Source organism: Lithobates pipiens, unplaced genomic scaffold (assembly GCF_037356315.1).
Source record: "Lithobates pipiens isolate NorthernLeopardFrog02 unplaced genomic scaffold, aLitPip1_a1.2 Scaffold_22, whole genome shotgun sequence".
In the NCBI taxonomy this organism is placed as follows: Eukaryota; Metazoa; Chordata; class Amphibia; order Anura; family Ranidae; genus Lithobates; species Lithobates pipiens.
Window position 1 is genome coordinate 293,867,019 of NW_027507784.1, and position 144,179 is coordinate 294,011,197.

The following is a 144,179-nucleotide window of genomic DNA, read 5'->3' on the forward strand; positions in this document are numbered from 1 at the left end:
GGTCAAAGATCAATAAAATTGATATAGATACAATAATGTATTTGTGCCTAACCCGAAGCTTGGTGGGATGATGATCTGGCCAACATTGTAAGGGGCCTCTTTAAAGCTTTACTGGGCAGAGCAGTTGTTACTCTTCTGTGTTTTCAAAACCTTGTCTACTGACATTAAGAAATATAATAGTCTGCTATCATATATAAGCATATAGCATATAAAGAGGAAACTTTTCTAATGGAGAATTGGGGGAACTCTTCCACACTAAATTTGATGTAGTAGCCCTACAATTTTCCCTGATCTTGCTAGTGAAACACTTGCTGGACAGAGAGCCCTCATAAGGATGGAGCATTGGCTGAAGGTAGCCCAACATGAACTTTAGTTACTATCCTGGCCTACTGCATTTGTGTCATTTCAGGGCAAACCTGAAATGGGATAAAATGAATGAGAAGCTTCATTTTAATGAAGGATGGGGTAAGGATGTGTGGTGTTTTGGGCGCATTTTTTTTTTTTAGGGTAATTTTGAGGTTTTATTTTTATAATGTCTTGAACAGACTGTCAACAGCAACATCCTGCTGTGGTCTAATAAACTCAAAGCTAAAAGTAATAAATCTAATTATAAATAAAAATGATTTCAACAGCCAGAAAATAGCCAGAAATATTGTACAGATTAGCTCCACTGTATATAAGCGCTTCAACTAGGTTGCAGTTTTAGAGGAACAAAATCAGGTACTTTTATAATTAAGAAATACAAATTAGTTGTATTATTTCACAAAAAAAAAAAAAGAAGTGGACAAAATTGTTTAGTCAGCGCACACTATCACAGGGAGACAACAGACCGGTTTATATTTAAGAACTCAAAATTAGAGTGTTTTATTTCACAGAAAAAGTTGGAAAGTTGGAAATATTGTATTGATTCTTTTCATTGCATTTAAAGTATATGTGAACCCCTATAACAATCCATTCAGTTTAAAATAGAACTGCAAGGCAAAACATTTGTGTGTATAAGTATATATATATATATATATATATATATATATATATATATATATATATATATATATATACACACTTATAATACCCTTTTTCGTTTTTTTTATATAAATAAATATATATATATATATATATATATATATTATACCGTTTTTTTTTTTTATAAGTGATTACATAAGCTCTGTCAACTGCATAGGAGGCTTTGTCGCGTGTGAAAAAAATAAAATACCAAGAAAAAAAAAAAGGAAGCAAGAGAGGCCGCTGGCTAAACAACAAATGAAGTTGTCGCCGATACATACAAAAGGTATGTATCTCTTCCCACATGCACGGTGTGATCTATCCATATCTACTCCAAATGTCCCCCACTGAGTGTAAATATGGGCATTTTTAGCAGCATTGTATAGGGTGGCAGAAAATATCTTTCCCTGTAAACACTTAGATCTGTCCCTAACTACTCCATGTCTTCTCACATATATATCTCACACATATTACAAAAGGATGCTGGTAACCCTGACTTCTATATGGAGGTGGCGGACATGTATAATTGGCACCCATAATTGGCCCTTCTAGCCACCTGACCACAATTCAGAGACCAGTAATTGCACTGATGTTAATTGGTTAATTGGTTAACTGCCGCATTCGTTTTAGTACATTACATTTTCTTGTCAACAACTTGAATTCTGTTCAACTTATGATCCTCCTGAACTCAAAGCTCATCCCTACTTACAAACTACTCAAATGTATTGTATCTGAGAAATATTTAAACTTCTTGATCGTGTAGACCCAATATCAGCCATATCTTTTAGACACAAGATTTTCACAGAAAATTAACAGAGGAGAAAAAAAGAAAACATCCTGCTATTATCATATATCACATCTGTGGATTCTAAAATGGCGGAGATAAAATGTAAACTCCTAACTAGATGGCACAAAATCCCACCTAAAGTCCATCAGACTGACCCCTCAGCTTGAGTTGATTGTCGGAGGAGTTGCAAAACCCTGGGTACTTTTGTCCACACCTAGTGGCATTGTCCTGATATACAGGAATTCTGGGTGAACAGAGAGCATATTGTTTATATCAAAATGCCTCAGGGTTCTTGGCAATATTGTCTTTCAACATTACATCCTCTCCAAACTTCTAATATATATATATATATATATATATATATATATATATATATATATATATATATAGCACTAACCCCCAAAGGAGCTGCTGGTTATTTTTGGGCTTAACATTTCTTTCCGCTTCTCCTTGTTGCACATGGTAGATGACTCAGTAACTTGAGACTGACAATAGATCCAATTGAATGGATTTTATTTGCAAACTTCAACCATTGAACAGTCTTTAACTTGTGATCAGAGGGTTGGAAAGGAATTCAGGTACTCTCAATGTCAAAGTCTATAAGTAAGGAACTTGCTTACTTTGACCGCATCCAGAGAATAGCCATTCGCAGCTGGATAAGCACTCAGATTGGACAGTCCCTCTCTCACAAGGCCTAGCAGCCAACAAGGTGCTTACTCAGGAACAAAATCTTTATCACCGACATTGTTGCAGAACACGTAGGAAACTAAGCTGTAGAATACTTGTAGGATACCTGGATCTTTCAGCCCACTTGGCGATATCCACAAGACTGGATTCTCTTGGTTACTTACCTTTTACCTGCGTGGTGTTCTTCTAAAGAGTCCTCCCCTGGAATGCTCGAAGTTTAATGGGTCTCTCCCAGACCGAAGATGGCACCCATCCACCTCAGAATCCTCCTCTAGTTCCCTTGACTTGGGCTAGCCAGGCATCAAAGTCGGGTTGGAACCGCACCCCAGGCCATAGCCTTCCTGAGGGCTGGTCAGGAGGACCAGGACCATGTAATCAGCACTTCATACTGGACCAGAACCCCGAACCACATGACGTACGTGTATTAAATACCCCCCCCCCTTGACGGCACAGTGAGAGGGCCACTCCCAATGACCTGGCTCAGAGAGAGAGTAAATTAAGCACCCGACCAGACCATAGTTACACGCCTGCCACCAGAAACAGTGCCCCCTGTGGCCAGGCTGAACATCTCACAGTCCAATCAGACTGACACAGAAGTCAAATTTAGACAAATAGACCCAAACCAAACTCTGTAGTTTGGGTAAAGTTTTAACATTGAAAAACATAGCGCATTCTCTTCAGGAGCCCGGCGTCACACACACACATGATATATACTACACTTCCTTAATGCAGTGAAAAGTTGAATTTCCAGACACAGGAAAACAAATAAAGCTCCGTATACCTCAGAACAGCTAGAAGAGATTGATGCTTAATGGAGGAATTGGCACACAAATGCAGAGGCACATTCTACAATACCTGGGTAGGATGGTTGGAAGAATACTAACTATCTACCCTATAGGCAGCATACATGGCCTCCAGTTACCATTGTTTGTGTTATCACTGCCATAGGGATGGTAGTGTCTTTGTCCATTATAATTTAAAAAGGGATAAGCAGAGACAAAATCATGCCATTGTATGATTTTGACTATAATGGCTTCCACATGCATTGAGAATAAATTGCATAAATGTTGTATAAACGTTGACTGAGATGCTCTGCTTACCAATTCACTGGACTGCTACACTCCGTGTCTTATACGAAATGTGTGTGTTTCCCCCCGCTCTAGATCTATGCACTTTTTGTCTTTACATTTTGCTGAACTTGAGAAGACCGATATATATGTATATGTATATATATATTCATTTTTAATAGTTTTTATCTTAAAGAAAGTAAATAAATAAGGGAATTTGCAATTTCTTTAAAAAAATATTCAATCGGTTTTCTTTAATATTTTTTTAAAGGAAGTGCTAATTCCCTTATTTTTTTAGGTTCTATAAAGAAGGAAAAAAATAATACCTGAATAACAGACTCTATGATTTTACATTCTTTAGGGCAATTGCTGGAATCTGACCTTTGATTGGTTGGGAAAGCAATACATCTCACTAAGATCTGATTTTTCTCTATAAAACCTGTTTCTTCATTCAGATTTCAATGTAAATAATTTAGAGATTTACAACCTGCAGATTGCACTGTAATGATTCCTTTGTAATATGAAAAGGCAGCTTAGGTCATTAAAGGTAGTCTGAGCCCGCTGAGTGTTTGTAAAATGTCTAGAATATAAATGTGCAATTTAAAAAAAAAAAAAATGTCTCCTTTCTGACAAGCATGTTGAATACTGAAGACAGAGCAACAGCTTATATGACCATTAAGAGCATAGGTAGAGTTGTCACTTCTTCCTTAAATACAGGGTTGGTGATGTATTTTTATTAGTGCCATGTTTGGCATGTTACATTTTTCATCTACTCTCTCTGAGGACTACAGATCTCTATCATCTATGTTAGGCTAGGTTCACACTATATAGTATATGGGTGCGGAACTGCATGTAATCACACACTTTCCCACACCCACATAAAAAAACGGGCTCCTGTCAGCAGATGTGCAAGGGTGCCAATAATCCTTAATGACACCCCCACGCACAGGAAACTTCAAGTCATTTTCCCGTGTTGTGAACCACATAGCACTATGCGGTGTGCTTGCAGCCGCAATTTTGGAAATGGCGCAGAAAGCCTTTTCTAGGCGTTTTCTGTATGTACAGCAGCCCATTCATTCGAATGGGCTGCTGTGCCCTCACAATAGCTGCCACATGGAAACTGCCACTGGCGTTATTGCAATTGACTGCAAAATCACCCGTGTTCCTGACCCGCAGGCAAAACGCGCTGCTCTTTAGCAAGTGTGCCATTCATTCATTTTTAATTTATTAATTATTAATGGCACTCCCATGCATCAACAAACGAGGCACATTTGCATGTGCACCAAATTGCATAGTACTGTAGCGCCATGCAACTTTTTTTTTTTTTTTTAAAGAGTCACAGGCTTCTTTCCCCTACATTTATGTGGGTAGGGCAGCCAATTGAAATGAATGGGCTGCCTACATGTAGAACACAGGTAGCAGAAGTGTGAATCTAGCCATACAAAGAAGATGAGGAGCTTTCTGTAGTTCTGTAGATTCACTTGAAAGATTAGCTAATTGCAATATTATTTCATTTTTTTCCTTGGCATAAACGTACAATTTGTTTTCACTGTTTTGAAAAGGTCGTAAAATTACTGCGGTAAAGTCTAACAAAGATAGCAGCCAGCACTACAATCTAACAGAAATTGTATGCCAGATAAATAAATAAAAAAGTGCACAGCTATATATAGCTAATTATCAACACACACGAATGGTGATGCTAACATATATACACGATAAAGAGCATTGTGCAAAATATTGTGTAATAAGTCCAGAAATGGAAAATCTTCTATATGAAAAAATAGAGGAAAAACTAAAGTATTGGTGTAACCACCGTGAGCAGGGCTGGCCCTACCATGGGTCACAAGAGGCACTTTAAGAGGGGCGGCAGCTGGTCCAAGCGTGCAGTGACAAGTTGTCAGGTCCAGTCAGGAGTACCCACCAGGAGTACCCGCCAGCCGCCGCCGCCGCCGCCTACACTTAGTAGCCATACCTGTCAGGAGGACGTCGGATCACAGTCAGCAGCAGGGTCGATCCTGGTCAGCTGCACCACTGCAGAGGTTGCTAGAATCGCCTGCCGCCTGGCATCTAGCAACCAGGGCCGTCAGAGGCAGCGGCCGCCCCAGCATTCAGCCTCCGCGCCTAGTCAATTCGTTCCACCCACCTCTTCCTTCTTCTTCAGCGTGGCTGAGAGCCTGAGGGAAGGGAGTATGTCTGAAGAGAGCTGCCTGTGCCAGTGACTGAGTGTAAGCTGAGCAGCTGTCCACAGTCAGCCTGCACAGCACCTGCCGCTGCCTGAGGTGTTACAGCCTGTCGCTGTGTCCATGTTCTGGAGGCTCAGAAGTAGGCATTGACCCCCACCCTGTCCATTCTGCCACCCGTGAGTTCCCCATAGCAGCATTGTGTGCAGGAGTCCGAATCCAAACTTTAAGTACACACATCACAAGTTGTATGAGACATGAGAGTCTGAGAGGGACTTGCCTTACCCAGCTCTGATAACCACTTAGCCAGGAAAGATTTGCTCCCTTAACCACTTCAGCCCCGGAATGATTTACCCCCTGAACGACCAGGCCATGGTTTGCACCGCTTAAACTAACAATTGCGTGGTCACGCGACGCTGTACCCAAACAAAAAAAAATAAAAAATCTCAATAGAGGTATATTGAATGATTTGCGCAAAAGTTATAGCATCTACAAAATAGGGGATAGATTTATGAAATTTTTATTATTTTTATATTTTTACTAGTAATGGAGGAGATCTGCGACATTGTGACGGACAGATCGGACACTTTTTTGACACTTTTTTTTGGAAACATTGACATTTATACAGCGATCAGTGCTATAAATAGCTACTGATTCATGTATAAATGTCACTGGCAGGGAAGGGGTTCACACTAGGGGGGCAATCAAGGCGTTAAGTGTGTTCCCTGGGTGTGTTCTAACTGTAGGGGGGATGGAACATGACAGATTACTGTTCCCGATCACTGGTAACAGTAGATCTCTGTCCTGTCACTAACTAGGCAGAACGAGGAATGTTTACATAGGCAGTTCCCCATTCTGCCTCTCCTTACTGCAATAGCGGGTCTCCGCCGGGGGCCTTTGGTGGGTGTGATTTTTTAGAGACAATACAATACAAACCTACCTTGTCAGCTTTTTTTTCTTAGGCCCCTTTCACACATGCGGATGATATGTCCGTATTTCATCCATCCGTTTGCGGATGAAATACGGGCATACATTCATCCCTATGGGATAGCGGGTGTCTGCGGATGAACATCCACAGACACCTGATTTCCTCCGCCTCCGCAACAGTCCGATTCTGCAGACGGAGGAAAATCCTATTTTTCTATCCATCTGCAGAGCGGATCGGATGAACACGGACACACGGTCCGTGCTCATCCGATCCCCATAGAGGAGAGCGGAGAGCTGACAGGGCGGTCCCCGCACAGTGTGCGGAGACCGCCCTGTCCGCAGCCGGCTCAGCGGGGACAACGGAGTGATCCCCGCTGAGCGAGCGGATCATCACGGGGCGGATCATTACTGATCCACCCCTTGTGAAAGAGGCCTTACTGTAATGCTCCAATGTGTCCCTGATCTATGTTGTGATTTAACATTCTACAATGTGTCAGGGTATGGAAGGAATAGGTGGTTCTTTTAGGAATGGGAATGAGGCTTGCTTTTAGATCTCTGTAATCCCTTTGATTTCAATATTGCATGGTTCCCATTGCTCATAAAGAGATAATGTGAAGAATAAAATGAATGAGGAAACTGGATAATGAATTCCCTTACTGTATTCTTACCGATCTGTTAATAGACTCCCAAGAAACTGTTATCAGATTTTAAGAACCAAATTCATAGACAGAATATCTTCTTATTTTTTTACTTTAGGTACAGGCATAGTAGGGTTGATTTAAAAAAACAGTAGAAAATGTTCACAGTGAAAAGTGAGAGTTCACTTAGCTTAATGGTAATAGTAATGATAAAGCTGTGTTCACCAAATTGTGCCAGGGAGACTAAACCAGGATTTCTACTTTGACTTCCATAGTAAGTCCAGTTGAAAAAAGAAAGTATTGTGCATGACAATCTCTGATGGATAATCAATGTGACAACGGATGACCAAGCAATAGGCAATGTCAGAAGGCTGAGGCGTTTCGAGGGAGCATTCCCTTCCTCAGAGCTCCTGAGGTAGGGGATGCATCCTCGAAAACGCATCAGTCTTCCAACATTGCCTATTGCGTCATCTGTTGCCACGTTGGTTGACCATCAGAGATTGTCATGCACAATACATCTGTTGTTTGTGGGTATTTATTTGGCTGTTTGGTTTCCTATAATAAACCCTGTGTGTTCTTTTTGCAGTTCTAAGTTGGATTTCCCTATCTGAGGAGGGTTGCACCACTGAGGCATTATCCTTGAGATTACATAGACTGTGTGTCTACCACTGACTGGTGACTGTCCCTTTGAGCGCTGGAGAAATAGTTTGTTCTATTAGAAAAAGAAAGTCTATGGAGAACAGAACCCTAAACCCACAGTATAAAAAAACTATATAAAGCATTTTCCAGTTTGCTCCAAAATGTGATCTTCAAAGGCAATTGGAAGATCCCTGAATCAACAGTCTACGACGCTATTACTTTTTTTTCGAAACAACCTTCTTTTAAGCACCCTCTAGTGACCACCTGAGGTCATTATGGTCAGAACCAGTGTTAGGGGCCTTACATGGGGGAGAAAGCTAACACTCTATGGTGCATTATATTATTCAAGCCAGGTCGCTGGTATACGGCTCCACTCCCTTGTACATTTCAGGAAGGAAAGGGCATAAGCTAAACCCTTCTTCCAACTTTCTTCACACACACACAGGATCCATGGCACCTTTAGATCTTGCAGCAGAATAAGTGTCACACATCACTATGGACACTTGGAAGTTCTCAATATATCGTAATTGCAGCCAGGGCCCTGCGGTGCAGCTGAGTACCAATTATAGTAGCCTAACTGCCCAGGAGTGATGCGTATCAACCCTGAAGACCAACTCTTCATCAGAGCCCTCTGTCAACCAACCACCATTGATTCCACCCCAAGCTGACTGCATCTTATCCCAGCTTTCTATTCGTTTATAGCAGTGTTAATATTTAGTTTTAGTCATAGACTTCTAGTCAACTAAAATTTCAATTTAATTGTAATCATAGTCTTTTAGTTGACTAAAATTTCTAGCACATTTTAGTAGATCAAAATTGAATGGGTTTTGTTAAATTGTAATGCATTATTTAAAGTGTAACTAAACCCATAACGGTAAAATTAGTCTGTATATGCAGTAAAGCATGCTTGTTATACTCACTATGGAACCTAAGGGGTTAAACATCTGCAGTGTGTAAAAAGGCTGTGTGATCTGGTCTTCTCTGTCTCTGATCCTCACCTTCTTCCAGTATCCCCCACTTATCTCCGGGTAATACAGAGGGTAGGGGACAAGCTGCACATGCTCAGTTTGGTGTGTATTGCTAGAAAGGTTTTTGTTATTTCATGGGAGAGTGTATGTGATCAGCACAGGGCCAATCAGCACTGTCCAGACAGGTCAGGGGGTCCTCAGTCTTAAGGCCCGTACACACGAACTGACTTTTTGACAACAAGCATGCAAATTAGCTGTTTTGAGGCAACATCCGACCGTGTGTACGCTCCATCGGACAAACTTTTTCGGTTTTCATCTGACTTTTATTGGCTGTGCGAATGGACAAACTTTTTGACAACATAAGTCCGATGGAGCAAAGTCCGATCGTGTGTACACAAAACCATCAGACTTTTGTACAAAGTACAAACACGCATGCTCAGAACCAATGCAAAAGATCAGACAACAATACAGATGACCAAAGGTGGCACTGGAGTAATTGAACGTCCTCTTTTGAAGTGTCATCAGTACATTGAAACGCCACTACGTTCATGTTTTTTGCCTAAAAAGTCAGATTGTGTGTATGCAATACAAACTTACGGCCAACACCCTTTGTACAAAAGTCCACAGGAAAGTTTTTACAAAGTCCGATCATGTGTATGGGGCTTTATAGTCAGCATGAGGAAAGGAGTGCCGATATCTGGAAAGTGGTTAAATATTAAGTAAGAAAAATAAGAAAAGCCTTTTCAGAAGCTTAGTACAGTCCCCCTATTTATTCTTATGTGGTAGTGCAATACTGCAATACATGTGCTAATATTATTGGCTGGAGATGTAATTGTGTTGCCAATTTAGAAAGGCCAGCAGAGCAGTGTTAATTTTGACATTGAATTTTGATTTCGTTTTAGTCATAGTCTTTAGACTGAAATGTAATTTTAGTTTTAGCTATATTTTAGTTATCTGAAATATACCGGTGTTGATTTAGTTGACAAAATTAGCACTAGTCTATAGAATGGGCTGCAGCCTCAGACAGGTAACTTGCAGTGCCCTGGGAGACACAGAGTCAGATGAAAGAGCACATTTAAAATAATTTTACATGGCTTCCAAATAATGTCCAGAAAATGGGAAGCAAATCACACACAAAGGCTAATAAGGATCTTGACCGCTATAGTATATTTTATACATAGACATAGGGGCAGGGCCGCTGATAGGGCAGTACAACCAGCCCTGTTGTACTGGGCCTGGTCAGCAGGTGGGGCCCGAGCAGCTTTTAACCTCTAGCTAAAAAAAAAAAAAAAAGAAGCTAAATAACTATATTAACCCGCACCCACTTGATTACTAAGGTATATAAGGAATATATATTAATTTCCTGGGCCCCATCAGGTTACCAGAGGGGCCCAAGAGGTGAAAGCAGAAGAGGGACTTTTTTTCCATTTTCGGGGGCAGGGATACAATTGCATGCTGTTCTCAGTATACCTGCACAAACTACAGTTCTTCCTGCTTACTGTATGCCTCTCCGGCGGATGGATATTACTGTTATACGGATCCCTTCATTCAGTAAGTGCTGCAGCTTGAGGGACTTATCACTGAGGTGGCTGAGACAGACAAAGCAGCAGGAGTAATCTGGACAAGGGCAGTGGTACACAGGCAAGCAGTCCCCTGCACACACACACACACACACACACACACACACACACACACACAGGTCACACTATTGTATAATGTGCAGTCCCCAGACTCTGTGTGCTCATGGTTATTATCATTATGATGATCAGGGCACATGACTGTGTGGTGCTGATCACGTGGTAGGGGGTCGGGATCGACCCCTTGCTCAGATCAGTGATCAGGCGAGTCTCATAGACTCGCCGATCACAGAACGCGCCGCGCGCGCCCCTCAGGGAGCACGCAGGCCGCTCGTGCACGGGACGACGTCAATAGACGTAGTCCCGGCAAAGGAGGTCCGCGCTGTAGCCGTCATTCGGCTATAGCGCGGGTCTCAAGTGGTTAATAATCGGACACTTACCTGTCCCCAGGTCCAGCGATGTGGGGGATCAAAGCCCCACTCGCCCCCTCCCCCCCTCCATTCGGCGGTGCCGGCATTGTAAGTTTGGGTGCCCAGCTGATGCTTCAAAGCCGGACACGCAATGTGCATGCGCGAGTGGTGCCACGCACCGTGAGTGGCCGTGCAATCATCTGGGACCTGTCACGTGTCCCAGATGATTGACAAGAGGGAGGGGGCAAAGCTGAGCCCTTCCTGCGCTGAGGGGAAGTGATGACACCAGCCCAGGCACTGAAGGAGGCAGACTATGAGAGACCCACTAGCAATAGCCATTTAGAGGGGAGTTAACAAAAAATTGCAAATTTTTATATTTTTAATTTTTTTGGGAATATTAATATTTTTATTTTTTTGTGTGTGTGCAACCACACTTTAAGGTGGTTTATAATCCTTATGCTGATAGCATTAGTAGATAGAAAAGTAGATCATATTTACTTGTTTTAAACTTTTTTTTTTCCCCTTTAGTTATTTTCTGGTTTCCGTGTCTAGACAAATGATGTGATACAGTGGGGAAAATGATTATTTGAGCCCCTGCAGATTTTGTAAGTTTGCCCACTTTCAAAGAAAGGAAGGGTCCATAATTTCTTATCATAGGTGTATTTTAAATGATAGACACAGAATAATAACCAAATTCCTGAAAAAAAAAAAAAAAAAAACATGATACAAATGTTATAAAGTAAGTTGCAGCTAAGCGAGTAAAATACATATTTGATTCCCAAGCAAAACATGACTTAGTACTTAATGGAGAAACCCTTGTTGACATTCACAGAAGACATTACTTATAGTTGGTTACCAGTAGGGATGAGCCGAACACCCCCCGGTTCGGTTCGTACCAGAACTTTCGAACGGACCCCAAATTCGTACGAACTTTAGAACCCCATTGATGTCTATGGGACTCGAACGTTTGAAATTAAAAGTGCTAATTTTAACGGCTAATATGCAAGATGCTGTCCTAAAAAGGGTTTGGGGACCTGGCTCCTGCCCCAGGGGACATGGGTCAATGGCTAAAAATGTTTTTAAAAATGGCCGTTTTGGCGGGAGCACTGATTTTAATGACGATTAAAGTGAAATATTCCTTTAAATATCGTGCCTGGGGGGTGTCTGTAGTATGCCTGTGAAGTGCCACGTGTTTCCTGTGTTTAGAACAGTCCCTGCACAAAATGACATTAAACAGAAATAACATCATTTAAAACTGCTTGCGGTTTTAATGTTAAATCTGGTTCCTGCAATATGGTTGAAAATCATTGAGAAAAATCACATGGGTAGCCCTCCCTGCCCATTACCAGCCCCTTTGGGTCTTGTACGTATATTAAGGGGAACCCCGTACCCATATTAAAAAAAGGAAATGCGTGTGGCCCCCAGGCCCTATATACTCAGAACAGCAGTATACAGGCGGTGCAAACAAGACAGGGACTGTGTAGGTTTGTTGTGTTAAGTTGAATCTGTTTGTAATTTTCAACTGGTACATTTTTAAAGTGTAGCTCCAGTCAAAAAAAATATTTTTAAGCTTTTTGGAAAACATAGGGAAGGGTTATCACCCCTGTATAATTTGTTTTGTCGTCCATCTTTTTTCATCTCACTTGCTGTTGTCTCCTTCCGTTTGCAAGTAGGAGATGATTGTAAGTTGGATGTTTGAAAGTAGGGGCCTGCCCTATATGCTCTGCAGAAATGGCGGAACAAGGTGTTGGTTTTGCCACAACATTGTAAGCCCTCAAAGTGACTCTTGGTGGGCGCTGGAGCGCCCTGCTGTGAACGATTATATCAAGAATTGTAATTACATGCCATTGTTGAACAGTGGTAGAAAAATTGACCTTTGGAGGTTGTGGTGTTGGTGCCACAACACTATAAGTCCTCACAGTTACTCTGGGTGGGCACAGGAACGGGCCCTCCTGTGAAATATTATATCAAGAATTGTAATTACATGTCCCTGTTAAACAGGGGCAGAAAAATTGGGCCTTAAGCACTGGTGCTGGTGCCACGACACTGCAACCCCTCCCATATACTCTAGTTTTATTGCAGGAATTAGCCCTGCTGCAAAGCATTGCATCAAAAATTGTAATTAAACGCCCCTGTTAAACAGGGGCAGAAAAAGTGGGCTGATGGCACTGGTGCTGGTGCCACGACACTGCAACCTCTCCCATATACTCTAGTCTTATTGCAGGAATTAGCCCTGCTGCAAAGCATTGCATCAAAAATTGTAATTAAATGCCCCTGTTAAACAGGGGCAGAAAAATTGGGCCTTAGGCACTGGTGCTGGTGCCACGACACTGCAACCTCTCCCATATACACTAGTTTGATTGCAGGAATTAGCCCTGCTGCAAAGCATTGCATCAAAAATTGTAATTAAACGCCCCTGTTAAACAGGGGCAGAAAAATTGGGCTGATGGCATCACCCAGAACCAGAAATGTTCTTCCAACATATCAGCGGAGGAGGAAGAGGATAGACAATCAACATAACAGGACAGTCACTCAGCATCAGCATAGGCAGTCTTGAAGGGATGTGATATTTCAAAAATAATTATTCGGTTACATCAGCTTCAGGTGCTTGGTAGCTGTGGGTTATCCAAGACTGATTCATCTTGATGAAGGTCAGTCGATCAACTGATTTGGTGGACAGGCGCACCCTGTGATCGGTAACAAAGCCACCAGTAGCACTGAAGGTGTGTTCCGAAAGAACGCTGGATGCAGGACAGGCCAGTAGCTCAATTGCATACTGTGCAAGCTCTGGCCAGTGATCCATCCTCAAGACCCAGTAAGCCAGAGGATTTTCAGTGGGAAAGGTGTCCAAGTCTGACCTTGCCCCTAGGTATTCCTGCACCATGTAAATCAGACTCTGGCGATGGTTGCTGGAACCGATCATACCTTGGAACTGCGGACTAAAAAATTGTCTGAAAGCATCAGTCAGACGGCCACCTTCTCCACCGCTCCTTCTGACCGATGCCTCAGCAACACGTTGTCCAGGACCAGGAGTTTGTAACCTCCCAGTCTCTGGGAACGCATTGCACAGACCTTTCTGCAAGGCCTCCCGGAGATTTCTCATCCTCTGCTCCCTCTGCGATGGCAAGATAAGGTCGGCAACCTTACCCTTGTACCGTGGATCAAGGAGAGGGGCCAGCCAGTAATGGTCCCTCAACTTGATCCGAAGAATACAAGGATCCTTCCGCAGGCTTTGCAGGATCAGGGAGGCCATGCAGCGTAGGTTAGCTGAGGCATTCGGTCCGGAGTCCTCTGGGTCACTAAGGACAACATGATCCGCAGCTACCTCCTCCCAGCCACGTACAAGTCCACGGGTTTCTTGGGACTGTAAATCATCCCTACAAGACTGCTGCTGCTGCTGATGCTGAGTGCCAGCCTCCACCTCCATGCTGACACAATCATCCTCCTCCTCCTCTTCCTCCTCCTCATCCTCTTCCTGTGTGATGGGTGGCACAGCAGGAACACTGTCTGGATAAAGGGGGCCTTGAGAGGCAAGGAAGTCCTCCTCTTCCTGCCTCTGTTCTGCCTCAAGTGCCCTGTCCATTATTCCACACAGCGTATGCTCCAAGAGGTGGACAAGAGGTACAGTGTCACTGATGCATGCACTGTCACTGCTCACCATCCTTGTGGCCTCCTCAAACGGTGACAGGACAGTGCATGCATCCCTGATCATGCCCCACTGGTGTGGTGAGAAAAAACCGAGGTTCAACTCCTTTTGGAGCTCAGCCAGCCGAGCACAGGCATTAAATGATCAGCGGAAATGCACACAGACTTTCCTGGCCTGCTTCAGGACATCCTGTAAGCCTGGGTACCTTCCCAAGAACCGCTGCACCACCAGGTTAAGGACGTGAGCTACACAGGGCACATGGGTCAGTTGTCCCTGTCGGAGGGCGGAGAGGAGGTTGGTGCCATTGTCGCAAACCACCATTCCTGGCTTAAGCTGGCGTAGCGTCAACCACCTCTCGGCCTGCCCCTGCAGAGCTGACAAAACATCCGCCCCAGTGTGGCTCCTGTCCCCCAAACAAACCAGCGCAAGCACGGCGTGGCATCGCTTTGCCTGCGTATTTGCGTAGCCCGTGGAACGCCTACGGAGCAGCGCTGGTTCTGAGGACAGAGCACTGGAAGAGGCCATGGAGGAAGAAGAAGAGGAGGGGGTGGAGGAGAGAGGTGTGTCACAACCAATAGTAGCATTTTGGAGGCGTGGTGGCGGAACAACCTCCAACACTACTGCACCTTTTCCTGCATCCTTCCCAGCTGCCAGAAGAGTGACCCAATGGGCCGTGAAAGACAGGTAACGTCCCTGTCCATGCCTGCTGGACCATGAGTCAGCGGTAATATGCACCTTACCGCTGACCGCCCTGTCCAGCGAGGCAAGGACATTGCCTTCCACATGCCGGTAGAGAGCCGGAATCGCCTTCCGTGACAAAAAGTGGCGTTTGGGGACCTGCCACTGAGGAACTGCACATTGTACAAACTCACGGAAGGGGGCCGAGTCTACCAACTGAAAAGGCAGCAGTTGAAGTGCTAGCAATTTAGCCAAGCTAGCATTTAACCGCTGGGCATGTGGATGGCTGGGAGTGAACTTCTTTCGCCGGTCCAGCAGCTGGGGCAGGGACATTTGCCTGCTATAATCGGACGTGAGTGTACTGCTAGCAGAGTGCCCGGAAGCACTTGGCTGTGACACACCTAATTCTACACCTTCATTCCTCTCAGAGCAGGTTTCAGAGAGGACTGAAGGTCTAGTGGGGTTGGAGATGCCAGCTGATGAGGAGCAAGGAGAGGTCCGCTTTGTTCTTTGGTGTGGGTCTTTGAGGTACGCTTGCCAACGAGCTGCATGGCAGGTCAACATATGTCTGGTCAAGCGGCTGATGTTTTGGCCACGTGAGATACGCTTGAGACATATGTTGCAAATAGAAGCGGTGCGATCTGATGCACTCGTCTCAAAAAAGGCCCACACCAAAGAACTTTTATAATAACGCGCAGAGGCAGCGCCCTGCACAGGCGGAGCTCTGCGGTGTGATTCAGTCGGTGTGCTGCCCCTAAGCTGGCCCCTGGGGGGCATCCTGCCTCGTTGGACATGTGCCTCCTCCTCCTCCTCCTCCTCTCTCCTACAAGGCACCCACGTGGAGTCAGTGCCCTCATCATCCCCTCCCTCTTCATCGCTGTAGCAAACCTGGCAATATGCTGCAGCTTGTGGAACATGACTGCCAGATTGCTGTCCTTCTTGAGCATCCCCTCTCTCTGCATTCACGCTACTGCCTTCCTCTAGCTGAGTGTCATCATCAGAGCCTACAAAACACTGGGCATCCTCCTGGAGCATGTACCCAACACTGTGCTCAAAGAGTTCAGGAGACTCCTCAGGAGGACGTGATGGGTCTAGGGAAGGAGTCACTGATGATGACATTGAGACGAGGGAAGACGATGCGTTGGCAGCTGCTTTGCTAGTACCCTGAGACTGGGTGAGAGAGGATGAGGAGGATGAAGAGGGCTTGGTCATCCACTCTACCAAGTCGTTGGCATGTTGCGGTTCAACATGTCCAGCTGCCGAAAAGAAGGACAAGCGTGTCCCATGGCCACGTGCTGATGACAATGCACCGCGTCCACGACCAGCACTGTTGTCTCTAGACACAGAGCCTGCTTGCCCTCTTTTATCGGCTCGCGCCTGTCTGCCTCTCCTTGCTGGTCTTCCAGACATGGTAATGGCCTGAAGGGAGTTTGGTAAAACAGCAGTTGGGTAGTGTATATTGTGCTGGAGGCACACAACACCCACTAACTCCTGCAGATGCCTTTATTATAGAACACCAGAGATAAAGGGGTATACTGTACTGGAGGCACACAACACCCACTAAGCCCTGCAGATGGATCTATTAGAGAACAGCAATAAAGGGTAGATACAGGTGTATATTGTGCTGGAGGCACAAAACACCCACTAACTCCTGCAGATGCCTTTATTATAGAACACCAGAGATAAAGGGGTATATACAGATGTATACTGTGCTGTGCTGGAGGCACACACAACTTCCAATAACTCCTGCAGATGGCTCAAATAGAGAAGAGCTATGTAGGTGGATATAGCGGTGTGTACTGGGTACAGAGCACGCAGACAGCATGCACAAGCTCCTAACACTACTGACTGCAAGCTCTATTATAAAAGCTAGATCACTAGCTATATAGGTGAGGTGAATATAGCGGTGTATACTGCGGTCAGGGCACGCAGACAACAACCACTACAGAAGAGCAAGATCGAAAATCAGCCGATAACGATAGGTGTATACTGTGTTGAAGGTACACAGAACACCCACTAACTGCTTCAGACACCAACACGCTACACAAGGCCACCGCACTGGCGGCCTTATATAGTGTGGGGCGTGTACTACACAGCCTGAGCTATGATTGGCCACAGGCATCCTGCCTGTGGCCAATCATGGCTCTCCTCGCTGCGATTGGCCAAGCATGCGGGGTCACAGTGCATGCTTGGCCAATCATGAGCCAGCAATGCACTGCGATGACGCAGTGCATTGTGGGCCGTGAGCGCCACACGAATTTGGTGCGAACGGCCCATAATGTTCGGAATTCGCCGAACGGGCGAAGCGAAGCTCATCCCTAATTATCAGTTTTAATTACCATATTTTCTAAAATCTGATTTAAATGTCTTTGTATTTTAATACCATTACTTCCCACTAAACCAGCGGTTTCTAGATCAGACTTTAAAGTATTAATATCCATACTATTTGTTATACTCCCGATTGTGCCAATCCCTCCTAAAATACCTTCAACAATACCATGCTTATTTCTGTTATCATTTCTATTATTAATTCCAAACCATCTCTCAATACCCAATTCCATATTAACCAAATGCCTTTGACATTGTGGAAACCTTGTAGAAATTTTCCATTCTGAAACATATAGGTACCACAAAATAATGACAAACTTTCCCTCTCTCAAAAGAGTTCTGGATTGGAAATGGATAATCTGAAAAGGACTTGCAGAGAAACTTTTCTTATTGGCACATGGAATTTTCCTTGGAGACATAACAATAACACTTGCTTTAGCACATTTCACCGGATAATTTCCTATTGATATGCAACATTCATATATACCAGTATCATTCAAAGATACTCTCATTTGTTGATAAACAAATGTATCATTTATCCAATTCACACTACCAAAAATTCCTTTATGAATTATGATAGTAGAACTGTAAAGAAAACTACCCAAAAACTCATCATAAAGGTATTTTTGTATCACATATCAAATGCAATTCCATAATTTCCAAAGATTGTGGGAAAATATAAATTTCTGGAACAATCCTATCAACTATAAAAATATCAATTTTGACCCTTATTTGAGTAAATTTTCTTGTTACTTTAAAATCCCATGTTCTTACAACGTCTCCTTTTTCATCTCCAATGATGTTTAAATGTTCTGGATCTAATATTTTTACGAAACTTTGAAAAAGATAAAAAAATTGATCTAAAGGATAAAGTGATTTTCCAGATCTTGACATACTATTATCCACATCTCCAGACCAAATTGTTGACTCATTACCTTTTAAATATATAGACCAGAAACTCCTCAACAATATGTTACATTTCAAAAGTTCCGGTTTTGTTATTTAGTCTATAAGATCCCTGCATTTTAACAAAATTTGTTTTGGATTCTATTTTAACTTTGATTTCAATATTATTGCTGTGAATGAAATACAATTGTAAACAGAAATCATATCCCTGTCCTACACATACAAATCCATACAAATCTTCTGATGTATTAATATCAACATCTCTAAAATTATGATTTTTGTCATATGCATTAATATCAATAACTCTATAATTTTTGTCCTTTGTAATGATATCAATGTTCTTATTTTTTAGTTCATCTGCATTGATATCAATGTCTACATCTCTGTTATTTCTGAATAACGTGATCTTTGTTGTGTAATTCTTCAATCCTGATGATCTCTGCATAACTTGAACAGTTCGTAATATAGATATATTGTATCACAGATGTCACTAGGGAAAAGATGCATCCTGTGATGATGATACATTTTCTCTCTTTAAAACTTTTCTTTTGTTGAGCTGACATCTTTTCATCTTTTTGGGATCCATGATTCCTCCAGATTAGATTTTTATAATTCATTCCTGAAAAAAGGAATGCAGCATCATTATCTTGGCATATACAACTTGTTATACTCACATTTTTCTTTCTACATACATATTTCACTGAACTTGAGAAGATATTTGTACCCCTTGAACATCCCAAAATGTCCATGGACCTTCCCAATTACTTTTCCATGTTCCAACTCCTGAAACTCTAGCTCTGCCTGTGACGTGCATCTCACATTCTCTGGGTGTGACCTCACGTGTGACAATTCTTTAATCATCTTTATCCTTTCTGTCTTAGACTTGTGCCAACAATGTCTAATTTTATTTTAAATAAACCTTTCTGTTCCTGGTCAACTTGATAGACCGCTTATCTTGTACAAAAGATAATTTTGGTTTAATAACAAAATAACTAAATGTTACAAAAACAATAACAATTTTAGAATATCAAAAATAGAGTATTCTTACAATGAAGATTAAATCCGAAATGTGTGTGGATTTAATAACAATTCTTCATGCTATATATGTGCCTTGTGTGTATTAAAGTGAAAATTTCTCTGGACTGTGTCGTGTCCTTCATTAATTGTCTGTGTCCTGTAACAAGATCTACTCCTAAAACACCAGCCCCCACCTTTTTCCTTTCTAAGGTTCATCTGGGCAGGACAGTGCCACAGAATGAGCAATTTCCCACCCACCTTTCTAAAACAATGGGCGTTACTCATTCTAAATTCTTAAGGGTAGCTACGAATCTGATATGTATAAAAACATTTTAAACATACACAATCCTTTTTACCTTAAAACAAATACTACATATCAGTATATATACAAATTATTTCTTAATAATCTCCTAATCAAGAAACATTGTAATATAAAAGACTTATATTTTTAGCTAACACAATGACACTTTTTATCATGAATTAACTTCCTTTCTCAACTGAAAATGTGTAGAGAAACCATTTTTTCCATAACATCTGCAACCAATTTTGACTTCACGAGGCAACACAAACACCATTTTCCTTTCTATTTTAAACTCAAAAGGAGAATACTTTGTAGCAGCAGAAATTGTGCTTCTTACACCCATTAGAATAAATGGAACAACATCAACCCAAGTATTTCCTCTGTCCAACAACTTTTTCCAATCCTAGATTTAATTGTCCTATTCATCCTCTCAACAATACCTGCAGACTATGGATGATATGATACATGAAATCTCTGTTCTATTCCCAAGATTTTACACATCCTCTGTCACTACTGAGGTATACCCCAAACTGGAAAAACATGATTAATCAACATCTAAACAATAATTAAAGCATCATCATTAGTGAATCCCACCTGTAGGTGTTGTGATATATGAAACACAAAAACCCTTTTTAGTCATGACACAAACTTATGGTCTAATGACCAAAACAATAATTTTGTGACACCCGATGAAGAAGAAAAAAGCGACATCTCCTTTTTGTTCCTCTGAAATTAAAGGAATCTGTGTGTCTATTTTCTTCACAACATAAATTGAGACCATTTCAGTTTTACTAATTCTCCATACAAATCTGTTTTCTTAGCTAATTGAATGTGTCTGTAGTCCTACTGCCTACAGCTAACTCTCTGTTATTGAATACCAAGCTGAAAATGTATTCAGTTACTAATTGAGTACCATGCTGAAAATGTATTCAGTTACTGAGTACAAAGCTACTCTTTTACCCTTCTTTTCAAGTGAACTAAACCTTTCAATGTTCAGCCTGAACAAAACAAAAATAAAAACATAATAATCATAACCATGAAACAATGATAAAAAATAATAATCCAATGGATTATCCTTGAAAATATTAAAAATATATCAAAGTCCTCAATAATATTCCAAAGTCAAAACCAAATCTCTTAAGCTCAAATCAATAACCTTATTCATAGCAAGTAAACATCAACCAGAAAATTCTTACCATCTAAGCCATATTTAAGGACTGCTAACTGTTTTCACAATGTTATATGCTACATAATGAAACCTTTCCTGTTTTAATGGACTATTTTCAGTTTGCAATCTTTGCCTTTGGGTCTTAGAAGGGAAATAAGTTTGATTATTATGACCTCTATACTTCAAATTACTACACCAGTGTACAGAATATACCTCATGACGCCTTGGCAAAGTTTTCGGATAATACAACCTCTTTTGTATATCATTATTATTATTATTAGCCAACAAACAAACCCTAGATATGTGACCCTCTCGTTTAAGAGTTGCTCTTTTTGTATAAACTTTCCTCTGAGCATATGGCAATGAAAATTTACATTTCTGCTTAATATCAGTATTATTGAAGTCAACTGACTTCCCACTTTCATTGTCTGATGAAATATTAACAATTGACTCATCAGAAAACATTATTTCATCATTATCACTCATATCTAACTTTGTAACGTGTTTAAGATCCTCCATTTTTAAACACTGAGCATGTGCAGAAGACTGAGCTTGCTGTATTAGGGTCTTAAGCAGACTTAGAATATTTTCATGTTCAACCTTTTCCTGAGTCAAAAAAACAATTTGACTTTCTTTTTCTTTAAACGATTGCAATAATGCATTCATTTTATGTTCCAATTCAACTTTTTCAGTCAATAATTGTTCAGTATATTTCTTCTCCTGCGTTGCTGCAATTTCTATTGCATTCTCTAAATACTCAATATACGTACAAAAAGTTTCACAACCTGAACAACTAGGTTCAAAAAATACATTTTCATGTGTATTTTCAGTTACATTTTGACTTTGTTTTCCTGGCATATCAAACACCATTGTATTATAAATTTTAACTAGCTTCATTACATTACGTAATTTTTTCTTTGTTTTAACTAATGAGAATCTATCCTTCTCAATGTCAGTATTTGCCTGAAAGCATTGATTATACATTGATTTCCATAAAACAGCATCAGAGACCTGTTTCGATAAACCTTTAAATTCCAATGTACTTTCATCAGCTAAAACATCTACAAATTCCATATTACTTTTCTACTCACCAAATATAAAACTTTGCAGTTTCGCCGCTGTACTCGAAATTCAACCGTCTTGACAGACTTCTGTATATCTGAAATTCTCCGGTCTTTCACAATCATCAATATCATAATTTTCTTCTAGGTTCTTTTCAATCTTTGCAAAGTTAATTTCTGTTCATCACTTCTTTCCCCTCTGATCAAAGGATGGAAGTTGAAAAAAAACTTCCGACTTATGACTGACTGGATGGCTGAGCCAATGTAAAAATATTTGCAAATGTCTTATATATCTTATATATATATCTGGTGAGACCGACTGAGATTGTGAGACGAATTTCCTTAATTAGTTCTGAGTCAGCGTAAATCACAAATGTGTATTTTATTGTACACACTTAAATGGAAAAGAATACTTACAAAAATAGTACAATGATAAAATTATTAGTATCGTTAAAAATATTTCTTCAAGCTAATGTATGCTCTATTGTTCTATCTAAAATGGCGGAATAACCCTTTGTATGCTGAATGTAGCTGAGATGTGTCTTTCTAAGCTGTAGGAGTTCAAGAGGACGTCTGCCCTTCAGCCTTTCCCTTATAAAAACTTAAGTTTCTGATTTCGCGCCAAAAGAATAAACCCTCCTTCACAAGGGTGTGGGCTAAAGAGTGGTTACTATAGTAAAGCTACCATCTGTTTACGTAGACAGAACGCCGTTCTGTCTCTCTGGGGAATGACTGGCGGGTCCCGGGAGGCAATGCGTCTGCCAATTGGCTCTCTCTCTGGTCAATTGGCACACACACAACCCCAGTGACTGTTGCACGAAACCACGTTACAGGTATGTAATTTCGCTCATTACAGCCAACATGCCGCATTGTATGTACCGTGGCTGGTCAGCAAGTGGTTAATGTTATGTTGCAAATTGCAATGTACAAAAAAAAACTCTCAGGTCAAACTTGAAAAGTGACAGCTGATTAGGAACATTCATGATAAGGTCCAGCACTGTTCTGCAGCAGTTCTATTCGCCATCCATAGTAGCAGTCGGCATCTTCCTCCTCTCCACTCCACTTTGATGTTCTGTAGAAGAAACGAGGGGAATTCCTGGAAGCAGTCACTACTTTTTGACAAGGAGTACTTCATACCAAATCAATTCTTACCAAAATGTTGGTTACCCAGTTAGTGGCCAGCTCTTTGCTCCCATTACCTGCATGGGCTGCACTCAGGGGCGTACCAATAGGGGGGCGGGGGGTGTGGTCCGCCCCGGGTGCCACACTTTGGGGGGTTATCAGTGGCCGAGTGACTTTGCTATGGGGGTGCGTTCCCTACCCGAGTCGGGGTGACACCATCTGATCATCTCAAGGGCATCCCTGTGGTCTCGGGTTGCTTATTTTCACTTTAGTTTTTTAGAACACCCCCAGCGCCGTGGCTGCAATGGACTGTCCAGTGAGTGACTGTATTCCCTCCTGCTAGCTCCGCCTCCACCCACCACTGCTGCTGCCTGTGTGTGCCTGTCATCTCTCTCCGCTGTGGCGGCTGCTTCCACACAGTGAATTCAGAGTCCTCCCTAGGCAACTGAGAGCCCGGGGTGGTGGGGGGGATTGATGTAAGAAGAGGCTGCAGCCTGCAGAATTGTGCCTACCCCTGTGCTGGTCTAAGGTGGGGGGTCAGTGTGATTGCAATGTCCACCACTCCCTCCCCCTGCCATGTGTATTGTGTAGCTGTCTGACCTGATTGGGGGGGGGGGGGGGGTTGATGTAAGAAGGGGCTGAAGGAGTGTGTCTACCCCTGCCATGTGCTGGTCTGAGGGGGGGGGGGCAGGGTGATTGCTGTGTCCCCCTCCCCCTGCCATGTGTATAGTGTAGCCGACCTGATGGGGGGTTGATGTAAGAAGAGGCTGGAGTATTGTGTCTACCCCTGTGCTGGTCTGAGGGGGGTTCAGGGTAATTTCTGTGTCCATCACCCCCTCCCCCTGCCATGTGTATAGTGCAGCTGACCTGATGGGAGGGTTGCAGAATGCAGATATGTGCTATATACAGGGTGCAGAATGCAGATATGTCTTATATACAATAAATGTTCTTGAGAAAATGGGAAAAAAAAAATGTTTTTTCATTTAAAAGTTGGGGGGGGTGCCAGATGTAGGATCCACCCCGGGTGCCAAGCGCTCTAGGTACGCCCCTGTACTGGTGACCCCACAATAGGGATAAAACTTTTCGTGGGAGGGAGTTTATTAAGACATGTGGCCACCAGTGTTCATTTTAGTCTCAGGACTAAAATGGCATTTTAGTTTTAGTCCCATTTTAGTCTTCTACAATTGTTTTAGTTTTAGTCGTATTTAGTCGACTAAATCTCCAGTACATTTAAGTTCACTAAAATGTCCTACGTTTTAGTCAACTAAAATATCTAGTACATTTCAGTAATTGCAATTAATTGTAGTCATAGTCTTTTGACTAAAATTGCATTTTAGTTTTAGTCTCATTTTAGTCTTTTGACTAAAATGGCATTTTAACTTTAGTCTCATTTTAGTCTTTTGACTTAAATGGCTTTTAGTTTTAGTCATATTTTAGTCATCTCAATTGTTTTAGTCGTATTTTAGTCAACCAAAATAGTATTCATTTAGTCGACTAAAATGTTTTAGTCATTTCTAGTCATTTTTAGACTAAATTAACACTGGTGGCCACAGCGTTCTTTACTGTAAGAGTGGCAAGGATGTGAAACTCCATTCCACAGGCGGTGGTTTCAGCGGGGGGCATCGATAGTTTAAAAAAAACTATCAGATAAGCACCTGAATGACCACAACATACAGGGATATACAATGTAATACTGACATATAATCACACACCTAGGTTGAACTTGATGGACTAGTGTCTTTTTTCAACCTCACCTACAATGTAACTATATTGAATGCCTGCCCAGGTGTGTGTCCCAACTCAACAGCAGCATGTCAAGAAAGGAGAAAAGGGCCACAAATTGATGATTTCACAGTGTTTGAAACCAGTTTATTTGGGTAACACAAATTCATGTTGTTATATCTGTCCTGTCAACCACCCACTGAAATGGGTTTTGCCCTAATAGACTTAACCATAGAGACTACTCCATTATTAAGCCAGTTTGAGAGACACATATTGGAGGGGATGTGTATCTGCTCCTAAAGCCGAAATGCTGAGAGGGTTCTCCTTTTGGTGCTCAGTGTCCCTGAAGATGATAACAGGGATAATTAAGCCCCAAGAAGCTGGGATTGCTGGCTGTGCCACGGGTGTCAGATGCTGGTATGGCGACCTCCCTGCAGGTGGACTCCAGGTGAGAGGGGTAGTTGGTCCTTTGAAGGATGCAGGTTGTGCAAGCAGTACACAGCAGGAACCTAGCTGCAGGCTGGTATCAGCAGGAAAGTGCAGTAGGCTGGTCACAGCTGGTTGGCACCTTGGGTGAATCACAGCAGGCAGGGCAAGACCAGAGGCATAGTCAAGAATCATAGCTAAGGTAAGAAAACCAATGATCGGCAGACATGGTCAGGCAAGCTGAGGTCATACACAAGACAGGAGCAGATCTGTAGACAAGCCAAGGTCAGAGGCAAGAGAGAGACAAGAGGAATCCAAGAGCAAGCTGGGTCAGTAACGGGTACTTCAGAAGCACAAGCCCACAGGATCAAGGGAATCAGGAAACTGAAGACCAGTCCATGTGCATCAATTATTCCTTTAAAGGCCAGAGGGCACTAGAATCTACCACATTCTCTTCTTCTGCCTGTGCGTGCATTTCCACATAAATGGACGAGACCATGTTGGATATTGCCCATTATGCCAGGTTTCTGGGCAAATCTCCTCCAGCTTGTCCTCTGACAGGGGGGGTGATGGGGGGGGTGTTACAATGTAAATTTGTGTTTCCTGAATAAACCGGTGAGCGGCCCTTTCCTTCTTTTTGATACATAAGTATTTAAAAAGATTGTAAAGTCTTGTTTTTTTAGTTTTTAGTTAAAAATAACAAACATGTGTATACTTACCTGTTCTGTGCAGTGGATTTGCACAGAGCAGCCCAGATCCTCCTCTTCTCAGGTCCCTCTTCAGTGCTCTTGACCACTCCTTCCTGTTGAATGCCCCCACAGCAAGCAGCTTGCTATGGGGGCACCCATGCCAAAATGCTGCTCCCTTTTGGAGTTGCAGCCCGGCCTCACCCCCTTGCTCTCTTCATTGGCTGGCTGACTGACTTTGATTGACAGCAGCGGGAGCCAATGGCGCCCCACTGCTGTCTCAGCCAATGAGGAGGGGAGTCCTGGGCAGGCGAGACACTCCTACAACTCCTGGACAGAGATGGGGCTCAGATAAATATTAGGGAGGATGCTGAAAACAGAAGGCTTTTTATCTTAATACATTCTATGAAAAAAACTTCTGCCTTTACAACTCCTTTAACCACTTCAGCCCCAGAAGGATTTACTCTTCCTGATCAAGCCATTTTTTGCGATACAGCACTGCATCGCATTAACTGACAATTGCGTGGTCATGCGACATTATACCCAAACACATTTTATTCCCTTTTTTATTTTTTGCGCTATAAGCAAAAAAAGCGACAATTAAAAAAAAACACAATATTTTGTACTTTTTGCTATAATAAATATCCAAAATAATGATTAAATGTATTCACCAGTTTAGGCCGATATGTATTCTTCTACATATTTTTGGTAAAAAAAAATTCAATAAGCGTATATTGATTGGTTTGCGCAAAAGTTATAGCGTCTACAAAATAGCGGATAGATTTATGTCATTCTTCTTCTTCTTTTTTTTTTACTAGTAATGGCGGCGATCTGCGATTTTTATCAGGACTGTGACATTGCGGCGGACAGATCGGACACTTTTGACACTTTTTTGGGACCATTGACATTTATACAGCAATCCAAGACTTACAACTGTACACCCCCTCTGAATTCTGCTCTCCCAAGCGTCGTGGGTCAACATTGGAATTGGAATGGGCCTCCCCAGCCCCATCGGCAAGGATTAACCCTCAGACAGAGCGGTTTTGGAGCTACCTGGGCCTATTGTGTCTTCCCTGCCACCGCTTTGCTTCACTTCTTCACCTCCAACATATGCGGTTCGCAGGGCTCCTTGCTACAATTATTGCACCAGTGATCCCGGGACTTGCGGTGAGTGCAGCAAAAACCCCCCTCCCCCCCCCCGGCCGTAGACTGTTTCCTGGCACCCTTTCCCCCCTATTGGCGGTTTTTTCTGGGGGGTGCCCCCTACTACCGGCCACTTTGGAACCGGCTGCTGCCGGACGGTTTCTATCAATCAGAGGCACAGCAGCCCTCAGCTTTCCCAAGGACTGCCTCATGACTTTTTGCTAATTGCTGCTGCTTCGCTGCACCGCAACCCTATACAGCAGCGACGCACGCACCTAGTTTTCAAATGATTTTCTAAGAACCCAGAATAGCTCCGCTCGGGACTTCAATCTATCTCAGAGGTATTCCTGCACCACGTTTCACCTCATCCACATTTTTTCCTTTCCCCCTTACCTTATCTTCTAACCCGCTGAGCCTTAGTGTATGCCGTCTAAAAAAAAGAAGGCACGGAGCACCGCCCAAAAGACTCTCACACAATACCTTCTCCGCTCTCAAGAACATTCTAGCATGGAGCGTGCGGGGTCAGTTGACGGGCGCCTCTCCCCGGACCCGGCCTCCCCGCCTCGCTTATTGGGCCCTACCTCTCCTGCTCCCTTGTCGGATAAAAGAACTCCCAGTGCCCTTTCAAAAGCGGATCTGGAGGACAGTCTGGACTCCATGTACAATAGATTGGCATCCAAGTTTCAATCAGAACTTCAGAAAACTTCTCATGCACTTTCACAGGAAATCTCGGCCCTTGGAGCAAGGACTGAAAGGCTAGAGACTAAACATGACGAGTTGGCGATAGCTCATAATGACCTCAGCCGGGAACACGAAGCCCTTTCCTCCACGGTCCAACTTCTACAGTCTCAAATAGAAGACCTCGACAACAGAAATAGACGTAACAATCTGCGTATCCGTGGCATCCCGGAGTCCGAATCTGAGCTTATTCCGGTAGTTATCAGGTTGTTTAAGTCCTTGCTCCCTGAACATGAAGCCACTATGTTCAAATGTGATCGGATACATAGAGCTCTACGCCCTAAACCCCCGGAGGACAAACCTCCCAGAGACATCATTCTCTGCATGAAGGACTTTCTGGTCAAAGAGGAGATTCTGAGAGCAGCTCGTAACAAACAGAGGATCACTCTCGATGACAAAGTTATACAGCAATCCAAGCTAAAAATAGCCACTGATTACTATATAAATGTCACTGGTAGGGAAGGGGTTAACATTAGGGGGTGATCAAGGGGTTAAATGTGTTCCCCCACTGTGTGTTCTAACTGTGGGGGGGGGGGGGGTGCAAGGGACTAGAGGAGGAGACAGATCGTTGTTTCTACTTAGTAGGAACACACGTTCTGTCTCCTCTCCCCTGACAGAGCAGGGATTTGTGTGTTTACACACACACACACACACATCCCTGTTCTTGTTCAGTCACGAGCAATCAAGGGTGCCCGGTGGACATCGCACCCACCAGGCACGTGCATCGGCACTGGAGACATGCTGCGGGCATGCGCATGCCTGCAATAGTGTCTTAAAGAGCCGACGTATTGCTACGGCGATTTGCACAGCCGTCCTGACCTGCCACAGTATAACTAAGGCGGCTGGTCAGCTAGCGATTGCCTGGTTATGGTGTACGGAAAATGCGACGGTCTGGTTGCCAACTCTCGGCCATTCTCTTGATGTGACATTGTGATTAGTGTTAAATGTATTAAACATGTTTTCCCTTTCTTTCCTTTCCCCAACACCTAACATAAGAACTCAGGTACTGTTAGTTTTTTTATTAGGTAGGATTTTTGCCCCGTTTGTTACCCAGACGATGGGGATATTGTCTAAATGGCTGGGGGGGATGTGTAGCGGATAACATTTGGGATCAAATGTCACACGCATTGTAAATTTAGTTTTTGCCTCAGGACCCTACGGTACTGAGGGTTAATTATGTAGGTAAGCCTTAACACCAGTCTGGCCAGGCCATGATTGATGTTCTTCCTGGCCATGTGAACGGTGAGGTACACGTGACAGGCTAGAACCAGGTCTGGTTGGATGTTTGGATATGGCCCTCTCGGAGCCAATCAGCGGCAGTGCCGGGCCTGATGAGGAGTCTGGGAGGGGGTACTTAAGCAGGTGTGGGTCACATGTTCTGGGTTCCAGAGTTGTTCAAGAGACCGTGTGGTCTGTTCTGGTTCCAGGACCGGGATAGCCTTGTGAGGGGTCCCAGTCACGGGTTGTTTGACATCCCGCAGCATCTTCCTGTCAGTGGCCCCTGTTAGACCCGACTGATCTGGGGTGGGGATCAGTCTGTTCCATAGTGTCGGAACCTGCTGGTCCAAGGCGCTGTAACTGAGGGAGGATTCAAAGTGTCCGGGTGTGCTCTCGGCTTGGAGGGGCACCACAGCTCGTGCAAGTGACCGGGGAGGACTCTTCGGAGGAGGGCCAGCAAGTAGCATCCTGAGAAGTGCCTGGTTACTGAGTTGCGAAGGACATTGACGAGTCCACATTTTTCCAGTACCTCAAAGGAAGCGGGAAACGTTCCAGGTACAGTTGGGAAAAGGTTCCTGTTCATCTTTAGTTGATTGTTCAAGTTTTGAGTTAACGTGCTAACTGCCATGATCTCTGGCTAGAGGTCTGTTCAGCCGTGAAGTACCCAGCTGCGAGTGGCTACTCTCTGGGTGGAAGTAGAGACTTTGTTAAACCTGCAGTTCAAGGTGCCTGAGTTCTTCACCCGTGCCCTCTGTTCCCAAAGAGACTGTGTTTTGTGAAAGTTCTACTGCAAAATAAAACCCTTTGAAAGGACTTTATCTGTGTCAGTATACAAGTTGTTGGGTATCAATATACCAAACAAAAGCACCTAGGGAGTCTTGTTTTCATTTAATAAGGTAATTCTTACCGACTACATAGAGGTATAATCAAAACCACATATACTCCAAAACAAAAAAACTAAAAATAAATTGATACTAATACACCCTAAAGAGTTAAATTACCAACATTTATTAAGCTATCAATAGTAAAGATAAATAACAAGCATATAAAAATCCCTAAATCATAGGGATGGTAATCATTCACTGTATCATGTATCCTTCCCCTCCTTTGTGAGGGTGGTTTATTTCTAAAATTGTATACAGATATGCTTTATTGGGGAACGGGTTACATCTTTGTATAGGGATGGCAGTAGGGGGATTTTTATGTATGAAGTCAGTATTGGGGATTTAGGAATTTTTATATGCTTGTTATTTATATTTGCTATTGATAGCTTAATAAATGTTGGTAATTTAACTCTTTAGGGTGTATTAGTATAAATTTCCTTTTTGTTTTTTTCTTTTGGAGTATCGTTGGATATCAACCCTGGGAACCCCTAGATGCGGAAGAGCAGGCCAGGAGAAGGTAACTGGTAAGGCCATTCAGTCAAGGCCGCCCTGCAACGGGTTATGGCCGCTGCATTCATTTTGAATAAGGTTTGGAAGGGTTTTCAAGCCCTAAGCATGTTTTTGGATTAAAGGAGCCAATTTATTCCAGAATGGATATAGCCCTCTATTACCCACTAAGTGGATTATTATTAATATTATTATTACTCGTATTATTATTTTTACTATTAATATTACATTTCGACCCCTTTCACACATGCTGTCCATTTGTCATTTTTTCATCCATTCATTGACGGATAAAAAATGGACCTTAATGCATCTCTCTGGAAAAACTGATGTAAATCGACGATCATCAGTTTACATCTGCATCCATCCTTATCCATTTTTTTAAACTGATCAAAGCTCTATTTTTATCCCATTAAAAAAATGGACCAGATGAAAATAACAAATGGTCAGTTTTTCATCTGCTTTTGCATTGGTAGTGGATGTAAAAAAAATGGATAAAAAAACAGATGAGTACGGATGTATAACTGATGAAAAACTGATGAATATTCCATCCGTTTGGATGTGCCTGAACTGATAAAATTAACAGTCTGCATGTGTGATAGGGCTCTTTTTGTTACAAATCAGTGGATGTAACATTCACCAAACATTTACTGTCAACTGCTAAAGCATGTTTTTGTATTAAAGGAGCCAATTTGGATATAGGCCCTCTATTAACCACTAAGGTGTATATTATTATTATATATTTTTTTCAACTACTACATTTAATATTACAAATCAGTGGATGTAGCAGTCACCAAACATTAGCTGCAGGTGAATCCTCATGATGCATGTGTTTTAAATGACAGTGAATGTTTGGTGAACGTGTATATTATTATTATTATTATTATTATTACACCATCCAAGATCCAATGTAAATCTAGTTTTGGCAGTGTAGCTGCATGTAATTGTTTTGGTCTGTTCTGTGTTTCACTGACTGCAGGGTTGCTTGCTTCTCCCTGCCTGTCTGAAAATGTTCTGGAAGATAGTGGCCCTGGCAAAAAATGTGGAGAGGTGCTCTGATGGTGGCTGGAAGTGTGTATAAATTCTCTGAGATTTGGAGCAGAAGTGCCTCCAAAACCATCTCTCCCTTCTAACCACGTGTTCTCAGGCTTTTCCTTTTTAAATGCTCCCGTCCCTTTACCAGTCCTCATGGACTGTGTAGTTCTGCGTCAGCTAATCTGGATGAAAGAATCCTGCTTACATCCCAGTGTTCTCACCATTCTTGTATGGGTGGTTTGATTACTAATTTGCAGAACACTGCCATCTTGTGGCCAAATACAATTCTGCACAACAGTAACATTGCACAGTATTACATACCTAAAGGGAATTCACTACTAATGTGTTCCTGAAAAGCTTGGTCCAAAGATTGCTGCAAGCAAGGATGCTTGCTCACCTTATTAAGAAGAAGTTTAGTGTCCTCAAGCTCATTACTAAAAGTTACTGGAATATTCCACAGTAACCCTGAACCCATCCAAGTTCAAGTTCTTCAATAAAGAATCAGAAAATCATAAACCTAGACTGTTCATTTAGCCAAAGGAGGGACTGTGACTGTCTGCCTGGCTGTGGGGCAATTACTGAAAGAAACCTGGGCATCTATTCAGCGACCCTTGAGGGGATGAATGCTACATTGTAAGGGCTTACCTAGATTGGAGTCCATGTTGCAGAGATGTAGGCTCACCCTTGCAAATAAACACAGCCCACAGTAACAAACAGATAAGCTACCTGGGCTGTGAATCTGTGCACGGGGGCTTGACAGGAATTTGCCAAAGGATTGTCCAGGTAAAGCCATAGTCAGGGATTCCAGAAGACAGAATAAACGATATACAAGCCAGGGTCGGTAGCCGGGGTCAGTCTTGACACACAGGAACACAGGAACACAGGAACACAGGAACACAGGAACACAGGAACACAGGAACACAGGAACACAGGAACACAGGAACACAGGAACACAGGAACCTTTGGCAACAAGAGACAATGAACTGACCAAGCCCTCAGAGTGAGGCAGTGTTTTATACCCTAGCTGATTAGGTAACCTGCCACAGCTGATCCAAGAGTGACAGGTACAAACAGAATTGCCCACAGTACTTATGCAAAACTAGACATGGCTGGAAAGCAGGCAGAATAGAACTGAGGTGTGGCTCAGAGGTAAGGTAACGGGAACAACTACTGGCAGTCACGAGTTCAATACCACCCAGAGCCACTTGAGGCGTGACTACACCTGGCTGTCCAAAATACACGGTAGGGACCGTGACATACATGATGATTATTATTATTAATTATATTATTATAAAGCAGTAGATGTATTATTCATCAAACATTCGCTGCAGTATAGTCTTTCTGGGGCATATGTTTTAAATGAGAGTGACTTATCAACCCGCAGTGACTATTTGATAAAAAAACAGAGGAAAAAAACATATTGATTTCGTGCTTTAAGGGGTCTGATTTTTTTGGGGGTGTTTTCCTCCAGTTCTTTTTGTAAGGGATCAAAATGATCCTCAGTTGGGGAGACTTGTAGCTCTCCCCTACTGGCACAAGGTGAAAGCAATAATTGAAACATATTTAAAGTTGTGTTGGAGGGACTTTGGGGCCCAGTAATAATATGGGCCAGTTTTTTTTTTTTTTTTTTTGCTGGATTCTTGGATTACTCCATGCTGGTCATTGTATTTAGTAGTAAAGATGACTGTTGTGGTATTGCTAATACCATCAATATTTGTTTCATTGGATTCCTTTTGTTCATTGTCCAATTTGTCTAATTATCATTACACTCTCAAAGGTTTTTAATGATGTCTGTGTCCCCACTGGGGACATTCAGTCTGTATTGGTGACCATTGTAACAGAGTTTGAAGGTAAGGTAAAGTAAAAAAAAAAAAAGTCACCGGAACAGAAATAGAGAGAAATCATCCCATGATGACATTTGCTGCATTGACAACTATCTAAGCCCCTGTACACACGGTCTGAGATTTCGACAACCAAATCCGTCGGATTTTGTCCGTCGGATCTTGTCCGAAACTGTTGCATACACACGGTCGAACTAAGTTGTCGAAAAATCCGATCATTCAGAACGTGATGACGTAATTTCGTTACGATGGGACTACGTTCAGGCTAGTAGCCAATAGCTTTGATGTAGGAATTTGATCTGAGCATGCGTGGCACTTGGTCCGATCAAAATTCTCTACACATGATCGGAGTATGTCTGATCGAACCAGTTGGTCGGGAAATATTTCCAACATGTTGGAAAATTGGGTCCGACGGATATTCAGACGGAATCAGTCCGATGCATACCACACACAGTCAGATTATCCGACGACACGGTCCGATAGGACACATTCCGACGGATTCTCCGACCGTGTGTACAAGGGCTTAGAGAGAATTTCCCTCACGTTGGAGAGATTTCTTTTCACTTCCTGTTGTATCCCTAAAACAGGAAGTGAGGGGGAATCTTCCAAAGGAGCACCCGTCCTTGAAAGACAGGCAATTTATTCATCCCAAGCAAGGATTATAACTTGATTTCAAATATATTCACTTTACTGCTTAATATATATATATATATATATATATATATATATATATATATATATATATATATATATATATATATATGCTATGTAATTAATACAGTGGTCGGGTGATTTCTTACTGTATATTGAATGATGATTATGAATCCATCATAAACTGTATGTCAGTTGGATTGGATATTGGTTTGAATTATGTCTGATTATGCAGTATTCCACTGTCACAACATGAACACACTTTTCTGTATTTATTCCCCTGTTTCATTGCTGTTTATCTTATTTATTGCTTACAAGTGAAATGTTGTTTTATTTCATATTATTTAATAGTGCTCCAAAACCCAGGTGTGTATTCAGAGAGATATTACAAAATTTCGGAAATATTTTTTCTATATATATGTCTATATATATTTTGTACATTATCCACTGGGTGGATTTTTCATTTTATAGTTCTTATATATATAAGTTTTAATGATGTATTTGTTGTTGTCCAATGTGTCTATTATCTTTAAAGGAGTTGTAAACCTTTGTGTTTTTTCACCTTAATGCATGCTATGCATTAGAGGAAAAAACACCTGGCAGTGACCTGCCACCCAGCCCCCCCGTTTTACTTACCTGAGCCCTGAAACCTCACCCAACAGGGACACGGTATCTCTCTGCCCAGTGGGGTTCTTGGCTCTTGATTGGATAGATTGATAGCAGTGCAGCCATTGGCTCCCACTGCTGTCAATCAAGTCCATGACGCAATCGCCAGGGAGCTGGGCCGAGTCATACATTCGGTGGCTATGGACTCCGGATGCTAAACTCGGGAGCGTGCCCACAAGGTAACCCTCTCGGGAAAGCGCTTCTTCTAGGGCAGCCTTTCTCAACCTTTTCAACACAGAGGAACCCTTGATATAGTTCTCGGGTCTCAAGGAACCCCTGCTAAAAATTTGAAATCTACAACTCATGATACATTAGTGTGATGATCAGTGGGAAGAATGGTCCTTACACTTGTGGTCATTGGGAAGAATTACCTCCTTACATATAGCTAAAAAGATCAATGGTATCAGTGGAAACTTATCTGAGGCAGAAAGTGCCCAATGCTGAATGAACCCCTAGCAACCTCTGGAGGAACCTTAGGGTTCCACGGAACGCTGGTTGAGAATCACTGTCCTAGGGGGTTACCTAATGTGGGGAGGAGCCGTGAGAGCCACCCGGCAGATGAGGTTCAGGGCCATTCTGTTCAAAACGAGCTGCACAGTGGAGGTAAGTATGATTGTTATTTAAAAAAAAAAAAAAAAAAAAAAAAAACCCTTACAATCACTTTAATGACCGCAATGAGGATGCAATGCTTTCTCTACTTTGAAATTCACCAGGCTATGACAGTTTGTACCTTTCTGCCATGGAAAACTATAAAAAAAATATGTCACCAGCACACCAAGGATCATTGAAATAATATCCACACATTTTTTGGGTGATCATATCACAGTGTTAAAATGCAACATTTCAGGGTCACCCATGATCCCTTCAATGGGCACGTGTTGTTGTATGATGTGATTATGTTGTGATTATGTTACATAGTAAACATAGGTTTAAAAAAGGCACAAGGCTTCAAGTTCAACCAAAAAAAAATACAATCCCATATACACAAACCTACACCCACAGTTGATCCAGAGGAAAGCAAAAAAAGCCCAGCAAAGCATGATCCAATTTGCTACAGCAGGGGAAAAAATTCCTTCCTGATCCCCCGAGAAGCAATCGGATTTTCCCTGGATCAATTTTACCTATAAATGTTAGTACCCAGTTACAGTATATTGTGTACATTTAGGAAAGAATCCAGGCCTTTTTTAAAGCAAACGACTGAGCTTGCCAGAACCACCTGTGGAGGGAGTCTTTTCCACATTTTTACAGCTCTTACTATGAAGAAAGCTTTCCGTATTTGGAGATTAAATCTTTTTTCCTCTAGACATAAAGAGTGCCTCCTAGTCATCTGTGATGAACTTAAAGTGATTGTAAATGCTTTATTTTTTTAAATAACAAACATGTCATACTTACCTCCACTGTGCAGTTCGTATTGCACAGAGTGGGCCTGATCATCCTCTTTTGGGGTCTCCCGGGGGCGCTATCAACTCCTCCCTGCATCGTATGACCCCCTAGGAGAAGCACTCCCCCCAGCATTTCCGTGCATAGACACAGAATGCTGGACTTCGGGCCCGGCACCCACGTCATTGGATTTGATTGACAAAAGTGCAACCATTGGCTCCTGCTGCTATCAATCTATCCAATCAGGAGCCGAGAACCCTAGGCAGAGTGGTCCAGTGCATCTCCACCGAGGGATGGAAGGGCTCAGGTGGGGGGGGGGGGCTGGAGGGTTGGTCACTGTCAGAAGTTTTTTCACCTTAATGCATATACTGCAGCTGCTGACTTTTAATAATCGGACACTCCATCTCCCCCTCCGTTCAGCGGCGTTGGCATTGTAATTGTGGCTTCACAGCTGGGCACCCACTGCACATGCGCGAGCGGCGCCACGCACCGTGATTAGCTGCGCAATCATCTGGGATCTGTCATGTTTTTCAGATCATTCACAAGAGGGAGGAGGCAGAGCTGAGTCTTTCCTGCACTGAGGGGAAGTGATGTCACAAGCCCAGGCACTGAAGGAGGCAGACTACGAGGGACCCCCTTGCAACAGCCATTTAGAGGTGAGTAAAAAAATAAATTTCCAAATGTTTGTTTTTTTCATTTTTTTTAGGAACATTCATAAATTTTTTTTTTTGGGTGCAACTCTACTTTAAGTGAAAAAACACAAGGGTTTACAACCCCTTTAAAGGGAATAACTCAACACCAAGTTCACTATATGGACCACTTATGTATTTGTACATGTTGATCCCCTTAATCTCCTCTTCTCAAGAGAGACTACATTCAGTTTCTCTAATCTTTCCTCATAGCTGAGCTCCTCCATGCCTCTTATCAGTTTGGTTGCCCTTCTCTGCACTTACTCCAGTTCCCCGATATCCTTTTTGAGAACTTGAGCCCAAAACTGAACTGCATATTCCAGACGAAGCCCTACTAATGATTTGTACAGGGGCAAAATGATATCTCTGTCTCTGGAGTCCATACCTCTCATAGTACATGAAAGGACTTTGCTGGCTTATTGAGCTTATGATTTACCAAAACCCCCAGATCCTTCTCCACCATTGATTCCTCCAGTTGTACTCCCCCTAGTATGTATGATGCATGCATATACTTAGCACCCAAGTGCATAACGTTACATTTATCAACATCATTTGCCACATAGTTGCCCAATTAGACAGTGCTTAGAGTCTGGCTTGTAAATTGGAGACATCCTGTAAGGACGTTATTCCACTGCATAGTTTGGTGTCATCTGGAAAGACAGAAATGTTACTTTTAATCCCAGACTCAATATCATTTATAAAGATATTAAAAGGTACGGGTCCCAGCACTGAACCTTGGGGTACACCACTGATAACCTTAGACCATTCTGAGTACAAGTCATGCACCACTACTCTTTGAATTCTGTTATTTAGCCAGTTTTCTATCCATTTACAAATTGATCTTTCCAAGCCTGTAGACTTTACCTTACACATTAGCCGTGTGTGTGGAACTGTGTCAAATGCTTTTGTAAAGTCCAGGTATACCATGTCCACAGCCACCCCTCTGTCCAAGGTTTTACTTACCGTATTTATCGGTGTATAACACGCGCCGGCGTATAACACGCACCCCAAGTTTAGGAGGGAAGTTTAAGGAAAAAAAACGTACATTTAAATGCCCATCAATGCAGCCTTATCAGTGTCCATCTACAGCCTTCTCCATCATTGCACCCTTGTCAGTGTCATTTGCAGCCTTGTCATGCAGCCTTGTCCATCATTGCACCCTTGTCAGTTTCATTTGAAGCCTTGTCCATCATTGCACCCTTGTCAGTGTCATTCGAAGCCTTGTCCATCATTTGCAGCCTTGTCAGCTTTATTAACAGCTTTTTTTTTTTAAATGGCGCCACGGAGAAACAGAGCCAGATGTCCTGTGTATGTCGACGGTGCTCAGTAGTTCTCAGCTGCCTTCGGCCGTTCTCAGCAGCTTTTGGCCGCCTTTGGCCATTCCCGGCAGCTTTGGCCCGCTCTCGGCCGTCCTCGGTGGCTTTCGGCTGAAGGCGGCCGAAAGCTGCAGAGAACGGCCAAAGGTGGCCCGAAAGCTGCCGAGAACGGCCGAAAGTGGCCAAAAGCCGCCGAGAAGGGCCGAAAGCGGCTGAGAGCCGCCCAGAGGCTCACAACGGCAGGGGATTGGCGTATAACATGCACCCATGATTTCCCCCTGATTTTAAGGAGAAAAAAGTGCGTGTTATACGCTGATAAATATGGTACCCCCTCCTAAAAATAAAACAGATTTGTTTGACAACTTCTGTCTTTCATGAATCCATGCTGTCTGTTCCAACAAGAACTCGTCTATGTGGTCTTTTATTAAACTCTCCAGTATCTTCCCGACTATAGAGGTCTATAGTTACTTGGTAAAGACCTAGATTCCTTTTTAAATATGGGCCCTGCGCCAATCCAGTAGACATCGTAGCCGCTGGCCATGAGTATTGGCTTCGGTATCGCGCCCCCTATTGCTCTTAAAGTGGCCGACCTACACCTATGGCGCTTCATGCAGCTGTGCCGATCTGCCGCAGTATAACGATGGTGGCTGGTTGGCAAGTGGTTAAGGGGGAATAGCAGGGGGTGTGTCTTATACCTACATAGTTTTTCTAATGAGTGTCCCTCGTTCCCATCTCAAAAAAGTTGGGAGGTATGCATCTAGGATGGCTAGAAGCACAGTAAAGGACGTTCCCTTTTACCTGAGATCGTTACTGTCGCTGACTAAGTTCGCAGCCAGATTGCTGTAAAGAAAGCTGCAATTGCTGACTTTGTTGAGCCGCTGTCGAGGAATGAAGAGAAATCAGCCATTATGAAATACAAGTACAAAAAAAATATATACCACAAACTCATATTTACTTGATATATTAGGTAATTCCAGAAATTCCAGTGCTATTAAGAATATATCCCACACCAAAAGTATAGAAAAACAACAACAATTAAAGTTTGATGTTGTCACAATTACCCAATTAACATAGGGGAGTACAAACATATTTATATGTATATATATATATATATATATATATATATATATACATATATATATATATATATATATATATATATATATATATACAGTGCCTTGTGAAAGTATTCGGCCCCCTTGAACTTTTCAACCTTTTGCCACATTTCAGGCTTCAAACATAAAGATATAACATTTTTATTTTTTGTGAAGAATCACCAACAAGTGGGACACAATTGTGAAGTGGAACGAAATCTATTGGATTTTTGAAACTTTTTTAACTAATAAAAAAATGAAAAGTGGGGCGTGCAAAATTATTCAGCCCCCTTGCGTTAATACTTTGTAGAGCACCTTTTGCTGCGATTACAGCTGCAAGTCGCTTGTGGTATGTCTCTATCAGTTTTGCACATCAAGAGACTGAAATTCTTGCCCATTCTTCCTTGCAAAACAGCTCGAGCTCAGTGAGGTTGGATAGAGAGCGTTTGTGAACAGCAGTTTTCAGCTCTTTCCACAGATTCTCGATTGGATTCAGGTCTGGACTTTGACTTGGCCATTCTAACACCTGGATATGTTTATTTGTGAACCATTCCTTTGTAGATTTTGCTGTATGTTTGGGATCATTGTCTTGTTGGAAGATAAATCTCTGTCCCAGTTTCAGGTCTTTTGCAGACTCCAACAGGTTTTCATCCAGAATGGTCCTGTATTTGGCTGCATCCATCTTCCCCTCAATTTTAACCATCTTCCCTGTCCCTGCTGAAGAAAAGCAGGCCCAAACCATGATGCTGCCACCACCATGTTTGACAGTGGGGATGGTGTGTTGAGGGTGATGAGCTGTGTTGCTTTTACGCCAAACATATCGTTTTGCATTATGGGCAAAAAGTTCGATTTTGGTTTCATCTGACCAGAGCACCTTCTTCCACATGTTTGGTGTGTCTCCCAGGCGGCTTGTGGCAAACTTTAGACGAGACTTTTTATGGATATCTTTGAGAAATGGCTTTCTTCTTGCCACTCTTCCATAAAGGACAGATTTGTGCAGTGTACGACTGATTGTTGTCCTATGGACAGACTCTCTCACCTCAGCTGTAGTTCTCTGCAGTTCATCCAGAGTTATCATGGGCCTCTTGGCTGCATCTCTAATCAGTCTTCTCCTTGTCTGAGCTGAAAGTTTAGAGGGACGGCCAGGTTTTGGTAGATTTGCAGTGGTCTGATACTCCTTCCATTTCAAAATGATCGCTTGCACAGTGCTCCTTGGGATGTTTAAAGCTTGGGAAATCTTTTTGTATCCAAATCCGGCTTTAAACTTCTCCACAACAGTATTACGGACCTGCCTGGTGTGTTCCTTGGTCTTCATGATGCTCTCCGCGCTTTCAACAGAACCCTGAGACTATCACAGAGCAGGTGCATTTATACAGAGACTTGATTACACACAGGTGGATTCTATTTATCACCATCAGTCATTTAGGACAACATTGGATCATTCAGAGATCCTCGCTGAACTTCTGGAGTGAGTTTGCTGCACTGAAAGTAAAGGGGCCGAATAATTTTGCACGCACTACTTTGCAGTTTTTTATTTGCTAAAAAAGTTTCAATTATCCAATAGATTTCGTTCCACTTCACAATTGTGTCCCACTTGTTGGTTAATCTTCACAAAAAATAAAAATGTTATATCTTTATGTTTGAAGCCTGAAATGTGGCAAAAGGTTGAAAAGTTCAAGGGGGCCGAATACTTTCGCAAGGCACTGTATGTATATATATATATATATATATATATATATATATATATATATATATATAATATATTTTTTTATTTTTTTTTTCAAAAACAATACATAAAGTTTGCAACACCACAACACTGGTGCTATAACAAATATTTTAACCAATTTACATAAGAATAACATGGAAAAATTAAATGCCCTTTGTGCTTATTTGCGATGATCAATAATCTTCAATAGTGATACCAACTGTAGCCAACTCAGCAAATTGCTCCACCTCCGTGCAAATTATGCCACCATAGTGATACTTGGACTCCTGGTCTTTCTGATTATATTAAAATGCTGATATTAATCTACTTTGATGTAAGAGCATTAATTTGTGAATAAAGAGGTATGCTTGTAAGCAGGTGCCTATTTTGGGGTGCACACTATGTCTTTTTATTGTACTGCATGCACTGTGTATGTATTAGTAAGATGCATGCTGAGTGCTAGAGGGGCAGAGCAAAGAGCTGGTGACTTAGAGTCACCACTTTCTGCACAGAGTGGAGGGGAGTTCTCAGCGCAGGTGAGTATAAATGTTTTTTTCCCCCAACACCATACTTCTCTTTTAATGCCGATTTCTCATGATCGTGGCCTTCGCCTGCTTAGTTGGCAATTTGCAAGCAAAGTTTCCCGAGTTCCCCTTAGGGTGCCTTATGCCACACACACACTCACACACATTTTAAGCACACTTCACTATGGTGGCAAATTTTGTATTTTGCCAGTATATAGAGGGTTTGATACCTTAAAGGAAACTTGCATATCAAAATACCCTGGATCGGTGGCCAGTAAAGGAACAGTGGGCCCACCAGTTACCCCAAAGTGTGGACAATCACGTTTGACCTGTATTTTTGTATTTTATCAATTTTTGAGGTGAGAGTTTAATTTGCATGGAGGTGGAGCACCTTGCTGAGTTGGCTTGCAGTGAGCACTGGAGTTGATATCACTAGTGAAGATTATTGATCATCGCAAATAAGCACAAAGAACTTACATTTACATTTTTGCCTATTAGTCTCATGCAAATTGGTTAAAATTGGTTGTGGTATCACAAACTAAATATTGATTTTGTACTGTATATATAATTATATACTGTATATTTTTAGTCCCTTATGTTAATTGGGCAAAAAAAAAAAAAAAAACTTGCAGCACTGGTAATCGTTGAATCATAGTTACATAGTAGGTGAGGTTGAAAAAAGACCAACCTATGTGTGTGTGATTATATGTCAGTATTACATTGTATATCCCTGTATGTTGTTTTTTGAAACTATCGATGCTCCCCGCTGAGACCACCGCCTGTCGAAGGGAATTCCACATCCTTGCATCTCTTACAGTAAAGAACCCTCTACCTATTTAAGGTTAAACCTCTTTTCTCCTAATTTTAATGAGTGGCCACGTGTCTTGTTAAACTCCCTTCCGCTGAAAAGTTTTATCCCTATTGTGAGGTCACCAGTATGGTATTTATAAATTGAAATCATATCCCCTCTCAAGCATCTCTTCTCCAGAGAGAAAAAGTTCAGTGCTCACAACCTTTCCTCATAATTAGCTTAGTTGCCTTTCTTTGTACTCGTTCCATTTCCAGTACATCCTTCCTGAGGATCAGTGCCCAGAACTGGACAGCATACTCCAGGTGTGGCCGGACCAGAGTCTTGTAAGGCAGGAGAATTATCACTTTATCCCTGAAGTTAATCCCCTGTTTAATGCATGCCAATATTCTGTTTGCTTTGTTAGCAGCAGCTTGGCATTGCATTCCGTAGCTGAACCTAGCATCTACTAGGACCCCCAGGTCCTTTTCCATCCTGGATTCCCCCAGAGGTTCTCCCCCTAGTGAGTAGATTGCATTCATATTTTTGGCACCAATGCATTATTTTATATTTTCTACATTGAACCTCATTTGCCATGTAGTTGCCCACCCCATTAATTTGTTCAGATCTTTTTGCAAGGTTTCCACATCCTGCGGAGAAGTTATTGCCCTGCTTAGATTAGTATTGTCTTCAAATACAGAGATTGAACTGTTTGCCCCATCCTCCAGGTCGTTCATGAACAAAATAAATAGGAATGGTCCCAGCACAGAACTCTGGGGGAGCCCACTACTCTGACCATTTCGAGTACTCCCCATTTATCACCACCCTCTGAACTCCCCCTTGTAGCCAGTTTTCAATCCATGTACTCACTCTATGGTCCATACCAACGGACCTTATTTTGTACAGTAAATGTTTATGGGGAACTGTGTCAAATGCTTTTGCAAAATCCAGATACACCATGTCTACGGGCCTTCCTTTATCTAGATGTCAATTCACCTCCTCATAGAAGGTTAATAGATTGGTATCACTTACACTTATCACTTATACTTTATTTGTTGTTGTTTGTCTATCCGCTAGCCGACCAGCCACCGCAGTTATACTGCGGCAGGTTGGCATGGCTGCGCAAATTGCCTTAGGTATACCTCAGCTCTTTAAGACACTATTGCAGGTGCGTGCACCCGCAGTGTGTCCCCATAGCCGAAGTGCATGCCTGGCAATCGCTTGTGACAGAACGAAAACAGCGATGTGTGTGTGTAAACAAATCCCGTTTCTGTCAGGGGAGAGGAGACAGATTGTGTGTTCCTACTAAGTAGGAACAATGATCTGTCTCCTCCTCTAGTCACTCCCATCCCCCACAGTTAGAACACACAGTGAGGGAACACATTTACCACCTTTATCGCCCCCTGTCTTAACCCCATTCCCTGCCAGTGAAATTTATACAGTAATCAGTGGTTATTTTTTGCTCTGATCGCTGTATGAATGTCAATGGTCCCAAAAAAGTGTCCGATCTGGCCACCGCAATGTCACAGTCCCAATAAAAGATCTTTGCCATTACTAGTAAAAAAAATAATAATAATAAAAATTACATAAATCTATCCCCTATTTTGCAGACGCTCTAACTTTTACGCAAACCAATCAATATATGCTTGCGATTTTTTTTTACCAAAAATATGCAGAGGAATACATATCGGGCTAAACTGATGAAGACATTTGTTTTTTTAAATATTTTTTGACATTTTTTTCAAAATTGTCACTTTTTTTATTTATTGCGCAAAAAAAAAAAAAAACGCAGAGGTGATCAAATACCACCAAACGAAAGCTCTTGTAAAGGAAAAAAGGGCATAAATTTTGTTTAGGTAGAACATTGCACAACCACCCAATTGTCAGTTAAAGCAACGCAGTGCCGTATCACAAAAAATGGCCCGGTCAGGAAGGGGGCAAATCCTTTCCGGGGCTGAAGTGGCTATACTTTGGTGTCGGATATATTTCTAGCAATGTAATTTGTGGTAATTCCTAATATATTAATTACATATAGATTTGTGGTATATCTCGTTGTGCTTTATTTTGACATTCGTTTTCTATATAGAGCAGTGCAACGCTAGGTAACTATTACAATGTTATATGGTGGATTTGGGAGTGGTAGCACAGTGGAAACATAGGGTTAGTGGCCAAACAGGAGTAATTATTAGCATATTTACTATACCTTGCTAAAAAGAAACAGAGTTGCCTTGGTGGATCACTGCGCAGGTGCCTTCATAAGGGTTCAAGGGAACTTCAGACTATTCAGAGCGCTCCAATGCCAGATTTGGGCCTCAATGTGATGACCAGAGAAAACGGGCTTTAATATAGACACATAGATATTATTGTGCCATTACTCCCCTTTAGACCGGATAGCCCCTGGTATAGGGTTTAGGAGTTACTTACTGTTCCACTTGTTTGTTATCAGCCATATATTTTGTTTGCCATTATTGTGCATATTTGTTGTTCCTGTTCCTTTAAGCTATTGGAGTACTGTGTATATTTGCAATAAATATTCCCCCTTCAGACTAGGTGTGTCAAAGATGGTGGTAGCACTTGCAGACTCATGGGCACCGAGAACAGGGGACCTGAGAAAACAGCGACCCCTATGTGGTTGATTGCAACACTCCTGTACCTACAGGTAAGCCTTATTTTAGGCTTACCTGTATATACAGTAAATATCTCCTAACATGTGCACCATTTAGGAGATATTTACTATAGTAGCAGCTGGTGACATCACCAGTGCCTGCACACTGCTCCATTGAGATAGCTGTGCCGTGACTTCTGTGTGCATGCGCAAGAGTGACGTCATTGCAGCTCGGTCAGTCAAACTACTGGAGCCTGTGAACCCAGAAGGAAGACCAGGTGAAGATAGAAGCCCTGTCAGTGTCAGCATCAGTTGTAAGGTAAGTCTTTCATAATGTGCTAGTATGTGATGCATACCAGCACATTATGCTATTATTTTGCAGGGGCCATTTTTTGTTTTGCAGTTTACAGCAGCTCCAATACTGACCAGAGTTTGCTAGTCATAGTTTACAAAAAAAAATCAACTACATTGTGGGTACCTTGTTCAAAGAATGGGGCAGCTGGCTGAGACTATAGCAGTGCAAGATAAGCTTTCACATGGTGACAGACAGGAAGTTCTGGGGGGTAGGGGTTAAATTCTGTAAACGTTTCATACCCCAAGGGTTTGTTACACCACAGTGCAGGTTAGAATAAATGGTACAATAAGCTAAAAATGTTCTTTTAACTCCAGGTCAGGTTTAAATCTTGGTCCAATGGTGGAGCAGAAGGAAAGAAACCAGATTCTTTACACTTTGCAATATCTTTTATTGATCTCACATAAACATGATAGAAAGCTGTTGTTGCTTAAGCTGCTTTAAAACGGCATAAGTCTCTTTTATAGGACATAATCATAAGGAAGAAAAGGAGACCATGTGAAGGATTCGGTAACACAAAGGGACATTAATGGCAAGGATAATTCAGGGGTAGCGCTACAGTCTTGGAGCCTCTTTAACTTATTCACGAAAGGTTTAGCTACACACTGGGATTTTTAATTATCTGCTTGCTTTTGGCCCCCATTTTTCTTAAGGGATTTATTAAAGTGTAACTTGGGGCAAAATGAAAAAATATATTTATGTTGCAATTTTCCAATAGCAATAACAGAGTAGTTATTTCTGTAAAATGATTTTATTACCTGTTGATCATGCCAGTAGAGTAGATCTTTCCCACCCCCTGTAATAGTGAAGATAAAAAGATAAAACAAAATGTAATCATAATTTAAATAATAAGATGAAAAAATTATATATATATATATATATATATATATATATATATATATATATATATATATATATATATATATATATATATATATATATATATATATATATATATATATATATATAATATATCACAAATACATTTCCATCCTGTGGATAGGGAATCTTTAGGTGGACTTGTAGTTTTATGGACTTTAAGTAAATAAAGGTTAGCTCAAGTTAACTATTTTTAAGCAAAAATTTTATTTTTATAAAAAAAAAAAAAAAGAATGCCTAAATCATATGAATAAAAGATGCACATTGTAAGCACATCAGGTAGTGTTATGCCCTGTACACACGGTCCGACTTTCCACGACAAAATCCATTGGATTTTTTCCAATGGATTTTGTCTAGCCTCCCTAGCAGTAATCCCGAGTCTGGCTCGGGTTGGGAATTTACTAGCAGGAGCGGTAACCCCGAGCCAGACTCGGAATCACATCGCTGGATGCAGGGGAGGACACAGGGAAAGTTACTTACCTTGTCCCCTGGATCTAGTGATGTCCCCCGCGCTGTGTGATTGAGCTGTCCTCCGCTCGATTCACAGTGCCGAATGCCACCGAGCTCCATTCCCTGCGACGTTACGGCGCACGGGAGCGGAGAACGGCGGCAAATTCAAAAAAGTAAAAAGACACAAAACACACACAGCACTGTAATCTTACAGATTACAGTACTGTATTAAAAAATACACATCCCCTTTGTCCCTAGTGGTCTGTGCAATGCCCTGCATGCACTTTTATATTATAAATACTGTTTTTTCTGCCTGGAATTTGGAGATTGTCCATAGCAACCAAAAAGTGTCCCTTTTTCAGTGTTTTAGGATTTGATTACATTATTGAATAATTTTTATTATTCTTTATTATATTATAAACTTTATCATACCCGGGATGTCTGCTAGACTCTGGTTTGAAGAGATTTAAGAGCGTTATTCCTAAGAATTACAGGACTACAAAATAAAACGCCAGATTTCCATGCAAAATAATTGTACCGCTTTCAGCACCTAATTCCAGACTGAATCATACCACCAGGGAGGCTAGCATACACACGGTCGCACAAAGTTGTCGGAAAATCCGATCGTTCTGAACGAGGTGACGTAAACACGTATGACGGGACTATAAACAGGCCAGTAGCCAATAGCTTTTATCTCATATATTATTCTGAGCATGCGTGGCACTTTGTCCCTTGGAATTCGCTACACACGATCGGAATTTAAATGATCGGATTTTGTTGTCGGAAAATTTTAGATCCAGCTCTCAAACTTTGTGTGTCGGAAATTCCGATGGAGCCCACACACGATCGGATTTTCAGACAACAAGATCCGATCGCACATTTTCCATCGGAAAGTCCAACCGTGTGTAGCGGGCATTAGAGTTTGTCTTAATCCCGCTAAATGTCACTTTTGCTTGACAGCTTGAACTGCATGTAAATGAAGAAAACTATTCATAAAGACATTGTAATTAGAAAACAAAGGTTTTCGTATACTGAATGCAAAAAACTGTTAATACAGGTACGTGCCATATATGATCACCAGAATACAATATTTTTTCAATATAGTGGTCGCTTAACATTAGGTTACCAAGCAATTAAAAATCCAGTGTAGCTGAGCCTCAAAGGACTATACAAGCTTTTTAAGCTGTCTGCTAGAAATGAGCACAGTGATTTTGGCTTAATCAATTACTGATCTCAGCGCCGGCAAAATTTTGCCCAAGTGGAAATTCTCCATTCTGATCTCTGAGCTGCATAGGTGAAATTTACTTGAAAAAAAAAAAATCTACCTTTTTTTTTTCTTTTTACCTTTTGACAGTGATCTCTTTTTTATTTTTTTATTGTGTTTGCTTGTTATTTGTGTACTGGGACTTCTAGACCCCTTTCACACCAGGGCGTTTTGCAGGCACTATAGCGTTAGAAATAGCGCCTGCAAAACGCCCTAAAGAAGCTGTACCATTGTTTCTAGTGTGAAAGCCCAGAGGGCTTTCACACTACAGCGGTGCGCTGGCAGGACGTCAGAAAAAAGTCCTGCCAGCAGCTTCTTTGGAGCGGTGAAGGAGCGGTGAAGGAGCGGTGTGTTTACCGCTCCTCCACCGCTGCTCCCCATTGAAATCAATGGGGCAGCGCTGTAATCCTGCCGGCAAAACGCCGCTATTGCGGCGTATTGCCGGTGGTTTTAACCCTTTCGCGGCCGCTAGCGGGGGGTAAAAGCACCCCGCTAGCGGCCGAAATGCGCCGCAAATACGGCGGTAAAACGCCGCTAAAAATAGCGCCGTTTTACCGCCCACGCTATCAGCGGTGTGGTGTGAAAGGGGTCTTATTGTTTTCTTCTGTCTAATTTATTTTCTTTCCATAAAAAAAAAATGTAAATATGGAGGGGGGCTGCTTTTAGGGACAAGGACAGGTCTAGGATAGCGGATTGGAGCTTCAATCATCCTAAGAAACCATTAAAAAGCCAAATGTACATAAATCACAGATTGCTGGAGGTCTTGGTCTTCCCAACCTTTGGTTCTACTTCTTGGCTGCATGATTTTCTCAGCGCAATGGAACATTCCAGACTCGGAAGTACCCTGGGTCAAATTTGAGGCCAATTCTACTAAACCTTATTGCCTTATGTCCATGCTATGGTCACCCTCCAACTATACACGTAAGCTTTCCTCCCTCAACTCCATTGTTTCCCACTCTCTCACTCAATGGCGCCGTTATAAACACAAGCTGGGCCTAATTTCTCCTACCCCCCCAGACTCAGCCTTTCTTGGGGATCCCTTATTCACTAAAGCATTTAAAACACCCTGAAAGTTTTGCATGGTAGCGATCCAATTCCCTGATTACATTAGCAGATCTTCAAACTGAAGATCCATTTGCTACGTTCGAACAACTTCGTACACAAAAACAAATACCACTTCAGGAACACTTTTATTACATACAGATAAGGCATTTTTATATAACCCATTATAACCTCACCCCTTCATCTCCCCCCATGCCTTTTGAACAGATCTGCCATGAGGCCTCTAGAGGTAAGGGCCTAATTTCAAACCTTTACAAAGCGGCACTGGCAGTGTATTTTTCAGATGATCCCTCATATAGAAATACATGGGAGACAGACTGTGAGGAAAGGTTTACCCCTTCAGACTGTTCTTGTTCCATTGTTTTTTATGTATAGATTTCATCTTGGTTACTACTTGTATGGTGTACAACTTTGTTTTTTATTTTCCTACTGTATTTTCTTTAAAAAAAAATTATAAAAAACGTTTGTAAACAAAAAAAAGCCAAATGTACCTGTAAAAAACACTAAAAACCTAATTTGTTATACCATGCTCATGATTTCAAAATGGTCAAATTTCGGAGCTTTGCAAATTTACACTTTTGCTCATCCTTGGAGCCTATAGACCTGAGACACATATTTCAGGCTTGACCAGTTAACATCAGATTGGGGAACAATGTTATGTTTATTTAGTTGCCTACCTTGTTAGATGTTCCCTGGTCAAGCTTTCTGAGGAAGAAAGTCAATTGTCTTGGTTATATTTTTACAGCTGATTGCTAGTGTTTTTTTTCTCCAGAGGGAGTCTTACAAGTCTCCAAAAACTGTACTATTGATCACTTGCTAAGTTCACCTTTTCATGAAGCGCAGTTGTTCCAAAGCTTAGTAAATGTGGTAAAGCTCTGCTGACTTCCATCATCCATACATGTGCAAGCAGGGGCGGACTGACAACTCATGGGGCCCCCAGGCAATCAGAGATTATGGGGGCCACACAGTATACACAAACACACACACACACACAGTATACAATCACACAGTATACACAGACATGTTTCTATTGGCTGAGAAGGTACTGGAGAGGTGGGGCAGCTATAATCTCGGGATTTTTAGACCAAAAGGATGTCGGTAAGGGACATTTCAGAGACGGCTGTAAAAAAAAACACAGATTTTTACATACTGTCCCTGGTTTTACTGAGGCTGGCAACCGTGATGGGGCCCCCTAGTGGCCCAGGGCCCTCGGGCAGTGCCCGAGTGGCCGAATGGTCAGTCCGCCCCTGCATGCAAGCAAAAATGCATATTTTTTTTTATTTTCCTAGCATATGATAAGGTATTCCTTGCAAATTAAAGCTTCATCTCATTTACTAGGCTTGCAAAGTGCAGTCTATTAGCCTTTAGTAAATCTTCTGTAGCACCATCCCAGAAAGGTGCTAGACAAGAGCACTTGTCATTGTGAGCATTGTGATTTATACTCACTCCAGGGCTGTGTATTCGTGCGTACAGAGTTTGGATCATTACACCAGCAGCACAGTGGCATAACAGCCACTAGTCCAGAAGGTGTGGCCTGGATATTTTGAGTTAGTTAACTTTTTCATTTTTTTGTGAAAAAAAACAGACTACGCGCATGAACCAGTATACGTGGTGATGTAAGATTCCATCCCCCCCACGCGTTTTGTCATGTGACATCCTCACGAAGTGGTGGTTGATGCCACTGCCTATGCTGGTTCGTGCTCACTGTCCATTGTTTGGCCAGAGACTAACGACATATACAGCTGAGCGTGCTTTCCCTAGTGATGAGTTGACACTATAAACATGTGAGTGGAATATTTTGTTTTTAGTAAAAGCCTGTTTTACAATTTTTACACGATGGAAGCCTCCTTCCTTCTTTTTTTTTCAATATTTTTTATTGTTGTTTTACATCATACAGATATTGATCAGCTACAAAACAAGGCCGCAGGATATAACAGAATGCGGAAACAATAAACAGTATATAACAGTACAGTTCCCTAACACAGCGATATGAGAAATCGTAGAGTAGAAGAATAAATGGAATTCACTGAGAAAGTCCACATATGTTAAAAACTTACAATTCCACAACTCTAGCGAACCCTGGTAGAAATACTCTCTAGTCTTCCAAAGGCTGATGTACAAATAAAAGAAAATAAAGGATAAGCCATATTCGTAAGGTAATAAAAAAAAAAGCTACGAAACCCCTTATAGGGTCATATGGTAACCAGTTTGTGGACAATGGAAATAAGGTACGGAAGCATCCCACTTGATGGTCTTCCGAAGTGACCTTGACCAATAGGAGAGAAATACACGAAGCATACAGTGTCATTTCTTTAATTTTTGTAGGCATCAATTACACCTTAATTCATGGGATAATGTGGGATAATTGGTGAAAGGAAAAGCAATAGTGATCTACATAACTCAGGAATCAGGTAAGGAACAAAAAAAAGGACAGGAAATAATAAGGGGAACTCTGATCAGCTCTGCCTCCCCCAGCCCCACTGAGTGGTAAATTTTTTTATAATCTGGAGTAGTAAGAAAGTAAAACCAGCATGCCCAAATCGTGGGGAATTTGGCCGGGCAATCATGTGCTTGATGGATAAGATTTTCCATGTCTGCTATTTTACCAACCCTATCCAACCAATCTTTGGTAGAAGGGGGTTCAGGTGTCCGCCATTTAGCCAGAATACATAATTTGGCTGTGTTCACCATGTGCATGGCCAGTGAGCGAAAGTACAACTTTTTGGGTATTGAAGGTAGATTAAGCAGGAATTGTGACGGGGTAAAGTCTAGGTCTTGAGTGGTCACCTTTTTAATAAGGCTATGTACCTCTCTCCAGAACGATCGTAATTTGGGGCACGACCACCAGATATGGCGGTAGGACCCTACTCCCTCGTTACAATGCCAGCAAAGGGGTGACAAGTGAGGAAACATACGTTGTAATTTAAGAGGCGTTCGATACCAACACGAGATAATCTTGTATGTGTTTTCTTGCGTCGTAGTGTTCAGTGAACCTTTGTGTGTGAAGGTGTGAATGGTATCCCAGTCTTCCGCAGTCAATGATTGCGACAGGTCTTGATTCCATCTGTTTGTAATCCAGTCATTCATGTGCACTGATGACTGAGGGAGAAGACCATATGTGACCGAAATGAGATGTCGTTTGGGTTCAGTAGAAGAACAGAGGTCCTCAAAAGGGGTAAGTTGGCGAGACCAAATTGTCTGCGGTCGCTTAGTGCAAAAAAAATTTCTTAATTGCACGTAAGTCCAGAAGGGAAATGAATTCGTCCGAGACATGGCAACAATCGTTTCATACGTGTGTAAATTGTTTCCATCATAGAACTGCTGGGCTAGCACAGTGTCATGAGGCCATGAATCTGAAAGAAAGTCGTTACACATTCCCAGGGTGAAGTCCGGATTCATTTTCAAGGAAGTTAGTGGTCCGGGAATGGAGGAAATATTGTATTTAGCGCAACTATCCCGAAACGCACAGAGAGTGGGGTGGATCAATCGGTGATTTGTCAGTACTTGTGGGATGCGTGTCTGAGCTAACCATGGGGTTTGGGCTAGAGGAGATTTAGCGATGGCATTTTCCAATTGTATCCAATGTTTGGTTTTAGTATGTATATGCCAATCCAGGATTCTCGTGAGATGACATGCGAGATAATATTTACGGATGTCGGGCAGACCCAGGCCCCCCTTGTTTTTGGCCCCCGTCAGTTTCGCAAAACTTAATCTAGGTGTGGAAGTGCCCCATATAAAGGAGGAACATAATCTGCGGACCGACACAAAAAAGGCTTTTGGGAGGGCAATAGGAAGGGCCTGGAGGAGATAAAGTATCCTCGGCAGGATGTTCATTTTAATGATCGCAATTCTTCCAAACCAGGAGAATAATCCATCTGACCATTTAGTGAGATCTCTGGTAATGGATTGTAAGAGGGGTAAATAATTGGCCGCATACCAATCATGTGCATTAGTTGTCAATTGGATACCCAAGTATGTGATCTTGTAGGGATCCCAGATAAAGGGGAAGTCATTTTTGCACCGGTCACATAGCTCTCGTGGAAGGGACACGTTAAGGGCTGTCGATTTTGCTAAATTAATTTTGAGATTGGAGAGTAATTGATAATGTTGCAGAGATCGAAGTATGGAAGGGATGGTGGTCAATGGATCGGAAAGGAAAAGAAGGATGTCATCGGCAAATGCTGCAAGTTTGTATTGATAGTGGTCAATGGTAATTCCTTTTATGTCTGAGTTGGCTCGAATACTGTTAAGGAGGGGCTCTAGAGTCAGGATAAATATGATCAGGGAAAGAAGGCACCCCTGTCGGGTACCATTCCGGATGGAGAAGGCGTTTGATAGGTGGCCATTTACCCGGACTCTCGCCGTGGGATTAGTATATAAGGTCGTGATAAGATTGATCATCTGGATTTGAAGACCTAATGCCTGTAGTGTGAGGAACATATAGTCCCAGGCCACTCTATCAAATGCCTTCTCTGCATCAAGGGAAAGGAAAAATCCTTGTTGTTTCTGGGATTGAAGCCAATAATGAATATTCAATGCTTTGGTGGTATTATCCCTGGCTTCCCGTCCCGGGATAAATCCAACCTGATCTAAATTAATCGTCTGTGGAAGCAGGGGGAGAAGTCTATTGGCCAATATTTTTGCGAACCATTTCAGGTCTACGTTAAGCAAGGATATTGGTCGTTACGTCTTTGCCCGGCTTAGGAATAACCGAAATATGAGCAGATAAAAGGTCCTGTGGAGGGGTCTGAGTCGTCGAGCATGAGTTAAATGCCAACAAAAAATGTTTCGTAAGGGACTCCTGGAACGTTTTATAGTACCCTGTTGTCAGTCCGTCAGGTCCGGGACTTTTACCCGGTTTCATGTGCGATAGTGCTAAAATCGCTTCAGCTGCTGTTAGTGGGTTTTGGAGTTTCTGAAACTCCTCTGTGGAAATTGGAGCCAGTGCGTGTATCTGGGGTAGATGTCCATTTGTGTCCCGACGCGTCAGTTAATGAATGCACCGTCGCTGCCGATTTTTTGGCTTGGAGGGCTCTCGCCAGACCTTTTCCGGCTTTGTTTCCATATTCATAAAAATATCTCTGTGATAAGATGAATTTCCGCTTGATCTGTTTACCCAAAAGATCCAGCATTTCCTTTCTAGCTTGGACTAGGGCTGTCAGAGTAAGAATTGCTTGTGATTGTTTGTGAGCCTTCTCCAGAGAGGCAATTTTGCTTAACAGATCTTGGGTATGTTTCAGACGGTCTTTTCGACGCTGCGCTTGTGCCGCTATGAGGGTACCCCTAACTACACATTTGTGAGCCTCCCAATTGATGAGGGGAGGAGGTATCGTCAGGTTTGTTTTCCTCAAAGTATTGCTCAATGCGGGTTTTAAGTTTGTCAATAATTGCTGGGTCCGTCAGTAAAGAGGGGTCTAATCTCCAGATAAGGGATCTATCAGATCTAGCAGGGAGGGAGATGGCCAGGGAGATTGGGTGGTGATCAGATAGGAACATGGGGTCGATTGATGCATTTTGAATGAGGTGTAAATCCTGTTGGACAATGAAGAAGTAGTCTAACCGCGAATATTTCTTATGCGGGGGGGGAATAAAACGTAAAGTCTTGGTCAAAGGGGTGGAGTGTGTGCCAGGTATCATGTAGCAAAAGGGTCTGTAGTTGGGTCTTGATGGCACGGAGTGCAGCATATGACATGGAAGCTTTTCCGTTTGATGTGTCTAGAAGTGGGTGTAACGGTACATTGAAATCTCCCCCAAGGATTAGAGTGCCTGTGACGAATGGGGTCAGTGAATTAACCACTGACTTAAAGAATGACACCTGCTTAACATTCGGAGCATAAATGTTAGCTAGGGTATATGTTGTGCCTTCCCACTTACCCTTCAAAAATAGAAATCTACCATTGGGGTCTTCAAGTTTATCTAAAATTTGAAATGAGCAGTGTTTAGCAAAGAGTATTGAATCCCCTTTTGATTTGGTAGCCCGGTTTGTTGCGTGGTAAGCTACAGGAAAATAGGAAGAGGACAATTTTGGGATATTATCCGTACGGAAATGCGTTTCTTGCATAAACAGGACATCAGTCTTGTTTTTCCGCATATGGAGGAGTAATTGTCGCCTCTTTTCGGGTGTATTCAGCCCTCTCGCATTGAGGGATGTCAATTTAAGTTTGGGCATGCTGGTATCTCTCCTGAAGTCAGACATTTAAATCAAACCTGATGACATAGGCTACTCAGATGAAAGGTTAGGACTGGAGGAACAGAGCTGAAAAGAGAGGAGGGGGGGGGGGGAGTAAGGAGCTAGCAAAGGCACAATGGGTGCTTTGTAATGCTGGAAGAGGAGAAAAAAAGAAAGAAAAAAAAAAAAGGAGGGGAAAACCGACTAAAGAGGAGCCACCGAGTGGGATGTGGCTGTACTGCGAGTGGGACGATACATAATCCGACCGTCAGAAGGTCGGCCCTAGTGCTCAAGAAGGAGGCAACAACCGATGCCATATGGCTCCGCTAGAAAGAGAGAAAAAGAAAAAATACTAAAGAAAACACACTAAAAAACACTAAAAAACAAACCCGGAATAACATTTTGGGTACGTGGCCATTTGCCATAACCTAATGAACCTTGGGACAAAAATGGTCTACTATGGGATGCTGCTCCTTCCTTCTTTTTATTTTCCACATGGGATCCCCTGGGATTTGAGATGGAGTTCTGAATGCTATCGATTCAGGAGTGGAGCACATACAGTGTTGTTTAGAAGAGATTTTGCGTGCATGCTGGTCTACAATTTGACTAGCCTATTAATAGCTTTTTACATTTTTATAAGAATAATATTTTTTTCTTTTTCTTGAACTTTTTGGACTGTCACTGAGGCACTTTGATATTGTGATTTAAATTTGTATGCACTATAAGACTTTCATTAATGTTTTAATTTTTTGCACATGATTTAATGTTTTGCACATATTCATGCATCTGCACTTTGTTTGATTTTGCATATGTGCATTATGTATGTTGATGTTTAGAGGAAGTGCACTACAAACACTCTGGGTTATATTAGGTATAAGACAGCTGATATTAGGTCTAATGCCCTGTACACACGGTCGGATTTTTTGACGGAAAATGTTGTCAGAAAATCTGATCGTGTGTGGGCTCCATCTGACTTTTTCCGTCGGATTTTCCGACGCACAAAGTTTGAGAGCAGGATCTAAAATTTTCTGACAACAAAATCCAATTGCATAAATTCTGATCGTGTGTAAACAATTCTGATGGACAAAATGCTCAGAATAAACTAAGAGATGAAAGCTATTGGCTACTGGCTATAGTCCTGATGTACGTGTTTGATGTCACCTCCTTCAGAACGATTGGATTTTCAGGCAACTTTGAGCGACCGTGTGTATGTCAAAATCTGTCGTAAAAAATCAGATGGATTTTGTGGTCGGAATGTACGACCGTGTGTACAGGGCATAAGACAACTGATATTCAATATTTACACTGAAGGTAGTTATATTTTAGTGTGTGAACCTGCGCTACTCACTTTATATCTGATAATCGCTTTATTGATACATCAATTATTGGAGCAGCAGCGGTTCACTTGTGTTTTGCTTTTTATTTAAACACTTTTCTGTGGCGCTGGTGTTTTTGCATATCACAAAATGGAAAGTAAATGAACAGAAGAGAAATCCAAATCAATATTTGGTGCAACCACCCTTTGCCTTTAAAACAGCATTGATTCTTTGATTCTTCTGGGTACACTTCCATACAGTTTTTGAAGGAAGGTAGGTTGCTCCAAACATAGGGATGAGCCCATTGTCTGAGTCAAATGTAAGTTTGTCTCGAACATTAGGTGTTCGCCCGTTCGACGAATTTAGAACATTATGGGGCATTCGCTGCAAATTCGAGTGCCGTAGAAGGCCCCATAATGCACTGCGAGATCACAGGGGATTGACATCTTATGATTTGCTAAAGCATGCACCTGACCTGCAAGCATGGCTCAGGGGCCTAAGTCCAAGCCCCACACTATATAAGGCTGTTATTTACATGGTGACCGTATATAGTGTAATGAATGAAGAGAGCTTAGGCAGCTTACTGTAGTTAGTGGCGTGCAGGCAGTGTATTTGATATATACAGTATCTCACAAAGTGACTACACCCTTCACATTTTATGGTCTATGGTTTTCAATGCTGCACATTTCTTTGTGCTTCTTCAAAATAGCTTTAACGGCACATCTTAAACCCCCAGTCTTCTTTGAAATATTTGCTTGGGGAGACCTTGCTGATGCAGTATAACTACCTTGTGTCTCGTTGCTGTGCTCAATATTGCCATTGTGTATGACCTGTAACATAAAGCTGTCTTCCATAATCTGACCTTAGTAGCAGAGTTTGGCTGTTCCTCACTCAGTTTAAAGCCTCCTACACAGCTGTTTATGTTTCAGTTAAAGGATAAGTTTACCTTTGTTCGCTTTTTTTTTTTTTAAATCCCCGCTCTCCTATGTACCAATATAGCATATGTAGCAATATGTACTTTTTTTGCAAAAATATCAATGCTTTCCAATAATTCTACATACACTTACTTTACTTGTCCGCATCCATGTTTCCAGACGTATTCATTTCGTGTCTTTTTTTTTTTTTAACGAGGGCCGGAGGCATTTTGGAGCATTTTTTACTCATCACACATAGGGCCATCCACCTGAATGGGCTTACCTACACACAGCAATCACCCCAAAGAAGCTTCAGAACATTTTTTTAGAGCGGAGCTTGGTGCTTTTTTTACTGTGATTGGTGCCGCATATTTCTAAAATGGTGAGGTGAACAAAGGTGAACTTATCCTTTAATGACTGTGTTGCAACCTACATATGAATCTGATGATCATTAGCACCTGCTTGGTATAATTGGTTAATCATAAACCTGACTATAATCCTGACTTTGTGCAAGCATACAAAGTGTGCAAGTGTAATGCCCAATACAGACGAGTGGAATTTCGTAAAAATCTTGGATGGTTTTTCCGATGGAATTGTGCTCAAGTTTAGCTTGCATACACACGGTCACACAAAATTTCTCGGAACTTTCGACCGCCAAGAATGTTGTGACGTACAACACTACGACGAGCCGAGAAAATTACGTTCAATGCTTTCAAGTATGTGTCAAATTGTTTCCGCGCATGCATAGGAATTTTGCACGGACGATCGGAATTTCTGATCAGAACTTTTTCCGATCCGAACTTTTTCCGTCTGAAAAATAGAGAACCTGCTCTCAATCTTTTGCTGGTGGAAATTCCGACAGCAAAAGCCTGATGGAGCATACACACGGTCGGAATTTCCAACCAAAAGCTCACATCGGACTTTTGCTGGCGGAATTTCTGATCGTGTGTACAGGGCATAAGAATTAATGCTAGTTTGAAGCCAAAGAGTACACACCAAACATTGATTTGATTTAGATTTTTCTTCTATTCGCTCTCTTTGCATTTTGAAAATTGATAAAAAATAAATAATTTAAATATATCTTTTTGAAAGCATTCTTACATTACAGAATTTCTTCACACCTAAAACTTTTGCACAGTAGTGTGAGTGTGTGTATATATATATATATATATATATATATATATATATAATATTTGTCATATGAGAAAAAATATATGTGCATACTGACTATTAATCCATCACTTCCTCCACACAGAGATCGATATGGTGTACAGGAAGGTAAAGCGGATCTAAAGTCCACAGTACTTACCTCAGCCCTAAAGGTCTGATGCATTGGGAAATACTTTACTGGTGCTGGCTTCTTCATGTTTTTTTCTGGGTGTTGGGTCTTGACTGGTGGGCATGGGATAATGTACATGGGATAATGTAACTCCTGGCACACAAGTACTGTGCAGCTCAGTGTACATTATAAAGAGGAGGATTACGAGTGGCCAGGTAAGTTTATATAAGAATTTAAATAAAGATCCTGCCTACCTGCATTTTCTTAACATTTAGACTTTAGTTCCACTTTAATACTGTTAATGTAGCATTGATGAATTACAAAGTTCAGGAACTCATTGCAACCATTCAACGTTAACTTTCCTATGGTCAGATCAGTTAAGAGATTATATCGGAGATTGCTTACTTTGAGTAGATGTACTTTGCACACCATCTAATTTCTCTGTACTGACGTCTGGAATAAGGCTGCAAGTCTTGGCATCACATATGGATCTGTTTTGGATAAGAGAAGCAGACAGCAAACCTCTTTAACAAAATGAGAACAAGCAGCTTGCCCTGCGGGCTGTATCCTGTATCGTCCAGCTACAAGGAATAGGTAGTTTAAATGAGCAGCTGAACACTGCAAAATTTAACAGCTTGCTTGTTCCTTGGCTTATAATGTGTAGGCATGATGTGTGGAAAAGGTTTAATAGTCTGGCAAAGTGACTTTTATTACTGTAGTGGCTGACTGCCTTTGGTCATGTACCAAACTGGTGGAAAGGGAGAGTGTGTAAAAGGCAATTATCTATCAATTCATTAATCACTTTACCTGGGTAATACGACATCATTTTTTTTTATGATCAAGCATCTTCAAATATTACTTTAAAACAAAATGTTGTTTACAGTGGTGTGAAAAAGTGTTTGCCCCCTTCCTCATTTCTTGTTCCTTTGCATGTTTGTCACACTTAAGTGTTTCGGAACATCAAACCAATTTAAACAATAGTCAAGGACAACACAAGTAAACACAAAATGCAATTTGTAAATGAAGGTGTTTATTATTAAAGGTGAAAAAAAATCCAAACCATCATGGCCCTGTGTGAAAAAGTGATTGCCCCCTAAACCTAATAACTGGTTGGGCCACCCTTAGCAGCAACAACTGCAACCAAGCGTTTGCGATAACGTGCAATGAGGCTTTTACAGCGTCCTGGAGGAATTTTGGCCCACTCATCTTTGCAGAATTGTCCTAATTCAGTTACATTAGAGGGTTTTCGAGCATGAACGGCCTTTTTAAGGTCATACCACAACATCTCAATAGGATTCAGGTCAGGACTTTGGCTAGGCCACTCCAAAGTCTTCATTTTGTTTTTCTTCAGCCATTCGGTGGTGGACTTGCTGGTGTGTTTAGGATCATTGTCCTGCTGCAGAACCCAAGTTCGTTTCAGCTTGAGTACACGAACAGATGGTCGGACATTCTCCTTCAGGATCTCTTGGTAGACAGCAGAATTCATAGTTCCTTTTATCACGGCAAGTCTTCCAGGTCCTGAAGCAGCAAAACAGCCCCAGACCATCACACTACCACCACCATATTTTACTGTTGGTATAATGTTCTTTTTATGAAATGCAGTGTTCCTTCTACGCCAGATATACTTGGACACACACCTTCCAAAGAGTTCCACTTTTGTCTCATCGGTCCACAGAATGTTGTCCCAAAAGTCTTGGGGATCATCAAGATGTGTTGTGGAGAAATTGAGACGAGCTTTGATGTTCTTTTTGCTCAGCAGTGGTTTTCTCCTTGGAACTCTGTCATGCAGGCCATTTTTGCCCAGTCTTTTCCTGATGGTGGAGGCATGAACGCTGACCTTAACTGAGGCAAGTGAGGCCTGCAGTTCCTTGGACGTTGTTGTGGGGTCTTTTGTGACCTCTTGGATGAGTCGTCGCTGCGCTCTTGGGGTAATTTTGGGCGGCCGGCCACTCCTGGGAAGGTTCACCACTGTTCCATGTCTTCGCCATTTGTGGATAATGGCTCTCACTGTGGTTCGCTGGATTCCCAAAGCTTTGGAAATGGCTTTATAACCCTTTCCAGACTGATAGATCTCAATTACTTTCTTTCTCAATTGTTCCTGAATTTCTTTGGGTCTCGGCATGATGTGTAGCTTTTAAGGATCTTCTGGTGGACCTTACTGTGTCAAGCAGCTCCTATTTAAGTGATGCCTTGATTGTGAACAGGTGTGGCAATAATCAGGCCTGGGTGTGGCTAGAGAAATTGAACTCAGGTGTGGACAACCACAGTTATAGTATGTTTTAACAAGGGGGGCAATCACTTTTTCACACAGGGCCATGATGGTTTGGATTTTTTTTCACCTTTAATAATAAACACCTTCATTTACAAATTGCATTTTGTGTTTACTTGTGTTGTCCTTGACTACTGTTTAAATTGGTTTGATGTTCCGAAACACTTAAGTGTGACAAACATGCAAAGGAACAGGAAATGAGGAAGGGGGCAAACACTTTTTCACACCACTGTATAACAGCAAAAATACTTCAGAATTAACATAATTGGAAATAGTCAAATAGAGAATGGTTGTAGCAATATGGGATTTTGTAAGTGCCATACACAAAAATTGTGAGAGAAATTAAAATTGCATAGGTTATTGATATACAAGATTAAAATTTATTAAAAAATAGAAAACATATACACATCTTGGTTACACTATCATAGAGTATTCACATATGTAGCTGTATCACAGTCGTGTCCCCAACATATTTCGCCTATCAAGGCTTCTTCAGGGTATTTTGGTGGCCACTGTTATTATACAAGCTATATAAAAACAAGTAACAGGATGTTACAACATGTCAGACATAATAAATAATGTTAAATATGATACACATGACCGAGATGTGTATACTGTATATTTTCTATTTTTTCATAAATTTTAATCTTGTGCATCAATAAACTATATCATTTATTTTAATTTCTTTTTTTGACCATTTTTGTTTATGGCACCTAAAAAATCCTATATTGCTACAACCATTCTCTATCTGACTAGGGATGTGGTGCATTTAAAGTTCATCATTTACTCACATTAAATATTTCCTTGCTATATTTGGAAATAGAAAGAACCTACACTGAAAAGTTCTAAAGCTTTGTTAATTTCTCTTGTTTAGAAGGATAATTTCTAATAGGAAGGTAATATTAACTTAGCATTCCTGAAGAAAATGCTGTTTCGGGCTCCCTCCAGTGCCAACCAGATAACCAAAACTGTAGTTCTTTGGTCACATAGATTTTGCTAAAGAAAATATAAGAGTATTGGTATAGTGTGTCAAGCTAAAAACAGTTTTTCTAGAGGGAGGAAGTGTAAGCCCTTGTACACATGGTCGGAAATTAAGACGGAAAATGTCCGATCGGATTATATAGTCGGAAAATCCAATCCTGTGTGGGCTCTATCAGACTTTTTCCGTCTGAATTTCCGACGGAAAAAATTTGAGAGCAGGACCTCAAATTTTCCGACAATAAAATCCGATCTGACTTTTTCCGATCATTTGTAAAGAATTCCGATCGGACAAAGTGCCACGCATGCCGCAACGTAGTCCGCTCGTAACAAACGAATATCATCACGCTCTGAACGATCGGATTTTCCGACAACTTTGTCCGACCGTGTGTATGCAACACCAGTTTCGTACAAAATCTATTGGAAAAAATCCGACGGATTTTGTTGTCGGAATGTCAGACCATGTGTATGGGGGCTTAGACCTCCTGTTTGTTTTTTTCTGCTCTCTGAGGTTCCTGGCTCCATTCACATCTGAGCAATTGAAGTGCAATTTGAAGCTTCACCAGAAGGACTTCAATGCTCAACACTAGTATTTCCATTATAATCAATTGTGGTTGTTCACAACTGAGCATAGTTTCACTTGAGGCTCTTTGCTCAAAAAAATACATTAGCTTTAAAGCATGTCAGAAACCATGAATCAGACTGAGACAGAAGTACAATTAAATCACACTTGTTTATTAAATAAAAATAAAAAGGTAAATAGAAAAAGCGTAGTGACGAAACGCGTAGGGAGGAGGAGCGACGTCCTGACGCCACCAGCTCACGTTGTTTGTTTGCGGATGTATTGGGCGCGAATCGAGACCGGCCGGCTCGGATTTGCATAAACGATCGTTTTAAACATTATTTCTGTAAGTGTGCATTTGTCTCTTACGTTCGATTAAAATTTTTACTTGGGTTTTACACTATTGTGAGTCTTATTATCTTCTATGTAAAACGGTGAGAGGGAGTGTAATTGGAGGCAAACGGGTTCCAGAGTTTCCTTTGCATCCATTTGTGAAAACCCTGGACTGGGGGAATCAGTCATCCGCTCTGCATGGTTCTCTGTAATAAGGAACCATACACCTTCGGTAAGCGGCAGTAATATCTGTGGTGGAGGTTGTGCACGCTTCACGTTCGTTTTGGATATTTGTGCTGTCACCATATCACTGTGGAATACTTTGGAAATTAATATTTTTCATGGACTTTATGAACACTTTAATATTCAATGTTATAATTTTTTCTCACAGATATTGAGGTTATACTTATGTTTTAAGGCAATTCGTTATTGGTTGTCATATTTTGCTGTTCTTTTGAATGATCATATTATATTAGGATAATTTATTACATATATTCTTCGATATCTTGATTGACAATATTGATATATATTTGGAATTTCCTTGCACTGAAAATCTTTCCGCATAGGATTGACAAACTATTAAGTTAAAGCTACTGGAGTTTTTTTCACATAGGTGTTTTTTCTGCATTTGTGTTATTTAGTTAAATTTATTACTTAGCGCAACCCACTCCTTCTTCTTTCCATGCCAAATGTAGTATAACATTTGGGTTGCTGCTTTTTCTTAGTTTTTTCTATCTGATAAGCGCGGCTTTTTCCTCTTTTTTAACCGGATAGAGTAGTCAGCCAGGCCAGAGTTCAATAACCAGATCGGGTAATCAGCCAGGCCAGAAGTCAGGGATCCAAATAGAGCAACAGCAAGCAGGATAAGGAGCCAGAAGGGATGTCAGCAAGCCAGTCTTTAAACAGAACCGCAGGAGATGGTTTCTTGTGATGTGACCAAGGCAAAGGCAGAGGTGAAGTGAGCTGGACAGCTTTAAGTAGGCAGATCAGAAGAGCATGATCAGGAACCGCTGGTAACTGTGGAGAGAGATGAGAGCTGGCAATTAGCCAACAGCTGAGCAGCCAGCCCAGAGAAGGAAGGGCTAAGCCAGCCCTGACAAAGCGGTTGTAAAGTATTTTTTTTTACTAAAATTAAAAAAGATGTTATTCTTACCTGCTCTTTGCAAAAGCATTGCACAGAGAAGCCCCACACCTCCTCTTCTGGAGTCCCCCACCAGCTCTCTCTGCTTTAACTCTTCTCAGCATCACCCATAGGAACCTGCTATCCATGGTGGCATAAATGTGGGCATGCCTCTGATCTGGGCTGTGTACTTCCATAGACAAACACAGCATGACTCAGCCCTCCCCCCTCTCCCTCCTCACAGGATTTGGCTGACAGAAGCAGGAACCTATGGCTCCCGCTGCTCTCAGCCAAGCTTGTGAGAGTGGGCAGAGTGGAGAGAAGACCTGCTCTGGATTGATAGAGGACTCAGATAAGTATTTAGGGAGAGAAGGAGGGAGCAACTTGAAATTTAAGGTTTTATACCTAAATGGATAGAATGCACTAAGGAAATTTTTTTTGGCTTTAGAAACACTTTTAAGCTCTGGTTAATACCTGAGTGAAATTAACCACTTTTTTAGTAGCACTCATCATTAGGATTCCTATTGTGTCCTATGGCCCACATTCCTACCCAACTGTTGTGTCACTTAACCACTTCAGGTCTGGCCCATGTACTTAAGGCTGGACTGGATGTGCGCCGATGCGGGTGGATGTACCCGTACGTCCACCTGCATCAGAGGCTCATGCGCGACTTCTAGAGCGCGCACCAGCGAGCCCAAATGATCACGTGTCTCCCCAGACAAAGCGAATCACATGACATGGTACAGGACCAATTAAATCGATCTTGTACCATGTGATCTCTGTGTCAAATCAGGATATAGTGCAAATATAAACAGAAGCCACATGGTGCGGCTACCAACTCCTTCTCCTTATGAAAAGATCTGTCTGGGAGAGGTGAAGGAGGAGAAAGAGCTGTTACAGCCCCAGGGAGGGTAAGAGGATTTATTTACAGTCATATAAATTCAGCACTCACCATCAGCAATCCTAAAAGTATTCTAAAAGTCCCAACCCATAAAATTGTCCTTAAAAATGTCTCAACCTTTTCAAAATCCAATGTAGACCAAACAGCTTCAGCAACGTCCTCTCTGGTTGTGAATCCCTTGTGGTGCTTCACTGTGTTCTTATATATGTACCCTTGCCATCATATTTCTCAAATAGAGCCTTCCATAACACTCCAACATAGCTGTTTGTCTGTGTCTCCATCACCCGCTTGAATTTCTCCTCCCCTCTCTCCAGATTGGTGTTGAAAGCTTTGAAAAAGGAAGCAACATGGCTTACACCACAAATCAAAAACCATATTACACAATGCTGTTTGCTCATGTTGTTTATTAGAAATATCCTATTAATTGACTACTTTGTATAAAAAAAATTATTTTGTTTTTCCTTCCTACATTTACCAAAAAAATACATTTTCAAAAGTCTCATTATGCCTTTCAGAAAATACCCTGAAGGCTTTGCTTTCCAAACTGGGGTCATTTTGTGGATATTTCCATTGTGCTGGCGGTCCAGAGCCTCCATAAATTTAACAGGTATTTAGGAAATTAGATGCTTAACGTATGCGTAATTTATGCCCCTTGAAAAGCCTGAAGGTGCTCTTTGGATTTTGGGCCCCTCTATGCATCTAGGCAGCAAAAAAGTTTCACATCTGTAATTAAGTAACTATAGTTAATTTGTCTTCAAAATGTCACTTATGCTTCAGTATATCCTACAGGTACTGCACTTCACACGTAGCCTTAACTCATCCCCCAGGCATGTTTTTTAGTGTTGCCCTATAAGCTTTTTAAAATACCCACTCTGGGTCGAATGCCATTTTTTTTTTTGTATTGGTATCTTTCCTTCATGGCAATGCCCAGGTACCCATGCCCTTTCTCAACAAAGGATTGCAAATTTGTCTTGAAAAGGCCAAAAACAAATGACAAGATTTGACTTCCATAGACTTCAATAGGGTGCGAGCACTATGTTCAAGGTTTGCAGAATTTTTCATATTTTTTCAGCAAACATTTAGCAAACAGAGCTTTGCTCAGTTCCCTCATCGCTAGAAGTGACAAAGACATTACATTTCTGGCAAGATCAACAGGTTTATTTCTTGCTTGACTCTTCCAGCCCCATGCAATTCTATTTGACTGTTACTATGTGTGAAAGGAAGGGTTAAAAAGCAGTTAAATAGGAATAATGTTAAAAATGTGGGTTGTGATTGCTATAAATAATATTACATGCACATTCAAGAATACTCCTTTTGATCTACGCAGAGGTCTGCTAGTGTAAATACTTTGTAACAATAATACTGTTACTATTTGTTTACCAGCAAAATTAGCAAACACAAAGTTATATCAAAGTTATATATATATATATATATATATATATATATATATATATAGTCAAAGGTATTGTGACGCCTGCCTTTACATGCACATGAACTTTAATGACATCCCAAAACTATTCCGTAAGGTTCAGTATCAAGTTGGCCCACCCTTTGGAGCTATAAGAGCTTCAAATCTTCTGGGAAGGCTGACCATAAGGTTTAGAAGTGTGTCTATGGCAGGGATATGCAATTAGCGGACCTCCAGCTGTTGCAAAACTACAAGTCCCATCATGCCTCTGCCTCTGGGTGTCATGCTTGTGGCTGTCAAAGTCTTGCTATGTCTCATGGGAGTTGTAGTTCTACAACAGCTGGAGGTCCGCTAATTGCATATCCCCGGTCTATGGGAATGTTTGCCCATTCTTCCAGAAGCTCATTTGTGAGGTCAGGCACTGATGTTGGAGGAGAAAGTGTTGCTTGCAGTCTCCACTCTAATTCATCCCAAAGGTGTTCTATCGGGTTGAGGTCAGGACTCTGTGCAGGCTCGCTCATCCATGTCTTTTTGGACCTTGCTTTGTGCACTGGTCCAAATCATTTGGTGGAGGAGGGATTATGGCTTGGGGTTGTTTTTCAAGGGTAGGGCTTGGTCCCTTATGCCACGTACACACGATCGGAATTCTCATTGGAAAAAGCTCTGATGGTTTTCCCGTCGGAATTCAGATGGAATTTCGCTCAAACTGTCTTGCCTACACATGGTCACACCAAATTCTGAGTGTCAATAACACTGCAACATACAACACGTTCGACAGTACTACAAAAGGGAAGTTTAATACTTCCGAGCATGTGTCGAATTGTTTCCGAGCATGCGTCGGAATTTTGCGTGTCGGAATTGCATACACATGATCGAAAAATCAGATAGAAAGGTTTTCCGTCTGAAAAATTAGGAACAGGCTCCAATGAAAAATCCAATGAAAAGCTCCCATCGGACTGTTTCCATCCGTAATTCCGGCTGTGTGTACGTGGCATTAGTTCCAGTGAAGGGAACTCTTAAGGCGTCAGCATACCAAGACATTTTGGACAATTTCATCCTCCCAACTTTGTGGGGACAGTTTGGGGATGGACCCTTTCTGTTCCAACATGACTGTGCACCAGTGCACAAAGCAAGGTCCATAAAGACATGGATGAGCGAGTTTTTGGGTTGAGGAACTTGGCTGGCCTGCACAACTCGATTGAGTCCTGACCTCAAACCGCTAGATCACCTTTGGGATTAGAGGGAAGACTGCGAACCAGGTCTTCTTGTCCAACATCAATGCCTGACCTCACAAATACGCTTCTGGAAAAATGGTCAAACATTCCCATAGACACACTCCTAAACCTTGTGGACAGCCTTCCCAGAAGAGTTGAAGCTGTTATAGCTGCAAAGGGTGGGCAGCTCCATATTGAACCCTACAGACTAAGACTGGGATGCCATGAAATATGTGCATGTAAAGCAATAAAGATAATAACATTGATTATCTTGCAACAATGGCATGTGGAAGTGGGTGGGATATAATAGGCAGCAAATTATCATGTTGTCCCTGAAGCTGATATGTTGAAAACAGAAAAGATAAGCAAGCCGAATGATTTGAGTGACTTTAACAAGGACAAAATTGTAACTGCTAGAAGATGGGTCAGTGATCAGGACCTACCAAAAGCGGTCCAAGAAAGGAAAACCAGAAAACTGATGGCAAGGTCATGGGCGGCCAAGGCTCATTTATGCAAATGAGGAGTGAAGGCTGGTCCATGTAGTCTGATCCAATAGAAGAGCTACTGTAGCTCAAATTGCTGAAAAAGTTAATGATGGTTCTGATAGAAAGATGTCAGAGTCAGAACACACAGTGCATCGCAGTTTGTTGTTTATGGGGCTGTGTAGCCGCAGACTGGTCAGGATGCCCATGCTGATCAACAGCCAAAAGCGCATATAGTGGGCATGCGAGCATCAGAGCTGGACCATGGATGGGGCAATGGAAGAAAGTGGCCTAATCTGATGAGTTCAAGAATGATTTGAGGAACACAACAATGAGTTTGAGGTGTAGGCTGGCCTCCAAATTCCCCAGATCCCAATCAAATCGAACATCTGTGAGATGTACTGTAAAAAAAGTCTGATCCATGGAGGCCCCACCTCGCAACTTACAGGACTTAGGCTGGATTCACACCTATGCATTTTTTGTGCTTTTTGCATTTTGCAGATTTGCACTACAGAACGTGTTCCATAGGAAACCATGTTAAATGGACTGCAGTGCAAATCTGCAAAATGCAAAAAGCACTAAAAATGCATAGGTGTGAATCCAGCCTTAAAGGATCTGCTACTGATGGTACTTGTGTTGATCAGTGTATATGGCCATATATATATTTACCGTATATATATATATATATATATATATATTTTTTTTTTTTCATATTTCTCCTGTAAACACAATAAGTCTGTAAACAAATGTGATGTTTGTTTTGTTTTTAAAGTAATAATAAAGAAAAAAGAAATAATTAAGTTCCAATGATTATTTTGAGCTGTGCGCACACACTGGCTCCTTATTAAACACAATCCTTACATAGAAATTCTTTTGACACAAATCTGTGTTGGTTACAGAGGAGATAAGGGTCTTTTGAAGGCTTTGCTTTAAACCATGTAAGTGGTTGTTTAGCAGATAAATTGCAGCTAATACCTTACAACAGCTTGACTTGCCATCTTTGACTCTAAATTCAAATGACATTTTCTTGACACATTTACTTAGCAGAGTAACATGCCTCTTCCATTAGTATTTATATCTAGAAAATAGAGCTGAACAGAACAATCTTGCTTGCAGAACAATGCTCATCTAAGTATTGTCGCACTGCCTGAAATCACATTAAAAATGTGTTATATTCTTATATTTAAAAAAAAAATGCATTTTATGTGGGCATAATCACCATCATTTGAAGAGCCATTTTTACTGAAACATTAAAGCTAGACTCCAGGCAAGCACCAAAGTCATAATTGAAATTCTTCTTATTTTTCAAAGGATTTGAAACTGTTCAGCCACGTTTGTGATTCACACCTCAATAGGAATGAAGTTGATACCACTTTATCTATAATGCCGCGTACACACGATCAGAATTTCGGCCACCAAAAGACCAATGAGAGCTTTTCATCAGCAAATGCGACCGCGTGTATGCTCCATCGGAATTTAGCTGGCTGAATTCCCGCCAGCAAAAATCTGATAGCATGTTCTAAATTTTTCAGACGGAAAATGTTTCTATCAGAAATTCCGATCGTCTGTAGCAATTTCCGACGCGCAAAATTCCTACGCACGCTCGGAAACAATTTGACGCATGCTTGGAAGCATTGAACTTGATTTTTTCTTGGCTTGACGTAGTGTTGTACTTCATCGCGTTCTTGACGGTCGGAATTTGGTGTGACCGTATGTAGGCAAGACAGCTTGAGCGAAAATCCCATCAGAGCTTTTTCCGACCATAATTCCGATCATGTGTACGTGGCATTACAGATAAAAACATACAATGGTGTCACCTACATGTCTGCAGCATGTGTATTGCACAATAAGGCCCCTTTCACACTGGGGCGGTGCGGGCGTCGGCGGTAAAGCGCCGCTATTTTTAGCGGCGCTTTACCGTCGTTTTAGCGGCGGTCTGCGGGCGCTAGCGGGGTGGTTTTAGCCCCCGCTAGCGGCCGGAAAAGGGTTAAAACCACCCGCAAAGCGCCGCTGCAGCGGCGCTTTGCCGGCGGTATTGCCGCGCTGTCCCATTGATTTCAATGGGTAGGAGCGGTTTAGGAGCGGTGAATACACCGCTCCTTCACCGCTCCAAAGATGCGGCTAGCAGGACTTTTTTCACTGTCCTGCCAGCGCACCGCTCCAGTGTGAAAGCCCTCCGGCTTTCACACTGGAGTGAAAGGGGCCGTTTTTTTTCAGGCGCTACACAGGCGCTATTTTTAGCGCTGTAACGCCTGAAAACCGCCCCAGTGTGAAAGGGGCCTAAAAGAGTAGCAACACCCTGGTAGATTGTCATATCTGCTCATTCTCCTCCTTTTTAGCATGTTCCCTATTAGCACATGTGTATACAACAGAGTCTGATTGGCTACTAGTAGTTTTCTTCCTCCTTCTCCTGTGTAAGAACAAAGGCTAATATCAAGATAGATTCAATTACTTGTACTAGTGGTATACAATATAACAAAACATTTAATTACTTAAAGCAGAACTATACCCACCTTCACTCTAGTGCTGAGATGTCCTGGAGCTCCCCACCAACATTTGACATCTTTGGCTGGTCTGCTTCTGGTTACTAATATTCAGCTGTTTTAATTGGCTAGTCTGAGATTACTTTAATCTCTGTATTGCTGCAACCATACACTGAGCTGTTGGGGGGGCACAGGCAGGTAAGAAGTAAGGAAAGGTAAGAAATATTAATGCAGAAGAGACATTGGGGTTGATTTAGCAAAACTGGCGGGGTGCAAAACCACGTGCAGCTCTGCATAGAAGCCAATCAACTTCCATTTTTTTTTTGTCAAAGTGTAATTGAACAAGCTGAAGTTAGAAGCTGATTGGCTACCATACACAGCTGCACCAGATTTTGCACTTAGTAAATCAACCCAAATAGTAAATTAAATAATCCTGCCTGTTTGCAATTTTTTTTTCCAAGTTCCTCTTTAAAGAGGAACTTCAACTGGGTCTGAAAGAAGTTGAAGTCAGCACCTACAACTACTTAATAGCCGAAGAAGTCTAGCGGTGTCTTCCTACAACCCAAAGTCTTCACTGCTGTCTTTGTTCTGCTCTGCTATCTTGGATTCGTGAGCCGGCTGTTACTTCTTTATCAGTCACAGCTGACTCCCTACTGAGCATGCATGAGATTCACCAAAATGGGGAGACTTCTCCTTTAGATCAGGGGTCTCAAACTGGTGGCCCTCCAGCTGTTGCAAAACTACAAGTCCCATCATGCCTCTGCCTGCGGGAGTCGTGCTTGTAACTGTCAGCCTTGCAATGCCTCATGGGCCTTGTAGTTTCGCAACAGCTGGAGGGCCACCAGTTTGAGACCCCTGCTTTAGATCCTTTAGCCTCCTGGGATGTATGATGTGATCCCAGGAGGCTACAGGTGGGGACAGACCCTTTGCAACATAACCCTCATCTAGGCAAGGAATGAGGAAGTGGAAGCAAGAAGTTGCTGGAAAAGGTACATGCTACCCCCCAATAAATATGGGGGGGGTGTTCAAGAATTATGCAATCGGTAAAAGATAAGTAAAAATACACTTTTATAAACTGATATTTCGACAGTTGAATCAAATACTTTATACACCTCTGATTGTTTTTTTTGTTTTTTGCAATATATCTTGAATATGAGCTTTGTAAGCAACAGGCATTGTACAACAAAGACGCAAAGTAGTTGGAGGAAAACAGGTATAAAAGAGCACAACACTCCTCCTTGTTGGCTAAAGAGAAGACTGATAAAATATTTACTTATCAAAAAAGAAAAGAAAATGTCTTGACAATATTAAATGAAAACAATATAAACAAAATTACTATACATCAATTAAACTGATGGCACGGCACCTCTTTATGTGTCAAACAGCAACGGCTATACTGTACTCAGTAGAAAGGATTTTGTGGTGCAATGTTCCTTCCAATCATCACCTGATTCATGGACAGACCAGAGGAAACCTTTTTTTTTATCAGTAAATTAAGAAGTAGTGAACTATAAAATTGCTTAATTATTTGCAAGAAATGACTTTTGAATAAGTTCAGACATCAATCACAGACTTATTAGCTTCTATTAGCTGCCAGCATTTATTTCCCTGGCCAGGATTCATCATTGTCCTTTAGAAAGGACCTGCAAAGCATTGTGGGTACAGAGGGAGCAAAATTACATGACCCTGTGGAGTTGTCCAGAAAAAGTAATAATAGGTACAAGAGGTTGAACGCATCCGTGATTCACATTAAACGTCCTGAAATGATTAAGCTGTCTGGTTAGAATAAATTCCCAAGAATATTTTGCCTCGTACAAGCTAATGCCTTATACTGTTATATAGTGCACATGTATTCTACAGCACTGTGCACAATACACAGGAACATTCAGATTAACCTGGCCATACACAGAGAAAATTTTGACCAGTTCCTGATGAATTGTCCAAAATTCAGGCCCTGTTGGTACCACTCTACCTGACATAGATTGAACTAAAAACCAGTGGGACCCAGCGGGAAATTTCAGTTGAACGGTGACTCCAGCCATTCAGTTGCCTACAGGGTTCTGGTATTCTGACAGCCACTGGTGCCAGCTGTCACAATGAAATTCTGACAGGGAAGATTCATCCATCCATGCTGTGGATGGGGGAATCAATAGATTTCTGTTGTTCAGCTTGCAAGGTGGAAAAAAAGAAGTTTAGGGGTGTATGGCCACTGGCCAGTCTTAGTCCCTCTACTCTTGACATACAGGTACCTGACAGCATAATCTACCTACATCAGTCACACATGCACTAGAGTTAATAAAAAAAAAAGAAGCTTATTACAGTAATTTAAACATGCCTAGACCCCCCCCCCCCCCCCCAATATGGATAGCCAGTTGAGTGGAGTGATGCTTCCCAAGTTTGATGTGCATAAACAGCATCTGCCCTCTTTGGACAGGAAAAGTTCTTCCTCAATTCCACCCAATGTACACAGATGTACCCCCTACTCTATGCACTTTTAGGTGATCCTTGAAAATATTTATGTTCAGAGAAGCCTAGCCTACCTTATCTTGTCCATCAGCCCCCCCCCCCCCCTCAGTTATTACCTTTTGTATCACTTGACCCACCCTTTTAGATTGTAAGCTCTAATGATCAGAGCCCCCTGATTCCTCCTGTAATGAATTATATTGTAACTGTAACGTTGTAAAGCACAGTGCAAACTGTTGGCACTATATAAATCCTGTATAATTATAATAATAACAATGTACTGAACCAAATCCATGTGGCCTGGGTCTGCTACTGAGTGCCACAGGCTTCCTGTAATAATTGTTGCTGCCATCACAGGAATAGTCTTGTAGACTTCAGTCTTTACTGAACTTCGCCTTCTCCATGGTCCAGCTTTACCCCACGTGTCTTCTTCTGTGGTTCAGCATCGGCCCTCTTACAGGGGAAGGGTTGTGTTGCATTGTGTTTAATAGAAATAGCAAAGCCTGATTCACACAAATCCAGTGTATTAATGCATGCATGCACAGTATTGCACACTAAATTTCACATTGTATGCATTATGAATAGGCTGCCACCTGCCAATGTATTTCAGAGTGGCCAAAACACTTTATTCGGCCATTGCCTTAGTGCATTTGGGTGGCATTCAAAATAAATGGCACCACAGTATACCAAGGCATGTAACATGTGGTAACAAGCATTGCAGTAAAGTACACATTACAGCAATGCAATTGTGTGAACCTGGTCTTAGTGAATTAAACTCAAATTCTCAAATCAAATTCTCAAATTTTCTTAAGCTGAAGTCTAGGTATAAATTTTATAACATAAATATATATATATATATATATATATATATATATATATATATATATATATATATATATATATATATATATATATATATATATATATAGTCCAGCTTGAATCTAGTGCATATGCATGCATATTCCATGCCTGTGGGATCTCTGTGGAAGCTGGAAATTATTGTATTAGTTTCTATTATCTTCCAGGCCCCTAGTTCTCTGGACATGGTGGAGAGCTTGATGTTACCACCTCTCCACCTCATCTAATCAGAGAACACCTTTCATTCATTGAGAAAATATAAGTCTTTCTCTGTATGGCACCTGTGCAGAGTGGGCGACCCCCTGGGGTCACTATGCAGCATCACATCTGCTCAGCATGGGACCAGTGGCGGCTGGTGAAGTTTTTGGATGGGGGGGCGCCAGACCCCGCCCATCATTTTGCCCCCTCCCACTTCTCATAAACCACGCCCCTTATGTAATCCACCTAATCCGTCCCCTGTATTCCACTTCTTTCCACCCATAGTGTCACGAGTATACAGCTCAGATCACAGGACAGAGTATACAGCCCCAGAATCACAGGACAGATTATATATCTGGATAAAATATTGAAAATGTCAATGTTTAAACCAACTGTTAAAGAATGCAATAAAAGTACCACGAATCAGTGATTTTTTTTTTTACAACAGAAAACAAACTTTATTGTACAACAAACAACAAAAAGACTCAGAGTAAAGGTGACTGAATACAAATTTACGTTAGCACCAGTCCAACTATTTGAAAATAAATTTTGCTCTCCTTTCTTTCTGGCTTGCAAATTTCTCAATGACCTTCTGGCTGAAGTCAGTCATCTCTGTCACCACTCTCTTTTCCATTGACAGCATGGCCAATGCATTCAGCCTTTCCTGGGTCATGCTATTTCTCAGAAAAGTCTTTATTCTTTTTAAGGTTGAGAAGCACCTCTCAGCTTCTGCTGTGGTCATGGGTGTGGTGATGAGGATCTTTAGCAAAGTCACAGTCTCTCTAAATACATGAGCAAGATTGTTGTCCACAAACAGCTGGAATAGGTCCACAGCACCATTACACTTTTTGAACTCTTGTGTGCGGTAGATGAGACCAAGCTCTGTCTTTAACTTATTTTTATTCAGCACTGGATAGGCCTTCAAAGTCTCACTCAGTGCATCCTCGGGAAACTCCATTGCGTACTGTTCAAACCTGTCTGCTTGAAGCAAAGTGGCACTAACAAGGTGTTTTGTGAAGGAGAAACGTCGCATGGTGTGCAATAGTATGGTATCACAGACCTATAGAGTAAAGGATAAAAACCAAAATTAGGTAGTGATGTCAATTAGGGGTGTCAATGTCATCTCTGTTAGCTCCCTGACCATCATAAATGCATGCAACGTGACATATTTACTAAGAATGTCTTGTCCATGTGTATGGAGTTCTGAGAAATTATGGATTCAAAAACACTAAAACTGATCTCCCTTCATAACTTAAAACTGGTCATTTTAAAATGTTCAGTTTAAAGTTATAAAGGGAGATCAGTTTCAGTGGTTTGGAATCCATAATTTCTCAGCACTCCATACACATGGACAACAAGACATTCTTAGTAAATATGTCAAGTTTCATGCATTTCTGATGTTCAGACAGCTAACACAGATGAAGGTTGTAATACTAATGTTATCCACTAGAGGGAATAACAAATCCTTTTAGATCACATCATGTTTATATGACTATTGTAAGAAAAATATTTTTCTTTCCAATCTTCATATCTATAAGGGAGCTATCAAAAAGACAAATATTGCAACAAATAAACACTCACCTCAGATGCAATGCGTTTATGGTCTCCTGGATTCAGTGAGCCCCGCCTCTTCGGTTGAGAACCACCTTGACTGCTTTCGTCAACCAGGGATGGGATAGAATCTCTGCAAAATGTATGAGCAATAATAATAAAAAAATAATAATAACAACAACAACACATGGAAAAGGAGGATTATGGCTGCTACCTGATCGTCTGTATGTCCCGCTGGAACTGCTGGATGCTCCCCTTAATGTGTACTGAATCTATGTCCTTCTTCTGGAGTTTGACATAAAGGAGGTCAACATGTGGCATAATGTTGTGGAAAAGCGTAAGAAAATATTTAAAATCCTGATCCTCCAGCAGCACGGCAAAGCCTGCTGCTTCTCTCATGGTAACTGAGTCAAAATCACCTGAGTCTCTCATGGTTTCAAAACAGCAGATGAGGTCCTCTCTGTGCTCAAACACTGTATTGACGGCACGGCTGTGGAAGTTCCATCTAACACTGCTTGATGTCGGTAGTCTATGGGCAACTACTTTATCAAGTACATCTGTGCGCTTGGGTGATCTGGCAAAAAAGCTGGCAAATCCTCCAAGGTTTGCAAAAAAAAGTCTCACTTTGGGCATTTGAGAAGTGGCCTGTTGCATTATCAGATTGAGCTGATGTGCATAGCAGTGGATGTAATGGGCATTTGGGTAAATATCCTGAATCTTCTTTTGAACCCCTGAAGTGGCACCCCTCATCACGCTGGCTCCATCATATGCTTGGGAGATGAGCTTATGTTTCTGATCCCCTGGAAGGATGACAGCAAGGCGCTCTTGTAGTGCTGTAGCAATGGAATCTGCATTAGCGGAATGTAGACGAATAAACTCAAAAAACCTCTCCTGTACATTGTTTTTGGCATCTATGTAGCGCAGTACAAGCACAAGTTGGCAATGGGTGGCAATATCAGTGGTCTCATCGGCCTGGATTGAGATGAAATTGCTGCTCTGTGCTTCTTGGATAATGTGCTCCTTCACTACAGACAGCATACAGTCCAACAGCTCGTTCTGCACAGTTTTTGAAGTGCCCTTAAAAACAGTGGCATTCTCAAGGTGCTCTTTCAAAACTCCATCAAGAGAAGCAACAAAATCAACCAAGCCACGGAATATCCCAGGATTTTCGGAGCTCTCACTCTCATCATGACCACGCAAAGCCAGCTCAAATGCACCACAAAATTTCACGCAGTCTATTATCCTAGACAGGATGTGTCGATTTTTTGTGACCTCTTCATTGTGTCTTCTAATGGAAATTCTGTAGCCTGCATCTAGCTGTTCACCAATGCTACGCTTTCCAAAAAACTCGAGCCTCATAACATTGTCAAAATGGCTTTGGGTAGTTTCATGCCGCTTGCATTTTTCAGTGAGATGCTTTAGGTCGTTAACCCCAGTTGATATCCACAGCGTGTCGGTGCCATGACTTTGGAATAGCAAACATGGAAAACAATAATATGCATGAGTCACATCACATCCAGCTAGCCAACTCCATTTATTATAAGAAGTGGTGGAAAAGCTTTGCGTGTAAACTCGACCACGATCACTTGACCTCTGCTGAATTTGCAGTTTGGGTTGATATGGTCCAAGCTCCTTTAACCTCATTTTTTCCTCATCTGTACGCCTTGTGAAGGGAAATAGTTTCAAAGATGGAACCGAATTTTCAGTCATTTTGAAAATAAATTGCACAATGATCAATACCTATGAGTCAAATGAAAGTATGGGTAAGTTTAAAAGAGAGATTATGGCGCTGCCAAATGCAAGTGTCTATTTCATCAAATGCAGCCTCACCTTGCCCATCAATTGCAGCCTCACTGTGCCCATAATGAGGGGTTCCCACCATGGCTGTGCTAGGGTTCCCGGGCCTGTACAGCTGCTGGCCGCTGTGCCCATTATAAGTGGTTCCCCCCATCCCTGTGCTGAGTTCCCGGGCCTGTACAGCTGCTGGCTGCTGTGCCCATTATAAGGGGTTCCCCCCATCCCTGTGCTGAGTTCCTGGCTGGCTTTTATACAGTGGCAATAGACTTCAGAGGACAAGTGTACAGGGTACATAATGTAGGTTCAATCTGATCACAACATTTTTCCTGCTGTTCTGGATGCATGTTTATTCAATATTGCCATGTGAAAAACATAGCCAGAAATTTGAAGTTTATCTTGGAAAAACAATAGCTATCAGTTATTATTATATACCATACCAGGCTCTACATTATACACAGGACCCTGCATATCATATATAGATTTGTGGGTCCAGCCTTTTGCATCGGAAGTTCATCCTTTTACATAAAAAAATAAATAAATACATAAATAAATAAAAAAGCTTTAATATTGATTGGACCCTGGGCAAAAATTTGTATTTGATATGATATACATATGAATGGCCCCTCTATTATTTACATATCAATGCCACCAGTCCGCCGCTATTTACATATGAATGCCGGTATTTACATGTAAACACAGGGTCTGCACTATGCAGGTGAGTTATCTGTACACAACAATAGGGCTGGGCAGCTTTAGTAACAGAACTTCACACTGAGATATTGGGACATAGCACAGGACTGGGCCCTGGCATTGTTGTATGTCCCCAAGCAGCTGACTCATACTTGCAAACTATCCCAGTTTAAATTCCCTTGTCCCTTGAGGTTTTACTCAAGGGACAAGGGAATTTAAACTGGTATAGTTTGCAAGTATGAGTCAGCTGATTGGGGACATACAACAATGCCAGGGCCCAGGGCAGCTGCCCCTTTTGCCCGGCCTTAAATATGTCCCTGCCCTGGGTTTATGTATCTGACCGAGCAGTGATATTATCAGTCTTAAACGTTATATACAGCAAATGCCTTCTGAACAACGTAAGGACCAGCCTCGTTTTATAATTTAGGTGTTTACATCTTTAAAACAGTTTTGTTTGCTATAAAATTACTTAGAAACCCCCAAACATTATATATTGTTTTTTTTTTCTAACACCCTAGAGAATAAAATTGCGGTCATTGCAATACATACTGTCACACTGTATTTGCACAACGGTCTTACAAGCGCACTTTATTTGGAAAAAAAAATATGTTTTTAAATAAAAAAATAAGATAACAGTAAAGTTACCCCAATTTTTAGATATATACCGAAAGATAATGTTACGCCGAGTAAATTGATACCCAACATGTCACGCTTCTAAATGTGTGGTTTGACCGCCGTTTTCATATGCGGGCGCCCGGGCGCAGTACTCACGGATGCGTTCGCTTATGCACGCGAGATCGTCGGGACTAGGTGCTTTAAAAAAAAATGTTTTCACAGTTTTAAAAAATAAATGGTGTCACTTTTATTCCTATTACAAGGAATGTAAACATTCCTTGTAATAGAAAAAAGCATGACAGGTCCTCTTAAATATGAGATCTGGGTCAAAAAGTCCTCAGATCTCACATTTACACTAAAATACAAAAAAGGTTTATAAAATGTCTTTGCCAGCAAATTAACTGTGAGTAACAACAAGCAACAGAGCATCAGCAGACCATTACTTTTTGCACTTTGCTGAATAAGAATACCGCATTGAGGCTGGGTTCACACTGGAGCGATGCGGGAACGCCGCGAATCCGCAGCGTTTTACCGCATCGCATGCCTCCCGCCAGCAGTTCACACTTCCCTATGCGGACTGCTGGGAGTGTCAGTGAAATGTTAATGACACCCCCAGATCAGTTCGCATATCGCAGTGCGATCTGCAAACTCTGACAGGAATCGGATCGCATGGTGTGAACACCCATGCGATCCGATTCTGCTGCGGACCAAAAAAAGGGTCCCGTGCGAGTTTACGGCGGGTGCGATGCAAATTCAGCCATACTATCTGTATGGCTGAACTCGCATCGCACAGAGATCGGATGTGATTTGCACTGCAGTGCGGTGCGAATCACATCCGGTTTTCACTGCCGCAGCGGTGTGAACCCAGCCTCAGAGGGAACTATTAGGGGATTTAGAGCTGGAGGGACCCAATACAGCTAGACTGCCCCCGAGAGTACGTAAGTAAACTAAATGTAGTTTTACAATTAAACCTGGCCCCAATAGGAAATATTGCCAAATTATCAGAGAAAGAACCAAAAAGCAGTGTTGTTTCACCAGAACAACCATGACCAATCATGTACAAACCATGGCATTGGAAGGTGGAGGAGAACAACAACTCTAAGGAAGGGAGAGATGGCGAACAGCAACAACACTATGGATCAGTAAGGTGGAGGATAGGAGAAACACCATGGAGAGGGGAGGCGGAGGAGAAGAGCAACACTGTGTGGAGAGGGGAGGTGGAAAAGAGGAGTGTCCGTTTGGATGAGGCAGGTGGAGGAGAGGAGTGACAGTGCAGAGAGGGGAGGAGAGTAACATTAGCATGGTAGAGGAGAGGTGGAGTAGCACCAGCATGGTAGAGTTGAGAAGAAAATAATAACCACCACTATGGTAGGAGGAGGAGAGGAATTGTACTATGGAGAAGAATAGCATTATGTAGAGGGGAGGCAGAAGAGCTATCTGACGCTATGAATAAGGAAAGCAAAGACGTTGAGTGGTGCTATTGAAGGTGGAGGAGATTTGCAGCATTATGGGGAGGGGAGGAGGAAAAATCTTTATATTATTTTAGATTACCAAATGTCTATAACATTTAAAAATAATAAAAAAAGTATAACACATTTATGCTGCGGTAGGATGGGTCGGCTTTCAAGCCCAACGAACTGACTCACCTCCTGCCTGACTGTCTTGCAGCTCCGCTCGGGCTGAGGAAAGGAGCTGACGTCACTTCCGGGTTTCGTGAAGCAGCCGAAAGCCAGAAGTGACCTGCCTGTCCAAGAATGACAATGCTCCCGCCCGTAGAATCAGGGCGGGCCGCCACTGCATGGGACCCTGAAGATAGTGGCAATCACTGTAGTAGCCGAGTCTACTACAGTGCTTTCAAGTTTCCACAGGCATCTCACAGCTATGAAATATGCATACTTACATTGGTCCAAGCTGGACCATTGCAACTATGCCATAAATCCATTCCCTTCCCTATGGTTTGATAAAGGGGCAGACCCCCGAAACGCATAATTATGCCCCCTTATGGAGTAACGTCACCACTGATCTGAGCCAAGGACTGCTGAGCAAGCTGAGGACACCCAGAAGCCACCACACATGTTGCGCTGCTTGTGTGCCAGCTCCCCAAGCTACAGCGCTTCTCTTCACATCCACCCAGTAGCTTCCTGGCTGAACTCTGCATAACACCAGCCGCTTGCTTGACAATCTCTGCCATTGATGACATGTCCTCTATGGAAGACATGCTGATTCTTACTCTACTACATGTGAGTGCATTACTATATTAATATGTTATGCCAGTTTGCACAGTTTACACTCAGGTGGAGATGCCCTCTGCTCTTTTCTGTCTTAAATGTGTACTAGGTTGACTTTGGACCTTGTTCAGGGGAGTTACCACTTTACTTTGAGTGATTGTCATATAGACTTTCCATTTCCTCAACACTTATCCTACTGTTTCTCTGGGTGGCTATAGCAGTGCCATAGTCTTTCCTTTTATGCCATAAAATCCATACCCATACCTGGAGTTCAGCTTTAATTTAAAAGGGTACTTTTGGACGTCCTGGTGAGTGCCCTGGATCCCTGGGACTCTCCTTACAACAGGCCAGAGAATTGATATCTTAAGAGAGCTACGACAGCACAGAGAGAGCTCAGACACCTTGTCTTGCCTGGTACTTGTTTTTATCTTTCAATCAATTCCTGAGTGCCTAAGGAGGAACTGATTGTAGAAAATATTTATACAAATCAATTCCCCACAGGCACTGATTAGTATAAATATCTTAGAAAAAAATTATAACTCATATCCATTGGCATGTACTTGCCATTATCCCTACTGGTAAGTAAAAATTTGAAAAGACCTCTATTTGGTGGGATTTTGGAGGAAACAATAAGAAAAAAAGAAGTTTATATAAAATATATTTCATTTATTGTACAAAATCTTAACATGAATTCATGAAGAATATACATAACAAAAAAAGAAAGAAAACAATATACAATCTAAATCTGATCTAAAAACAATGAGTTGTGAAAGAATGATACTGTCCGCTTGATGATCCCAAGACCTCCAGAGAACTGGTTGTAGCGGAATGAGTGGGTCAGCCAGCGCGTTTCGATATTTTAGGAAATATAATCTTCTTCAGGGAAGAAATATTGTAACATTCTCTATAATAGATTGAACAGAATCCATGACATATATATCAAAAACATTACTTATCAAATACACCATATATTTTCAAAAATACAATAACTTACTAATCAAACTTGTATACATATCTTAAACCAATAAAAGACAAATTATATAAGAATAAAGGTAACTAAAAACCATCATAGTTTCTCTTTAAGTATGGTAAAGCCTCATACACACTATCAGATTTTCTGCTGATTTTTGTCTTCAGATTTATCCAAACCGTGTAGTGTCTGATTGCATACACATTGAAACTCCTAAGGTTTGACCTTATATTATATGGTTTTGGTAAATCTGAAGGAAAAAATCTGCAGAAAATCTGATAGTGTGTATGGAGCTTAAGTCTTATGCCCTGTACACGCAATAGGATTTTCCAATGGAAAATGTGTGCTAGGACCTTGTTGTTGGAAATTCTGACCGTGTGTAGACTCCATGACACATTTTCCATAGGAATTTCTGTCATACAAAATTTGAGTTCTGGTTCTCAAATTTTCCGACAACAAAATCCATTGTCGGAAATTCCAATCATGTGTGCACAATTCAGACGCATGCTCGGAATCAAGCAGAAGAGCTGCACTGGCTATTGAACTTCATTTTTCTGAGCCTGTCGTACGTGTTGTATGTCACCGCATTCTTGACGTTCGGAATTTCCAACCAACTTTGTGTGACCGTGTGTATGCAAGACAAGTTTGAGCCAACATCCGTCGGAAATAATCCCATGGATTTTGTTGTCAGAAAATCCTATTGTGTGTACAGGGCATAAGTTCAGATGACTTTAGGATTATACAAGGTGGTTGCATCCCAAGGAGACAGGAAGTACAGTTTATTGTAAATGTCTGCAAACATATAGGTTGTGACATATTGGAGAAAGTATCACATGTAAATTAACCTTCTTTTCTTTTTTTTACTTTTTTGCATTGCACTGCAGCTCAAAAGTATAGAACTTAAAAATAAATCAAGTATCTGACTTCCATCTGAAAACCTATTATGCCCTATTCACTCTTCTCATGTCGGACTTTTTGATAGCAAAGGTCCGATGGAACGATTCCGTCTGACAATTCGATCGTGTGTGGGCTCCATCGGACCTTTGCTTGCCAAAAATCCGGCGGACTTTAGAAATAGAACATGTTTTAAATTTTTCCACCGGAACTCCGCCGGACCGAGAAATCCGTTTGTGTGTATGCTAGTCCGACGGACAAAAACTGACTCTAGGGCAGCTATTGGCCACTGGCTATGAACTTTCTTATTCTAGTCGGGTCGCGATTCATCACGTTCGAATCCGTCTGACTTTGGTGTGATTGTGTGGGGCCAAGTCCGTTCATTCAGAAAGTCAGTCGGAACTCTGCCGAAAGTCCATCGGAAAGACCGTCGGACCTAGTCCCTCAAAAAGTTTGGCCGGGGGGGTTTGCAATGACACGTCATACTCTTACCCCGCAAAAGTAAATGAGCAATTTGTAAAATGTCTTGCACTTAAAGGCAACATAATGTCTTTTCATTTTTATTTAATTTTTTTATCTTACATAAACATATAAAAGAGCTTAATTAAAATAATCTTATCAATGTGATAAAAAAAAAAATTCTATTTATAATTTGTAATCATACATGAGGGCAGCCCTATTTACTCATAATATGTTCCGGTTTGACTTTCTGCTTTTCAGTGCTCCACAGTCGTTTTTTCCTTATGCCCCCTTATCAAAATGCAAGTCTGTTGGGGCATTTGTAATTTTTATATATACTGTATACACAAATGGGTTGTCTTTCATTGCTATTTTAAACCAAATGAATTGCTTGCATTTACTTTCCAAGAACCCCTGTCAGGAAAACTGGGTTCCTGCTCATGCTGAAAAAGCTGAGCATGTGTGCAGAATAGTTCACAGAACTTTGCACAAAATCAGGGCCATGCACTCATATTCACATGCACATAAGCATGCACGTTTGAATTGACTTTGGCACCTACAGTGGCTTATTTATTTAAAGCGATGCAAGATTGATGATCATTGCTGAGTGGTCGTCAGCTCCTGTGATCCATAACCAGATCCTGCTTGTTTCTGTGATATACCTGGTTTGTCTTCTGACTACACCTGATCTAGATCCTTCCGGTGCCTGACCTTTGGCTTGCCTCTCGACTACAAACCTGGCTTATCCCTTTGGCCCATCTTCTGCCCGTTTGATACTGACCTGAGTCATCCATGACCAAGCCTCGGTGGGCGGGACGAACACATCGGGGGCGTAGCCAGATCAGTGCTCGCTGAGGCCATATACCTTTGTAAGCACTGGGTTGGTTGAGCGGCATCCCATTTGCAGTTGACCTGGCTCCTGCTTACGCTCTCATCTTCCAAATCCGTAATTCTGCTGCCTGTGGCAAATTCTGTCTGTCTATACATGATCCTGACTTTTGCTTTTGCAAATCCTGTGCTGACATCCAGCATGAATTCCTGTTCTTAAGCCTCTACTTTATTTCAAGATCCATTTCTTCATTTGCCCAGAACTAACTACAGGTGCCTGTGCCACTCTGTGTACTGTCTTACCTGATCATCAATCCTCTAATTAGTTCAGCCTCTACCAGGCATGTGACTAACCTCATTGTTGCAAGTTATAAATGCTAGCCACCATGCTGCTTGGTTTTCCAGTACAGATTTTCAAAAAAAACTGGCTGCTGTAGGCACACCAATGAAGGAAAAATACTAGGTCGGAAGCACCTGCTCTACTGTACATAGAAATGAGAGTTTAACTACCCAACTGCCAGTGTTGACTGAGATGAGATTATATGAGAGTGTTAGAAATACATAAACAAAGCCACAGAAGGATTCCCACCCTAAGGTTATAAAATAATGATAACTATATTTCTGTATGTAAAAGTTAATGTCTGTGGGTCATATTCTTTGTTTTAAAAAAAAATTTCCAGTACTTAATGATTTCCAGCAATCAATTACCCTGATTTACATCTACTAAGCCCCTAGGCGACTGCCTGCGTGTCCTTCAGTGCTGATTAATGCAATTCCTGTAGTAAACCTCTAAGGATAACAACATTATTAATATTGTGGAATAATGGGCTGATGCTGTAAGCAGTGCTCACTTCTATTTGCTAAGGTGCAGAAGGTATGTTCTGAATAAAACAAACCTGCCACAGGAATGGAGGCTGCCATTTCGGAGCTCTTCTGAACATGCTAGTTGTCACGCTTTCACCGTGAACCTCCTGTTTTAACATGTATGTAAATACTTTTGTTCTCCTAAATATACCATAGAAAGTGTTTTGTTATATCGGTTCAAAAAGTGTAAAAATACCTCTTGTTCCTGACAAAAATATTGTGAGCAGATACTGTAATGGCCTGTGCTCTCTGCCAGTGCTGACTGTTACCAGTGAACATTATGCTCAGCTTTCTCTCTGGATTACAGAACACCTCCCTTCCATGTTATAGACATGCGTGTTGGCCAGTTAATGTAGGATATTATATATATATATATATATATATATATATATATATATATATATATATATATATTAGGGCTGCGGAAATTAAAGATGAATTCCTCAATTAATTGCTTCATTTTTTTTGATCTATCAAAATTCTTTTGATTGGTACCCACCTCTCCGCCGGCTTCCAGGTCTTCAGGGACTTCCGTCAAAAATTCTGGTGATGTCATAGACATCGACGTCCAGTGACGTAGACGTTCTGATTGAATGTAACGCACGCGGGGAGGAGCTACACATGACGTCACTCGCTGCTGCCCTACGGAACTAACAGGATTGTCGGCTTTACATGCTGTGTTTTTAGCATCTTTATGTGAGTAGTTTGTGTTTGAACACAAAAATTAAATCTCATACTTAAGCGGTGAGCACTTAAATCTTTTCTTTCTACCAATAACCTGGCGTCCTTGCTGAGATCTAAGGAGACGTGAGAGAAATTTATGGTCCGTGTTAGCCCTTTTGATACCCACTTGCATGACCACCTGTTTGCACAGGGGTCCATGCCATAAAGTGAGAGTGATTAGTTAGACTGGAGGTGGAGGGATTGTCACGCTGCTGTGGAAAATAAAATACTTACGTCGGTGCTACAGTTTGAATTTAAAACGTATTTGTGTGAACTGTGAAGTTAAGTCATGGATTGTGGAAACTAACTAGTGTCGGGTGATTGTATGTTGTGTATACCACATTTACCACTGACTAATGCAGAGCTGCAATACAAGGAGATGAGCTAAAAGTAGTTGGATCTGTATGTGCGTTATAATTGATCAAAATTAGTAAATTAATCGATAAAAAAAATTGATTAATCGAACATGACAATTTTAATCAGCCCATATATATATATATATATATATATATATATATATATATATATATATATATTATATACACACACATACAGCACTGACATATTCACCAGGCCAGAAATTGTCCAAGCCTACTATATTTTACATAACAAAATTATAGCTGATGACTCTTTGTTATGTTAATTGTATGCAAGGTGACATTGGTATTTGGGGAATAGCCTGTTTATCTAATTAGCCATTTCAATAGGGTTCATTATTTACATACTTAAGTATGATAAAGAACTATACAAGAAGTATTTATTGATGGTAATTAGACTTGAGGGAGTATTCATGGGAAATGGTGACTTGTTTACCTAATAAACATTATAGAGACCTTAACCACTTGCCATTTAATGCAGTAAGCTGTGGTCTCAGACACTCACCTGCTGGGGTCACTATTTCGCCCACTTCATAAACCTCTCCTTCCTCCACATGCTCTGTTTGTTGTTTTTAGTTTTCCCCTTCTTTAGGAGGTTGGGGTCCCTGGTGACCTCAGACGTCCTGAGTCCCCCCCCCCCCCCCCATGTGAATAAAATAAAGGTATACTTAGAATACAGATATTTGAGGTAAAAAATAGGAATATGAAACATTGCTTGGAAGTGCCGGGGATTGCCAAAGCTGGAGGTGCTTTTAGAGGAACAGCAATTCATCTAACTATGGAATGTAGCTTTCTCATCAAGAAGTGGTAAATAAATACATTCAACTTTGGTACAATAATATAAAATGACAATGTAAAATAAATGATGTGAGATGGTATAACTCAAACTCTTTCTTTTTCGGATAGAATAAACTCCCCTGAAGAAGACTGTTACTTATACGGGTTGAAACACGCGTAGGGATATTTATGTGAAACTCTACAAAAGTTTTTGTTTTTATATACAAAATGAGTTCATGTATGGTTTTCCCATGTTGACGAGATATGTTTTTTATGTTAAGACCAGAATTGCTTTTCGTGACTCCCATACATTCATGCTTTATACCCACCCTTTTTTTGATACTTTGATAAAAATAAAGAATTACTATTTTTAAAGAAACTATTGTTATTTGCCTCAAATACCACCTTGCTGCTAAAAAAAAACCCTTGAGGGATTTTCTAATCAATTATTCTAGTTACAAACCCATCTAGACAACTATGTACTAAACTTCTTTTAAGACAAATAGGCATGGCCAAATGTAGTTAACCTGCATCTGCAAAAATTATTGTATTAGTGGGCGAACGAACAATGTTTACTATGAATGATTACTGTGCCCACAAACCTGAAACTTGCCATTTTAAACTGTACAACAGTAAAGAAAAGCACATGGAGTAGCAGAAACTTAATAAGAATAGCAACACACGACAAAATACTTTCTTTTTTGCAGCACTCTCTTGATTCTTCTGTACTGATCCTGCTCCCTCTTGAGGTCTGACCATTACCAAAAAATTTGAAAAAATCTGCGCTTAGTAAAAAACAATAAATAAATCAGCAGTTGTACACCATAACCAAGATACTAGGCACAAAAAATATATAAGAAAAAAGTGCAGCATTTGGCCAATAATTATGAAAGGTCAAACTGCGCAAATTCGATCACAGGTCACATAGACATCCAGATATCCAGATCCCGGAGATCTTCGGATTTGCACAATAGCTCTCGGCACGCCTTCTTGATGTCAGGTAGCCATTGTACCCTTACACAAACTGAATGTGAGGATCCACCTTCTCCAACCTTTGGTATTAATTTATGTATGGACATTTGATTATTTTTTATGGACACTTGAGTTTATTTTTTATTTTTCAATAGCATTTGAGTATTTGGCTTCACAGTTTCTTTTACATATATATTTTTTGCAACTTTTCTTTGGTCACTTTCATAATTATTGGCCAAGCATCTGCACTTTTTTCTTATAGGTCTGACCATTGTTTTCTCAGTTGATCCTTGGATTGCTGTACCCCAAAATTCTTCTGCAGACTTTTCTTCAAACTTTAGTCATGATCTTGGCCTTTCTCACATTTGGGTTTGGGTACGGCCCATGCTTCCCATCATAGTTGGCCCTCTTGAAGATGTCCACCATCTCCACCATCTCTATAAAGGCCATATTTGAGGCCTTAAATATCCTCCGGGATTGGGACGTTTGTGGCTTCGGGCTTTCGTCTTCGTTGCAGCTACTCTCAGGCACATGCTCTGTCTCCGCCATGTGCTCTCTCACTAGGCCAAAAGACAAGGGGCGGTGAACATACTAGATAGAAGGTCAGGGGCGAGTAGAGTTTCACGCATGCACAGTGTATATAAAGTGTAACACGCATGTGTTGTACGTACGATCTGTGAGCGTAGGAAGGAGTAGCGGAAACGCTGATCGTTAGAACGAAGGTACAATTTTAACTTAGTGCATCAATGGTCTATACTGCTTCTAGATTGAGGTCTATATTGGAACAAGATTATGGGAGTTTAGCCTGACATTAGGGTTTGTCTTGTGATGTGTGTTGCAGAGAAAATGGATCTATTCAATGATGAGGACTTTATCCCCATACTCATTATGATGTACAGGGAGCTACCCTGTCTGTGGGAGGTAAACCACCCCTTATATAACAATAAACCAAAGAGGGAGGCATTTGTGAAGCCGATGATCCCCACAGCAGACATCCCCTATTTGAAGACCCTAATTGTGGAATGAGGAGCACTTAAAATAGGAAGTGCGGGGGCATGGCCTGGAGCCGGGACGAAATGGCCGCTTGAATCTACAGCTCTGTCTGCGGGAATCCCTTTATCGCTCACCTTAGGAGCTAACAAGCAGCTAACGATGGGAAAACCCAAGGGGCACGGATCCCAATCCCGCTCTCAATCCCCGAGGGGTTTCGAGAGCCGTGACGGACGTCACATCCCGGAGATATTCCGGCCCCGCTCACGCGAGGCCGAGGCTTCAGATGCGGCCTACACGGAAGCGCGCTCCCCTGATCGCAACGCCTCGGCGAACGGAACCCAGCCGAGAACGGATAACCCGCCTGATTTCCGTGCCCTTACAATGTCGGATCTCAGGTCAGTTGCAGCAGATATCAAAAGCTCCTTGACTGCTGTTATAACGGAGCTCAGGAGAGACATCCACGCTATGCACGTAAGAGTCACAGAGGTTGAAGAAATTACCGCCCGCCATGACACCACCATTGACCAGCTGCAGCATGCATCACATCGGTTCAACACACAGTTGAGAGATGTTAACAGATATATGGAAGACCTGGACAACAGAGGTCGCAGACACAACGTGCGGGTGAGAGGTATACCAGAAACTATTGATCAAGCACACTTAGCCCAGACCACTATACAGATCTTTAATGACCTGTTAGGCAGACCACCAGACTCGCCTGTTGAATATGAAAGGTTACATAGGGCTTTGAAACCTAGAAGCAGAGACACTGACCCCCCCCGAGATGTATTTTGTTGCCTGGTGAACTACAAACTCAAAGAAAACATCTTGCAAAGTGCCAGAGACCGTCGCAACTTGCACTATCAAGGCGCTGAGATAAAGATTTTCCAAGACCTCTCACCTATAACCTTACAAAATAGGAGAGATCTGCGCCCTCTGCTTGACATTTTGCGCCGCAAAGGCATTCAATATAAGTGGAGGTTCCCCTTTGGCCTCACAGCCTCTGCAGCTGGCCGCACAGCCTACCTAAGAGTACCGGAGGACCTGAGAAGTTTTTGCGACACCCTGCAAATTCCCCTAGTGGACCTCCCGGATTGGTACAAAGCATTCCGTACCACCACGCTACAGAGAACCAGCTCCATGGATACCATCCCAGAACGAGATGAATTCCACATAAGGAGACGTAGATCATCTTCACCGAATCCACCTCCTCAGAGAAGCTCGGGCGACAGATCGTTCGCTAGTCCCACAGCTTCGCCTGCTCACAGACGAGCCAGACCGGACTGCTCATGAACTTACCTGAAATAACCAAGAACCTGCCCTTTCTCGCTCACGATCTAGTTACTATGGCTACTCACGTTTGCTAGCCCGGCAGACTCTGCCCATCTGCTCCCTCATTACCCCCCCCCCCCTTTTTTTTTTTTTTTTTTTTCTTTTTTTTTGTCTGAAAGCCGTTAAAGACTGTCCCTAATGTAAGGTGCACCCCATGGGAACATTACATAAATAGTCTGGAATTCTGTTGGGCACAGTGTTAATATTGAACGGGACTGGTTTACCTTCACCCTCAATGTACACTACAAGACCGGTCCCCCTTTTTTTTTTTCTTTTTTTTTTATATTATTTTACCAGTTTATTATGTTGTTCTCGTGTACACATCTGAGAGCCTCTGCGAACTTAGCCCCACTTTCTCCCATTCCTACTTACCCTCCTCCCCTTCTCAACTACTCCATACCCTGGCCCCTCTTAACTTCTCTTTAATGCTCGGATTGTGCGCAGGGGAATATGTGTACTATCATTACGAGTCGTTAGTTAAGTTCTCACATGTTTACTTGAATATGTCATTTTAGGCCGTTATTTCTGTTAAACTGAGCTATGTAGAGGCTTCACGAACACACTAGTACTTCTGGCAGATCATACACCCACTCTGGTCCAGATATCATCTGCTCTTCCCCCCCCCCCATTTTTTTTTTTCTCTTTCCCTTTTTTTTTTTTTTTCTTTCTGAGTTTTATGGTTCCTTTTTATAATGTTCTACCTTACTGTTTCAAGTTAAGAACCATGGTTATTTTAGGCTTATTGTGGTTGGGAGAAGAAAACAGTGATAATTTGCTTTTGCTAGCAACTATGATCCTATTCCCATTGTTGTGGGCTGACCTCATAATCAACCTCCGCTGATGACTAATGCTTCCTCTCCTCAGCTCAACCATTTTTACATGTGCTGTAATGTGACTATCATGAGATATGGTTCAACTTCTCTCTTACGTTTTACCCCTTCTACCAGGCTCCTACTCGCTCACATACAACCACCCAAGGATTCCCGCAGGACAGACACCCATGAAGACTTGACCCGAACTACCTCACACGCCCACACACAGCGGAAGATCGCCCCGATCCCTCGACCGCTGACCTAACCCGGACCTGACAACCCTTCTCAGGGTAAGGTAACTGTGTTACACATCTCCTCTGATTCTAATATTCTCACTTTACTTTCCCTTTTCTCTTCCTCTTATCTCCTACCCCTCCTCTCCCCTATATCCTCTTCTTTTCCTCTTTTCCCCCTCTGCCTTTAGCTTTCCCCTACCCCCTCCCTGTTGGTCTCCTCAGTCCCCCCCAGATCTACAGATCTCATTTCGCTTAGAGTGCTCCTGATTTGGCTAAACACCTAATCTTTTCCAGTCTACCCTCGCTGTATCCCCAAAAAAAGAATTGTTTACGCTCATCTGGTCAGTAGTAAGTCCCGCATCATAACTAGCAACTATGACTTCATCACACCCACACTCAGAGCCAATTAATGTTAAAATAATCTCCCAAAATGTTAAGGGTCTTAACATTCCCGAAAAACGAAGCCAAGTCTTACATTTGATGTCTGCGTTGAAAGCAGACATCATCTTTTTACAAGAAACCCATTTTTGTTCTAAAAACACCCCCAAACTTGCAAATCCCAAATTTCCCACGGCATATCACGCTACGAACCCTCTAGCTAAAACTAAAGGAGTTTCGATCTTATTTTCAAAAAACATTCCCTGGCAACTAGAAGATTCTCTAATTGACCCGGAAGGACGCTTTATTTTTTTAAAAGGACACTTGCATAATCGCCCAGTCACACTAGCAAATATATATAGCCCCAATTCCGCTCAAGTAGGCTTCTTCAGATCAGTTATCGATAACTTGACGAACTTCCAAATAGGAATGACCATCCTAGGAGGAGATTTTAACGTGCCACTTCAACCTCTTCTAGACTCCTCATCAGGTACATCCTCCCTCCCATATAGAACCCTGAAGCAGATTAGATCCCTTTTACAAAGCCTCTCACTGCACGATACATGGCGTACTTTATATCCAAACACCAAGGACTACACCTTTTTTTCCAACCCACATAACAGATACTCCAGGCTTGACTACCTGTTCCTTTCCCAGAGAGACCTCCCCCTCCTTAAATCTGCCTCTATTGAACCCCTTCTCATTGCTGATCACCACCCGATTTCGATTCTCCTCACACTCCCCACTCGGAAGCGGATAACAAAAACATGGCGTCTGTCAGCCTCACTTCTCACATCAGAAGTTGATATTAACATGATTAAATCCAGCCTCCACCAATACTTTTTAGAAAACAACAATCCCTCTGCCTCGCCCATTGCTATTTGGGAGGCTCATAAATGTACTATTAGGGGTCAGCTCCTACGTTTAGCAGCCATCAAGAAGAGGGAAAATCAAACCATGATGTCTGAATTAATCCTTGCTATCCAACGTCTAGAACGCATCCACAAACGATCACTAGCTCAGAACACCCTGCAGGAACTATCTGACGCGAGACAGAAACTTCTAGAACTCCTGGGTCGCAAAACACGCCGTAAATTTGTTCTCACACAAAAACTCTTTTACGAGCAAAGCAATAAATGTGGTAGGTTACTTGCTCGAGCCATTCGCTCACAGAGAAGTGCCACAAATGTTTACACGATCAAAGATGTGAAGGGCAAAAACCACACCTCCTCGGAAGATATAGCAGCCCAATTTGAACAATACTATAAAGACCTATATAATCTACCCAGTCTTGCAGAACCCTCTACGTCCCAAAATAGGAGGAAAGAGATAATTAATCAATTTCTTACAAAGCATAGTCCCCAAACATTAACCAGGGAAGTATCCCTAGAATTGGATAACCCTATTACGGAATCAGAATTCAAACTGGCCATAAAACAACTAAAGCCGGGTAAGAGCCCGGGCCCGGATGGCTTCTCAGCTCCTTACTACAAAATCTTTGCTGATTCCTTATCGTCACCCTTCCTTAAAGCATTTAATTCCCTAAACGAAAAGCCTACCCCTTTCCACAGACTCCTGGAAGCGCACATTTCTGTGATTCCTAAGCCTGGGAAAGATGCATCCTCAGTCACTAGTTACAGACCGATTTCATTACTGAACCTTGACGTAAAGTTATTTGCCAAAATTCTAGCGAACCGACTCCTCCCCCTCCTGCCCTCGCTTATTGGAAAATATCAAGTAGGATTTGTCCCTGGCAGGGAAGCCAGGGATAATACTATAAAAGCTATCAATCTTCACCACTGGCTATCGTCCCGGAAATGCAAAGGCTTCTTTCTATCCTTGGATGCGGAGAAGGCATTTGACAGGCTGGCTTGGGACTACCTGGAGGAAGCGCTCAGACACTTAGGTCTACCAGACAGGATGCTTAATCTTATTATGTCTCTTTATACTATCCCGTCAGCAAGAATACGAGTCAATGGCCACCTGTCAAATGCCTTCCCCATCCGCAATGGGACCAGACAAGGCTGCCCTCTTTCCCCCATTTTATTCATTCTAACGCTTGAACCTCTCCTGAGAAAGCTCCAAAATAACCCAGATATTAAGGGGGTGCCAATGCCAGGACACACCATTAAATTAGCGGCCTTCGCGGATGACATTCTGCTTTTTTTAAGTGACCCCTTGACCTCAATACCTAATTTGCTCAAAGACTTTGAATTCTTCGGCCGCATTTCCAATTTAAAAATAAATTTTTCCAAATCAAATGCCCTCAACATATCCCTGCCAAAAGAGTTAGTCACGCAATGTCAAAATTCTTTCCCATTTACTTGGAAACAGGACTCCATTACCTACTTGGGGATACAATTGCCCGCGAGACTCCAAGATTTGTTTTCAGCTAATTTCCTCCCTCTATCACGTACCATAACTGCAGACCTACGCAACTGGGATAAACCTCATTTTTCTTGGTTCGGCCGGGCAGCCATTCTTAAAATGAATGTACTCCCACGGGTTCTTTACCTCCTGCAAACTATCCCAATCCAAATCCCATCCTCTTTTTTCCTAACACTTAAACGCGCGTTTACTAAATTTCTTTGGAATCACAAACGTCCCAGAATAAATTATACCCAGCTTACGAAGCCTAAAAATAAAGGAGGAATTGGTCTTCCGGACCTCAAGAATTACTATTTAGCTTGCCACTTAGTGAGAGTAGTAGACTGGACGACTCATACAACAAACAAAGAATGGGTCATGTTAGAGGACTCATTCTCAAACATTCCACTTAACTCCACACCCTGGATCTTACCCTCCCATATCCCTAAAACATTAAAAGATCACCCTCTGATAGGATCAACGTTAAATACTTTCAGAGATGCGGTTAGGAGATTTAAAATTTCCTCTAACCCAGGACCCTTAACACCGCTTAGGATGAACCCCGCTTTTCTTCCCGGCATGTCCAGAGATTTTCTTAAAGGAACATGGCCATCTCAGGAAATCCAAGCCCGTCAGTTCTTCAGAAATGGAGAACTCATAGACCACGTCTCTCTTCCCACTAATCCAGATAGTCTCCCTATCCCTAGATGGACTTACTTCCAACTAAGACACTTCCTCAGGACCACGGACCGAGATGCTTCGCTATCTAGACAGCTGACTCCCTTTGAGACTTTATGCTCTCAATCATCACCTCAAAGACATTTAATTTCAGCAGTCCACTCTTTACTCTTCTCATCCCTCTCCCCAAAAGAAGGAAAAGCCTGTCAAGCCTGGGAAGGGGAACTTCATTTAAACTTCCCTGAGGAGGACTGGGAAAGAATTCTAACGATTGCTCACAAAGGGTCCCTAAATGTAAATATCCAAGAAAACAATTTTAAACTCCTCTCCAGATGGTATCGAACACCCGACATCATCCACAAATTCTCACCGGAAGTTCCAAACCACTGTTGGAGGTGTCTCACTGAAGTAGGGACACTCTTACACATCTGGTGGACTTGTCCAAAGATCCAACAGTTCTGGACCCAAGTTCACACCATTACTTCTTCAATTACGGGCCTTAACATAGAGTACTCACCAGCGCGCATGCTATTCCACCATACACACACCCCAGCGCCTGTTTACAGAAAATCCCTTAGCCTACATCTATTGAACGCTGCCAAGATATGCATCCCAGCCCACTGGGGTTCCTCTGATGTCCCATCCATTCGCGAATGGCTCCATAGAGTAGAGAAAATAGCTGAGATGGAGGAACTCATACACACAGCGAAAGACTCCCCACAAAATATGCCCAGACCTGGGAAAAATGGACGCGCTACTTAGCTAATAGGCCATTATTCAACGTTACAAATGCTGTAGACTCACGTAACGCGTCCACCTAATCTCTCACTTCGCTACTTCTTTCGGATTCAAGTAACTGACCTTGAACAGAAAATGGTTCACTTCCCTGCATCTAATGGAACAGAAGCTCAGACCAGTATAACTTACCCAAAGCTAGATTCCCTTTTTCGTATTACACTCTGTGCACCTGGGGCCTGGGGTAGACCGAGGAGACACCTCCTCACCCCAACCACTTTTCCTACTTCTTACCCCTTCCCATCAATTCCTATTCCCACTCCTACTTTCCTTGTCCCCCCTTCTTCTTTCTCTTTTTCTCCCTCTCTCCTACTATCCCCCTATTCCCGACCAACACTCCCTTCCCCCGCCGTACCCTTTTCCTAGTCAGGACACTACAAATACAGACGTTCTAAACCAGTGGAGAGCTAACCGATGACTTATGACATTGAAATTATACCCCAATTTGACTCCGACGATCTCATCTATCGCCCACATATGACAGTCCCTAGCACGAAGATGATATCCATAGCGATTTGTATCCCACCATCAGGAATATTTCTCCAACAGATTCATTTGATCAGTCACCTGTTGCTCCGAGAGCCTTGATGATAGATCATTACAACTTCCTCACATGGAAACACTATTTCAGATTGGAGGTACTCCGACCTACTTCAGAATTCATAGGAGAAAACCGTAGCAGTTGTTAATGTAAAACTCTCTGTATTCTGCAGTTGTTATCTGTTTTGTAATCGTTATGTTCTCATGTAACCCCATGTTACTGTCCTCTTTTTTTGTGAAACTTCCAATAAAACTTCTTTTGGAAAAAAAAAAAAAAAAATAGGAAGTGCAAGAAGGTCCAGCATTCTCAGAAATCAGGAGCTGCAGCAGATGACATTTATGTACCCAGGCTGTGGTACTATGAGAGACTTCATTTTATGGCAGGCCAGACTGAACCCAGGCCAGCACTCTCCAATCTTCCTTCAAATCTTCCTTTCACCTTAGCTGAGGCTTCTGACGTCCAACCTGGGCCTTCCACCCAGGAAGAAGTGGAGGAGCCCAGCTTGAGCCAGGTATAGCATTGTTCAACATAGTTCTAGCCACATAATTAATCATGTTAACTAGATGTTAACTAGATGTTATTATTGATCAGTAATTTCTGATTTTAAAAAGTGTTTTACTTATCAATAGACAGTAGTAGCCACAAATGATTGGGACAAGAATGAAAAATGCTGGGGTCAGAATAATAGTCTTTTCCATTTATTAACATTCAATTTGCAACAGTCATGACCTGAAAATTGTGTGTGATTAATGAACCAAAAACTAAAACTATTTAGCTTGTCCATACACAGGAGAGTCTCAGCCAGGAGGAGGCCATGGAAAGTGGCAGCCAGGAGGTGGCGGGGGTAAGTGGCAGCCAGGAGGTGGCCGAGCCCAGTAGCCTGTCCGAATCACAGGTCCCTCCCCTCCGACTTCCAAAAAAAAAGTCCCAGGCAGAGGAGAAAGCTGGAGGAGGCAGCACTTGGCCTATTTCAGAAGGCTAATGCGGCCCTCAGAAGCCCCCCAATAATCAAGACAATTATGCCTACATGGCATCCTGCAAAATGCAGGAAATGGAGTATGGCCAATGCCTCTTATGTGAGGAAGTTATGTTACAAGCCCTAAATAAGGGGTTGAGGGGTGAACTCACAAGCCAAAACCACGTTTGTGAGTTCAACCATGGTCCTCCTCCTCCACCTCCTGCCACAACTACAACACCACAGCCACAGCCTGGAAGCAGGCCTGGAAGGAAGACGAGAGTGATGGCCTGGGTTCAGTCTGGTCTGACAAAAAACGCATGCTGTTGTAAGAACACAGCCTGGGGACATATATGTCATCTGCTGCTGTTCCTGATCTCTTGTAGTCCTGGACCGGATTGTGCTCACTATTATACTCCTCAGGCCACCAATTTTGACTGTAAAATAATTGATGTGTGCCCTGGGGTACAAAGGTTTCACAAATTTCACCAGTTTCTCCAGCATTGCCTTCCTCTTTATTTTGTTATGACCTATAATAAATGCCTATTTATTTTCACAAATACTTGCCTATGTGTTTAACTTCAAAAAGGACAGTTTGTGAGTAGGTAGGTACATTTCAAAAATACAATGTCAAATTAACAAGGGACACCAACACAAACTTCCTTAAGGTTAAAAAATACAGGATAATAATGGTGTTGTGGTAACTTGACACAAAAAATAAAAAATTATGGAGATCACTATAAAAGAAAATTGGAGATCTGGATAAAAAAATGAAAAGACACTATAACCAAAAATTCTAAACATTATTATGGAGATCTGATGAAAAAAAATAATTATTCATGAGATCATGAGAAATAATAAAGAAATCAGGTTGTCAGGACTGTGTGAATATGAGCAGCAAACCCACTTCATTATTCTAGCACTATAAAGAAGAAGAGAATGCATTAAAAGGTTTAAAAATTTGCAGCACGATGATAGTTTTACCAGACCGAGCATGCGTGGAACTTTGTGTGTCAGAATTGTGTACACACGATCGGAATTTACGAGAACGGATTTTGTTGTCAGAGAAAATTTGAGATCCAAATCTCAAATTTTGTTTGTCGGCAATTCATACAAAGTGCACTGGAGCCTACACACGGTGGAATTTCCGACCACAAGCTCAAATCGAACATTTGTTATCGGAAAATCCGACCATGTGTATGTGGCATTATCGTGTATCCATCACCTTTGCATTGAATTTCATTATATAGTGTGTAAGTTGTGCTGACATTTAATTGTACATCATTCTAGCTACAATCTGTTATCACTGTATTTCTGAAGTGGCATATTCCAGTTTACCTGTATGTTGGTGCTAGTTGGCTTAATCCTTAAATAGAACCCTCCTTTCTTTCCCATATTTCCTCAATTAGTTACCAGTCTTCATATTGGGTAAAAGGCTTAGAAGATCATTGTCTCCTTATACTTTGGTATGACCAGTGAACATCCCATATACTGCATTTTAACACATAAAAACAACATTGGATTGAACTGTCCAGTTTTATTGGAGAGTTTAGCTGTCCATGGAGGGTATTTATTCAGCAGGAGATCCTATTAGCTGATGACCAAGGTCTGAAGGAGGTTTGTCAATGCATAAAGCAGTGCTTGAAACAGAACTCCCACTATTTTTGATTTTGGTCCAGTTTGGACCTTTGTAAGTATGTATGTGCAATATCTGGCTGATACCTATTGAAGATGGAAATCACTGTAGTAGTGGAAATCACTTGTTCATTGAGAAAATGTATAGTGTTCTCTGAATGATGCCCGGGCAGAGCAAGTGTTCACTAAGCACAAGGGCAACCACTCAAAATGGAATTTTAAAGCTAGTGGACAATTACTGTATTAGCGGTGCATACTACAGTGATTTTCACCTTCTTTGGGGATCCCACAGGTATGGCAGATACATACCTACATTGGTCCAAAATACAATCGGTACATTGGTAAAAATATGCATACATAACATTAGCAGTAAAGTGGCTCTAAAGGCTGAAACTTTTTTTTTTACCTTAACACATCTTCTGTATTAAAGTTAAAAAATCTTCAGTACGCATCACCCTCCCAGCCCTCCTTATACTTACCTGAGCCCGATCTCTATTCAGTGCTGCACACAAGAGAAGTGGCTCTTCTCCTCCTCATAGGCTGAGACCAAGCAGCGGGAGCCATTAGCTGTCACTGCTGTCAATCACGATCAATGAGGCTGGAGCGGGGTGGGGGGGGGGGGGTTGTGTGTCAATGTACAGTGCCTTGAAAAAGTATTCATACCCATTGCAATTTTCCACATTTTGTCATGTTACAACCAACCAACTTAAATGTATTTTATGATAGACCAACACAAGGTGGCACATAATTGTGAAGTGGAAGGAAAATGATAAATGGTTTTCAACATTTTCAATTTGTTTTAAATAAATATCTGACAAGTATGGCATACATTTGTATTCAGCCCCCTTTACTCTGATACAGCTAACTAAACTCCAGTAGAATCAATTGCTTTCAGAAGTTGCCTAATTAGTAAATAGAGTCCAACTGTGTGTAATTTAATCTCTGTATAAATACAGCAGTTTTGTGAAGCACTCAGAGGTTTATTAGAGAACCTTAGTGCACAAACAGCATCATGAAGGCCAATGAACACATCAGAAAGGTCAGGGATAAAGTTGAGAAGTTTAAAGCAGGGTTAGGTTATAAAATAAAAACTAACAAGCTTTGAACATCTCACGGAGCATTGTTCAATCCACCATACGAAAATGGAAAGAGTATGGCACAACTGCAAACCTACCAAGACATGGCTGTCCACCTAAACTGACAGGCTGGGCAAGGAGAGCATTAATTCAGAGAAGCAGCCAAGAGGCCCATGGTAACTCTGGAGGAGCTGCAGAGATCCACAGTTTAGGTGGGAGAATCTGTCCACAGGACAACTATTAGCCGTTCACTCCACAAATCTGGCCTTTATGGCAGAGTGGCAAGAAGAAAGCCATTGGAAAAAAAGCTATAAGAAGTCCCATTTGCAGTTCTCTAGAAGCCATGTGGGGGACACAGCAAACATTGAACTTTTTGACCTAAAAGCAAAATGTCACCTGTGGAGTAAAACAATGCACATCACCCTGAACACACCATCTGCATCGTGAAACAGGGTAGTGGTAGCATCATGTTGTGGGGATGCTTTTCTTCAGCAGGGACATGGAAGCTGGTCAGAGTTGATGGGAAGATGGATGGAGCCAAATACAGTGCATTCTTAGAAGAAAACCTATTAGAGTCTACAAAAGCTGAATACAAATGCACACCACACTTTTCACATATTTACAGTATTTGTAAAAAAAAATTGTAACCCTTTTATCATTTTCCTTCCACTTCACAATTATGTGCCACTTTGTGTTGGTCTATCACATAAGATCCCAATAAAATTTACGTTTTGGTTGTAACATGACAAAATGTGGAAAATCTCAAGGGGTATGAATAATTTTTCAAGGCACTGTACAAACAGAGCCGGGACAGGAGTTGACCGCACAAGTGCACCCAGAGCAAGAGGCTTCCTATGGGGGGACTCAGCTGGGGGGAGGAGCAAGTAGAATAAATTAGGCGACTAAAAAAAGAAGGACCTGGGCTGCTCCTTTCAAAGCCATTGCACAGAGCAGGTAAGTATGACATGTTTGTTATTTAAAAAAAAAAAGGACATTTACAATCACTTTAAAAGCTGCTATGTAAAAGCAGTGGACTCTCTGCAGCAACCTAACACACCCTGTCACAACAAGGAATGTGCTTTGATTTGGTCCAAACCCATGTTTGGCTGAACCCAGAAGAAAGCTTGCCCTGCAGCTACACATACACAATTATGACATTATTGAACCCAAGCACATCTTTAGTCACAACAACAGCTCTGCAAGCTCCTGACTCAGAGAGACCATTGCTTTTATACAGAACACCACCTGCTGGGGCACACACCTCTCCAATGATCCTAGTAGTGCTTTGCAAAGGCAATAGAAGAAAGACATGTATACATGTTGTTTTCCATTGCACCCCAAATGCATTTACAGAGATTTCTTTCAATTGAGCTTTAAAACATGAAGATGACAAATGTTACATTTTTTTCCCTATCCCACGCTCTACATACACAGCAAGACATTGAAGGCATAACTATTTACAATGAAAGCATCACTATTTTTGAATGTATGTAAATCTAGAGTTTTTTTATTGTGCATTTTAGTTTCTATGGAGCTTTTTTATCAAACCTTAAGCCTCGTACACATGATCCAATTGTTGGCAGGGGATAGTGTGATGACAGACTGTTTGCCTAAAATCCAACCATTAGTACGCTCCTCCAGATAATTGTTGTCCAGCTTTCGGCCAACAAATGTTGGATGGCAGGCTAGGAAATTTTTGGCGGACAGTGGTCTGTTGTCAGATTTTCGTATCGTCTGTACACAAGTCCATCACACAAAAGTCCAAAGTACAAACACGCATGCTTGGAAGCAAGGATAAGCCAGAAGCGGTCAGTCTTGTAAACTACCGCATGTAATGGAGAAATAACATTCGTGACGTGGTAAATTATGAAATGCAGCGCACATTCTCTTGTTCTTTAATGGGATAATAATGAAGCTGCTTTGCTGGTGATACTGAGGTTAGTTATGGCAAACATATTTGAAATGTTTTTTTTTTCTAGTGATATCAAGAATAATATTACTATGCTTGTTTTATTTTTTGGGCAAGTTACCGCAACACCATTATCCCGTAGTTTTTAAGATCAAAGATACAACTACAGTGGTGTGAAAAAGTGTTTGCCCCCTTCCTCATTTCCTGTTCCTTTGCATGTTTGTCACACTTAAGTGTTTCGGAACATCAAACCAATTTAAACAATAGTCAAGGACAACACAAGTAAACACAAAATGCAATTTGTAAATGAAGGTGTTTATTATTAAAGGTGAAAAAAAATCCAAACCATCATGGCCCTGTGTGAAAAAGTGATTGCCCCCTAAACCTAATAACTGGTTGGGTCACCCTTAGCAGCAACAACTGCAACCAAGCGTTTGCGATAACGTGCAATGAGGCTTTTACAGCGTCCTGGAGGAATTTTGGCCCACTCATCTTTGCAGAATTGTCCTAATTCAGTTACATTAGAGGGTTTTTGAGCATGAACGGCCTTTTTAAGGTCATACCACAACATCTCAATAGGATTCAGGTCAGGACTTTGGCTAGGCCACTCCAAAGTCTTCATTTTGTTTTTCTTCAGCCATTCGGTGGTGGACTTGCTGGTGTGTTTAGGATCATTGTCCTGCTGCAGAACCCAAGTTCGTTTCAGCTTGAGTACACGAACAGATGGTCGGACATTCTCCTTCAGGATCTCTTGGTAGACAGCAGAATTCATAGTTCCTTTTATCACGGCAAGTCTTCCAGGTCCTGAAGCAGCAAAACAGCCCCAGACCATCACACTACCACCACCATATTTTACTGTTGGTATAATGTTCTTTTTATGAAATGCAGTGTTCCTTCTACGCCAGATATACTTGGACACACACCTTCCAAAGAGTTCCACTTTTGTCTCATCGGTCCACAGAATGTTGTCCCAAAAGTCTTGGGGATCATCAAGATGTGTTGTGGAGAAATTGAGACGAGCTTTGATGTTCTTTTTGCTCAGCAGTGGTTTTCTCCTTGGAACTCTGCCATGCAGGCCATTTTTGCCCAGTCTTTTCCTGATGGTGGAGGCATGAACGCTGACCTTAACTGAGGCAAGTGAGGCCTGCAGTTCCTTGGACGTTGTTGTGGGGTCTTTTGTGACCTCTTGGATGAGTCGTCGCTGCGCTCTTGGGGTAATTTTGGGCGGTCGGCCACTCCTGGGAAGGTTCACCACTGTTCCATGTCTTCGCCATTTGTGGATAATGGCTCTCACTGTGGTTCGCTGGATTCCCAAAGCTTTGGAAATGGCTTTATAACCCTTTCCAGACTGATAGATCTCAATTACTTTCTTTCTCAATTGTTCCTGAATTTCTTTGGGTCTCGGCATGATGTGTAGCTTTTAAGGATCTTCTGGTGGACCTTACTGTGTCAAGCAGCTCCTATTTAAGTGATGCTTTGATTGTGAACAGGTGTGGCAATAATCAGGCCTGGGTGTGGCTAGAGAAATTGAACTCAGGTGTGGACAACCACAGTTTTAGTATGTTTTAACAAGGGGGGCAATCACTTTTTCACACAGGGCCATGATGGTTTGGATTTTTTTTCACCTTTAATAATAAACACCTTCATTTACAAATTGCATTTTGTGTTTACTTGTGTTGTCCTTGACTATTGTTTAAATTGGTTTGATGTTCCGAAACACTTAAGTGTGACAAACATGCAAAGGAACAGGAAATGAGGAAGGGGGCAAACACTTTTTCACACCACTGTATGTTGGTGTCCCTTGTTAATTTGACATTGTATTTTTTTAAATGTAACTGCCTACTCAAAAACTCCCAAACTGTCATTTGAAGTAAAACACATAGCCAAGTATTGTTCTACACAATTTGTGTTTTTGTGCATTAAAAAAAGAAAAGAAGTTAAATTAGAGATGCTATCTGCCATCCAAATATAAAGAACTTAACCAAAAAGTGCATTCTTTGCATACAAAAATATAGAAAATATAACAAATAAAATCATTATTCAACAAAACAAAAAAAAGAGTAAAGAGGGAAAGGGTGCAAATCCGCAGATCAGCGGCCTTGTTGGGAGTGTTGTGGCTGGTATTGCCACTGACCGCCATGCTACTGTGGTGGGTGGGGTGGCTGTAATGTGTGGATTGGCTGTGGAGGTGGTGGATGTGGGGCCACAAAATCCCACAGGTGTGTGTTTTTGTCGGCAATTGGGCCCCTTACCCCCTTGTTGAGGAGCTGCAGGATGAGTTCCTCCCACCTGCTCCTTTGCTCACCATCCATCTGCCTTAATATATTGGCAGTCAGCACGACAAATCCTTCAGCCTCATCTGTGTCTGTCCAGATGGCAGTAGTGGCCTGGCCGAGGAAGGCAGCTGTGGCCTCCTCCAGATTTCTGCTCTTCCTGGCCCTTTTAGCAAGAGGGCATAGGGGAGGGATCTGTTACTCCGTCTGGCTGCTGACTGCTGGCTCCTCCAGGCTGACACTTTCCTGTGTATGAAAATGGGGCATAATTAGAATCTTTTTCAGGGTTTGGTCATTAATCACACATAATTTTGATCTCCTCACTGTTGCAAATTGAATGTGGAGAAATAGAAAAGACTATCATTCTGATTCTGATATTTCATTCTTGTTCAAATCATTTTTGGTCACTACTGTCTATTGATATGGAAAACACTTTGTTAAGGCAGAAATATTTTAACAATAACGTCTAGTTATCATCATTGTATTTTTGGATACAAATATGTTCAACAATGCTATACCTGGGTCAAGCTGGGCTCCTCCACATCTTCATCCTATACAGCAGGACCTGTGTGGACCTCAGGAGCTGTGGTCTCAGCAGATGTGAAAGGGAGTGTAGACAGTGATGGCCTGGGTTCTGTCTGGTCGGTCAAAAACAGCAGGCTGTGGTAATACCACAGCCTGGGGACATATAGGTCATAGGCTGCTGCTCCAGATCTTTCTGAGTCAAGGACCTTGTTGAGCTCCCTTTTAAAAGTACTCCTCAGGTTGGAAACTTTGTTCTTGACATAGTTGATGTCTGCCCTGGGGTACAAAGACTTCACCAACTCGAGCAGTTTCTCCAATGCTGCCTTCCTCAATATTTTGTTGGAGTAATCTCAACTATTGACCTTCCAGAGACAGGGCAGCTCCTGGTACAAGTCAATGAATTCTGGTAAAAAATCAGGCGCTGTAAATGTACCTGTCATGATAAATGATATGCTGCCTGCAAGACAGAACACAAGACAAACCATAATGTCTTGCTTAATTCATAAGCTGGTCCCAATATAGGCCTCAAGCTAAGCAGTATAGGCTACTACCCACCTATGCCCCAAATTCCAATTGGCCCCTAATTTTATGGCTCCTTTCATGTTTTGTCAATCGTTCGTCCTCTACTCCAAGATCATTTCTACGGCCATTCCATCGACCGTGCGTTCTGGCTTTATATACACTGCGCATGTGTGAAAATCCATTTCCAGTGCATCATGATGCTGGAGCGTGACTATATTTTCTTCTGCATGCGACACACGTGGCAGAACATTTGGGAGGGACAACATGGTGGATTCCGCGGATTCCAGGCAGCCCCGCAGTGGTGGAGCTCATAGGAGGCACAAAGCAACCCCTATGAGCAAGAGTGAGATGGTGCGCATCCTAGAGAAGCAAGTAAGTAAATATTTACAAACTTTGACTAGTAACTTGACCATAAACTCACTATGTAGGGCTTCAGCCACTTGACCATCGTTCCCTTAATATGTTTTACTCTTCTTACTAGGTCATGATCTTCCATGATGCACTATTGGCAGAATAAAGGCAGATGTGTTGCATTGTTTGAAGGATCTGGAGCAAATCCAGGAGGCTGCCACTGCTTTACAGCAAAGAATCTGAGATTTTGTGGACATGCTTGCTAAAATTGTAGTTTCCTCTTGCCTGATCTGAAGTTTCCTGTTCCACTTGGCTCCTGTTTGCCCTTTAAAAATGTACCATGTTTTTATGACTTGGAAGTGTGAAAGTTTAGGGACAGAACTCAGTGTTTCTCCACTCCACTCCTCTAGGTGAACCACCACATCCTGTTTTCTGAATTTTCCTCAGTGTAAAAATGATTGTGAAAATTACTAACAGTGAAAATTACAACATCACCTGTGCCAAATTCAACAAATATAGAAAACATAACCTGGGTTTGCATCTTGAGAAGGAGAGTTGTGAAACACTGCCATAACTAATAGGTTTTGAGGAATAGAAAAGCCCAAATTTTATAGATGCTCACAAATTGTGCCTTAACATTCTTATTTTCCTCATGATCCCATGCCTAAAATGTGTGTATTTCCATACAACTATTTTGCTAAAGCCCCAAAACACACAGTGTGTCAACATGTGCTATCTCCCATCACTGGGTATCAATGGACGTGTTTTGGAGGAACAACCCCACCCTCAGAACTAAAGTAAGTCAGAGGAAGGCGTTGCATCCCCAAAACACATCCATTTATACCCCATGATGGGAGATAGCACATGTTGACACACTGTGTGTTTTGTGGGTTTAGAAAATAACATGTTTGGAACTACACACATTTTTGGCAGGGGATCATAAGGGACATTTAATAGTTCTTCCTCTACGTGTCCGTGGCTTTAAATTTTGGCTTTTAGAGGGGTGAGATCACCTCATCTGAGGAAGGCAACTGCCACATAGTCTTGGGATACTAATGTTCATTTGGCCTTTATTTACCAAACTCGAACTCTGTAAGTTCCTGAGTTGGGGATGTGTATCTAATGTTTTCTAACATATCTTTTTAGCCACAAAAAAAGAAATATGCAAAACATACATGTTATACACCAAGATGTTGTTTTATTTTAAAACCTTAAAACACACATGTAAATGTGCTTTGAGTAAAATGGTGTTTACTAAACAATGTGTGGCTTATTATTTCAATGCTCAATACCATTGTATTTGTTAAGTTCTTGTAGTTACAGTGACAATGTTCACTGAAATATGGCCAACTCTGGTAAATTTTATGCCTCCAAAAAATTAAAGAAGATGAAAAGGCGTAATGTTTTTGAACTTCATGCATTAGGTCCACTAATAACCAAAACATTGTGTGTATAGCAGACCCACAGCACACACAATAATAGTTAGCTGAAGAAGATCTTGTCACCTCATGTAGCAAATAAAGAACGTTTGCTCTATTGTAGCAAATGTCCAAAATAAGTGCCATTTGTGAAAATATTAGACAGGTAAGAAAACAGACAACAGTAGTTCAAATAAAATATATGAGTGTAGCTGATCAGGAATAATATTTTTCTTTGATCCTAAAACTTGCTGCCAAGCCACTGCCCCTCTACCCACAAAATAATCAATGTATTTTTGCCGTAGACCTGTGGCATTTTGGGAGGGCAACCCAGCACAGGCATTTTCTAGAGATGTCATCACGCCCACAGATGGCAGAGCTGCAGCCTCTTCAGCTGGGCCTGCCACTGCAGGGTCCACGTCAGTTGGCTCTGAGGCAAGGTAGCTGCTAGCATTCCTCCTTAAAAAATGATGGAGTATACAGCAGCACAGTACCACATGGTTTATTTTGTACAGTGCCAGGTTAATTGGTGTTAAAAACAGCCTGAACCGACTGGAGAGGATGCCAAAGGCATTTTCGACCATCCTTCTGGCACAAGAGAGCCTGTAATTAAATATTCTCTGCTCTGGGGTGAGGTTCCTCACTAAGCAAAAGCCTCATCTGCAACAAAAAAAAATTAAGACCCTCAACAGGGGGCAAGTTTAAGGACCATTCTGGAGCCGCACAAGAGCCTGGCTTGAGGGAGCCAGTAATTAAATATTCTCTGCTCTGGGGTGAGGTTCCTCACAGGAAACAGCTTCATAAGATGTTCCCCCAGAGCAAAGGCCTCATCTGCAACAGAAACAAAATTGAGGCCTTCAATATTCTCCTCAACAGGTGGCAAGTTTAAGGTGCCATTCTGGAGCAGTTTGTAGAACTCAGTCTACATAATGACTCCTCCATCAGAGTTGCGGCCGTTCTTCCCAACATCAAGATACAAAAACTCATATTTGGCAGACTCTGCAGCTAGCAAAAGCCCTTATAATTAAATCAATATGAGCCAGAGTTGGGCAGTGGGACAATCACCCAACTCTGGACAGTTCCATCATCAGTGGAAAATCCCACTAATGTTGGAACTGGGCTGCAACATCCTGCCGTTGCTGTGGGTTGGAAGGAAACTGGATTGAAAAAGGAAAAAAGAAATTACTACTTCTGCACATAACATTGCAAGCAGAGTTGACATAAACATGTTTGGCCAACATAAGGATAAAACTTAAATGAGTAAGGATAACATAAGGATAAAACTTAAATGGTAAAGACCAAAGTGTAAGGTCAACTTATCTGATTATCTGAATGGGTAGGTGTTTCCAGAAATAATGTGTGATACTTTGGCCAGCCCCTCCTTACTTACACTATTGGCAGTCCTGTGGACAGTTAAGAAGTGTCATAATCTAAAAATAGGGATACACACTGCCCAAATTGCAGAACATTTGAATATTCTAAAAGAAACTATCAATATAATAGGAGACAAAAACTTTCTATGTTACAACTTTAAGGTAATCAGGCAGGCCCTTGCACTACATGGTTTGGTGAATTAAGCCAAAAATATGAACACAAAAGAGGGATAGTATGTGTGGGTTTTGCAAAGTCAGCAGATGGAGTATTTTTATCTGTTGACTTAGCATTTTTTGGGGGGAGGGTTCAAAATTAGTTTGTGACACAAAAAATTGCCTCTTACACTCTGAATTAGAGGACATCAAGAACATTTGGACACATTCAAGGGGTTGTTTAGGGTAAGCCCAAAAATGTAGCTGACAAAAAACATTGTTAAGTTACTAGGCTAGGTGTGTATAGGCCCAGGGTAGCATGCTTGGGAGGTTAGTGAAGGAAAATATGCATGTAGGCCAAAAAAACTAGCAGGAAAAGCTTACAGCATGCATGAGGACAAAGAGGACATTCATAAAATATTCCAACACTGATAATTATGGAATCAACAAATTAATAGAAAACATTAGCAAACATTAATACATAGAATGTGACCTTAAAGGTAAAAAACTTACCCGAATATTGTCCTTCTGCAGGACTTGAATAATGGCTGAGCAGGTGTCTGGAACAATGAGTCCCAGAGCCTGGGGGGATATTCCAGTGGTAAACTTGAGGTCCTGGAGACTTCTCCCCATCGCCAAGTACCACAAGGTGGCTATGAGCCTTTGCTCTGGAGTAATTGCAAGCATCATGCATGTGTCCTGCTTCTTAATATAGGTGGTCACCAATGCCAAGAGTTGGTGAAAGCAAGGGTCCGTCCTCCAGAGAAAGGCAAAGGTATATGACATAATTGGTCACTATTAAGCAACCAATTTTGGTCCAAGAACTCCTCTTTCTTCTGTTCCTGGGCTGGTCAAAGCAATAACTCCAAGCCTAATAATAGCACATTCTCTCCTCTGATTCCACAATATGACTGGTTGACGAATGGCCATTCAGAAACGAACTGAAAAGCAAGAACTGAAAAGCATGAACTGAAAAGCGTGAATGAACACTCACCAAACTTCTACTAACATGCAATTAGCAGAAGGAGCCCAAAGGGTGGCGCCTGACAATTGAGCTTACTCTTTATTGTCTCTTAGTATGTCTATTATGTCACTACAATCGTGTTTGTTGGCCAACAATTGTGTACCGTTAGTATGCAAGACAAGTTCCTGGCACATGCCCTTTGGACAAAAGTCTGATGCTCTGTTGGCCAGCAATCTGATCGTGTGTACGAGGCTTAAGAGTGTGTAAAGGAATGCTATGAACACATTATGGAATTATTTAATCTAATACTTATTATATGTTTGTTCGAGCATCACAACGAAGTACAGTTACCAATTTCAGTGATATATATCATGATGAACAGTACATTGTGTAGAATTTAACCACTTAAGGACCGCTGTATTGCCAATGTACTTCATTACAATGGCACCGGCAGGCACAAGCACGTACATGTATGTGCCTGCCTTCCAGCGGGTGGGGGGTCCGATCGCACCCCCTCCCGCTGGATACAGCAGTCCGTTTCGCTGCAGGAGCGATCCGGGATGAGGGGGGCCATCCCCTCTCGATCGCTCCTGGCCAATGAGAAGCTTCCTCCCACTGTGTATTGTATACACAGGCAGGGAGGAAGTGATGTCATTCTCCTCGGGGCGGTCTTTTAGACCGGACTACGAGGAGAAGACTAAAAGTAAGTGCACCAAACACTACACTAACACATAGGTACACAAACCCCCCCCCCGATCACCCCCCCCCGATCGCCCCCCCCCCCCCCCGATCCCCCCTCCCCCCCAGTCACAGTGTCACTGATTGCAGTGATCATTTATTTACTGATCACTGCATTCAGTGTCAGTTGTAAAAGTAAAAACTGTCAGGGCAGTTAGTGTTAGGTCCAGGGTAGCCCCCTACCACCCCCCTATAAAGGTTTAACCCCCTGATTGCCCCTAGCGTTAACCCTTTCACCCCCTTTTGCCAGTGTCACTAAGCGATCATTTTTCTGATCGCTGCATTAGTGTCGCTAGTGTCGCTAGGTAGCTAGTTATTTTTTTAGGTTCACCTAAAATAACGCATTGTTAGCGGGATCAGCCCAGATACCTGCTGGCACCTGCGTTTTGCCCCTCTGCCCAGCCCACCCAAGTGCAGTATCGATCGATCACTGTCACTTACAAAACACTAAACACATAACTGCAGCGTTCGCAGAGTCATTCCTGATCCCTGCGATCGCTAACAGTATTTTTTGGTAGCATTTTATATTTAAATCCGGAAGGCAGTACTTGGTTTTCGGGGTTCCATACGTGGCTAGGCTCCCAAAAAGTCCCCCACATGTGGTATCCCCGTACTCGGGAGAAGCAGCAGAATTTATTTTGGGGTGTAATTTGACTTATGCCCATAGCATGTGTGAGCAATATATCATTTAGTGACAACTTTGTGCAAAAAAAAAAAAAATTGTAAAATTCCTGCAACTTGTGGCAAAATATAAAATATTTCATGGACTCAACATGCCTCTCAGTAAATAGCTTGGGGTGTCTACTTTCCAAAATGGGGTCATTTGGGGGGGTTTTGTGCTATTTTGGCATTTTATGGCCTTCGAAACTGTGATAGGTAGTGAGGAGTGAAATCAAAAATTTGCACCCTTAGAAACCCTGAAGGCAGTGATTGGTTTTCGGGGTGCCGTACGCAGCTAGACTCCCAAAAAGTCCCACACATGTGGTATCCCCGTACTCAGGAGAAGCAGCAGAATATATTTTGGGGTGCAATTCCACATATAACTATGGCATGTGTGAGCAATATATCATTTAGTGACAACTTTTTGTAAACTTTTTTTTTTTTGTGTGTGTCATTATTCAATCACTTGGGACAAAAAAAATATTCAATGGGCTCAACATGCCTCTCCACAACTTCCTTGGGGTGTCTACTTTCCAAAATGGGGTCATTTGGGGGGGGGTTTGTACTGCCCTGACATTTTAGCACCTCAAGAAATGAGATAGGCAGTCGTAAATTAAAAGCTGTGTAAATTCCAGAAAATGTACTCTAGTTTGTAGATGCTATAACTTTTGCACAAACCAATAAATATACGCTTATTGACATTTTTTTTACTAAAGGCATGTGGCTGAATAAATTTTGCCCTAAATGTATGACTAAAATTGAGTTTATTCGATTTTTCTTATAATAAAAAGTAGAAAATATCATTTTTTCTCAAAATTTTCAGTCTTTTTCCATTTATATCGCAAAAAATAAAAATCGCAGAGGCAATCAAATACCATCAAAAGAATCGCGCAATTACCAGTTAAAGCAGTGCAGTGCGAAATTGTAAAAAGACCTCTGGTCCGGGGCTGAAGTGGTTAAAATACATAATGAACAGCACAGTGTACAGTAGACCTCCACTCTCCTTTTCTTTTTTGCATATAATTGTTCTTCCTCCATCTTTTAACACAAAAATAAAAAAAGAATGCTGGAACTTCTGCCTTTCTTGTATAGGCAGTGATGTAGCCCAGCTGCTTGCAGCCACTTCACCATATGGGTCATGCCCCAGGCACAAGAGCCATGACGTGTCATGACGTGTCATTAGGGGGCTGGCTGCAAGAACCAGGCAGAGACAGCAGGCTCCCAACGATATAAGAAGAGAAGATTGTGATCTCTATTTGTGGGGGAAAAAAAGGACATCAATTTTGTTTGGGTACAATGTCGCAATTGTCAGTTAAAGTGACACAGTGCCGTATCGCAAAAAATGGCCTGGTCATTAAGGCGGCAAATCCTTCTGGTCTGGTGCAGCTGTGTGGAGAATACAGGGTAGGAGGTGGGGAAGTGTGATGTTTTTAAAGCGGAGGTCCACCCTAAAGTGGACCTTCCGCTCATTGGAATCCTCCCCCCCTCCGGCGCCACAATTGGAACCTTTCAGGGGGGAGAGGGGTGCAGGTACCTGTACAGTACAGGTATCTGCACCCACTTCCGGCGTAGACTCTGCAGAAAGGAACGCCCCTTTCCGCAGAATCCACGCCCCTTTCCAAAAGTCCCCCGCTGCTTGCTGGGAAACACACAGATCCCAGAGACAGTGGGGACCATCCTTATTGCGCAGCGCGACTCACGCATGCGCAGTAGGGAACCGGGAAATTAAGCCGAAAGGCTCCACTTCCTGATTCCCATACCCAAGATGGCGGCGGCAGCACCCGAGAGACGATCGAGAGATCGGCTTCGGGTGTCGACATCGCGGGTGCGCTGGGCGGGTAAGTGTCACTATTTTAAAAGTCAGCAGCTGCAGTATTTGTAGCTGCTGGCTTTAAAAAAAAACAAAAAACGGCGGAACTCCCGGCGGATTCCTGTTTTAACATACAGTATAGTGTACAAAGTGAAGCAGTCTGGTGTATGTAACCTAGTGCACTGCATACAGAGTCACTTGGAATGCATGTGTACTGTGCTTTACCCATGCTAACCCCCACAGCTATGTATATATACGTCCCCATGATGTTTCATGGAAGTAAAATACCCAATACCTGCAGGTAAGGGGAACATGTTACTCACCATTTGACAGCTATGGTACATGGCAATCGGTCACATGGGGAAAGGAATAGAGCGGGATATATACTAAAACTGCTGCACACAAAATCTAGTGCAGCTGTGCATAGTAATCAAACAGCTTCTAACTTCAGCTTGTTCAATTGAGCTTTGACAATAAAACCTGGAAGCTGCTTTTGTGTGCAACCGTTTTAGTAAATCTCCACCAGAATCCTCAGCCTTGGGCAAGCTAAACTTTGTTCCTCAATTTCATGGACTAGTAGACAGGGGGAGTGTAAATATCAGCACATGCAGAAGTACACTTTAAGGCCTTATTAACATCCGTGCAGGTTGAAGTTTGCATATTGCAGGTGCATTCACATTTTTCAATACACATCTTTAAACCATTGAAGTCTATGGAACCAAAAACTAGAAAAAAAAACCCTGGCCCTTTCCATAAAATGCACATATGTGAACTGCATCCATAGGAAACCATGTTAAATGGACTGTAGTGTGTCTCTGCAAAACTGAAAATTTACAAAAAAAATGCATAGATGTGAACCAGGCCTTAAAGTGGATGTAAGCTCACTCTCATCCTTTCTAAACTACTGCAATATTGGTTATCTAGAAGGATATACATGCCTCCTGCATGTATACTTATCTGTCAAATGTCTCCCCTCTGTCTGCTATGAGCCCCAAAAAACTGCAGATTTTGTGGGTGGGTCTGTTTTTCAGGGCTCAGTGGGTGGAATCGTGATGTCAGTAGACTCCCTGCCCACCTCTACACTCTCCATATCAACATGCATTTTCTCCTGTGTATTTCTTACATTGAACTTCTGCTATGATCACTAACATACAGTCAAAACCCAGAAAAGTCCCCACATGACTTCAGCATGCCAAATCATATTGAGGTGTTAAACAGTCAATCCTTGCAGAGCAGCAAAAGAAAGGAGTGGGAGGGAATTAAAAAATAATGCATGTCTCTTAGGCTAGTGCATGAGATATGTAAATCACCTGTCACTCACAGCAAGGGGGAGGATTTGACAAAGTTTTTCTCTGTTTGTCAAGATTTATCTCACTTAACAATAAAAGAGAATTGCTCAGAGCTGGACTAACTCTTTGTGGCAATACTGGGCTCAAATGATAAGAAATCTTATACTCTACATTATGACATAAAAAATCAGGTTTACATCCACTTTAAGTGATCTGGTTGCTTTGCTCTGCATGGGTAAACCACCAAGTTTACTTTAAGCAACCCTCTCATTCATTCCCAGTTCCTGAAATTAGAGACTGTCAGACTTCCTGTATAAGAAACATTCAAGAAGACTGTAGATATGAAGATGCTTCCAATAAAGGAGTTAAGACAGTGTGTTGTTACTTTATTGTCCAGACACAGGCTGGTCTGCATCCTGGACTAGGCTTCATTGCTTAAAGTAGAAGTATCACCAAATTGTTTAAATCTTTTTAAATATTCCAGGGGACTTTGCATATAGCACTTGGTCCCATTCTATTCCTTATCCCTCTTGTGCATTAAAAGTACATTTTCACTTTGTGCTGTAGTTCCACCCCAGGTTGTAGCCCAGTTTATGGGCTACCCCATGGGGAGCTACAGAAGGCACTGTAATCATTTTTAAGATCCCACTGTAAAAAGCCCCACAGTGCATACTGTTCATTCACAAATTCAATAGAAAACTATCAGTCAGGGATGTGTGATGTAGCTGCCGATACAGTGATTTGTTTAGTAGAAGCTGTATATCTATAACACTGATTGTTTATTATTGCATTTATTAATGGACAGTCAGTGCTGGTGGGGTTGTGCAAACATACGAGGTGGTCTATTAAATAATGAGACTGATTAAATAACTCACCTTTATTTATATGTATTACAAATTGAATGCTTGTCCCCTTCAATATATTCCCCATTTGCACTAATACATTGCTGCAGTCTTGTTTCCACTGGTCGAAGGCATGGAGAAAATTAATTTCTGTCAGCTGTTTCAACACATCCACTATTTTCTTCTTTATAGCATCAACTGACTCAAAACGTGTCCCTTTAAGCACTGATTTAACTTTTGGGAATTCATTCTCAAGTCCCTCGCTGAATCTTTTGTGCCACTTAAACACACGTGCACTAGACAGGCCGTTATTCCCATAAGCTGTATAAGCATTTGAAAACATTCTGTTGGTGTTTTGTGCAATTTTACAAAGAAATGTCAAATTGACATGTTGTTCAACTTTTAAACATAGCATTTTTTTTCGGCACACTAGAGAAAACACAACCAAACTAAATGGTGACTCACAATCACCTGAACATAATAGTGTGTTGCTGCTTGTCATGCAAGTTCAAACATGTTCAAGGTCACCACGCATGCAGTTATAACTGGTTCTGACTGCTTTGTTTATTAGGTGGGATCACAGTCTCATTATTTAATAGACACACATATTGCATCAGCAGATCGATCACATAGCCCCCCAGCACCGATTGAATGTTTACTATTGAATTTACTAATGAACAGTCAGCGCTGGTGGGGGTGTGTGCAATATCTGCTGATACAGAAAACATACACTTCGCTGACTAATCTTTGGTTTATTTTGTAAATACAGCTGACCCTGACCACTAGTGTTCTAAGCCCCTGTACACACGGTCGGAGATTTCCACAACCAAATCCGTCAGATTTTGCCCGTCGGATCTTGTCCGAAACTGTTGCATACACACAGTCGGACAAAGTTGGTGAAAAATCCGATCTTTCAGAACGTGATGACGTAATTTCATTACGATGGGACTACATTCAGGCTAGTAGCCAATAGCTTTGATGTAGAAATTTGATCTGAGCATGCGTGGCACTTGGTCCGATCAAAATTCTCTACACATGATCGGAGTATGTCCAATCGGCCCAGTTGGTCGGGAAATATTTCCAACATGTTGGAAAATTGGGTTTGACGGATATTCCAACGGAATCAGTTCGATGCATACCACACACAGTCGGATTATCCGACGACACGGTCTGATAGGACACATTCCGACGGATTCTCCGACCGTGTGTACAAGGGCTAACTGACTAATTTCCATTGACCCCCTTTTACCAGAGACAAACACAGTCAAATAGCCCTCATTAACTATTTGTCTCCTTGCTAGCAGCATGTTTGGTCAGTAATGGGGATAGGGGGTGAGCTGTCCAACCATGCTGCTTAGCAGGGGCAGGACAGATTTGAATAGGGACAAATTCTATATGCACTTATTTCTCTACAGAGAGGTCCTATGAACCTCTGTATCTCAATCACAATGCTAGTTAGCAGAATTTCAAATCCATGTATATATTTTAATTGTGTATTTAGCCGATTTATTGGAGTTCCATTTAAGGATGCAACCTACAGATAGGCCTAGATATACACTATATTGCCAAAAGTATTGGGATAGCTGCCTTTATACGCCCATAAGCATCAACAGTATCCAAATCTTAGTCCGTAGGGTTCAATAATGAGTTGGCCCACCTTTTGCAGCTATAACAGCTTTAACTTTTCTGGGAAGGCTGTAAACAAGTTTTAGAAGTGTGTCTATGGGAATGTTTGACCACTGATGTTGGACAAGGAGGCCTGGCTCGCAATCTCAGCTCTTATTCTTTCCAAAGGTGTTCTATCCTGTTGAGGTCAGGACTCTGTGCAGGCCAGTCAAGTTCCTCCACCCCAAACTTGCTAATCCACACTATATTGCCAAGAGATTTGGGCCACCCCTCCAAATAATTTGGTGGAGGGGGGATTATGGTGTGGGGTTGCCTTTCAGGGGTTGGGCTTGGCCCCTTAGTTCCAGTGAAGGGAACTCTTAAGGCGTCGGCATACCAAGACATTTTGGACAATTTCATGCTCCCAACTTTGTGGGAACAGTTTGGGATGCCCCCTTCCTGTTCCAACATAACTGCACACCAGTGCACAAAGCAAGGTCCATAAAGACATGGATGAGCGAGTTTGGGGTGGAGGAACTTAACTGGCCTTCACAGAGTCCTGACCTCAACCCGATAGAACACCTTTGGGATGAATTATACTGGAGACGGCAAGCCAGGACTTCTGGTCTGACATCACTGCCTAACCTCATAAATGTGCTTCTAGAACAGTGATGGCGAACCTTGGCACTCCAGATGTTTTGGAACTACATTTCCCATGATGCTCTGGTACCTTGCATTGTAGTGGAGCATCATGGGAAAGGTAGTTCCAAAACATCTGGGGTGCCAAGGTTCGCCATCACTGTTCTAGAAGAATGGTTAAACTTTCCCAGACACACTCCTAAACCTTGTGGACAGCCTCCCCAGAAGAGTTGAAGCTTTTATAGCTGTAAAGGGTGGGCCGACTCAATATTGAACCCTACAGACTAAAGCCTCATACACAAGATCGGAATGTTGGCCAACAAAAGCGCAGAATTTTGTCCGAAGGGCGTTGGCCAAAATTTGTCTTGCATACACACGGCCACACAACTGTTGGCCAACAATTACGAACGTAGTGATGTACTAGACGTACTACGTGGTTTTTCATCTCTTTAGCGCCACCCTTTGGGCCCCTACTGCTAATTTCGTGTTAGTAGAAGTTTGGTGAGTGTTTATTCGTGCTTTTCATTTCACACTTTTCATTTCACACTTTTCATTTCGTACTTTTTATTTTGCGCTTTTCAGTTCGTTTTTGAACAGCCATTCATCAACCAGACATGTTGCAGAATCGGAGGAGATAACGTTATTTATTTTTGGCCTTGGAGTTGTTGCTTTGAAATTATTATTTTTTGTTTAATAATGATTTGATTTGGTAGATTTTCTATATTTTGGGATGCATAGAATGCACTTTTTGGTTAAGTTCTATTGGCAGATAGCATGTCTATTGTATTTGTTTCCTTTTTTAAATGCTCAATAAAAATATTGTGTAGAATAATACTTGGCTATGTGTTTTACTTCAAATGACAGTTTGGGAGTAGGCAGTTACATTTTAAAAAATACAATGTAAAATTAAAAAGGGACACCAACATAGTTGTATCTTTGACCTTAAAAACTACGAGATAATGGTGTTGTGGTAACGTGCGCAAATTTAAAAAAAAAGCGTAATAATATTATTCTTGATATCACTAGAAATAAAAGCCTTTAAAAATCTGTTTGCAATAACTCCATCAGTATCACCAGCAAAGCAGCTTCATTATCATCCCATTAAATAAGAAGAGAATTGTGCGCTGCATTTCGAGATTTCATAATTTGCCACGTCATGAATGTTAATTCTCCATTACGAACACTAGTTTACCGACTTGTGTACACACGCTTAGAAAATCCGACAACAGACATTTGTCTATGGAAAATTTGAAAACCTGCTAGCCAACATTTTTTGGCAGAAAATCCGACAACAATTTTCCGATTTAGCGTACACACGGTCAGATTTTCCACCAACAGCCTGACATCTCACATTTCCCTTCGGAAAATTTGATCGTGTGTATGAGGCTTTAGACTGGGATGCCATTAAGTTCATGTGCGTGAAAGGGCAGGCATCCCAATACTTTTGGAAATATAGTGTACTTCAAATACAACAGAACTTCTGGCATTTTCAAGAGCTGCCAGGGGGCCAGTAAGGCTGCCACTGGCAGATGGATTTGAATTTTAAACTGGTATTGTGATAGGAAGGGACATAAAAACTGATTATGGACTATACAAGGTTTTGACCTTCCTTTTCTTGGTGTTCTTGAATTCAGATTTTGATTTTTTTTTTCTTATGCTCATGTCTGTGGTTGTTGCATATTTATAATGTAAGCTAACTGTTGGCAATACATGCCAGCTGTACCACCATCACCTACTATATGGCACCCCCACATCTGAAGGTTTCCAGCCAACGCAAACACTTAACTTTGGAACATCTTTGAAATATGAATGTGTTTTCTTTTACCTTTGTTTCTTTCCATGCTTTCTAAGGCTTTGCAACCTAATACTAATGCATACAGCGGGAGGAGCTCATTAACAAAACACGTTGGCTTCGTCCCCTGCAGTCCACAGCTCGCCAAAAAGATGAAGCTGGGCTTTAACTGCTGTCACTGAAGATTACAAGGTAATCTGTGCCTGTAGCATCTCATTAAATCCGGCATCACTTGGTTGTTTACGGCACAATACCCCAAGAGCATCACACAAACTTTCCAGTCATTACTACAAATAAACTGCTTCTCTCGACATGCTCCTGGAATGTAAGGACTCACCACTGTGTGCAGAAATCTTTGAAAATCAATAAGCGCATCCAGTGTCTGAAAATAACTTTTATTTATACAGTTTGGATTTTTTTTTTCTTCGACCTCAATAAATAACAATGCGTTTTATGTATAAGCCGCTTCCTTTTTGTGTTTGTAAAAATGGCAAAAAACAGCACATGAAAATCTTGAATACAAAATGGAAGCCAAGCCAAATTATTGATTGAAGTGCACCTGGGGTCAATTGGCAGCAATGTTTTTGTCCATTACATTTAATCAAAGCAAAGAGTGTGAGCCTACAGCTGTTATTGAACTTCCATTTTCCAGAATAGATGGAAAAGGGAAGTTGCCTTCAATAGTTTGGGGTTCTTTTTTGGGGGAGGGGGGTTTCCTTCACTTCACTTCCTGTCCTCTAACAGGATGTGAAAGGATATCATTCCAATGTGAGTGAAATACTTTCTAATGCCGCGTACACACAATCTAAATTCTCGTCGGAAAGAGCTCTGATGGTTCTCCTGACGGAATTCCGCGCAAGCTGTCTTGCCTACACACAGTCACACCAAATTCCGATCGCTTAGAACAACAACACGTACAACAGGACTAGAAAAAGGAAGTTCAATAGCCAATAGCTTCCGTCTCGTAGTTGAATCTGAGTATGCGTGAGTTTTGGCGTGTCGGAATTGCATACACACAATCGGAATTTCCGATAGAATGTTTTTCCCTCGGGAAAATTGAGAACATGCAACAATTTTTGGCTGGCAGAAATGCGGACAGCTAAATTCCGATGGAGCATACACACGGTCGCATTTTCCAATGAAAAGCTCTCATCTGTCTTTTTCTGGCCGGAATTCCAATCGTGTGTATGCGGCATTAGAGCCGTGTTTCAGGAATACGTGCCTGAATTTGAAGGTTTGGCCTCTATTCCTGTTCTGGTGACAACATATACCTTTGGATTTACCCTCACTTTCATTCCCAATGACATTGGTGATTAGTAAATCCACCTGAAATGGATGCAGACAGTAATTATAACTTGGTAAAAAATCCATCCAGCACTGCACCCCTTAGTTTCCTTTGTTGGGAGTGCACAGCTAATGACCACACCATCACAACCACTAGAAGAGGAGTCAGCCCTCAACAGGTTAATCTCCCAATTTTAATTAGGTCATTTTGTGAATTTCTCAAACTAGGAATCCTAGTGTCACTGAGGGGGTGGCCTCCCATGAAGGTGCAATTGAGTCACATTTTTTTGCAAGCTTTAACATTTGCTTATTTTCTGCTGAGATGACAAAACTCACATAAAACACCACTATACCAACTTACAGTGCATGTTTTAATAACACTATATTTAAAATGTACAGATTATTTGCCCAAAGCAATTGCTGCCAAAGAATCAAATTTTTATTTAAAATGTTACTAAACCCACAACAGTAAAATTAGTCTGTATATGCAGTAAAGCATGCTTGTTTTACTCACAGTGGAACTTAAGGGGTTAATCATCCGCATTGGGTAAAAAGGCTGTTTGATCCTGTCTTCTCCAATTCCCCTCTTCATCCACAGACCTCAATCTATGTGCTGTTAGTACACAGCCTTGGGGGCACACTGCACATGCTCAGTTTGGTGTGTTTTGCTTGAGAGTTTATTTTTTTTTTGGGAGAGTGCATGTGATCAGCACAGGGCTAATCAGCACTGTCCAGACAGAGGGTCAGGGGCACTGCAGCCTCATAGGACAATCAGGGGAGAATTAAAACGCCTCCTACAAGCTTTAACCAGATATTGATAGAAGTCACAAGACTGCCCTAACTGCTGATGAGAAAAGGTATTTAGCAGTTTATATTTACTAAAATAATTGCATTTCCATGTTCTGCGTAATGTGGGAGGCCATATATAATGAATGCAGGGTCCTGGGTTAAGTAACACTTTAAGACTGTATGATTCTGGCCTGGCATGAGAGAATGGGTAAACCCTACATATATGGAAACTCTCCAGTTAATTAAAGGGGTTGTAAAGGTTCGTTTTTTATTTTCTAAATAGGTTCCTATAAGCTAGTGCATTGTTGGTTCACTTACCTTTTCCTTCGATTTCCCTTATAAATGTTTTTTTTCTTTGTTTTCTTTGTCTGAATTTCTCACTTCCTGTTCTTCCTCAGTAAGCTGTTCTGGCTGACTAACCACCAGCTCGGATGATGGTGAGAAGTTTACTGAGGAGAAACAGGAAGTGAGATATTCAGACAAAGAAAAAAAACATTTAGAAGGGAAATTGAAGGAAAAGGTAAGTGAACCAACAATGCACTAGCTTAGAGGAACCTATGTAGAAAATAAAAAACAAACCTTTACAACCCCTTTAAGTGTGTTTCTGAAGCTAAGCTGTAGCCAGAGTGAGCTCTGTATTTACTTTCTGTGCTCAGTAGGTACCTATAAAGCTCAGGACATTGCTTATTTCTACCTGCAGGTGTTAAGTTATCCCTATAAAGGCATACCCCACTTTTAAGTACACAATGGGGTTTATTTACTAAAGCTGGAAATCGCAAAATCACACTCACTTCTGCATAGAGACCAATGAGCTTCCAGGTTTTATTACCAGGCTTAATTGAACTAGTTGAGATTAGAAGCTCATTGGTTTTTATGCAGAAATGAGCCTTATTTTGCACTTTCCAGCTTTAGTAAATAAACCCCATTGTGTACATTAAAGTGGGGTATACCTGTATATGCAATGAATGCTTGCCTGCCCCGCTCAATCACTGAGGGCCTTTGCCCAGTGGTGTGGACTGAGGGAAGGTAATAAATGGTTGGTGCAGGCTCCCAGAAAGGTCTTCCCTCCTGGATGTCTGGCTGGTGAGAATGCCACGGTGAGAAGGGTCTTTCATTCATGAAACATTTAGAAGCATTGTATGTTAATGAGAACCCTATTTCTCTAGTCCTCAGACTTTCTTTGGAGACAGATCACAATGATTTTCTTGAGAACGTCTCGCAGTCTGCCATGACACCTTCTCCTAAGAGAATCTAAACGGTATGAAATATGTTTCCTCGTGCCAACATGGCAGCATACTATCACATGTAAATAGTAGGCTGTCATGTTGGCACCACAAAAGGAAAGTTATGGTATGTATTTGATACAATTTTCCATTTTCCTGATCCCAATATGGCAGCATACATGTAGTAGTATGCTGCCATTGGTTAGCACCAGGAAAAGAAAATTACCACAGGTATTTGATACAATGTTCCATTTTTTTTAATTATGGGTTATGCGGTGTGATTGGGAACACATTATAACTGTATGGTAGGGTTTTTTTCAAATTTGACTGCAAAAGTGGAAATACACTTTAAATTGCCTATAACATTGAGGTTGACTTACTAAAGGTAAATATACTGTGCACTGCAAGTGTACTTCAAGTACATTTGTTTTAGATCTGAGGGTAAGCTCTGAAATTAGGGGAACTTTGCTGGTCTCTATCATCCAATCATGTACAAGCAAAAATTCTGTTTTATATTTTCCTTGCATGTGATTGAGTATTATTTGCAAAGTGAAGTTTTACCTCATTTACAAAGCTTTGAAGCACAGTATATTTTCATTTAGTAAATCAACCCCATTGCCTTTAGATTACCAGAGCTTCCTAATTGCTATTAGATGACCTGAGGATCCCATGGCATCCATGATGGGCTTGTGATCTGTAGTAACTTTGAGGATACTTTATGTTTGCTGCATTCTTCTAACAACAATGATGGAAATGTTATTTATAAAAGTTTTGTGAGTGAAAAATCTTTCTTACCATTTTTAAAGTTATCTGATTTAATAGACTAGAGGTGCACCTAAGGCCGCATACACACGGGCGGATTGTCTGCCCAACTAAGTTCGTCAGACAATCCGACAGACAGTCCGTCCAACATTTGAATGAACGGACTTGACCACACACGATGAACAGACAGTCCGCTGAAAGCTTGCGTGATGACGTGTACAGCACGTACGACGGGACTAGAAAAACGACGTCCAATACACTGCAATGCAACCTTCGGCCGTGTAAATCCTTTCTGAGCATGCGCCATACTTAGTCCTTCCAACTTGCCTACACACGAGCGGACTGTCCGCTGAAACCAAGTTTGGACGGACAAAACCAAGTTTGGACGGACAAAATTACGGAAATTCCGAAAGACTTAGTCCGTCAGACTGTCCGCTGAAAAAGTCCGCTGAAGCCCACACACGAGCGGATTGTCCGCTGAAACACGGTTCAGCGGACTAAGTTGGGCAGACAATCCGCCCGTGTGTACGCGGTATAATTCTTTTTTTTTTCTGTGTATTGTTACACACCATTACACCGCTAAAAAGCTTCTTTGTGGGTTCCACTTGTACTGTATAGTCAGTATGTAGGGTCAATGAGTTCTGATGGAAAACGTATAAAGCAAAATTCCTAGTTTAGCTGCACCATATGTCTCATATGGTTGAGAACTGTGTAATAATACACAGAAAAAAAAGGCATAGTGTGCACACCTAGTCTATTAAACCTCATAACATTAAAACCGGTAAGAAAAATATTGTTCTCACAAAATTTTTATAAATAATATTCCCATTAGAGAGCAATGCAGCAAATATAATATATGTTCTCAAAGTTACTACAAATCACAAGCCCATCATGGTTGCCAAAAGAAGCTCAGGTCATCTAATAGCAATTTGAAAGCTCAGGTCATCTAAAGGCATGTAGTTGGCTGTTTAAAGGGTATTTTCACTTTAGCATTCAAAATTGAAAAGAAAAACTACCATATGATTATAATGTGCTCCCAATCAAACCGCATACCACAACATAAAAAAATAAAATAAAATACAATAAATAAAAATGGAAAATTATATCAAGTAATTAATGTCATTTTCTTTTCCTGGTGCCAATCCATGGCAGCATACTACCACATGTATGCTGCCATATTGGGTCCAGGAAAATGGAAGATTTTATATACACCAAAATGAAAGAAGAAATAAAAAAAGGAAAATTGTATCAAATACTTTCTGTAATTATCCTTTTCTGGTGCCAACATAGCAGCCTAATACTTACATGTGGTAGTATGCAGCCATGTTAGCACTAGGAAAAATATTTCATACCATTAAGATTCTCTGAAGAGAAGGTGTCATGGCAGACCACAAGAAGTTCTCAAGAAAATCGTTGTGTTCTGTCCCCACAGAACAGGGATATGCAATTAGCAGACCTCCAGCTGTTGCAAAACTACAAGTCCCATCATGCCTCTGCCTCTGGGTGTCATGCTTGTGGCTGCCAGAGTCTTGCTATGCCTCATGGGACTTGTAGTTCTGCAGCAGCTGGAGGTCCGCTAATTGCATATCTCTGCCATAGAAAGTCTGAGGGCATTACCATGTGGGGTGTGCTTGAAGTTATGTCAATATTTGCACAACCAGTTTAGACAAAAGAAGAAAGACATGTATTTGTTGCCAGTTTATCAAGTCAGCTGCTACTTACGACTGTTAGTGTAGGGATCAAATGTATTTAAAATTATCCCATGGGTTCAGTCAAAGACCTCATTAACATGGGCAATTTGAGGCTTCCACCATACATTGCTGGTGTATTACCTGGCCATAAGAGGCAGCTTCACCATACAGCCACTCCTAACAATAAAATGGTTGTATGCTAGCTGTACACAGGTATACATTATGCTTGCTTAAATGGGTTGTAAAGTCAGAAGGTTTTATTTTTTTAATCTTAGTGCATTGTATGCATTAAGATTAAAAAGCCTTCTCTGTGCAGCAGCCCCTCCCCCCCCCCCCCCCCAGCCCTCCTAACACTTACCTGAGCCCCATCTCTTTCCAGTGATGTCCACGAGTGTCATGACCATCCGAGACTCTCCCTCCTGATTGGCTGAGACATCAAAGTCAGCTAACCAATCAGGAGAAAGAGGGGGTGGGGACTGCAGTTCCATGTCTGAATGAACAAAGGGAGCTGTTACTCGGTTTGGGTGCCCCCATAGCAGAACAGCCCAGATCCTCTTCTCTGGACCAAGAGAACCGAAGAAGCACCCGAGAAGAGGAGGATCTGGGCTGCTCTCTGCAAATCCACTGCACAGGGCAAGTGAGTATAACATGTTTATTATTTTTATAGAAAAAAAAAAAACGAGACTTTACTATCACTTTAACCACTTAAAGACCAGCTTCAGTTGTACTGCAGCAAGTTGGCTCTCAGAATCGCCGTCATTGTACGTTGGCTGCTTTAAGGCCTTTGGGGGCACGTGTGCGCCGCAGCGCCATAGCTGATGCGCGTGACCGGCAGCCACAATGTCTGCCAGCCACCCGCAATCACTACTGAGAAAGACAGAACGGGGATCTGTCAATGTAAACAGACAGATCCTCTTTCTGTTACAGGGTAGAGAGAGATTGTCTGTTCCTAGTGATCAGGAACAGCAATCTCTCTCTCTCTCTCAGTCAGTCCACTCCCTCCACAGTTATAAACACCTCCCTAGGGAACACAGTTAACCCCTTGATTGTCCCCTAGTGTTAACCCCTTCCCTGCCAGTGACATTTATACTCAGTGGCTATTTTTAGCTCTGATGGCTGTATAAATGTCACTGGTCCTAAAAAAGTGTCAAAAGTGTCTGTTCTGTCCCCCACAATGCTAAAAATTGCTGATCACTAGTGATGGACGAACTTCCGACGGGACGTTTCGCGAACGCGAAACGCGAACGGACACAAACGTTCGCGAAAACGACCGTTCGCCGCGGGCTCCATTGACTTCAATGGGAGGCGAATTTCGCAAACCTTTAGGTCGAATTTGCGGCCACGGGGTAATTATTAGGGGGTAGCACGTAGTCCCACCACCTGGACAATAGCATAATACATGTATGAGGTGAATTTGGGATCGATAACTACAAGCATTTTTTTTTTATTTGGGAAATTGTTCTGACAATTCAGGACTATGGAGCTAATGAAGGCAATGGAGGAGAGGGAAGGTCAGGGACCAGGGTAGGCAAACAAGAGGGTGCAGGAGATACAGAGCACTGACAGCAGCACCGTAATACAGAGCACTGACATCAGCACCGTGACATACAGCGCTGACAGCAGCTCCGTGACATACAGCGCTGACAGCAGCTCCGTGACATACAGCGCTGACAGCAGCTCCGTGACATACAGCGCTGACAGCAGCTCCGTGACATACAGCGCTGACAGCAGCTCCGTGACATACAGCGCTGACAGCAGCTCCGTGACATACAGCGCTGACAGCAGCTCCGTGACATACAGCGCTGACAGCAGCACCGTGACATACAGCGCTGACAGCAGCTCCGTGACATACAGCGCTGACAGCAGCTCCGTGACATACAGCGCTGACAGCAGCTCCGTGACATACAGCGCTGACAGCAGCTCCGTGACATACAGCGCTGACAGCAGCTCCGTGACATACAGCGCTGACAGCAGCTCCGTGACATACAGCGCTGACAGCAGCTCCGTGACATACAGCGCTGACAGCAGCTCCGTGACATACAGCGCTGACAGCAGCTCCGTGACATACAGCGCTGACAGCAGCTCCGTGACATACAGCGCTGACAGCAGCACCGTGACATACAGCGCTGACAGCAGCTCCGTGACATACAGCGCTGACAGCAGCTCCGTGACATACAGCGCTGACAGCAGCTCCGTGACATACAGCACTGACAGCAGCTCCGTGACATACAGCGCTGACAGCAGCTCCGTGACATACAGCGCTGACAGCAGCTCCGTGACATACAGCACTGACAGCAGCTCCGTGACATACAGCGCTGACAGCAGCTCCGTGACATACAGCGCTGACAGCAGCTCCGTGACATACAGCGCTGACAGCAGCTCCGTGACATACAGCGCTGACAGCAGCTCCGTGACATACAGCGCTGACAGCAGCTCCGTGACATACAGCGCTGACAGCAGCTCCGTGACATACAGCGCTGACAGCAGCTCCGTGACATACAGCGCTGACAGCAGCTCCGTGACATACAGCGCTGACAGCAGCTCCGTGACATACAGCGCTGACAGCAGCACCGTGACATACAGCGCTGACAGCAGCTCCGTGACATACAGCGCTGACAGCAGCTCCGTGACATACAGCGCTGACAGCAGCTCCGTGACATACAGCACTGACAGCAGCTCCGTGACATACAGCGCTGACAGCAGCTCCGTGACATACAGCGCTGACAGCAGCACCGTGACATACAGCGCTGACAGCAGCTCCGTGACATACAGCGCTGACAGCAGCTCCGTGACATACAGCGCTGACAGCAGCTCCGTGACATACAGCGCTGACAGCAGCTCCGTGACATACAGCGCTGACAGCAGCTCCGTGACATACAGCGCTGACAGCAGCTCCGTGACATACAGCGCTGACAGCAGCTCCGTGACATACAGCGCTGACAGCAGCTCCGTGACATACAGCGCTGACAGCAGCTCCGTGACATACAGCGCTGACAGCAGCTCCGTGACATACAGCGCTGACAGCAGCACCGTAAGCAGCCCCAGGAGGAAGTCAGCACAGCACAGGGATGGTGTGATCCCCTCATAATAAGAACCCCCAGGAGGAAGTCAGCACAGCACAGGGATGGTGGGAGCCCCTCATAATAAGAACACCCAGGAGGAAGTCAGCACAGCACAGGGATGGTGGGAACCCCTCATAATAAGCAGCCCCAGTAGAAATATGACACCGCTCAACCTCTTCAAAGAGGAGGGTAGGGGCATATAGTACGGTGTGCTTTTTTGGGTCAGGGAAGTGAGCCAAATGAATTAAGAAGGTCTGTGTGCTTGATTCCAAAAATTGTTTATAGACATATACATGGTCTACTGATCACATGTGTTGAATTCCTCCGAGATCCATGCCTCATTCATTTTTAGAAATGTGAGGTAGTTAACACTGTGGTGAGCTAGGCGAGTACGCTTATCGGTCACAATCCCCCCTGCTGCGCTGAACGTCCTTTCGGACAGGACACTGGATGAGGGGCAAGCCAACAGTTCGATTGCAAATTGGGCAAGCTCTGGCCAGAGGTCAAGCCTGCCCACCCAGTAGTCTAGGGGTTCATCACTCCTCAGAGCGTCCACATCGGCCGTTAACCCAATGTAGTCGGACACCTGACGGTCTAGGCGTTCCCTGATGCTGGATCCGGATGACACCTGTCGATGGGTCGGCTGAAAGAATGACCTCATATCCGAAGTCACCAACACATCTTCAAACCGGCCTCTTCTTGCAGGCGCTGTTGGATTGGTACCCGCAAATCCTTCTCTGGGAGTGGGAATTGCTCCTCTGCCAGCGCACGCAAAAGCAGAATGCAGCATTTCTCGAAGCAAGGCCTGGAAGTGCTGCATTCTGACAGCCCTCTGCGACGGCGGTAACATTTCCGCCATTTTGTGTTTGTACCGGGGGTCTAAGTACGTTGCCACCCAGTACTGGTCCTTGACCCTCATGCTTTTTATACGGGGGTCCCTATTAAAACACTGGAGCATGAAGGCCCCCATTTGCACTAAAGTGGAAGCGGTGTGGTGGCCTGGCTCCTGCTCATCATCCAGGATAATGTCGTCCTCTTCATTCTCCTCTCCCCATCCTCGCACAACAGGGATCCCAGAAAGGTTTAAAGCATGCTCTTCTTGCTCCTGCTCATCCGCCCCGGCACCATCCTCCTCTGACTCCTCATCAGACTCCTGTTGTTGACTTGTCTCAGATAGAGTAGCCCCCCCTGGGAATTCATCCAGCATTGCGACTTCCTCATCTTCCCGCTCCTGCTCCTCCACAGCCTGATCAATGACACGACGCAATGCACGCTCCAGAAAGAAGGCATAAGGTACCATGTCACTGATGGCGCCATGGCTGCGACTGACCAGTTTGGTGATCTCCTCAAATGGCCGCAGAAGTCTGCATGTGTCGCGCATGAGCAGCCACTGGCGCGGTGAAAAAAAACCCAGCTCCCCAGAACCGTTTCTTTCGCAGAGTTCATACAGGTAGACGTTAACTGCACGTTTCTGCTGGAGCAGCCTATCAAGCATATAGAAGGTTGAGTTCCATCGCGTCGGGCAATCGCAAATAAGACGTCTGACCGGCAGATGGTGTCGCCGCTGAATGTCAGCAAGGCGAGCCATGGCCGTGTAAGATCTTCTGAAATGGGCCGAGATTTTCCTTGCCTGCCGCAAGATGTCCTGGACCCCAGGGTATTTGACAAGGAATCGCTGCACGACCAAGTTTAAGACGTGTGCCATGCACGGCACGTGCGTGATTTTGCCCTGTTTCAATGCGCTAAGCAGATTGGCACCGTTGTCACACACCACTTTACCAACTGTCAAATTGAGCGGTGTTAGCCACTCATCTGCCTGTGAACGCAAAGCTGAAAGGAGTGCCGGGCCAGTGTGGCTCTTTGCTTCCAGGCACAACAGACGCAGCACGGCATGGCAACGTCTCACCTGGCATGTGGAATAGGTTCTGGGGAGCTTGGGCGGTGCAGTGGAAGAGACGCTAGCAGCGGAAAAGGAGGAGGCAGCTGAGGAGGAGAGGGAGGAGGATGGAGTAGGAGGAGGAGAAGAAGAGTCAGGCCTGCATGCAATCCGTGGCGGTAAAACCAAATCTACACGGGTGCCACGGGTTACATGCTTGACGGCCGTCAGAAGGTTCACCCAGTGGGCAGTAAAACTGATATACCTTCCCTGCCCGTGTTTGCTAGACCACGTGTCTGTGGTCAGATGTATCTTGGCACCGACACTGTGTGCCAGAGATACATTCACTTGCCGCTGAACATGGCCATATAGCTCTGGGATGCCCTTCTCTGAGAAATACTTCCTTCCTGGGACCTTCCATTGTGGTGTTCCAATGGCCACAAATTTGCGAAAGGCCTCCGAGTCCACCAGTTTATATGGCAGTAGTTGGCGGGCTATGAGTTCTGACAAGCCAGCCGCCAACCGTTGGGCAAGAGGGTTATCCGGCGTCATCATTTTTTTACGCTCAAACATTAGGCCCACGGAAGCCTGCCTTTTTGCAGAAAAATGTGAGCTTGGCGTGATGGAAGGTGGAGTGGAGGACAATTGTGAGGAGAGAGGAGAAGGAGAAGTAGAAGACGAGGCTGGACGGTGAGAGCCTGCAGTGTGGCTTTGTGTGTTCCGTTGCTCCCACTGGGCTCGGTGATGGCTGCTCATGTGCCTTCTTAAGGCGGTCGTCCCTAGGTGAGTATTGGGCTTACCGCGACTAACGCGTTGACTGCAAAGATTGCAGATGGCAACGCTATTGTCAGCAGCGGACACGTTAAAAAAAGCCCACACTGCGGAGCCATGTGCCGGTGTCCTGGGAGCGCCAGATGTGACCGTACATGGTCGATGACTCGCTCCTGATACATTTGCAGTCTGCTTTGTCCCTGCTGTGCAATGTAAGTCATTGCTGCTTCTCCTCCCTATCTGCTGGTCCATATCTCCCTCTGAACTCCCCTCCTCTTCCTCTCTTGTGGGCACCCACGTGACATCACTAGACACGTCATCATCAACGTCACCTTCCCCACCGCTATAAGTAGAGTAGGCAGCAACACCGGGGACCAACCTCCTCCTTGGGCTGATCTGGGTACTGGCGTCAGACTGCTGAGTAGCGCTTGTTGCTACCTCCTCTTCCTGATCCAATACCAAGAGTGGCTGCGCATCAGAAATGTCCTCTTGATATGGATCGGAAAATAATTCCAGTGACTCAAGCGGAAGGTATGTGGTGGTGGTGGTGGTGGTCGTGTTGTTGGTGGTAGTGTCTTTGGGGGTGCACATAGCAGAGAGTGAAGAAGAGGGTGCAGATCGAGAGGATGAGGAGGGTGCAGAAGAGTAAGGCTGAGCGAGCCACTCAACCAAGTCTGGTGCATCCTTTAAAGTAATTGAACGCACCTTCTGCAACTTCCCACTTTGGCTCAAGCCTGTTGCTCCTGCCCTACCCCTACCACCCCTGCGGAAGGGCCTGCCTCTTCCTCTGCATGTCATTTTTTAAATGACCCTGTGACAAAACTCTTAGTCCCTATACCGCTGAAGGACTGCTGCAGTATAGGTGAGCGGTCAGCAGTGGTGCACGTCAACCCTATCTATTGTGGACCTATAGCGGTCCTTACAGAACAGCAGACTGTACCGCACTCAAGCCTATGTACCGTAGCACCCTATACCAAGTTACCAGTCCTTATAAGAACTTTTGTGGACCAAGCAGGTTGTGTATTAGTGTTTAGCAGACTGTACGTCAGTCCCTATACCGCTGAAGGACTGCTGCAGTATAGGGCAGCGGTCAGCAGTGGTGCACGTCAACCCTATCTATTGTGGACCGATAGCGGTCCTTACAGAACAGCAGACTGTACCGCACTCAAGCCTATGTACCGTAGCACCCTATACCAAGTTACCAGTCCTTATAAGAACTTTTGTGGACCAAGCAGGTTGTGTATTAGTGTTTAGCAGACTGTACGTCAGTCCCTATACCGCTGAAGGACTGCTGCAGTATAGGGCAGCGGTCAGCAGTGGTGCACGTCAACCCTATCTATTGTGGACCGATAGCGGTCCTTACAGAACAGCAGACTGTACCGCACTCAAGCCTATGTACCGTAGCACCCTATACCAAGTTACCAGTCCTTATAAGAACTTTTGTGGAACAAGCAGGTTGTGTGTTAGTGATTAGCAGACTGTACGTCAGTCCCTATACCAATGAAGGACTGCTGCAGTATAGGGCAGCGGTCAGCAGTAGTGCACGGCAACCCTATGTATTGTGGACCGATAGCGGTCCTTACAGAACAGCAGACTGTACTGCACTCAGGCCTATGTACCGTAGCACCCTATACCAAGTTACCAGTCCTTATAAGAACTTTTGTGGACCAAGCAGGTTGTGTGTTAGTGTTTAGCAGACTGTGCGTCAGTCCCTATACCGCTGAAGGACTGCTGCAGTATAGGGCAGCGGTCAGCAGTAGTGCACGGCAACCCTATGTATTGTGGACCGATAGCGGTCCTTACAGAACAGCAGACTGTAACGCACTCAGGCCTATGTACCGTAGCACCCTATACCAAGTTACCAGTCCTTATAAGAACTTTTGTGGACCAAGCAGGTTGTGTGTTAGTGATTAGCAGACTGTACGTCAGTCCCTATACCAATGAAGGACTGCTGCAGTATAGGGCAGCGGTCAGCAGTAGTGCACGGCAACCCTATGTATTGTGGACCGATAGCGGTCCTTACAGAACAGCAGACTGTAACGCACTCAGGCCTATGTACCGTAGCACCCTATACCAAGTTACCAGTCCTTATAAAAACTTTTGTGGACCAAGCAGGTTGTGTGTTAGTGTTTAGCAGACTGTGCGTCAGTCCCTATACCGCTGAAGGACTGCTGCAGTATAGGGCAGCGGTCAGCAGTGGTGCACGTCAACCCTATCTATTGTGGACCGATAGCGGTCCTTACAGAACAGCAGACTGTACCGCACTCAAGCCTATGTACCGTAGCACCCTATACCAAGTTACCAGTCCTTATAAGAACTTTTGTGGACCAAGCAGGTTGTGTATTAGTGTTTAGCAGACTGTACGTCAGTCCCTATACCGCTGAAGGACTGCTGCAGTATAGGGCAGCGGTCAGCAGTGGTGCACGTCAACCCTATCTATTGTGGACCGATAGCGGTCCTTACAGAACAGCAGACTGTACCGCACTCAAGCCTATGTACCGTAGCACCCTATACCAAGTTACCAGTCCTTATAAGAACTTTTGTGGAACAAGCAGGTTGTGTGTTAGTGATTAGCAGACTGTACGTCAGTCCCTATACCAATGAAGGACTGCTGCAGTATAGGGCAGCGGTCAGCAGTAGTGCACGGCAACCCTATGTATTGTGGACCGATAGCGGTCCTTACAGAACAGCAGACTGTAACGCACTCAGGCCTATGTACCGTAGCACCCTATACCAAGTTACCAGTCCTTATAAGAACTTTTGTGGACCAAGCAGGTTGTGTGTTAGTGATTAGCAGACTGTACGTCAGTCCCTATACCAATGAAGGACTGCTGCAGTATAGGGCAGCGGTCAGCAGTAGTGCACGGCAACCCTATGTATTGTGGACCGATAGCGGTCCTTACAGAACAGCAGACTGTACTGCACTCAGGCCTATGTACCGTAGCACCCTATACCAAGTTACCAGTCCTTATAAAAACTTTTGTGGACCAAGCAGGTTGTGTGTTAGTGTTTAGCAGACTGTGCGTCAGTCCCTATACCGCTGAAGGACTGCTGCAGTATAGGGCAGCGGTCAGCAGTAGTGCACGGCAACCCTATGTATTGTGGACCGATAGCGGTCCTTACAGAACAGCAGACTGTAACGCACTCAGGCCTATGTACCGTAGCACCCTATACCAAGTTACCAGTCCTTATAAGAACTTTTGTGGACCAAGCAGGTTGTGTGTTAGTGATTAGCAGACTGTACGTCAGTCCCTATACCAATGAAGGACTGCTGCAGTATAGGGCAGCGGTCAGCAGTAGTGCACGGCAACCCTATGTATTGTGGACCGATAGCGGTCCTTACAGAACAGCAGACTGTACCGCACCCAAGCCTATGTACCGTAGCACCCTAGACAGACCAAGTTACCAGTCCTGATAAAGAGCTTTGTGGAACAAGTGAGTTGTGAATGATTAGCAGACTGCAGCAGAAGGGCAGCAGTCAAGTATAATATTCTTTCTATATTTGGAAGAAAGAATATTATACGTGTACAAGCCTATTACCGTACCACTGATACCAGTCCTGAAAAGAACCTTTGTGGAACTAATAGTAACAGCAAGTCTTTAAAATTATCCTCACTGCCTGACACACTGCTTCCTGCCTGTCCCTATACAAATTGGCAAAAAAGAGTAGGCTGGAACGATTAGCTGGAACAGCTCTTTTGTGGACCTGATAGTAACAGCTAATGATGATGATGATGATGATGATGAAGAAAGACTAATCTGGCTGAGCTGTCCCTAAAATAGCAGCATACAGCGCTCTGTCCCTTTATCTAAACTGACAAAAGAAACTCAGGCTGCTGACCTAACACCTATACCAGTCCTGAAAAGAACTTTTGTGTACCAAATAGCTAGCGTTTTCTCTGTCCCTACTCCACACAGGATCCTTTCCCTACAGTGACAGAAGAAAGAATGTAAAATGGCCACCGGATCGGGTGTATTTATAGGTTAGGGGGAATGTCCAAGTGTCCATGAGCTGTCATGTCTCAATTGGTTGTCCTGTAACACATGATAAACGTGTCACGAAAGGTTAAAGTTCTTGTATACATTAAACACGTAAGTCCGCCGGGGCGAACGACGGAAAAAGGCGTTCGAACCCGCGGACGGCGAAAGTCGGAAATTCGCCGCGAAACGACCGCCGGGCGAACCGTTCGGCCATCACTACTGATCACCGCCATTACTAGTAAAAAAAAAAATAATAATAAAAATGCTAAAAATGAATCCCCTATTTTGTAGACGCTATAACTTTTGCGCAAACCAATCAATATACGTTCATTGTGATTTTTTTAACCAAGTATATGTCGAAGAATACATACTGGACTAAACTGATGAAGAAATCTGTTGTTTATTTTGGATTTTTTTTATAGCAAAAAGTTAAAAATGTTTTTTTTTTTCAAAATTGTCAGCCATTTTTTGTTTAAAGTGCAAAAACAAAAAACACTGAGGTGATCAAATACCACCAAAAGAAAGCTCTATTTGTGGGGAAAAAAAAGGACATACATTTTGTTTGGGTACAGCATCGCACAACCGTGCAATTGTTAAGGGACTCAGTGCTGTATCACAAAAAATGGCCCGGTCATTAAGGGAGCAAATCCCACCAGTCCTTAAGTGGTTAAACTCATGCAAACCCGGAAGTGTAAATCCCAGATTCCTGCACTGTACACAGCTCCTGTGCTGTACCTAAGAACAGACAAACACCTGCAATATACATTGCAAGCCTATACGACCCATGTGCATAAGGCCTACATATCCTGCAAACTGTTGCTTGTAAAAATGCTGTAACTGCTGACTTTTGATAAAAAGGTACTCAACAGCCCAGGGATTCAGTACTGTCCAGTTCTTTGCTGGTTTTGGGGTCCCTGGCTCTGTCATCTTGAATGTGGGATGTTGGCTGTGACTTCCTGCTGGCTCACAGCTGGCTCCCCACTACGCATGCATGAGGGTCACTGTGTTTTACCAATGGTACCACAGCCTCCTGGGACCTTTGTTGTGTCTTAGGAGGTTGCAGGTGGGGTGGGAAAATTGCCTGCCTGAAATAGGTACCCACTCCCTGAAAAAATAAACAGTTTACTATAATAATGGCAGAGAAGGGGCGGAGGAGGAAAAATTCATTCATTTGATATTTGATATGCAGTTCCACTTTAAGAAGAAAAGTTACATATAATAGAGAGCATGAAAGCTGGAAGCTATGCAGATATTAAAGACACACATTAATGCAGCTCTTTACTCGTTAGTTGAATAAAGTATTTTGTAATAGCAACTAGTGGAAGCACCTGAATCTGAGCTGGTGTCTTCCTCTTGCAGTCCCTGTACAAAAGGACTGGAGTGTGAGATGGAGAAGCAGCACAAGGAGCCAATAAATGCATGTGCTGACAAACAGCATGCTGATAGGAGGAAAACACAGAGTGACAGAGGGAAGAGCCAATCACTGTGCTGCTTAAACTTTCACTATCTATACACAGGCCTTGAGCAGTATGACAACCAGGGCTCAAGGGAAGTGGATTAAATGATGCTGGCTATATGACTGCAGCACTGAAATAAAATACTGTGTGGGGAATTTTTGGATTGCAGGTGAATATTGCAGCAGAAGCTGGTTTTGTTTTTGTTTTTTTTGCTTTTTGTTTTTTCGTGTGCTATTCATTTTTATCATTTTTTTGGCTACAGCTCTGCTTTCATTCTGTGCAGATGAGGAAAATGTTAATTGCATATTCATGAATGTTATTAGCAGTCCTTTTCTGCAAAGAAACTTTTTTTGTTTGTTCGTTGGTCCTTTAAAGAGCAGCCGCTAATTATGTATGGGTTCTCTAGTTTGACAGCGATTTAGGAGTAAACAGCCTTGTATTTAACATTCATAAAGGTTTTTTACAACGTCTGAAAACAACGAAAAATGATGTTTTGCACTTATCAGGACAAAACCGCACAATTGCCACCGTACAGCGAAGTCTGTATTCTCTTACACATTCCCAATCGCAAGCGGCGTCTGCAGAGGGAAGGCGAGAGTAAACCCGTGTTGGAACTACTCCATTTAATTACTATAGCACAATGGCAGTTTCTTGCTACATAATATGAAGAGGCATAATTCCAACACACTATTTGAGTTTGACAAATTAATTAACTTGTCACCAGTTATCTTGCAATCTCTACCACATGGGGAGGAGATGTGCCTTTGGCTTTCACTGATTTACAGCTGCAAGGAACCACAATTAATGATCAAGCACTTTGTGTCGGTGAAGGAATTAAAACGAGAATGATGTATCATCTTTTCTTTTTTTTTTTTTTTTTTTGCAGACAGTGGAACGAGCAAGCAAAGCCCCATGGGATTGAAGGAAGGTGATGCTAGAAATTGAAGTTCAGATTCAGATGGTCGCATTTTCCAAAGGCTATTCAACTCGAAATGGTTGTTTCAATTCTGGGTGGATGCAGCAGGCTGAATTATGCTCCAGCAGCAAGGAATCTGCATCTGAGTCACCAAATCTACATATGCAGCCGGTAGGGCATTAGGGCCCTTCAGATGGAAGGCAGAGGAGAGGTAAAAACTGACAGCTGATCCACGATTTTACATCCATCCCCCTTGCCACCCACCAGAATTGTAACAATACAGTCGGACAGGGCCGCATACATGTCATGGCCAGGATGCTTTGCTTCATGTCCGCTGCATTTAGTACAGAGTTTGACAGGCTGCACCGCCTGCTAAATTCACCCATTGTTCAATGAGACCACACCACAAGTGCGAGCCGAATGCTCATCTCACAGTTGTGGTGTGGTCCCACAATGTAGCACCTCCTGAAAGACTGTAAGGCGCTGCTTTACTGCCCACTGAAAGATGATTCATGGTGGTAAATTTATCACAAGCATAAAAGAAGTCTTTGCCCCGTACACACGATCAGATTTTCCGACAACAAATGTCGGATGTGAGCTTGTTGGCGGAAAGACCATGTCTATGCTCCATCAAACATTTGTTGTCGGACTTTCTGCCAACAAATGTTGGCTTGCGGGTTCTCAAATATTCTGCCAACAAATGTTTGTTGTCAGACTTTCCAATCGTATGTTCACAAGTCCAATCGGACAAAAGTTCACGCATGCTCAGAATCAAGTACAAGCTAGAGATATAACTAGCGTTTGTAATGGAGATATCATGTATGTCTTGTACGTCACTATGTTCGTAATTGTTGGCCAACATTTGTGTGACCATGTGTATGCAAGACAAGTTGGAGAAAACATCCTTCGAACAAAAATCCACAGTTTTGTTGTCGGAAAGTCTGATCCTGTGTATGAAAGTGTGTGTATTGCTCGAACTTCTTTTCTTTGTTTTATATAGAGCCTGAAAGAGTTTAAATCCAGGCTATTTTTTTTACTGTGTCCCATTTGAGAGATTTCCCTCAACTTCCTGTCATGGAGATGCAACAGGAAGTGTGTGGGGATTGGGAAGTCTGCCCAAAGTAAGGGAAATTTCCCTCATACACAGCTGTCACCAGATTAGGTGTCCTCATTGGAAGGTTTCCTCCTCTTGATAACAATGGCTACCAGGACAAATAGGTGAATTATCCCAATGTGGACACAAACAGCAATAGAAATCTAACCCTTTTTCACCCTATTCAAAAATGTACATACCCTTTAATGTCCCTGCTGGATTATTTTGATGGTGAATTTTAGAGAATGAAAACAGATTCTTTTTACTACATTAACCCTCCTGGCAGTATTCCGAAGTGTTGTTTGGGGTTAAATTTCAGTACCATTAGCAGTAACTCTGAGCCACGCTCGGGATTGTATTGCAGTATCCTGGTACAGCATACTTACCTTGTCACCAGGATCCTAGCTGGACCATCTGCACGGTGTTCCATGTTTCAGGCTCCATTCCCTGCGAGCGTCGTGACGCATGGGGTCGGAGCCCAGGGGCAAATTCAAAAAGTACAAAAAATATAACAAATACAGTACACTGTAATCTGTAAGATTTCATTACTGTATCACATCATTTTAGCTCCCTTTTGTCCCTAGTGCTTTGTCTAGTGCCCTGCATGCACTTTTATATATACAGTTCTGTCTGCCTGGAAACTTGAGATTGTCCATGGCAACCAAAAAGTGTCCCTTTACGTCAAAAGGGGTTTTAGACCAGCTAGAAAACAGTGATAATAAATTAGAACACTTGCAGAATTGAGCGATAGTGATTTGTGGGCAAATTAATTTTATCATTATTATCTTATTATTTTTTATAATTATTTATAGTTACTTATTATATTATCATTTATGATTTCATGTTTCAAACTTTATCATGACCGAGATTTCTACTAGACTCTTGTTAGAACAGATTTACATGTGTTATTACTAAGAATTACAGGCCTACAGTATAAAACGCCAAAATTCTATGCAAAACAATGTACCGCTTTGGGATTCAAAAATTTCACATAATCATAATGCCAGGGAGGCTACGAAATGTCAAAGGAAGCCTAAGCAATCCAATAAACCTAAAGAGAACCCATCGCCATCACTTGCTGAATCAGATATCCTTAGCCAGTAGCCAATAGCTTCCGTCTCGTACTTGCTTCAGAGCATGCGTCGTTTTTGGTCCGTTGGAACAGCATACAGACGAGCGGTTTTCCCGATAGGAATTGGTTCTGTCAGAAATATTTAAAACATGTTCTATTTCTAGGTCCGTCAGAATTTTTGAAAAAAAAAAAGTCTGATGAGGTATACACACGATTGGAATATATGATGAAAAGCTTCCGTCAGACTTTTTCTGTCGGACATTCCACTCATGTGCACGCGACATTACGGGTATTTAGATTCCTTTACTCGGTATGCTTATCTGGTCAGGCATATTGTGGTGATGTTATCTCTTTAACGTCTTCTACACTAAGATATTGTGTTACCTAATCTGCTAATATTTATGATACCTGTCAGCCAATCAACATCTCTGTCTAAAAGCAGTTCTTTTCAGATAAAAATGACCATGAGTTCAAGCATCTCTATTACCAACCATAGTTATGTTTCAGGATCAACAGCCTAATAGGGATGGGCAAATGGTTCAGCCCGAGCATGAGTGCAGGCCGAACATTTGCCTGTTCGGCCATTCGTCTAACACCTAAATTTGCAGGGTGTTCGCTGGGTGTTAGCCCCAACAAAACCCTGTAATGCACTGAGTGCTGGCTGTACAGTGCATTCTGCGCCCTGATTGGGCAAAGATTTGCTCAATCAGGGCGCAGTGTATGCTGGTTGTTAAGGAGCGGGACCAGAAAGCATCCTTAAAAACCGATGAGTCATCAGCTGCCACTGGGTTTCCCCGCTGACAACTGAATAAAAAAAAGTGCAGGTAAAAAAAAATAAAGAAGAAAGTGCCATGGGGTCCCCCCAGTCCATACCACGCCTATCGGGCCCATGCCAAAATTAAAAAAACAAAAAACAGAATACATGCCAGACCCTTATCCAAGCATGCAGCCTGGCAGGTCAAGAAAGGGGAGGGGATAAGCGAGTGCCCCCCCCCCTCCTGAACCATACTAGGCCACATGCCCTTTCCAAGGAGGTGGTGGTGCTATGAAAGCTCCTTGTTCCCATGTTTATGGGGACAAGGGCCTCTTCCTGACAACCCTGGGCTGTGGTTGTCAGAATCTGCGGGTGGGGGGCTTATTGGAATCTGGAAACCCTTTTAACATCGTACCCCTACCCATTCACCAAAAAAGTGTCAAAAAGTAATAAACACAAGAAACTGTTTTTGACAAGTCCTTTATTAAAAAAAAAAATAGTGTCCCTCGATTTAAATACATCATCAATCATGATGCTTGCTGGACCCGAAAAATATAAAAAAAATAAAAACACTGCCCACTCTGCGTTTTGACAGTTCTTATATAGGCAAGGGGCGGGGGCCACCTGGCTACATCACCCGGTGGCACTTCTGATGTCAGGGCCTGGTGTAGACTGGGGGGGGGGGGGGCCATGCCGGTTTTTTTCTCTTTATTTTTTCAATAGCCGGGTGTCAGCAATTTTAACCTCATGTCATTTTAAATGGGAATAACTAGTTTGTTTTCTTTAGAAATTTCATTTTTGCTGTAGCATGTTTTATGCATGCTACAGATGCACCACTTTACAGGCACATTAAGGGGACCTCTCAGGCAATATATTTAAAGGAATGTTTTAATTTTTATTGTTGCACTTTTTAGCATAATTAAAATCACTACTCCTGAAAAAATGATTGTTAAAAAATAAAATAAATGTATTGATACATGTCCCCCAGGGCAGTACCCAGCCCCCCATACCCCTTTTATGGGCAATTACGTGCATATAAGCCTTCAAAGTACTATTGATTTTTCCAGTTTGGCTCCCATAAACTTCAATGGGGTTCACCATTCGGGTTAGAAGATTTCCCCTGTTCGGGAATTCTACTGCAAACAGAACAGGGGAGTGTTTGACCCATCCCTACAGTCTAAAATAGCCTGGAGTGTCTGGTAGCTAAATATCAGAAAAGTTTAATAGCAGATTAGATGATAGAATGGCAAGGTTGGGTAGGTTGTAACGAGCTGAGAGGGGTGATAGTGATCTTCAAATTCCATGATATGCTACTGTAGTCAAGCAACCAGTAGTCTATTTAGAAACATTAATTGTGTGAGCTAGGGCATAACCATAAAAAAATGCAGAGGGCATGACTTCACCCATGAGGTCTAGATCCAAACCATGGTGCCCCTTTCACCAACTGTGTACTTACATTATATACTATAACAGCAAAAATCTGCATTTGTCTGCTTCACATCACAATTTATTACTCTGTTATCATGTTTGAGCTTATGGTAAGATTAATAGGCCTACTGACAAAGCAGACACTATATATCAGTTTGTCATATAATAATAATAATAATAATTAGTTGTCCAAGGAAGGCCTAAGACTCGTGAAGGCTAGTAGGTGGTGTGAGGGTCCTTTTATATTTTGTACCAGGACCCTGCGGCTTTTAGTTACACCTCTGCTATTCAGTTGTTGTTTTTTTATTCCTATTTTTACCCTCAGGAGGTTCTTAAATTATTAAATAGTATAGCTAAAGGTTGATGGGATGTGTTTTAAAAATGTATGCGCTTGCCAAGTATAAGCCTTCTAAATGTAAATCAGTTTTATATAAGGCAAAGTGTTTAGGTTGTTTTACAGGTATATACTGCTTGCCTATAAAAGAAAAGGAAGTAAAGAATGAGAAAGATGGTAGAATACATTGTAAATGATTATGGAAAAAATTCTATGGCTGTGGTAGACTAGAGGGATGTAAAAATATGAGAAAAAAATATGAATCTGTTTGATTTTACTGCATGTGATGTCACAGACAATGGACCACAATGAAACCAGGACTGGCAGAATGGCAACTATTGCAGGGAGATGCAAGCTGTGTCTTCAACGGGTTTCTTTTCCTAAGATACATTATTTAGAAGTGTACCTGAAGCCACAACAAGATAACTAATGTTTTCCTAGTATGGCCATGTGTCTATTCAACTGTGCTACTGAGCCCAGATCCCCAAATCCCAAGGAATCGTGGTGCAGAAAATGCAATCAGATTGAGAACTTGGTCACAACATCTACCACCATCTTTATCTTACTAGTGAACAATCACTGTAATAGGCAGCTATACTAGCCAGTGATAAGATGCAGGAGTTTAGGCCAGTCTCTTATCCAAGAAAGGTGGTTGAAATTTGCATACAGAGGTTTGTGGCTCTCATGATGCCTAAAATCACAGCTGAGCAGATGTGCAGCAATCTAAAGGTTGTCTTTAAAAAGTAGCTAAAATCTTGCTAATATGCCAAAGTAGGCACTAGTTTGGCATACCAGCAATACTTTAGCTACTTTTTAAATATGTAAGTTTGCTTTAAGTGAATATTTAAAGTAGACTTTTCAGTGTGCTCCTTTTGTAGCAGTACTATATTTCATGATGCAAATTCTAGTACCCAGCTAAATTCCAACTCCACAATCTTGGTATTTAGAACGCCCAGACTTTGGTCCTAGTCAACAATGCTAGCTACTTGTTTCCAATGAAAATGTAATAACCAGAGTTGAACATCAACCAGTCAGCTAGTTGAAAAAAACCTACTGCAGCAGAGTGCACAAAACTAGTTAGCACCTGTTGCATAACCTTAACTATAACATTATTTTTCAATACTCTCTGACCAGTGACCACCAAAGCAAACTCTGGTAAGCTTTAGGGGAGAGTTAGACTTTACCACAGAAGTACAATTCCATCTGTCTGCCTGCCTTATTGTAAACGTTCCCCATTGCTGTACATTCATCTAGACTTTGCACCACTTCTGTAGCTCACAGTGTGGAATCCCTAGACTGTATGTAAAGTCATTTTTTTTTTTATATTAGATAGCAGTGGAAGGAATTAAACCCTTTACCGAGTTATCAAATATGTCTATGCCTGCCCTAATAAACTTCACTTAACTGTGTGGCGCACATGTGACCAAAAATTCTCCCTTTCCTAGCGGTGTCACCTCCCCCCTCATGAACGTATTATTCAACCCTTCTATCCCAGATAGCTTATCCTTAGGTCGCATAATACCAAGGGTGCCAGCCTCCTTGTTTCAATTGCGTAACCTAGTACACCCAGTTATGTGAAGGTTACACACTTTCAACACCCTCAATGAAAAGTTTGGCATTCCTAAACATATGTTCTACTTCTATCTATAAATTAGGCATTTCTTCCAATCCCTGTCCCCATCCTTGACCCTGGATAAACCTACCCCCTTTGAATATCTTTGGCTCTAGGCCCACACCAACTACACCTGGTGTCAGCTACATACCGCATCCTCCATGAGTCTTCCACCTCTCTCTGAAGTCACCCACCTATACATGAGTAGATGGACACAACTGTTAGATAGACCTATAAACCCCCAGACGTGGGATAGGATCTGGTCCTCCACTTTCAAGTCCTCTAAGTGTGTAGTACAGAGGGAGACTTCTAACACAATTCTCGTGCTCTGGTATAAGACCCCTGAGGTCATCCTCAAATTCGACCCCTCAAGCTCTCTGTTCAATATGTTTTGGCATTGCCCTTTGATAAAACCCTTTTGACATGAGGTGATGCTATTACTTCAGAAATTGGTGGATATGACCCTTCCGCTTGACCCAATTCACTACTTAGTGGGTCTTCCCTTTACCGGTATTGCTAAACATGTTAAACAATTGATTTCCTACATCCTGTTAGCTGCCAAGAGAGTTATCCCACTGTGTTGGTTATCCAATATCCCTCATCCATGGTCCAGATTCCTCCAACTCATAGCTGACATTAGAAGAATGAAATACCTCACAGCCACTGTACATGACAACATCCCACAATTTAACAAAATATGGGAACCATGGGATCAATCAGGGTTTGGGTCACCCCTCCCAGACGCTATATTTTAAGGCAGGCATCTGACTAGCCTTTCTACAGATCTCATCCTTTTATGGCCTTCGCTATCTGTTGCCCCCATAAAAGCTCCCTGACAATAGTGTATTCATTATATAGGCAATCTGTATGTATGACCTCTACAATATTACATGATTTGTTTATATACGATGTATATACCCATGTATAACCTACAGTTATCTTTTATTTTCTGTTGCCTTGAACATCACGTTTGTACACTATATTCTGTCTCCACAACCCCTGGGACAGACTGTCCATCTGTGGGTCTCATCTGATATTAAGAATACAAGTTCTTTTGAACCTTGGCTACTATATTTAGTTACACTCTGTCAGCGACAATAAACTCCTGATGAAGTGAGGCATATTTTGCGAAACATATTGAGATTTATGATGTCTTCTTCTGTTGATTGATGTTTTTTATGAAGAATTAATACAATAATGTACTGAAAAATGTAAAAATGGAAAAATTGGTCCTGGAGCATTTATCTGCTTTTCATCTATTTTAATGTAGTGTAATATAGCTTATATTTGTGTTTGTATGACCTCCCATGGGCAATTTTTTTACTTCTTCTCATTTCCTGTTTTGTCTTCTGAACAGGAAGCAAAGAAAATCTCCCCAACAGAACGAAGACAGCAAAAGTTTAACTGACTCAAGTTTTAGCCCTTTTCTCTTTTATCTAAAACAAAAATAAAGTTTTGGCTATACATACATTTTAAAAATCTCATATTAGATCCACTTTGTCTCATAGTAGAAATACAAACATTAGTAACCCTTGTTATCTGAAAGTCTAATTCAATAAGACAGAACAAAGAGAGAAACTGAATTGCAAATTGTATAGCACAGCAAGGTCATTGCATAGCAACAAAACAGGTTTCCCTGTATTGATATAAAGTTATTATTATGATTGGTTGCCAACAGTTACTCTACTTTGTTCTTTTCCATAATGAATAAGCCAGTACGTGTATTGTATCTATGAAGAACTTGTGACTAGCTTTGCATTGTCTTTCAGATCCAAGCTACAATTTTGATGCAAAATAAAAATAATTTCAATTTATTTTAGTGTTTTTTTTGTTTTCTTTCGTAAATGAAACATTTCACAAAACAACATAAAATAGTTTTAAATAAACCTCAATACCCAGTTTTGAAAATAAATTATGCAATAGACATCTGTGCTTTAATATTGTCTCTGCTTGGTAGTATTTTTTTGGCAACTACTTTTAAAATAAAAAAA

The 144,179-nt window shown here is 42.2% G+C and overlaps 1 protein-coding gene across 1 annotated transcript in view; it reads right to left on the reverse strand.

Annotated features, from left to right (window-relative positions):
* Positions 1 to 143,983: 143,983 nt before the first annotated feature.
* The window catches only part of LOC143924734 (uncharacterized), a 373,086-nt gene continuing 372,890 nt past the window's right edge, over positions 143,984 to 144,179 (reverse strand). Inside the window, exon 2 of the mRNA XM_077449165.1 lies at positions 143,984 to 144,179. This exon is cut by the window's right edge and continues 1,339 nt beyond it. The gene's annotated coding sequence lies outside the window, so the exon portion shown is untranslated.